Source organism: Acipenser ruthenus, chromosome 14 (genome assembly GCF_902713425.1).
Source record: "Acipenser ruthenus chromosome 14, fAciRut3.2 maternal haplotype, whole genome shotgun sequence".
Classification (NCBI taxonomy): domain Eukaryota; kingdom Metazoa; phylum Chordata; class Actinopteri; order Acipenseriformes; family Acipenseridae; genus Acipenser; species Acipenser ruthenus.
In genome coordinates this window covers 9,017,291-9,143,915 of record NC_081202.1, presented here as the reverse complement: position 1 = coordinate 9,143,915, position 126,625 = coordinate 9,017,291, and the positions used below count along the sequence as shown (strand labels likewise).

The 126,625-nt window shown below is 37.6% G+C and overlaps 4 protein-coding genes and 1 long non-coding RNA gene across 11 annotated transcripts; 2 read left to right on the top strand and 3 right to left on the bottom strand.

Moving 5' to 3' along the window:
- Window positions 1-995: 995 nt before the first annotated feature.
- Window positions 996-2,282, top strand: LOC131697357 (uncharacterized). Its single transcript, XR_009307191.1, has 3 exons — window positions 996-1,020; window positions 1,633-1,802; window positions 2,197-2,282. It is a non-coding gene; the product is annotated as an uncharacterized LOC131697357 (long non-coding RNA).
- Window positions 2,283-9,260: 6,978 nt separating this feature from the next.
- Window positions 9,261-47,788, top strand: LOC117419913 (AT-rich interactive domain-containing protein 2-like). Its single transcript, XM_034033288.3, has 21 exons — window positions 9,261-9,803; window positions 9,928-10,021; window positions 10,876-10,973; window positions 33,774-33,907; window positions 34,833-35,051; window positions 36,234-36,301; window positions 36,720-36,789; window positions 36,914-37,164; window positions 37,689-37,785; window positions 37,867-38,076; window positions 38,561-38,728; window positions 39,735-39,816; window positions 39,922-40,056; window positions 40,276-40,448; window positions 40,610-43,368; window positions 43,716-43,864; window positions 44,372-44,510; window positions 44,606-44,688; window positions 45,679-45,802; window positions 45,898-45,989; window positions 46,179-47,788. Exons 1-21 carry the CDS (start codon window positions 9,712-9,714, stop codon window positions 46,288-46,290), a joined length of 5,349 nt encoding a protein of 1,782 aa, XP_033889179.2. The 5' UTR covers window positions 9,261-9,711; the 3' UTR covers window positions 46,291-47,788.
- Window positions 47,789-50,738: 2,950 nt separating this feature from the next.
- Window positions 50,739-75,576, bottom strand: LOC117419914 (protein SCAF11-like). 6 transcript variants are annotated; one of them, XM_058985744.1, is made up of 16 exons: window positions 75,284-75,573; window positions 70,450-71,006; window positions 67,992-68,054; window positions 67,215-67,375; window positions 66,953-67,030; window positions 63,840-63,946; window positions 63,061-63,137; window positions 62,560-62,621; window positions 62,074-62,174; window positions 61,418-61,540; window positions 60,212-60,312; window positions 57,439-59,832; window positions 56,658-57,007; window positions 52,771-52,974; window positions 52,203-52,322; window positions 50,739-51,593 (listed from the first exon to the last, which is right to left on the bottom strand). In XM_058985744.1, exons 3-16 carry the CDS (start codon window positions 68,032-68,034, stop codon window positions 51,474-51,476), a joined length of 4,041 nt encoding a protein of 1,346 aa, XP_058841727.1. In that variant the 5' UTR covers window positions 68,035-68,054; window positions 70,450-71,006; window positions 75,284-75,573; the 3' UTR covers window positions 50,739-51,473. The 6 variants fall into 6 exon arrangements, with proteins under 6 accessions (XP_058841727.1, XP_033889182.3, XP_033889180.3 ...); XM_058985745.1 differs by lacking the exon at window positions 70,450-71,006 and adding an exon at window positions 51,806-51,893 and having other exon boundaries at window positions 51,469-51,593; window positions 75,284-75,576; XM_034033291.3 differs by lacking the exon at window positions 70,450-71,006 and having other exon boundaries at window positions 57,439-59,829; window positions 75,284-75,574.
- A 7,521-nt stretch (window positions 75,577-83,097) lies between these two features.
- LOC117419456 (sodium-coupled neutral amino acid symporter 1-like) lies at window positions 83,098-97,265 on the bottom strand. Of its 2 annotated transcripts, none has more exons than XM_034032208.3 (16): window positions 96,979-97,265; window positions 96,065-96,215; window positions 95,818-95,893; window positions 95,292-95,407; window positions 93,825-93,898; window positions 92,838-92,930; window positions 92,537-92,618; window positions 92,190-92,272; window positions 91,431-91,489; window positions 91,188-91,316; window positions 89,491-89,570; window positions 89,097-89,197; window positions 88,644-88,762; window positions 86,468-86,609; window positions 86,285-86,373; window positions 83,098-85,716 (listed from the first exon to the last, which is right to left on the bottom strand). In XM_034032208.3, the coding sequence occupies exons 2-16, from the start codon at window positions 96,157-96,159 to the stop codon at window positions 85,612-85,614; spliced, it is 1,443 nt and encodes a 480-aa protein (XP_033888099.1). In that variant the 5' UTR covers window positions 96,160-96,215; window positions 96,979-97,265; the 3' UTR covers window positions 83,098-85,611. The 2 variants fall into 2 exon arrangements, with proteins under 2 accessions (XP_033888099.1, XP_058841725.1); XM_058985742.1 differs by having other exon boundaries at window positions 95,292-95,401.
- Window positions 97,266-112,299: 15,034 nt separating this feature from the next.
- Window positions 112,300-123,010, bottom strand: LOC117419979 (sodium-coupled neutral amino acid symporter 2-like). Its single transcript, XM_034033442.3, has 16 exons — window positions 122,650-123,010; window positions 121,407-121,660; window positions 121,125-121,206; window positions 120,728-120,843; window positions 118,918-118,991; window positions 118,717-118,809; window positions 118,468-118,549; window positions 117,721-117,803; window positions 117,378-117,436; window positions 117,019-117,201; window positions 116,814-116,893; window positions 116,505-116,605; window positions 115,999-116,123; window positions 115,681-115,825; window positions 115,476-115,573; window positions 112,300-114,999 (listed from the first exon to the last, which is right to left on the bottom strand). The coding sequence occupies exons 2-16, from the start codon at window positions 121,535-121,537 to the stop codon at window positions 114,898-114,900; spliced, it is 1,554 nt and encodes a 517-aa protein (XP_033889333.1). The 5' UTR covers window positions 121,538-121,660; window positions 122,650-123,010; the 3' UTR covers window positions 112,300-114,897.
- Window positions 123,011-126,625: the final 3,615 nt, after the last annotated feature.

Here is a 126,625-nt window from a genome sequence, read left to right as displayed (position 1 = left end):
AGCACAAGGAGGTTAAGTAACTTGCTCTGGGTCACAGAATGAGTCAGTGGCTGAGGTGGGATTTGAACCAGGGACCTTCTGGTTACAAGCCCTTTTCTTTAATGACCCCTTGGTAAACAAGTGCAGCTGTCTCTACTGTCTGCAGCTGCTACATTTACCTTCCGGGTCAATTCCTTCCCTCAACAGTCTCGCCTTTTTAGCAGACGCCCTTATTATTATTATTATTATTATTATTATTATTATTATTATTATTATTTTTCTTAGCAGACGCCCTTATCCAGGGCGACTTACAATTGTTACAAGATATCACATTATTTTTACATACAATTATATTATTTTTTACACATTATTTTTACATACAATTACCCATTTATACAGTTGTTTTTTTTTACTGGAGCAATCTAGGTAAAGTACCTTGCTCAAGGGTACAGCAGCAGTGTCCACCACCTGGGATTGAACCCACGACCCTCCGGTCAAGAGTCCAGAACCACCACTACACACTGCTGCCCCACTTTCTCAAAAAAAAAACCCAATAACTTTCTGTTTTTTAGGACATTGAATCCTTAACATTCAAATTGTGGGAAGTGTATGAGAGTGTCCTGTGGCATTGGGACAGTCCTGTTCTGGGTAACACAACAAATAGCTTCTGTAACCTAATGAAAATTGGCCCAAAATACCATGTTTTATTTTATTTATTTATTTATTTATTTATTTATTTATTTATTTTAGATAGGGGCACGTTTACAATAATAATTTCGCATAACCTTCAATATCATTGTAATTTCATTTTTTAAACTAAAATGTTTTCTTCGCTTGTGCTTTTAGGTTTTGCTGGTCATTGCTTCAGTAGTTGGGGTTATAGTGTATCGTCTGGCGGTATTCTTTGCATTCTCTATTTGTCTGCTCGAACCATCCAGAGAGTATGTGACACCCCAGATGGCGACTTCAGTAACAGCTTTGTAATTATAATGATACTAAATACAGTGTATGAGACAGTGGCAATCTGGATCACTGATTTTGGTAAGAAAAACATATTGATAATTTTAATTTTATCGATTGATTGACAAAAACATCAACGTTAACATTAAATTTAATTAAGGTTCAATGTCATTGCTGTGGCGTGTTATAAGGTAATAATGGAACTCCTGAGACCAGAGATTGCGGGCAGTTTCATTACAAGCCCCAAATTAAAAGTAACGTTTGTCTGGTTTGGTAACTTCATTGGAATTTTTGTTTTCTGAAAAACCATGCAAATGTAAAAGAGCTTTGCAGCAGTCCAGGGCCTTGTTCCAGCCAGGTATTTAACTGTTTAATTGAACCTAGTTGTTCAGTTAAGTGATTACAGAGCTGGTTGGGACAGTCCTGGTTTTGAACGGACTGAAAGAACCACACCTATCACTGCTCTAAAGATGTATCTGGTCTCATGTGATGTTTAGTGTCTACAGAAAAGAGGCTATAGAGTATCTACTCTGGTCACTTGCATTCCAGGGGCTGGAGAATTTGGCCAGTATGCTCAACCAGGACCTGGAGATTTGCATGTGTTTTTAAGTAAGGGAAGGAATGTGAGTGTTTAAATTTGTATGTTTGTGACAGACTTTTTAAATTGTTTTTTCTTTGTGGTTTGTATTCCAGAATTACCCAGAACAAAGACTGATTATGAGAACAGTCTGACCCTGAAGATGTTTCTTTTCTAATTTGTCAACTACTATTCCTCTTGTTTCTATATGGCCTTTTTCAAAGGCAAGATTGTGGGTTATCCTGGGGATCCAGTGTATTGGCTTGGAAAATACCGGAATGAAGAGGTGAGCTAAACAGGTGAATGCTGTGGTATCTAACATGCACAGAGTAAAGACTGAATATAGAGTAAGTGAAGCAAACTGTATCCTTTAACACACAAACAGCATGCCAACTTGTGCTTCAATAAGATTAATCCGTCTGTAAACACGGTTCATAGGAACAGGGATTCCAAAAAAGTCACATAAAGTCCAGAAATTTACATTTTGTGGTAGTTGCTATGCACAAAAATGAGTAGGCTTTTTAGCTGCCACATACCTATTTATCATTCACAATAATGTATGTGTTTTGCTTGAATACCAGTTAAACGGCTCCCTCTGCTGGTTTTGTGTGAGAGAAATATCTAATTATTATGACAACTGACTGAAGTTACATGATTCTTCTGTTCTCTAAAAAATACAGTGTGATCCAGGCGGCTGCCTCATTGAGCTAACAACTCAGCTGACAATTATAATGGGTGGCAAAGCAGTCTGGAATAACATCCAGGAAGTACTCGTGCCGTAAGTATACAGTTAGTATTTTGGTGAATTTGAGCATGTGTCTCATAAGCAGAAACAGTAGATGTGAACTATATGAGTTTCATTCAGTTACCATAACACAGTTCTAAAGCTGTTCAGAAGATAGAATTGGAATATCTTCAACATCTCTGACTTATCCAATGATAGCAAGCCATTGCGACACCCTGTGTGGTTCGAGAGAGATACAACCTGTAGGTTAGTATCTCCTGAAAAATCATGTTTAGTTTTTCCTCAGTAAACAGTTAATTTAATTTTGTTCGTCAAAAATGTATTTTACTAAATACAAATGACCATTACGTTCACATAGCTATTTACTCCAAAGTTGTATTACCGTAATTTCATCTGAATGGTGCAAAAACAACATTGTAACTGACAAAACTTTACAAAACTATACACATATTTAAATGCACCGTTCAAAGCATCAATTTTTTATGTCAATTATGTTTTGTATTTTCGCCTGTCCCAAATTTGGTTATGCCCAATTGTAGCATTTTACCGAACTGAAGAACCTCAGGACAGATCGTACCAATTTTAATATTATATTATGGTTTATTGTAAAGGCTGGTATTGGATTGAGGCGAACACCCCGGAAATGCTATATCAATAATTCTAACATAACACTGACATGGTCGATTCGCAAAGGAGGAAAAAGACACAGGGCGCTTGAGTTTGACATTTTACAGAAGGTCCCGATGTCCTGTAAAAATATCGGAGGACCTCTGAGAAAATGATCTGCGATAAAAAGAAATGGACGGTTCGCAAAAGGTTTATGGGAGATCCATATAGTTGGCAGATAATTGGCTGGCATCTGGAGAGCTGACCTGACTGCGAACATTTTAGGATGTTTTTGTGCCTTTGCGTCTTGCAAATAAACTGTTTAATTTGAGAATGCACTAATTCACTAATTGTGAGTGAAATGTTTAGGAGCTAGCCAGACAAAATCTAATATTTTTTTGATACATGTGTGACTCAGTGAGGATATGCCAATGGGACATCTCTGTTTTCTGTCATTTCAGCATGTTGCATACTTGGCTAAATTTATCCTGTCCTACATAATTCCTGATGTCCCAGCAGTTGTGAAACAGCAGATGAAATGTGAAAACTACTTAACTCAGAAATGGCTATATGAATTTCAGCTAAATCTGAAGAAACATGTGGGCTGCACACCAGACCTGGAATAAATATTGAGTTTATGTAAATATTTCAAATAATATATTTTATATGATTCTAAATAATTAAATATTTCAAATAATGTTGTTGTGAATATTTATATTAAAATATTTTCATTGGCTGAACAGGTTAACAGGTAACAAGGAGGAACACTGATCTCTCCGATGTGGAAGGAGTGGGAATGGGTGGGGCGGATGGGATTGATTGACAGTTTGCAAGTGCATGCATCAAATGGATAAAAAGCACATAGAATGACGAAGTGCACACCGAATGGATAAAAAGCACATTGAATGGCTAAAGCACACATCGAATGGATAAAAGGCACTCTGAATGTATAAAGCTCATATTTAATGTTTGATGCTAGTTTTTAATATTCGACTGTTGCATTTAACATTCAATGGTAGTATTTAACATTCAATACTTGCATTTAACATTCTATGTTGAATGTATTATTTGATGTTAATTTAACATTTGATACAGCAGTATAATTAGTCAGCAGTATAATTTGGGAACCTGCAACCGATCCCAACAGAACTACCCCTGAAAATAAGATGCGACTCAGAGAGCTAACAATTATTATTATTATTATTATTATTATTATTGTTGTTATTATTGGGAACCAAGTTTGGGATTTAATGTTTGATTTAAGGAATCACATTTTCACAGTTGCTCAAAAAATGCAAAAGAATACAGAACTTTTAAAACTTTTTGGGGAGAAGGAGGCATGATTAAACTTTTTTTTAAATGTTGCTTGTCATAAAAATGTGTTTTTATGGCACAGATTTACAAAGTTTGCAACACATTTAAGACAATCTACTGATAGGAAAACATAATACAAACGAGGGATAATGGGCTCTATTCTTAGAACCTGTCTGCTGATTTGGCAAGAATTAGAAATGCAAAGTGGCAACAGCACAATTGCAAACAGTCTACCAGGAATGGGGTAAGTCAAAGATCGAACAGCATCTGAAACAGGCATAACACTGGGTGTAAGTCAAACTATTGCTAAGTGCAGTCATGTTGGTAGGCTGATCCAAGACATTGGTCATCAGCCATTGCAGAGTGCACCAGCAATGGCAAAATGAAGGATGGTCGCAAGAGAGGCAGCTGTGGCCGCAAACAGTTAGTGACAGACAGAGGGAAAGGACTGGTTGAGGCTTGTCAAGTCTGAAATATTAATGAATGATTGGACTGAATTAAGATCCCAGGAGACACCATCCATATACCTTGTGGGGTCTATACCATGTAAAGACTGTGATTAGGGCAAACTATGGTCCAACCTGATATTAGGCACAGGTCCTAGCCAGGAAGTGTGCATTTATGTATTATGTTTAGTTCCCCTCTATCAGACAGGCATGCCAGTCAAGTGAGAATGTGGCTGGATAAAAGGAAGTCTGGCTGGATGGGAACCTTGTGAGTCTTTCATCTACCTGCCTGATGTTCAGCTACTGTTACAGGACTGAAAATGTAACATGGTTATATGCCAGTACAGTACCTTTCTCAATAATATATTATTACCATACTGACCATGCTTTACCTGTCCTATGTTACTGGCTCTCCATTTTCTACATGTGTGGAATAATTTAATTAATAACTCAATTAAAACATTCATAACAAGGAGGCTCAAAGGCTCAAGTGGATCGTCAATCACACAGAAAGGCTATTGGTGTATCAAATACATCTAGGTGGTCTCTACCCCCCAAAACACAATATACAATAATAGTCACCTTTGCAGAAGTCTCTTCTAGAGTTCAAGGACTAAACTACAGTATAATGCAGTCTCACCCTCTAAGTGGGTGGTACCTTCAGGGCAGGGTTGAGACTGTGTGGAGATCACATTGCCACTTGTGGAGAACAAGAGTCTCCAGCTTCTAGATTTAAATAATGCCACTGTATTACATTACTGTAAGAAAGGAACATTTAAAGAGCTAGCTAGCTTCAAATTACATTTTTTTGGTATTCTTTTTTTTTTCAATCTCCTTACCTTTTAATGTTAGGAATCATTCTGAGGGCTTCTTATTGTTATTACCCAAATACTGTGTTAAGGTGCTTTTACCTGAGTAATTGCCATAAACCCACTCAATTAGTTGCGAGCATCATCAAACGGTAAGCCGACAAAAGAAAAAATTAATTAAAAAAACGTTAATTTGAAGCTACTTTTTAAGACTTCAATATATAGTAGCTAAATTATAAAATGAACAGTTGGGTATTTGCCTATACCAAGTACCCCTTATAAACATTTCATTTTTAACAATAATAATTAACTTTTTGTTGTTTTATAGTAACAGTTTGGTCAGGTATATAAATAAAATGTATTGATTTTAAAATAGTTTAACACATTATCAAATGTGTTCAGATGCCTCATTTCATTTTGTACACACAATAAACAATTTTAAATTGGTGATAAACTTACAGACAAAATTACAAAAAACTTGCAAAATTAATTGAACATGTGTGAAATCAGATGGCATTTAAAAAAGATATATTAACATCAGTAACACAAAGGAGCAACTACATTGTACAAGACAAGCTTGAGACTTTCAATTGACTCCCCATTATTGCATAGCTGAAGTTAATTGATTTGTATGAATGTGTAATATACCCAGTTCGTGTGGAGCTACAATATAAAGCAATGTTTTTTTGTTTTGTTTTGTTTTTAGTCCCCAGAGCCCCATGCTGTTTCTTCTTCTATGTTATACGGAATCTTGACTTCCTCCCTGGCATTATTGTCCAACAGGGATCATTTACAAATCAATTAACTGTTCAATTTCAATTTGGTTTTATAATGAAAATGATTTAAGCAGGCACTTATTTCTGAAGCGTTAATGACAGAAGAAATCAATTATGTTAAACTTGTCCAGAATCTAGTCATTAGTGACTGGCCTACCTGGAACAAATTACTACTTTGTATTTGTTTATTTTTAACACCTAAATAATATAAGTGCATTCTAGAGTTTAACTGATAGGCGTTTTTATATGTATACATTTGTTTTGTTTACCCAATACATTTTGTAATAACATAACACATACTTAGAACACAACATGACCAGAAGAAAAGCTATGTTAAATGATGTGGTTTTAAAATAGCTCCATTAAGTAAATTAAATTAACAATATTTACAAAACTGTGAAACATCAGTACACGTGTGAAGGTTCTTGCCTTATTTAAAAAGGATCCATCTACAGGTATTTGTTATTCTATGTTGCATTTTGAGTGATTCTGCCAATGTTAAAATACAATATTTAATTCACATCAAATATGTTTTGGCTTGGTTTCTGCGTTTTGAAGTGCATTTAAAATAAAAAAAAACCTTTTCTGCTCTGTGTTGCTTCAAGGACCAGCATAACTGATTTCTTCCACAGGGTGGTGCATTGTGACCCGTTGCTTTACTTTAATCCCAATACTTTCTCCGAAATACTGTTTACTAATGTTTACCTATAAACCCAGAGAAATATTTAAATTCTGGAGGGGGAATACCGACAAACCAAAGTTTATGAAAAGTCAGAATATGTACTCCCTGAAGTGACGTGGGAAGTGCATTGCGAATTGCAGGATTCAGTTGTTGGCAACCAATGTATCGAATGTGTTATAATTGTTTGACAAGTGTGTAAGTTATATATCGCTTCCGCTTTTCACAGAAATGCACAGTACGATGAAAAAACAGTACGTAACGTAACTTTAATAAACTACGTTAGTAAACAGCAAAAAAGTCGTGTTACATTTCGTTGCTAAATAAAAAATGTCACCGTCAGAAAAATACAGGTGTGTGCGATGCATTCATAGTTGCACATACCGGAAACACGTGGAGAGAACAATACAAATTAAATACATATAAAAACAAACCAGTTCGGTTTTTTTATTAACTTGTATTACAAGTTATATAACAAAATAGCAACCACGACAAAGCGCATTTATTAAATTAAAAAGTATATAACTATATTTTTGACTATGCTTAAATATATTAAAGACGGTTACACCACATCCTCCTTCCACAGCACCGGCGGCACTTGTTTCCAGTTGGTGTGGCACTCTGCTAATTTGTTTAAGACATTTAAAAATGTATACCTCACGACCGCGTTCGAAAAACGATCTATTATTTATTAGTAAATGTGTTAATTTGTAATCATCTGAAATGGATTTCCCCTACAGAAACCTCTACAAAATGGGGTCTTCTTATCAGTAGTGGGCGCCGCCATTTTGTGAGAGCGCTAAAGCGTTAGGGGTACGTGTAATGGTTGAATATTGTGACCCCCTCTCGGAGTTATGCGTCTGGCTGTTATGAAAAGGGATTGTGCACAATTTTCAATTTTCTCACAGGTACATCCACACATAATCTGACATTTGGAAATAGCTCTTTGCTAAAAAGTAAACTCTTACTAGACATATAAATTGATGGAATATAGTTATTTTTTTAAGAATTAGTGATGCTGATCTAGCCATTGCAATTTATTTTTTTGTCTACCCCCGCCTCCACAAACCGATTAAGTAGTTTGCTTGTTTACGCAAATGGGTCAGTTGTCCCTAAGCATCAAATTGTGCACTTCGTGTAAACTTGAAATAACGGCGCTTGAGCCTCTGGGGTTAGCTATTTTAAATTACCACGGGGTATACAGCAAGCAGCCTAGTTTGATTAGTAACCCCTTTCGTCAACACAAAGCTTGTTCCTGTGCTCTAGTGTATGGAATGGAATGAGATTACAGGGGTCACATTGCTGCAGTACCGAGCCGTGGTCATTACCACTTTTATCAATGGGAAATAGGGAATGGGAATCAATGGGAATAGAAGTGCTTTTTATATGTGTAAAACTAAATGTATCTTTTATTAACTTACAGTATACAATAGGCTACTTCAAAATGTAGGAAAATGACCAAAGCACTTGCATAGCCTTCTACTGCCTGCCCTCCATGTGCAGTTTATCACTCAAATGCTGGTAGTTCAGAGCAAACCAATTGTTGCAGGCTGCATCATGATACCCAGTAATCATTTAGATTCAGAGCACACTGTATCAATTACCAGATGGCTGTTCATATTCATATAGCCAACAATAAGCAGACCAAGACGCAGGGGTCTTATTGCACACAATATATGTAAAGCAAAATATGAAACGGTGCACTTTATTTGTTGTTATTTAAGAAACAGAAAAAAAACGTAGCTATCTTTAAAGCTGTAATAAGATACTGTATGTAAATTCAGCGTGGGCTGAAATTCTGGCACAATTACCTGCGTTATTAAGTGGTTCATTAGAGGCTTTTACCTTCCTTTGTGTAAACTAAAGGAATGTATTATTATTATTATTATTATTATTATTATTATTATTATTATTATTATTATTATTATTATTATTATTATTACGACTATAATAATAATAATAATAATAATAATAATAATAATAATAATAATAATAATAATATGAACAACAAAATGTTAGGCCTAGAAATGATATGGTGAAAATACTTTATACAGTACTTACAGGACTCACTCAGTCCATCAGTTTTTAGATGATATGGGTATCATTCTAAATTACTGGAAAAAATAAAGAAGAATATTTGCCTCATAGATTGTTAAAATCATATATACATAAATATATATATATATTTACAGTAGATCAGTGGCTATTAAACGTACGAAATGTTATATCTGTTCAGGCTTTAATACAATAATACAATCCCATCCCCCACACAGGTTAAACATTGTGTTCTGTTTTTTATGGTTTGGGAAGTTTCAGATGAGCCCTTAGCTGAAAACATTGTCTATTGTTCTAATAACCGCTTTGGATAGTGCAATACCGCTGTAGCAAATAGAGGTCGCTGCGTGGCGCTCAGAGCTCGGCCTTGGGATCTTTTTGTCTGAGAATTGGATCCCGTTGCCGCTTATACAGTGTGTGAGATTGCATGGAGCCGCGTCTGTAACACACTGTCAGACCACTCCAAATTGAACACAATACCAACCAAAACAATTAATTTACCATAGAGAACAATGCCAATTTTTATTTGCTGTCAAAATCGGTCGTAATTCGGATTGCTTGCTGGAAGTTAAAAGAGCAACATCGGCTCTTGTGTTTTGTGTGTGTGTATACAGTCGTTATTATCACTCTTCTTTCTCTTATTTCTTTAACTTTTTAAAACACTCCGCTTTCTCGTCAATGACTGAGCGCCGGCGGAGTATGGGATCCTTGGTGTCTTAGGAAGCGAATGAGTGCGGTTTTAACTGATTTTTAATATTTAAAAAAATGGCAAATTTGACGGGGAAAAATCAACCTGATCAGCGAAGGAAAGGACTGGCTTTCCTGGATGAGCTGCGGCAGTTCCATCGGAGCAGAGGGTGAGAAGGGGCGGCTTTAAAACCACCAAAATATACCTTTAAAAACATATATAACGATAGATAAATATACCCAAGAGGTTCTGGAAAGGCAATCCTATACTAATTTGACGTTTTTTCATTTCAGATCGCCGTTTAAAAAGATCCCAGTAGTGGGTGGAAGAGAGTTAGATCTTCACGCTCTGTACACCAGAGTCGCTACTTTAGGTGGATTTGCAAAGGTGAGTGGAAGTTTATATTTGGATTTCCCACTCTCAGCTTTCAATATAACTACCTTGGACCTCGGGGAAACGGATAAAGGGGAGCGTGGCTCATTGAAGCTTTTTTGCTGGGTCTAAGACGGTGATATAAAAAAGCTGGTTTGGTGTTGGCCTTGTGCTGGTTAGGTGAGTGTTGTGTCTACTATAGAGTATTGGGTTTGTATTGAAAGTCAGTTTCAGCTGCTCCGCTCTGCTCTCTCTTTAGAGTCTGAGTGCAGTTTTAGTGCAACTCAAAATTAGCGGGCATGTTTAACATCGATAATCGGCACAGAGCATGGGCTAGGAAATGCTCCTCACACCGGGGAAGGGCTGTCCTGTCTTGATTTTAACCAGAAAAAAACACAAAGAAAGCCATGTAGGAATAGCCATCTTGGGCATGGTTGAAGACAAAATGTAGGCCCCAGACAGGCCTATTTTTATTGATACCCACAGAAATATAAAAATACCCCCGAATCGGGGCAGATTGAAGTATCGAGCATTTGGATGATCACGGGGTGGCCACAAAGTATCAGTGGAGCAGTGTCTGTTGTTTTAGTTAGATTCACGTAGTAAGGGGGAGGGGGGTTCTATTGTTTTATATGGGGGGAATAATAATAATAACTGAAAAAAAGTAGAAAACATACATGAACACCACAGACAACCACGGGTTTAAAATAATACAATGTTTTGATATGGAAGTTGTGTTTTATTTATTTATTTATTTTTTTGATGTGCATTAGATTTAGTCGTCGTACTTCAAAATAACAACAACAATAATAATGTAGTGATGCTTGATGAAGTGCTTAACTTAAAAGCATGTTTTTTTTGTATTGCAGGTCTCTGACAAGAATCAGTGGGGTGAACTTGTAGAAGACTTTAATTTCCCAAGGAGTTGCTCAAACGCAGATTTTGTTTTGAAACAGTATTACCTTCGGTAAGTTATCCTTGATTTTTTTTTTTTTCTCGAATGCAAAATTAAGTGCAGTCTTATTTAAAACAGATCCATGTGGTGAATGTGTTTACTTTTGACTAATGTTTGGGAGTGACTTAAATAACACGTGAGACGTTTGTAAAACCTGTTTTAACCTATTGGTCAAAAGTTCCCTATTAAACTTGTACTTGTACGTTGCAGCTCTGTTTCTACAGGCGTGTGACCCATAGCTGGGGTTCCTGTCAGCTACAATTGTCAGTAGCAGAACATAGTGAAGGCTGTTATTGTAGGGTTAATTTAAGGATGCATATCCCTAAAATAAAAACTACGGCTTTTAGAGCAGAAATGTTCCTTATTATCTAAAGCACTTACTGTTGTAATTAAGTTTTTACGGTTTTTTACATTGGGATTTCTGAAGTTTTTGTTTATTGTTGTCGGCAAATGGTCCTTCATGCCCAATATACAATTGATTAAAAAAAAATAATACAAACAAACAAAATAAAACTCCACACAACATTTTCTAATTGTTGATTTAACCCATCACTTAATCATTTATGTTTGATTGCAAAACTGTAATTGATTAGATGTACATTTTGGTACAAGTTTAAACGATTAGCAACATACAGTATTTTCTATTATTATTATTATTATTATTATTTCTTAGCAGACGCCCTTATCCAGGGCGACTTACAGTCGTAAACAAAAATACATTTCAAGAATCACAGTACAAGTATTAATACAATTAAGAGCAAGATAAAATACAATGACTTCAGTTCTAGCTTTTATGGTATTGAGCGCATAATGTTTCCTTAAGACAAGTCAATAAGATGCATTTTTTAAAACTTGGAGTTTTGATATTATTATTATTATTATTATTATTATTATTATTATTATTATTATTATTATTATTATTAATATAGCAAATGAAAATGCTTAGTATCTGTCCTATTAAAATTTCAATATGAGCCAAGCCAATGTAGTGGTTGTCCTTTGCTGTTGCTTGTGTAAAGGATATGCAGTGTTTGAAGCATTTTTGTTGCCAATGTACTTTATATACATTGGTGCAGTTTTAAAGTGTGTGGCATTGAAACAGCACCATGTGGATTATAAAATCAATCTGCAAAAATTAAGAGGTCTGTGAAGAAAGAGGATATTTACATCTTTTCAGGAAAAGTGTTACGATATACTTTTTGGTTTTTCCCTCCAAAATTATCAGATGAAGCTGTTTCCAGTTCTGCCCACTTGAGGTGTAATGGGATTAATACAGACAAAGAATGTGAATGCCCATGGCTGGTAAATATTTAGACTTGACAGCCAGACGTTAACAACTCCACCACTGCCCCCTCTTTGATATCAGCACAAAGGGTTTGAACAGGGATTTTTTTAGTTGCTTTTTATATATATAATTTAATTTAATACAGTTAATTGATGCTGTAAACCATCATATAACTTATCTGATCGAGTAAATGTTTATTGCTAGCGTTAACTCTACAATTCAACAAGCAAGCATGAATGAATGAAGGGTACAGAAGTTGCTAACTTTCAAAATGTTTTCGTGAAATCCATCTTGCACCTACAGTACAGCAAGGGACAGCATTTTCTGATGTCTTGGGTTACAACAAGCATGTTGTTATAGGCCTTCCAGTTTCATCACTGTGATTAGTGTCCTAAAGTGACTTCAGCAGTATAAGGGTAGCATTCACAGCATAACAAGGGGAAGTTTAGTTTCTCTGTGTACTCTAAAAAGCTGCTGTTAGAAATCCATACCCATAATGCCCTCCTCATGATCTTGCATGTAATAATATGGTTTCCACTACAAGGCAGAATAATAACTTTGTAACATTTTAGCCCCCCCCCCCCCCCCATGTGTGAATTATCCGAAATGTTTAATGTTTCACATTTAAAACTGACACTTTTGAGAATTTCTCTTATTATTGCCGCTGTTAGTCATTTAACACCCATCCCAAGTGTTTCCTCTGAAGACAATTTTAAAAATATTTGTTTTTGCATGTACGGTACTTTTTTTTTTTTTTTCCCAGTGGTCTATTATGGTTAAATATGTTGGTCTGAAAAATCATCATTTGAGCCAAAAATTCTCTAATGGTTAGATAGGATTTCACTATACATTTATTGCAGATATGATGGAATTGCACTTTTAGTTTTAACTTAAATTTAGGTTTTTCAGGGTCCATTTTGTAAGTATTGGTTGAGGCTTGTGCAGTAATTCCTCGAGATACTGTAAATTGTAGACACCAGGTTTCCTAGAGTTTCCATTGTCAAGTATCCTAGTGACCTGGTCATGCCAGTGAGACATTCATGACCTGCTATCCTATGTCTGCTTGGTTGAGGAAATCCACATTTACCACACCCCCTCTCTCACCTGAGCTACAAATGTAAATCAAAAGTAACCCTGCCAACTGCAACTGGGATATGATCCTTGTTGCATCTCTAGTTTGGCTTCCAGGTAGTACAGCAGAGCATTACCGTAGTTTGAACTGGTGCCCTTTTAATTCAGTGTTGAACCGCCACTGCTTGAGTGTTTGAAATGCAACAAAATTCACGTTGTTTTTTTCTTTCTGTGTAGTGTGACTTTTAAGCTGGTTTACCCTGAGTGTTGTACTATAATCTCCTGCAGGAGATGCATATGCGCAGCGATATAGGGATTAGTGGCGAGTTTTATTTTATTTATTTTTTTACCATAGAACCCCTCATCCAATTGTGATAAAACTTGCTAAATAACTTTTTGAAATAACATGGGACCTTATTTTCATATACATCTACTTTTGTTTTATGTGGGACATTCTACTAAAGCTTTGTTTGAATTCTCTTCATCACATATAAATAATATGCAGTTAGAACTTGAACATGGGTATGTATATTTTAAGTACTAATCGTACTCTTAAACCCTGCAAAAAATTGTGTAACACCAAAAATTGTAGGTGCTTCTTGTGGATCACATACTTTTAAACCGTTTAAATGAAAAAGATTTTAATCTGACAGTTTTTATACCGTAGCTTGACTATATTTGACTATGTTTGCATAAAGCAGGCAGGCAGGTGCAGTGTTTTAGGCTTGTTTTTCTGGGCATGTTGTCTTCTTCATTTTTTTTTCTTGTGGTTTACTACTGAAGCATTATAGCCTTTAAAGGTGCTGAGAGAGAAGTGTTTTCAACATGAAAAGCACCATACTTCATTCAGGTGTGCCATTGAAACGGTTACTGCAAAACTTCAAAAAACATTGTATACAGCAGTGTTGTCCAATAGAAATCACTGACTAGCCACAGGTGTGGCTACGGCTTCCTTGTTTTAACCACATGCACTAATATTGGTAGGAAATGTCTTCCATACGCTTACACAATACAGGTAAATTTACTTCAACACTGTAGAAAAAAATAATATAACACAAACCTGGTGTTCAAACAGAGACAACACTGTTTAGTGGTAAAATCAACAAACAGTCATGTATTTTTTTTTTTTATGTATATTTACTTAACAAACATCTACCACCATTCAGTTTGAAACTTTCACCAAAGTTTGGAATTCTGGCATGAGTTTATCAGACTGCACTCGCATTGAAATACATAGTTGAGGTATTCTACTTTCGTGTCGCTCGCCTTGCCTCGCTCAAGTCGTGTGTGTAAATGTATACACCATTTTGGCAGATAACCAATACAAAGGAAGTAAAGAACACACAGTGATCAAAAACACTCGCATGCACTGCTTTTCATCTTACCATTTTTACCAACAAATGCACAAAAAGGCCAAAGTACACATGCATAGGTGCTTCGAATGAGTATTGAGATTGCTTTCCTGACGACAGTGTCTCTTACTCATATTTTATTTACTAATCAAAAATGCAGTTCGCCACATCGGGATTCCCAATTCTCCACATGGCTAACGTTTTGAACAACAGTGGCGTACAGTACTGTCAAACCTGTTAATAACTTTACTGCTGTCATTTGTATCCCATATGTTCTGCTGGAGGTACTGGAGTTGCTCTGATAACAATAGGATGACACATTTAATCACTCACTTTGTTGTCATCAGATCCCCCCCCTCCAACAATACAAAATACAGGTAGTGAACAAAAAAATGGAAACACCTGGGTCAATGAGAGACACCAAGTATATTGAAAGCAAGGGCTTCCACACAGGTGTGGCTCATGCATTAATTAAGCAAATAACATCCCAGCATGCTTAAGGTCATGTATAAAAATACTGGACAGGCCTGGTTGCCTATAATTATGGCTGCAAGAGGAGACTTCAGTGACTTTGAAAGAGGGGTTATTGTTGGGGCGCGTTTGGCAGGAGCTTCAGTGACCAAGACCGCTGAACTTGCTGATTCACGAGCAACAGTGTCTAAGGTGATGTCGGCATGGAACTCCAAGGGAAAGACGTCATCAGCAAAGGGCAACAGTGGGTGGAAGCGCATACTCCAGGATCGTGATAGCCGTGCATTAATTCGAAGTGCAAGGCAAAACAGGCGAACAACCGCAGATCAATTGACTGCAAATTTCAACCTGGGGCGCGAGCAGCCAGTTTCATCAAAAACGGTCCGCCGTTTTAAGTGACTTTACATTGGTGTTTCCATTTTTTTGTCCACTACCTGTATGTACACGTTATCTTTTCCAGTAGTGGAGACCAGGCTTTGCTTTTAGGAACCGAGGCACAACAACTTTCCCACTAGTCTCATAATGGGCAGTATTTACAAAACTAAATGTTTTGTTATAAGAGGCTTTGAAAGTAAATCCCATTTTGAATTAATCAAGTTTTCACTTTATGAAACCAAATGTTCAAATGTTTGAGAGTGTTAGGTGTATTCTCATTTTTCAAAGCACTTGGTCATCGAAATAAAAAGCTTAATGTTGACTGCAGAATTATGAGCTTCCATATTACTGCATGAAATAAATATCTTATGACTTCTGTTGTGGAGATAAATAAACTTTTCTGAAAGGATATGCAACTGATAAAAATGCAGAGGCTAGAGGCTAGAAAAATGAATGGAAGTTTAATTGCTGCAGTGTCCTTTTAGACCAGCATTTCTGTATGAACTTAACCTGCTTTATATTGGCACAGACACAAATGTTGAGCCTAAATCCTGTTTTCAAAGTGGGAAAGTAAGGATTGATTAGGGGTCGTTTTCAGGATTGCTTTTTCAGTAGTTTAGAGAGCATGTTTTTGTCTAGTGAAAATGGCCTGAAAGGTGGTTTGTTTGTTAAAATATTTTGCTGCACCAGATCATTTAAGCCCTGCGACGCAAAATATATCTGTGTTGGGCCACTGGTACGTAATTATGTGCATATTGTAGTTCAGGAAGGTAACTACAGAACACTTGACTCAAGGCCACAAGGTCAAAGGTTGCAGCTTGGGGAAATCTTTGAAGTTCTCCAGCTGCATCATTATTTGTTGAAGAAAGCTGTGATGTCTGAAAATATTCCACATGGAAAATTGAGATCCTGTGTTTTGTAGATGTTACAGCAAGTAATTCCATATCAGTTGTGAAAGAGGTGAAGGTATATTGACACAAAAATTAGTTTAATTACTGGACTCTACATGTATGCACATGCTTCACTACAAGTCTTTTGAACAGGACAAAGTAGTTTAGGCTTTAATACAAAACAGGTTGGTTAATTGCTGTAACCCACCCTACCTAATATATTGTTTTCCTCATTTATATTACAGTCAAAGAAACAACCTTTAGGTACAGACTGTTTCTCTCCGTGCAACTTTCAAAATATGAACTGGAAACAAGGGATTTTATCTTCATACTTATACATGAAGCAAAATATATTAATTGAAGCAGTTCTGCTTGGAGGAGCGGGCCAAAATTCCTCCACGGCGCTGTGAGAGACTAATCAATAACTACAGGAAGCGACTGGTTGCAGTTATTGCTGCTAAAGGTGGCGTAACCAGTTATTGAGTCTAAGGGGGCGATTACTTTTTCACACGGGAGCACTGGGTGTTGCATAACTTTCTTTAATAAATAAATGAAATATGAATCACATTTTTGTGTTATTTTTTCACTCAGGGTCCCTTTTATCTAATATTAGGTTTTGGTTGAAGATCTGATAACATTCAGTGTCAAATATGCAAAAATGCAGAAAATCAGACAGGGGCAAATTACTTTTTCACGGCACTGTATAATGGCAACTATTTAGTGCGCTTGTTAAATCGCATGTTGAAATGAGTCTACCTGATTTTATTGCATTTTTTTGCATTTCATAGAGATTTCTCACTCTGTTATTCTCAGTTAGTTTAAACATTTAGGCTATACAAAGTGGGTCCTTTATTTTCATTTTTGCAATTTTTACTGATGAGGGGAAAATGCTGTTTACTGCACAGTGATATAATATACCAGTATATTTTATTAGATCGTATAATATCTGGAGAGCGCTCTCTTTTTGGGGCACTTGAAGGGTAGTGAAGCTGTATGTAGGTGAGGCATTGAAACCCAGAGTGTGTGTGTGCTGCCAAAGGAAAGAGTACTGCATGTGCGTGGATATTGTATACAGTACACACTTGCCTTGTTAAAGTGCTTTTGGATGACATTTTAGAAATGTGTTTTTTATTTATTTATTTAATTAATTGTGTGCAATAAACTGGAATAATTAAATTGCAAGCGTATTTACTTTTGGAGGGAAACTTGATTATATTTGTTTTATTAGTAATTGTATAGTTTGTGCAAACATCTGCATGATATTGTAAAGGGACTCTGAGGGACTGAATATGGGACAGTTGTCACTTCTGTATGTGACCAAGTTTAGTTTAATTGTAAAGTGTAACTCCTCAGCGACTTTGCATCTTCAGGTAATAGTAGTAAGCTACATTTCAATGACTACTGTCCTATTCTCACTACTAGAACCCTGTTCTTTTTATCACCTGGATAGACATTTTAAAGTTTAATTTCCTCCCCCATCTCTAATAACTTAGACCGGTTCCATTTGGATGTCCTTGGCCATGTTAAGAGCTGCCAAAAGCAGAAAATTCAGAGTTTTTATTGTACCACAATTCAAAATTGATGCACACATTACATGCAAGACTGGCTTGGGCTGGAAAAGAAAGCTGCTATATCTGTAAAACTTAACATTTGTATTAAAAAACAAAAACAAAAAAAAAACATATACATGCTTCTCTTATGCACGCTTGAGTAGGTTCCTTTTATTGACAAGGCAGAGAGATAAGTCAATACTAGAGAGAAGTTTTCACTGCTACCTGCCTTGCGTGTTCCCTTTGAACCCAGTGCTTGGTAATGCTGGCATAGCACTACGAGAAAGCCTGAACCAGCGCCCACGTACATATGCAGGGCGATTGCCAGCTTCTCTAACAGATAGATGCTCATGATGACATTTGTGCTACATAATGTTCCATTTAATGTACCAAAAGGGCTGCCCTGTCTTTGCTTATGGGATGTAGGCTATTAAGAACATACACTCCCTTTTATTAAAATGTATTGGTTGTACAGGGCTTGAATTTCATTTTTGTGTGCTGGGGGGATTTCCCCCTATGCTGCAGCAAATTTTCGGGGGAATGGCAAAAAAAGGCACTTTTGCATATAAAAAACTAATATATATATATATATATATATATATTTACTGCATCATCATTCTCACTGGTGTTGCTTTAAAATAAGCTGCCTTCAGGAGACCTAACAGCTGTTCATCACTGTGAGACAGAGCACTCTCCATTGCTTTTGCCATTGGCTGACGTGAAGTTTTTGCAGCAGAAGAAAAAGGTGCTTTCCTTTTTAACCAGCGCTCCATTTATTTCTGCCTGTTTTTCACTGTTTTCATTTATGTATGTTAACTATAGCTACTAGTTTATATTTGATTGGAAATCCTATTATGCAGGTAAGCCATGTAAATGGAATAAAACATTCTCATGTAGTTTAAAAATATATATATTTTTAATCTAAATAAATACACCTTTATGTACACATGATGCTGCTTGCTATATACGGTATACAGTAAGCTTGCGTTGCAGCAGCAGCATCAACTGCAGCGGACTTGGGCAAAACAAAGCTTTATTTAAGCCACTGTTCCAAGCAGGTTACCAGTCACAGTCACATGTTACTACTGCTACTAGTAATAATAATAATAGGAAGTTACGCTTGTCAAGTGACCCCGGAGATTGGTTGTGCCCCCGTGATGCATCAACAGTTGCTTGCACAGTTTGCATTCAACTTTTTTTTTGGTCGTCTGGGCATTTAACAAAAAAATCCCAAACAGCAGAGGGGTTTCGAGATATATCTTTCAATACAGCTTACGCTATACAGCGCTTTGCTGTCAAGACGGCGAATGAAGAAATTAAAGGTTTGGCTCTGGATAACACGAGCTGGAGGGGGGAGGGACAGATGGTGCTCATCTTATTATGCCACTGCTTTGGCATAATATACCCTGCTCCAATACAGTGCCGTGTAGAGTTGCTACGTAGAACAATTTGCAAGTATGATTTTAATACAACAATTTTGTTTAAGTAATATGCATTATACAAATCAAAACAACAAAATTTGCATGCGAGTGACATTTAATGTGTGATTTATAGTGTTCACGCTTGGTCAAATGGTTTCTGTTGACCGAGAGAAAAAAAAACTGTGTGAATGCCACCTAATGGAGCTTCGAAGGTTTAAAACTACCTTAGAATTCCTGGCTAGCGAACAAACCTTCGAACATAGCCCTAAACCTTAATATATCTAGTCGTACTATATATATTACGGTTAACCAAATTTAAATTTCCTGGTGACGGCCGGTCACACCCCACCTCACCTGAACAAATGTATACCATACTTTAAGTAAATGCTACTTTCAGTGCAGTTTGGAACACATTTGCTAGTAAATCTAAGTAACATACTAAGAGTACGACTATAAGCAATATAGTTCAAATATAAAAATAGCTTCAGACTGTGTTTTTTCCACTCTTTCTCTAAGCTGAATTCAACTCCTGATGTACAGGAGTTTAAGTTTATTGCATCACATATGAAATCATTGCCCACTATTACTGCTGCTATGTGGAATTCTGATTTTTCTTGACATTTTTCAGTTTTGTAACTGCTTGAATCTGATTTTTAAAGGACTGTCAAGTTTCTTTGCATTTTGTACTATTTTTCTACCAAAATTTGCGCAATATTTACAGTAGACTCCCATCAGATTCTGCAAAGACAATGTTTTCTGTTTATTTCTGTTATACACATTTTATTTTTTAAACCATGTACAACGTTTTACAGCTATTTTTCTTCATGGACCTGCAGTGTGAAAAAAGACGGCTTGGCAGAGCATGTTTCGGAGGACGCGTGTGTCTGCAGCCGAGGTTGCAGCGGTGGGCCGAGATCAATACCTACAATTAGTGATTCCAAATTGGGGAAAACCATTTTTGTCGTATTGTTTCAGGGTAAAAATAGTCAATGTTAACCATATATAGTTTGTCCAGCAGGGTGCAGGCTCTGGTAGTGTTGAATCTGTGTTTCAGTTGGATATGAGTGAACTCTGTAAAGCACAACAGTAGGACTCCCCCGCATCGTGCTGTGTCCCTGATGTTTGCTGAAGCTTTATACTTTGATGACTAGAACTGGCCATGGCCAATCTACTCTCATGCAAGTCTGAAGCTGTTTCTGAAGGTGTCAGAAATAATGTTGTTACTGTTATTTCGTCTGTTATAAACTTCTAGATCCTATAAATGTTCATTTGTTGGTTCTTAGTACAGTAGTTACTGTATCAGTCCCAGATTTTGTTACTGTAATTTTGTTAGCCATCAAGGCTGTTCAAGTTATTTCTAGACCACTTTGTCTCTAGTGTATTTCCAGTGTACCTGCATAGATTATTTTTTTTTTTTCTTGACCTGATGCACATTTGGACATTTCAGTACCGTGTGTTCTTCAGGCCAAGGGCTTTTTAATTTGACTGACATTTTGCCAGTTTCTCTTATTTGAACATAGATAAAGCTGGACTCATTCCACACAACTTAGGCTGAATCATATGCTGAGGTTCATTAGAAAATATGATTACTGTATGCAATTAATCAATAGCACCAACAAACACCAGTCACGTTGGCCTACTAAATTATGAATCCAGTTCTAACTGCATGAGATTTCCATATTAGCAACTAAAAGCTATGAATGGTTTTAGACCGCCTGTAGTTAGAGTAGTTCATCTTTGCCTTTTGTTTACTGGTATACTCTTATGGTTGCAATGAAAACTGTTGCTCTAATAAGATTTTTAAATATATATATATATATATATATATATATATATATATATATATATATATATATATATATATAAAAATTAGTCAAGTTATGGCACCTGAAGCTAAATGTTTACCCGCCCACAGCCCTGTGGTTAAAGAGGACCCTTCCTAAAATTCGCCCCATGTCATCATTGCACACAGGGCACAGTTTTCTTTTCAGCTTATCCGTGTAATCCCTCAGAGAATGACGAGGACAGCCTGGAACACTACAGTATGTAGCCTTTGTGCACAGCTTGGCAAGCGATCTCTTGGCTAGGAGAGGTTCTGTGTGCTATACAGTAGATGAAGAACGGGAATGTTTCTTAGTTGAGCTCCGATCCAAGCCTGATCAGTCAGAGATTTAATTCAGACTGATGACCTAATGATGCAGAGAGCTTTTTAAACAAGTCAAGCTGAAGCGACAAATGGCTTGAACTTCCCACATAGCCGTGAAGGACCCAGTCCCTCCAGGGTCTGCTCATGTTTTTGTTTTTCACAGCAAGGTTTGATTTGCCTTGTAAGCTGATCAAGCTGCTTCTATGCATGTGACCAGGTTATATTAGCAATCGTTTAAGCAATTTAACCTGACCACATTCCGCACCTGGATTTCTTGAGCTGGGGTTGTTACCCCATCTCAGCCAAAACACACACCTACATCACAATCAGTAAGTGTGGAGTAGCGGTTAGGGCTCTGGACTCTTGACCGGAGGGTCATGGGTTCAATCCCAGGTGGGGGGTCACTGCTGCTGTACCCTTGAGCAAGGTACTTTACCTAGATTGCTCCAGTAAAAACCCAACTGTATAAATGGGTAATTGTATGTAAAAATAATGTGATATCTTGTAACAATTGTAAGTCGCCCTGGATAAGGGCGTCTGCTAAGAAATAAATAATAATAATAATAAAATAGTATTTGACCAGTATGTAAAAATCAAGTACTATAGTGTGCATACTGTTTTGCTGCTTCCATTTATAATGCAGTTCATTATTGGTTTGCACTAAGGAGTTATTTTAATTAGGGCTGTGTTCAAAGGTTCGTTCATAGCCAGGAATTCAAAGGATTCCGCCCCTCCCCCCTCCAGCTGGAGTTATCCAGAGGCAAACCTTTATTTTCTTAATTTGCCATCTTTACAGCAAAGCATTGTATAACGTAAGCTGTATTGAAAGAAATGTCTTAACCCCTCTGCTGTTTGGGATTTTTTTGTTAAATGCCCAGACGACCAAAAAAAAGTTTAATGCAAACCGTGCAAGTGACTGGTTATGCCTCCATGATACATCAACAATCTCCGGGGTCACTTGACAAGCGTATTTATTATTATTATTATTATTATTATTATTATTGGTATTGGTGGTAGTAGTCGTATTAGTCGTCATATTTTTAGTAATAGTAAAATGTGACTGATAACCTGCTTGGAACCGCGACTGTTAAATAAAGCTTTGTTTTGCTTAAGTCTGCTGGTGCAATGCAAGCTTACTGTATATATTGCAAGCAGCATCAATTACATGCAAGTAAACAATGTGTTTTTATTTGTATTTAAATTATAAAAACATGATTACTGTTGTATATAACTTTTTTAAACTGCATGTTAATGTTTTATTCCATACGGATTACATGTAGAATAGGATTTCTAAACAAACAAACAAGTAGCTATGTTGATGTCACTCGTAGATTATGCAAATTAGTACCATAGAAGGTTGAACCTTCCTTCGGTAATGTGTTCCGAACCTTCGAAGGCCAAAATGCACCCTTCATTGCAGTCCTAATTTTAATGTCATATTATTCTGACTAAACAAAATTCACTTTACATTAGCTTGAGAGTAGTTTAGTTTTAATTTGAGTTTTGAATCATCAGTCACCATGCTTTTCTGGGCAAATTGGAAATAGCATTGTGCTTAATTTTGATTCAAATGACTTATTCTAATCCCGTGTACTGGTAAATGTTTGTATGTGTCTTGTAACAGGCGCAGTACAATGGAGAAGAAATAATACATTCAAAATAGACATTGTTCATTTTTCTTTTTGGCTGAGGTTGTCTGTCTGTCAAGTATCTAGTGAAGTTCTTTTCATTTCTCCCACTGAACACAAATACGACCTTGGGGGTTTATGTCAGCAACACGTGTTTGTTTTCCTTGGCTGTTCTTTTTCTTGACTTATTGTTCTGAACTGCATTCTGTTAGTTTGTTTGAATGTCCAGGTCTGTATTTGAAATGTATTATTTCTTGTCCTTTGTACTGTGCTTGTTGCAGAGAGAGTGATAATGGCAGCAGTTTGCTTTTAAAAGAAACAGCCGACCAAACAAATGTTAGAAATAAATATAAACTGGAGCCTACGGTATGACTGTTGAAACATGTTGCTCATTGTACAGTATCTGTAGCAGCTTACTGCACTGTGTAATGAACAGAAGTAGGGAATTCCCTTACAACACTCTACTGTAGTTATTTATAGCTGAGCACATGTGCAGCGTGGGACATACCTCTGTAATTCTTAGTCACAGTTTTTTGGCTGATAACATAGCAAAGGGCCTTCCAGACAGTACATTGTTGTGTGTGTGTGTGTTTTCTTTTTTTTTATACCTTGCAGTGGTATTAGCTGGCTTGCTTGCTTGCTGATCACTGTCTGAATGAAAAAGTTGGTTCAAGTTTTACAGACCATAGTCATCAGACAGTTTGTTTGCAACTTGCAGTAAATGCATGTGCACTACAGTCCTGGGTTAATGTTATAATCCAGGCTTGGCTAGTCTTCGGTGCGCTTTCTTTCCTCCCTGAGCAAGAATGTGACAGTTTGCTTCAGTGCAGTAGATAACGCTGTTAAATGCAGTAGATGCAAAGCCTGCTTCCTGCACTGAACTCAAATATATATTTCCTTGGTTTGATGCATCTTTAAAGAGCTACATTCTACAGATGACATCCTGGGCATTTTGTTTGAAATTGCTTTGCAGGATTATGTTGTTGAGTTATGGCATAGTGGATAACTGCATTGTGAGAACTCTTAACTGGGTGAGCCCGCTTCAGTGTTCAGTTCTCTAAGCTGGTAACGGCTGATGCTAGATATTATTTAAATTTGGCGAGAGTGAAGCATCCTGTCGTTGTCAGTAATGGAAACACTTTGCATGGAAGATCTCTCGTTGATCAGATCACGCTGTGACTTGCTTGACTGCATAAACTGCTAAATGACATTTTAATGTGCATTCGCAAGTGTTTTTGGTGGGGGAGGGGTTCCCTCAAGTCTTTTCTGCTTTAAAATATTGACTTTACTATAATGTTTATTACTGCTATAATGTGTGTTCAGAAACTCATACTGTACAGCAAAAGTTATTTGTCGGCTGTGCTTTTGTTCATTTTAAATGAAGTGGTTTTGAACCAGGTGCTGGAATTGGCAAAGACTGTAATTGCCCCAGTTCTAGCCTTGCTTGGTCTTGCCTCTCCAAACAGGTGTGATCATTTGTTATTTGACCCTTATGAATAAAATTTGACTAAAAGGATGCCAATTTGGTTGTCCTATTGCTGATCTTCAGTAATATCTGGGTTCTCCCTTGGAATTCTGTATAGCCGGGCGACAGAACATTATAGCCGGGAGGACTTTTAACAGAAAAATAAACCTATATATTACCTTAAATATATAATACGACAAAGAATTTGAATAATGTGTTGTCTTTCGTTGACAATATCTGATTGCTCTTTATGTTCTACATTTTCTTTTTCATTACTGTTTTTTATTATGGTAAATTACCATGCTTATTTAGGCACATTACAAGATGTGTAAAACAATTACCTTCATCTGCATGTACAGTTTCTTTGGGGAATATCTTGACACGATCGTCAGCCGAAATATACTTTGCTTGTTTTGCTTTGTCGTCCATTTTTGTATTTTACGTCTAATACTGAAAACTAGATTTACATACAGTACAGCAGGTCACAGAAAAGCCAGTACAGACTCACTGATAGGCTGATTAAAACATTGTTGTCATCTGAACAGTAAACAAGAATGTTGACTGCTGTGGAGTATTTTTAAAAAAAATTATATTTCTCTAAGTTTTTGTTTTTGCCTAAGTGCAATGCACACAGGAAGGCGAAGGAATAAAAAAGCTTATCTACAGAAGAGAGATACGTAGTCTTCGTCGCTTGCGTTGTGCAGTAGGTTTCTTTCCTCCCCTCATCAACTGAAAGTGTGCCAGTTTTTCACGCTTGCTATCTGGTCACCCTAGTCAGATATCAAAGTGGATATGAGAATGGCAGTGGTGAAGCCAATTTGCTTGAAAACATTAAAAGTAGACCAGACATTTTCCATCAATGGATTTAAATGTGGAATTGATGATGCGATCACAAACCCAGAGGCAGTATACACTGCTTGCTACTGTAGTAGGACTGTTAAATATTTGTGTTCTTTTTATAGAATAGTTTAAGTAGGCCTAACAGCCAAAATTGTCTGTCAGACTTGTTGAAAGTCTGTAATAAAATGGTTGATCGTTATTGTTGATACGTTGTAGATACAACTATTAATACAGGCATCGTGTCGGTATCGCAAAGTCCAGAAACAAAACAAAACGTTTTGCACCGTATAAAACTGAGCTGATTTTGCCAGTGCTTACTAGTCTATTAACAAGTTTGAAATGATTTCGAAGCAAATAAAAGCATTTTCGTTTGGGCTTTATTGTTAAAGATTTCACACGTGCCTACAATTACCGCATGGTAGTGAGATCGTTCCACTGTGTTATGTTGTGAACCATAGTTTTAAAACAAGTAGACAACAAATGTTTATCATAAGTTTACTTTTTCTTAATTAAGCGCTATATGGATGATAAATACTGTAGCTGATTAGAAGGCCTTCTTTCTTGTTCTCCAAGTTGCTGCAGTGACATTGTAGATGCTGTAACGAGTTACTGTAAATGAGATACTGTTTTAGCAGACATTTAATTAAGTAAACATGTATTTAAATGTTTGTGGAATTAAAATATAAATGCAAAACCGCCTTTTTTGTGTGTGTGAACGTGCTGTGAAAAAAATCCCGCAATGTATAAATCCACCGAATTTAATAACAGGCAAACTTTCCCGTTATACGGTATATATTAACTTAAAACCAACCTTCATGCTGACTGACTGACACCTCCAGGCATGTCAAAGTGTGTAGATGGCGCTGTGCATCTGACTGGTGCTTTATCAGCTTGCATATTTTTGTATGAAGTCTGCTGCCATCTGGTAATGTGTGTTGTTTATCAGCTTACTATGTAGTAAGCGTTGGCCACAATCGGTAAACTGTAATTTGCAGTGTTAAGTTTGCTCTTATTACGATTGGGGGAGGGGGGGTTCAAGTACCACAGACACGAGGTAGGGTGCGCGGCCCAAAAAGTTTGAGAACCACTGATCTAGTCTGCTAGAAGCACAATCAGTCCTTATTGTTAAAGGCACAGTAGCATCTGCAAGACGGGCAGATCGGGTTTTTTCAGCCAGGCGGCAACAGCCACTTTGCCAGGTGTGACGCCCGACTGAAAAGGTCTGGGGAGAACTGTGAATATTGATATCAGGAACAGAAAGACAGTATTATATGGCAGTAGATCTTAATTGCTAGAATTGAATATTTTGCAGTGTTAACAAAAAATAAAACAAGCAGTTCAGGTGGGAAGTTTAGCCATATCGTTTGAATGCGTTACTCCAATTGGGTGGTCTTTTGAAGTACTGTTGGTTCTGACTCGCCTAGCGGTACATTCCTTTGTGTTTTGCGTGGGTGGATTTTTGAAATTTCCGTGTTTTGGAAGCTTCAGGTACAATAGATACTGTAGTGCCTTGTACAAAAGCCACAACAATACAGCTATGAGAACCATGGAAACATCTGATCACGTACTTGTAAGAATTCAGGAACGGTACTCATTTTTATGTTTTATCTTTAGGCAGGTAAGAGAATAAATGAGAATTAACTAAAAATAAAAAATGTCTCAAGTAACATGTTATTGCTTCTCAACTGCAGCAGCTAGGTCAGGATGCACCCATTTTACAGCTGATGTCACTGATAAACAAGCATATGAAGACAGCCACAGGCTATTGCTGCGCAGTTAACCAGAGGCAGTGCTGGAATTCAAGGCTACTGATAACTTGCTGGTATCCCAGATTGCTGTTCTAAGCACATTTACTCCTTCATTACCTTTAGCAACAACGATATTGACCATGATGAGTACTTTGAAGGCCGTATTCTATGGAGTGCCATTTGTGCCAAAACTGTCCAGCCATTAATTTGTCAATTCGTTTGTCAATTCATGAATTGGTCCATTTGTCCAGCAATTCCTCTATAAATTTGTCAATTCGTACAGTAATTTATAAACTTTTTTGTTAATTTATCTAATAATTAATTAATTAATAATTCATTAGTACGAAAGGCTCATTTCCAATCAAACAGACTAACTTCCCTGCAAACTTCCAACTGTCACTCGCACTGTGCCAAAAACACTGCAACCTTTCTAGCCAATGGGAGCGCACACTAATATTTTAACCAATGAAAATCCAGCTTTAGGTTAAGGTAAACTGAGCTTGCAGCTACTGTAAGAGGAACTTGTAAGACACCATATTCAAAATGAAAGGCGCTCCCAAGGTTGTTGCTTGATTATAGGAATAAGATTAAGGCACTTGCTGTTTAATGTGAAACACTGAAGTAGGACTGACACTAATTTTGTGTAGGTATTGCTCTGATTTACAGCCAATCGGAGTCCAGAATGTTTTGTAACCATTGTTTTAAAAACGCAGCATTCTGATTGCTGGGCTGTTTTGAGGTTGTCAAGAATAAGTCAAACCTCTATTGACCAAACGGTACAGTAATCTGTCCTGCTGCTGGCAATCTCTATCTCTTCTCTCTCTCTCTCTCTCTCTCTCTCTCTCTCTCTCTCTCTCTCTCTCTCTCTCTCTCTCTCTCTCATATTCAAATTACTTTATAGCCTCCTGGTACAGTACATCTTGTTTTATAATGTACAGTATAGCCTTGGGTTGATTTGATACTGGATTCTGATATTAACACTATCATTTAAATATGTTAAAAAAAGGGTTTCCAAATAACCCCTTTTTCACCCCAATTAGTTTTGAGAAAGAAGTGAAAAATTTAGAGAAAGTTTGCCGTCAACATACATCTGTTCTGTTTCCTGCAGTTTGTACAACTGTAATGATTTAAGCTGCTCCCACTTTTCTACCAGTTATAGTGCAGGGGTTTCACTGTCGCTCATCACTCTCGTAATTTGCGAATGTTTTTTGAAAGTGACGACAAAAAAAAAAAAGTGGAATCGTCACTACAGACGATCGTTTCTGATTGTACTATAAAAAAAAAATCCCTTTTGTTAAAGTCGCACACAACGTCTCGTTCTTCAAAAGAAGGGATCGCTAAACCATAAGAGTCACTGCTGCTGATCAGATCAGAGCCTCGGCCTCATCGATTCATTGACTCTGCAACGTGCTCATCCCGTGGTAGGCGACCGAAATGCAGTCAGCCATTCAGCGCCTCAGTTTCATGTTGCGTGTCAGTTACCATGGTAACCCAGACCGCTTTATGAGGCTGTACTAGGTGCTGCTGTAGCTTTCAGCCTCGCATTTATTCTTTGCAACCTGACAGCTTCTGCTGCTGCGCTTTCGCGATTACAGAGAGTTCTGCTCAAAACTTTACATCCGCAGTGTTCGCGCTAGGCCGCGCCATTGCGCCAATGTCCCGCTGAAATTCTCTTAACGCGCTCGTGTGTCCCCCTTCCCTGACCAGATGCAATCAATACCAATACGCAGTATATTAATGCATTTTGTATTACCATGACATGTCTGACGACAGGCTAAGATTTTTTTACTTGTTTGTTTATACTTGCGTTTTCATAATTAAACTCTTGTGCCTTCTCGAGTTCAGTAGAATGCGCTCACACCCTCCCTGGTTACACAGGCAGTCTCACAGTAAAGTATGGATGACAACATCAGGCTTGTTAACAACATGGCCCGGCGCAAACATAACCTCGTATCACTGTTACACCCGGAAGAATAAATAATAAGCTTCGGCAGTGACTGTTGAAATATTATTATTATAGTTGTGCTTAAAAATACTGTGTGCAGAAGATTTGTGAAACAAACGCATTAACTAAAAAAGAAAAAAAGTAGCCTACGGTAACGTTATAAAATATGTGAAATGTGTATTTTCTATGACCAAAAATGCTAAAATTCATGGCCAAAATTATTCCGTATGTGTTAAGCACCAACTGACTCTTGACCATTTCGCCAGTAGGCCTATAACGAGCATGATAAAATTATATATATACAGTGTATGTGGTTTTATACAGCACTGTATATATGCCTACAATACATCTTGCATTGAGAAAACACCACTGGAATCGGAATAAAGGAAATTATTATGTAATACAGTTCACGTGCAGCATGGTTTTGGTAAGTAGCATTTTCTAAACTATATAATTATGTGCAGTATTAAAAAGTTAAAAACATAGCAAATCCACAAAACCAACGAAATACATAGTGTATATTTGACATTTTATTTGTAGTGTTCTGTGTAACACGGGCCATCGTTTAAGCTGAAGCAGATATACGCGTTTATCATATTATCAACAACACCAACGTGTGTTGTAAAAATAAAGCAACAATTGTTTTGAAAACTGTCCAAAATATTTACTTGGGGGTTAAGAATGAAAAATGTCAAGATAAAAATGCCATTTGTTATATGGAAATTGTCAAAATAAAGGGGAAACTGGAAGAATTTACCAGTCAGGACAACGGCATTTAAATACTACGGTAAATACTATGGAAGGTGCCCACTTGAAAACCCCAGAGATGTACCCTACTTAGCTCAATCCAGACGGTTGTCATGCTGATGCGCTGGGGAGGCCGCACTGTGGTTGATCCCCGGAGCCAGCATCGCAGCCGTTGTGTGTGCTGATGCGCCAGGGAGGCAAAATAAGCTGATCCCTGGAGCCAGCATTACACTTCAGCCATTAACACCAGACAGAAGGATATCTACATCATCATATGGAAGGAAACGTAAATGGATGGAGACACATATGGATCACATTAGTTTACTGTAAAGCTACGTCTTAGTTGGTGCTTATCTTGGCGAGAGCCGAGTTCAAATCAGCATGAAGTTTTAACATCTACTCTCGTGTAATGGAAATCTACTACTATTAAACTGTATCTGTTGGTAATGTGGTTTCTTCTAGCAGTTTTCAAACTGGGGTGCACGTACCCCTGGGGGTACTCGAGAAAAATTCTGAAATGGCAGACAACGCATTTTATTTATTACCACTTGCCAATCTATTGCAAACTTTTGTCATGTAATCAACGTTTAATCGCTAACACCAGACTGATGTGCTGTGACAGAGCGTTCAGTGCACACACGGCTAATTTACATATTAAATATGTACATTTTAAATAAGCCCTGTTGTTTAAATGTAATATAAACAGTTGGGCGGTTACTGCAGTCTCTCTGGGATACAAAAAGTTTAAAAAACTTAAGGTTAAAAAACTAAAAGCCTAGTCTTTAACTCATTTTATTTCCTGTGTGCGTTCATGCCTGCAAGTCGATATTTATTCTTTTCAATGACCCGATTAAAGTTTATTGTAACTTAAGTACTACATTTCAAACTACAGAATGCTTAGCCAGTCAGAAACCGCAGTATTGTCATACGGTCTAGTTTGACAAGCCGTTACGTCAGGTGTGAGAGTAGTAAGAGTTTTTAGCTTTCAATCCAGTGAAAAAATGTTGGTTGTTTGCGCAATACTAGTACATTACTAGCAAAGGGCGATCAAGACAAAATACCATCAAAGATTAAAAACGCCAAAAATGTCTTGCGACTGAAGCTCTCCAATGTCCCTGCCATCATCAGTGATTTGTGTGGTAACAAGCAGGGACATCCATCACACTGATACTAGGTAAGCGTTTTATTATTCTTTTTTAATTAGCATCAGTACTGTACGTTTTAGTCACCAAGAATTTAAAAATGCCAGTCATATGTTTTCGTATTGAGGTCAGCTGTAGAGATACGTAGATAGTGAATTTTTCTTTGCCTTCTTTTCTATAACTTTATTATCAATATAAATACATGATTGCGGTAAACTTGTGCGCGCGAATTAAAAAACAAAACTGTTAGCCAATACTGTAAAATGTCGCAGAAGAAAATCCACTCGTTTTTTCAGCGCGGCCACAGCAAGAGTGAAACAGAACAAACACAACAAGAAGTTGTAGAAAGTGAAGACTTGGATTCGGAACACCAGACAAAAAAGAACAAACAAAGCTCACAAGCGTCAGATAACAGAAAAAGAAAACAAGCAGCAAAGTTTCAGCCTTATTGCAAAATGCATTCTGTGTCTGTATGTAGCTTTTCAGGGCAAATAAATCTGGTTCTTGAGTTGTAATGTTCAAAAACTTTACAGCTGTAAATTACCAATTTATTTAAACTGTATAGCATTATTAAAATGGTTTAATTAAATAATTGTTTTGGTCAATACAGTGATTTAACACCCTTGAAAACTTGAGCTGTGCGCCAGTAGTGACTATTGAATATCTGGAGTGACTAATGTTTTTAGAAAGTATTAGTCACTAGTGACTACAAAAATCTAGAACCCAGGGGAAACCCTGTTAAAGTGGCAAACTTCTTGGCAGATGTCCAGGCTTCTCTTTTCACTAATAGTTAACAAAATAAATTGCTATAATGAACTGGGTAACATAACTCTGTAATCCTACAGTTCTAGCTTTTAGTATAATTTCTCATCTTTCCCAGTTTGGAACATGATGCCTCTGTACTGTGTAGTGAGCCTGGAGGGAACCGCACTGGTGACTGAAAAACAAAGACAGCTCCATGGCAACAATTTCAGTGCACATGATTCAGTGTAGAGTGCTGTGTACCAAGGGAGCATCCTGTTTTATGAAAACCCTGAAGCATTACACACAAAGGGCTGGACATAAACACAATTATTATTAAATGGTCAGTTTTTTCTTTATATTTTTACAGCTTGTTAGAAATGCTGCTTCATACATGATGGATTTGTATTTTATTTATGATGTACAAGCTAAACATGGAATTGTGTAATGTACTTGGTGTATATGAATGCTACTTTCTTTATTGTCTATTTCAATGTATTTCCTTTGCTTAAAAAAAATAAGTAACAGTCCAGAAGGTGAGACTGGATGCCTTTCGGTAGTTTTTATTTAGATACTGAAAGTAACATGGAGATTACTATTGGTATTGCTGAATGAAGGTTTCACATGCCTGTAGAACTCATGGGAAGATGTGGTTTTGCCTCTTTTGTGAACAATTGTTTTGTGAATGGTTGTGTGGAATATAATGCTCTTAAAGTACCTCCCTAATAAATACATTCAGCTATACTTTAGAGTTACTGGTTTTGAATGTTTTCTTTTTTTTCCTTTTGATAACACACAAGGCTTCTATAACTTCTTAAATCCCTTAGATGATACTGTACGCTTTGTAATTACTGAGATGCATGAAACAAATTAATGTATGGATTAGTCCTTCCCCACTGGGCCACTCACTGTTCTGTTCAACGACTGGATCAGTATTTAAATCCTTGCTTGTGCTGCAGGCGTGAGGGCATTAATGATGTGACTGAGAACAAACTTGGCTTTTCTCTCTCTCTCTAGATTAATCCTGCAGAGGCACTTTTATACACTAATTTGGATATTTGTTTTATTTTGTAAACATGAAAAATATGGAAAAGAAAGTCATCCTGGTTGGATAAGGTATCATCCGTGTGTTTACTCTACACGCTACAGTACCTGTAGGGAGTTAGACGTTAGACTCAAAAGTATCCCTGCTGCTGCGCATATTTCTTAGGTTCATGACAGAAACATATTTCAGTATCTACAGTAAGCCTGCACTGCATTTCTGCGGGTCATCTTTCCAAAATAAAGTTAATCAATAGAATTGATATTTTTGGCTCTGCTCTTGCTGGTTGTACTGCTTTTTGTTTGATTTTACTGTAGTAGTTGGGATGTGTGCTTTTTGTGTGAAGGTTTATTTATTTATTTATTTATTTATTTATTTATTTTTAAATTAATGATAAATGTTTTATATATTTCAGTAAAATCTGTTTCTTAATAAAAATCTGTCAAAAGAAAACATAATTGCAGCTCTACTAAATGCAATTTGTATTGTATTTTTATTTTATTTTTTTTACAATTGAACAAAACACATTTTTATATAAAAATAAAAAATCCTGTCCCTGAGTGGCTCTCCTGGTAGAAGCGCAGCCGCTTAGTGCGCAGGGTGAGTCACACACCTTCGGGTCTCCTGTGCCATGTGGGGAACTGCTGCGATGAGGGGAAAAGCAAATGGGAATTCCAAATCCGAGATAATCCGAGGGGCAGGGGATAATGATTAGACACACCTAAATAAAAAAATAAAAAAATAAATAATTATATATATATATATATATATATATATATATATATATATATATATATATATATATATATATATATATATATATATAATTTACTAGACTTCATGTTAAAATTATCATATTTTTCCCTCCCAGAAAAAGGTTTCAAGGGTTACAACAAAATAGCTGAAAAGTGGTGGAACAAATTCTTATCTGTTCTGGTTCTGTCTCTCAACAGTTATTTAGAAAAGTACGAAAAAGTCCATCACTTTGGAGAAGATGATGAGGAGGTACAGCCCGGCAATCCAAAACCGTTGCTTCCTATTGGCGCAATTCCAGCTTCCTACAACTACCAGCAACACACTGTATCAGGTAATCTATAAAAAAAAAAAAAAAAAAAAAAAAACTTGCACAAAGGTTTCTAACTGCCATGCTATTTATGTCATTTGAATGCTGTTATTTTGTTGTGGAGTACTGTACCTAGCTGCAAGTGTGTTTTTATATACAGTGGAATATCATCCTGACAGCCTGTACTGGTCAATTATTTGCATTGGGTAGATAGGCACTGGCAGTAGATGGTATCTGCTGCGTTTCACAATGAGCAGAATATTATAGAAATATGAAAAAGGCTAGGATTGAAAATGTGAACTGGCCTACATGCATTACTGTACCTCCCGCAGTTTACAGGACTTTTTGATATGTGTTCATCAGGGAAACCCTTGTTTTTGACAGATAATTGGGAAAGGCAGTGTTTCTCAGAACATAATGGGTTAGAGGAGCAATGTTTGCCAAGTGGCTTTGCTTTGACAGTATTTTACAGCTTCACATCTAGTGTAGGTCAGCTGAGGGCAGCCTCGTATACACAGGCTGCTCAAGCTGGTGTGTAGTTGCCTTAACGTTAGTAATGCCTCCTAACGTACAGTCTCTTTTCTCAAATGGGAATCTTGCGTTGGCATATTCAAATTGTTGGAGATTTTTTTACAGAAAGTGATGCCAGTAGTCTGGCAACTCAAATCAGTCACCACACTTTACTGTAGTTGTCTCCAGCCACACAGTCATGGAGGTAGTTGTCACACAGGTAAACTAAGCAACATACAAGGAGTGTAGGAAACTCTGACCTTTGACCTCCAGGTCAAGGTCTCAGAATACCAGGTTTTGACATTGTCACTGTAGGAGTAGTACCCATGATACAATTGCACACTTAGCAATGGTTTACATTTCTTTAAAGGGATAAAAAAAAAATTATGGGTTAGTTAAATTCCTAACTGATAATGCTGTATTTGTTTGTCTTCATCAGATTATCTTCGCCAAAGCTATGGGCTCTCCATGGAGTTTGTCACAGCATGCGATTACAACAAACTGGTGCTTTCTCTTTTATCTGGACTCCCTAATGAAGTGGATTTTGCCATTAATGTTTGCACACTTCTTTCAAATGAAAGCAAGCATGTAATGCAACTTGAAAAAGACCCTAAACTCATCACATTATTACTAGCCCATGCTGGAATTTTTGATGACAGTAAGTTACTTTTTTAAAGTTTATTTTTGATGCAACAGTCTAGCTACAAGTGGAATGTCATATCTCTTATTCTGGTTCTTTCCTGCTGAATGCAAGAACTGGTTCAGCAATACATTTCTTTACCTTGGCATTTCATGGGTCTTTACTGTCATAGGTACGATTCTGTTTTACAAATCATTGGGTCAGAAAATGCAGTCTTCATGACTTGCTTGTGTGGACACTACTATTCTTTTTGAAAATTCCATTTTTTTTTTTTTTTAATTAACAAAAACTATACACAATTGGCCTACTTGCAAGGAAATGCTGTGTAAAAAGCAAATTAATAATCTCCTTGGTTACTGTAAGGTTTTAACATTTTGTGGTTCCTGTCTGCTTAGGGAAGCATGCACATTAAGTATACACCCCTTTTTACTAACAATGGATCTTGCCGTTTGTTAGTGGCAGCAAGAAGGCTTCTGGTGTAATTGAATTGAGTCATTATAACCTTTGTGCATTACAAGTCAGGTGTTTCAGTAATCTGTTATGCACTGTAAACTTAGTTTGTATTAATAAATCAACTCAGCTATCCTTCGTTACAGTATATATATCTTGCCTGTTAAACTATGGATTATTTACAGATTTATTTATAAGTCTTTATTCTGGTTTACAATGAGATCTGACTCCCTGTTCACAAGGGGAATTAAAGATTTCATTTCTTGTGGACGGAACAAGAAGCAAGTCTGATGTGTGAAATAAAAATAGGATGTATAATTAACTAGCTTTCAAATTAAGTATGTATTATTAACTAACTGTGCCAGCTATGAATGTTATATGTGCCCTAAATTAGATTTTTGGAGACCACTTTTAACAGTCTAGTTTATACAAACCTTGCTCTGTGTTTTGTCCTGTACTACTTTTATTTGTTTAATTCCATGAAATAATATTGTTGGTAATCAAAAAGCAACTAGTAGACTTGAACCCTATTCTTGTACCCAGCATAATGAAATGCCTTGGGCAGATGTAATTGTCCAGTTTTTATTGGGTCTCTCTTTTTGGCTTTCAGACTGAAACCTATGGCGAGGTGCTGTACACAAGAATAGCTATTGGCTGACATGGTGGAAGGCTCTGAATTGAAAACAAAAGCATTGAGACTTGTAGGTTTAAAAACCTTGCTTTAAAATGTTTTCTTTCTTCCCACTACAGCGTTAGGAAGTTTTTGTACTGTATTTGGGGACGAATGGAAAGAGAAAACATCTCGGGATTTTATAAAGGTAATTTTTATGTATATGCGAGTCACACTTGCCTTTTACATAGGTCTAGAGAACTACTTCTTCAGTTGTGAGAGGACACTCCTCAGCACAGGTTATTGATATCAGCACCTGGAAATATAAGGAGGTATCGTATGGATTAAAGTACGTATGTCACACCTTACATTTTTACATGTATCGAGAGAACTGCTTTTTCAAAGATATTGATATTGAATCTACACCTGTGGCAGAAAATGTCCACTTTAGTGACTTTCTTGCATCGCAGTTTGTGCAGGAGAAATTGCTTAGTTTGTACTCATGACAAGTATGTTTTTTTTTTCCTTATTGTCAATATGCAGCCTGTAAATGCATGGTGGTATTTAATGGATTCCAGTTTATTTCTATCCTGAAAGTAATGTGTTTTTGTTTTTTTTAATTCTAGTTCTGGAAGGACATTGTAGAAGATAGTGAAGTACGGGACCTCCTTGCAGACAAGAGCAGCACATCACAAGGTTAGTTAACAGTGTGAGAGGTATTTTTCTTTATTTATTTTAATTGTATAACTGATGTAGCTATTTGGTCACTTCGTATGAATTTGATTTTTTTAACACATGTTGTAATATCTTTTTATTTAAGATGGTACGACTAAAGACAGCAGTTGGGATTCTCTTTTCCATCCTCCTCGAAATGTCGGCATTAATGACATTGAAGGGCAGCGAGTGCTTCAGATTGCAGTTATACTCAGAAACCTCTCGTTTGAGGAAGCAAATGTTAAACTTTTGGCAGCTAATCGGACATGTCTGAGATTCCTTTTACTGTGTGCCCACTGTCACTTTATTTCTCTGAGGCAGCTGGGACTGGATACACTGGGCAATGTAGCAGGAGAGGTAAGATCACCTGCTATGGACACTGTTTTAATAGGTTTAACTTGCACTTAGTTCAAAGCATTCTGCACATTTTAAAAGGTATTTTTTCTACTTTTGAATCAATTGAGATGTGACCTTAAACTTGCTCAGCCATCATTGTGCTATTACAAACCAAGTACATTTTTTTGAAAGCTGCAATGCTTGTTAGTCATCAGGTTTGCTATCACATCTTTCATTTTTCAGAAAATAGTTTGTGGTTTATCTAATGTCACTCATTGATTAGTTTTGTTACCCATTTAAATTATTCTGCATCTTCTCTTATCTTTCAGATTTATTTTCTTTACATTCAATTTTATTTATATTAGCTCATAGAATCTTAACCAAAAAAAAAACACTTTTGTTCCCCCAAAAAATGAAATTCAACATTTTTCAAATTAAATTAACAATGCACTTTGCTTATTGGAAATTGAATTGCTCGAGCATAGAAAATTATTTTGTAAATGGACTCGCTGTAATGTTTATTTTGCTTTTGCTTAATATTTCAGCTTCAGTTGGATCCTGTTGATTTTAGAGCTACTCATCTTATGTTTCACACTATCACAAAATGTTTAATGTCAAGAGATAGGTTCTTAAAAATGAGGGGTAAGTACAGTTTTTTGTATTTCCTGTGTAAAGTTTGTTTAGTGCACATCAGTCTTGTGCTCATGATGGTTTTTATTTCAGCAATGGAGATATTGGGAAACCTGTGTAAAGCAGATGACAATGGAGTCCTCATTTGTGAGTATGTGGATCAGGAATCCTACAGGGAGATAATATGTCATCTCACGTTACCTGATGTGCTGCTTGTAATCTCCACACTAGAGGTGCTATACATGCTTACAGAACTGGGAGATGGGACCTGCACAAAGATAGCTTCTGTGGACAAGAGTATAGGTAAGCACATTCCCTTTACATGGCCATCTCATTTCTTGGGGTTATTGAGAACAAGTGTATTTTTAGTGTGCTTGGAGTTAGTTAGCTCTATCAACAAAAATAATAATTTAACATGTTATGAACTGACAAGTCATTTCAGAAAAACACTTAATGGAAATAGGTGTACCTTAGTTGCTGAAAACAGGAAAGCAATTTTAGAGCATTAAGCCAACCCATTTATCCATGTTTACATTCAATAAAATGTCATTTAACTATTTGCATGTGTTTTAAATACAGTATTTTTATGCTTGCAACCAGAGTATCAAACTATGCTTAGTAAATTGTGTGCTTCTATATGTACAGAGTAAGGTTTAATGTCAATGAAAAGATCTGAAAACAGGTCTTACTGGGCAGTTTAATGGATACTGTACAACGGTTGGGAGATGAAATGTGATCTTTTCTTTGTTGGTAGATTACAGCCATGCTTTGTTTTGTACCTGTGTAGATCTGCTGGTACGCTTGGTATCCGTAGACATCCAGACCTTTGGACCTGATGCTCTCACAGTGGTGAAGCTTATTGAGCATCAAAGTGCTAATAACCAAGTGGTGTCAGAAATAAGGGCGCAGTCAGTGGAGCACATCCCAGCACAGACTCATGGAACACCAGCTCCAGGTAAGAACAGCTTTAGATCAATCACTGGCAGAGTCAAACAAACAAACTTCACTCCAGGGTCAGGTAGGTTGTCTCAAATTAGTTACTTTTATTAATATTTTTTTTTAGTATTATTGATAGTAGTAGTATTCATATTGGTAGGATTTTCAATTATGTTAATAGTAGTGTTGTTGATATTATTATTATTATTATTATTATTATTATTATAATAATAATAATAATAATAATAATAATAATAATAATAATAATAATAATAATAATAATAATAATAATTATTAGTGTTTCAGTTGTTTTTTTTCTATCAGGTTTGATATATGACAGTAACTGTAGGAAAAAATAATGCAAAACCCCCCCCAAAAAACAGCTTACTGCAAAGTAAACAAATGTGAGGCAAAACAGTTACATAAATAGTCTGAGGAATGATGCATTTCAGAGATCTGTCCTGAGGATCAATCAACACTATTTAGTATACTGTGGCAGACAGTATGTAAACATATTTATGTGCCCCTCGATTGCCCCCTCTAGGGTGACATGGAGTATCACAGTCCACCAGAAACCTTTTAAGCACAATGTTTTCTGTGTCACATTTTTAGTATAGAATGTAGCAAATAGATAGTGGGCTAAGGACCATGTTTTATTTGGAAAGTATGTGGTCAGTTTCAAAAACTAAGAACAGTATCCGGATTGAGGGATGCTTTATTATTATTATTGTAAGGTAACCTTGAATTGAGATGCTTTGTTTGATTGTCTGGGGGTATTTAACTCAGTATATCAATTATTTGCTGCAGTGTTGCTATGGTTTTTGGACTTTTTTTGTAATGGCTTGGATGAGTACAATTCTACTTGCATCCTCTTACAAAATAGTAAAAACAACGTGAATCTACCATGGTTGAAAGCTGTTTTATAAATTGGCAAAGTTGATACTATCTTAACACTCTTTAGGCTAAAAGCTTAGTGGTCGAAAAATGCAAATAGTGATGCTGGGTCATTTTTTGTGTTTTCTAAGCAACAAGAACTGTTCCTGTGCAATCAACTGCTACTCCGCCTGGCATTGTTGAAATTGATGGGGAGAAGTTTTTATCTCAGTGGTAAGTCTGATAAACCTTTGTTTTGCAGTATTATTCCTAAGTAAAAGTTGGAAATGATTAAATTATAAAAACCTCTTTTTTTTTTTTTTTTTTTTTTTAAATAAGGCTAAGTGCACATTTTGAGGCACACCTTGAAAGCTCTGTCTCTCGATCAGAGATGTACTCGGATTACCTTTCAATTTGCAGTAAAATGGCTCGAGGTGGCATCTTAACATCTACTGGATTTTATAAATGCTTAAGGTATGTGTGTTTTTGTTCGTTTTTACTCTGGGGTACTCGTGTAACTTTCAGTCACCTTTTCTACTCCATTTATGTCATTTTACATAACTTTTTAAAAAGCAGACAGCAACATTTATATTTTTTGCCGTATTATGGGCACCAGCTGGAAATCAAACTCATGTTACATTTTTGACTTTTGTTAATATAAGGTTTTTGTTCTTTTGTGTGTGTGTGTGTTAGGGGCATCTTCCCAAACCATACAATAAAGAGAGTGGATGATCCCAAGAATAGTGGACAAGCCCACATCCATATAGTTGGAATTCGCAGGAGGGCTATTCCACTTCCAGTCCAGCTCTATTACCAGCAACAGGCTTCTCCTGCAACTCCAGAAATGTCCCAGACTCCACCAACAGGTAATCGAAGCCACTGAATACATGTCCTTGAGTGACATGAAAAAACAGCTTCACTGTACTATTTAAAGTGAACATTTTGCCATTCAGCTGGTGTATGGTAACGATAAAAAGTTTGTCAAGTAAAATCTAGGATCTCATTGTTGCTCTCCCCCCATGTTTAGGCTTGCCTCATGGACCTCAGAGTGTAGGAAATCACTTCCCTCGGACACCGGTCAGTAGCCTTACTGCCAATGTGGCAGCCTCACAGATGGCCTTCACGGTTCAAGGAGTCTCCAGTGCGGCTCAGACTGTTTCTAGGATATCCCAAAACCAGCCTGCCCAGGCCCAGCAGCACCAAAACACAGCAATGACACTGATCCAGAACAAACCCGGTGAGGTTATGAAAGCAACAGTGATCCAGGGCTCCATTTCTCAGTCAGCTGTTCCCGTCAACGTTTCTGTCGTTCAGAACCACAACAGTACAGTGCACCAGCCTTCTGTGACAGTTGTCACTTCACAGCAATTACTTCACCACTCTCCAGTAATACCCTCTGGAACCCCAGTCACTGTCTTTCAGCAAGGGCTGCCGCAGACTCACATAATCACAGGCAGGGTGCAGAATATTCCAGCAGTGTCTAATGTTTCAGCCTCTCAAGGGCAGCAGCTGGTGACTACATCATCCCTACCCATGCAGACTTCCCAGCAGCCAGGAACAACGGGCCACCAACAGGAGACGGTCATCCTCACACCCCAGCAGTATATATCCACTTCCACCCCCAGTATCGTCTCCTGTACCTCAGTGCAGAACTTCCAAGTTGCTGGCGGTCAGGTGTTCACCATAGCAGGTGTGCAAAGCCCTCAGGCGTCTCGCGTGACCTTCCAGAACATCGCTCCCAAGCCCGTGCCCTCACAGACCACTGTGATGTCGCAGCCCATGCACCAACCGCAGCAGCCCCAGCAGCAAAGTGTGGTTATCGTTGGCCCGAACCCTCAGCAGAACCCAGCCTACGCATCAGCCATCCATCAAATCGTACTCTCCAATCCCACCTCCATTCCAGCCAGTCAAACGGTTCAGTTGGCTGGACAAGCAAGCATTACCCAATCTCCTTCACTATCTCCTGGGCCTGCAACCAGCAGTCACGTGCCACAGATCATGGCATCTCCAAACACCATGCAGATGCAAGGGCCTCCCCCAACCGTCAGCCAGATGTTGTCTGTTAAGAGGCAGCAGCAGCACCACCACCTCCCCCCACAGCCACAGATGCAAGTTCAGCCTCAGCCTGCACCTCCACCTCCAGGTCAACCTACCTCCACTGAATCTAGTTTGATCAAACAGCTGCTTCTTCCAAAGCGAGGCCCATCCACTCCTGGAGGCAAACTGATTCTCCCCGCTCCCCAGTTACCTCCCCCAAATAATTCTAGAGCTCAGAGTCCTCAGGTGGTCTACCAAGTAGCGAACAACCAAAACCCAGGTTTTGGTGTTCAGGGTCAGCCCCAACCCCAGCAACTACTGGTAGGCCAGCAAAATGTTCAGCTGGTCCAGAGCTCTATTCAATCACAAGGGACTGTCCAAACTGTGCCCATTTCTAATTTGCAGATTTTACCTGGCCAGTTGATCTCCACGAGTAGCCCTGCAACCATCATCCAAGGTACCTCTGGTAACCAGGTAACCTTCACAGTTGTGCCAAATACCAGTTTTACCACCGCTGCTGTTAGTCAGGGAAGTGGATCCCAGATTATAGCGCCGACAGGAATCTCAGTAAGCAGCTCACAACCTGGAGTTGGCCTTCAAGTACAGACCATTCCAACGTCTCAAGTTGGGCAAGCAAGTCAGTCTCCCACACCACCGTTTAAAGGCGACAAGATCATCTGCCAGAAGGAGGAGGAGGCGAAAGATGCAACTGGGCTACATGTACATGAACGCAAAATTGAAATAATGGAGAACTCTTCCCTCCCAGAAGGGGCTGCCAAAACCAGCAATGGGGACTTAAAGGAGAGTGAAACACCTGCAGCAAATCTTCTTAATGGAAAAAAATATGTTGACTCTAGTCTACCTCTGTCTAACTCAGGGAAAAGCCAGTTGGAGGCCAGTCAGTGCATGCAGGTCACGAACGGGCCCCTGTCTGAAGTCATTGAAAATCCTGCCAATGGGATGCAGTGTACGGAGCAGGCAGATGCACAGGAGCTAAAAAGTGACCTGAGAAAGTCCCTGGTGAACGGGATCTGTGACTTTGAAAAAGGAGATGGTTCTCATTTAAGCAAAAACATTCCAAATCATAAAGCTTCCAAACACGTGGGAAATGGAGAGATCTCTCCACCGGAACAGCAAGAGAATTCTGACCCCACTCGGCAAGATACTGCTAAAGCTGATCACTCTGAAAGAACGTCAAATGGGCCAGTAATAATGAATAATGCTCTGCCTATTGCAAATGCACCATTGGAGGTATACCAAAAGGTTAGCAGTAATAGTGCAGAGTTATCAAATGGACCTGTACAATCAAGTTTAAAATCAGATTTGTCTCAGCAGCAGCAGCAGCAGGAGCAGCAGCAGCAGCAGCATCCATGCGTAGTAATGTCATTGCAGTCTACAGCCTCAGTAACGATAACCACTGTAAATCCATTCACAACAGTATCCCAGTCTGGAACTGCAACGCCTCAGTGCGTACCATCATTTGAGCCTCGGTCTTCTAATGGCTCAAATGAAAGCCGGGGTGTAAAGAGACCAGCAGAGGATATGGACAGAGGAACAGTTTCAGGAATCCCCAATAAAGTAGGGGTGAGAATTGTTACAATTAGTGACCCCAACAATGCTGGGTGCAGTGCAACAATGGTAGCTGTGCCAGCTGGTGCTGACCCAAGCACTGTAGCTAAAGCAGCAATAGAAAATGCAGCCCAACAAAAACAGCACCAACCTCCCTTTGTACAAGGGCTGGTGACACAGGTTAGAGAACTATTTTATTTATTTATTTTTTTCTCTTTTTAACTACTATTGTATGCCAAATGTATACATAAATAATATATAAATAAATAAAAATAATAATAATTGGGAGATCAGTAATGTTGATTTAGTTAATAAGAAAATTAATTGTAAATCATTGGTAGTGCTCATGTGATACACCGTTGTTGTTGGTGTTTCATGTTGCAGAACTGGTTGGTTGTTTGGTAGGTATGTCTTAACAGGTTCATCAAGCCTTATACTAGAAACTCGCCTAACCAAACTATTGCAGCACATCCATATCTCATCTGTGTTCAACTTTTTAAAAAATGTTTTTCACTTTTGTTTAACAGCCTTCATGTATCTCGTCAACAATAGCCGTGCAGGCACCGCAAGTGAGTTCCACTACACCTCCATCTGTAACCCCAACTTCAAGTCAGCATTCAGAGCATGTAAGGAAGCCTGGACAGAACTTCATGTGCTTATGGAAATCTTGTAAAAGGTAAATCCTTATTTATTTATTTTTGCTCTTTATCAATCACCCAGTATTTTTACATTTTAAAGAAAAATATTTTTACCGTACATGTTTGAATTGATCTCTGCCGTTGGCCTGAGACGTTGTAATTTTCAAGAGACTTCATACCTACATGATACACTGCTTTTTGCCTGTCTGGATATTCATCAACACTGCCTGGCTTCATGGAAACCTGAAACAAAACTTAAGACATGTTCATGCTCTGTTTTTTTTTTTCACATTGATGTGGTGTTAATGAATCATCGTGTATGTCTATTTAAATTAAACTTCCACAATTTTACTTTTTTTCCTAGTTTGTGTAATGTTTTCAATATGGGATTAAGATTACAACCAGTAACACAATGCAGGTGCAGTTAATATTATAGAAAACGAACACTATTGACAGAGTTCCTGGGAATTGTTTTGGTTTCTGATGTAAATGTGGTGATGTGTGGCACGTTATTTCTTTATTGAAGTCTTCCTGTCTTATTTCAGGTGGTTTCAGACACCCTCTCAGGTGTTCTACCATGCTGCCACCCAACACGGAAGCAAAGACACATACCCAGGGCAGTGCTTTTGGGAGGGCTGTGAGCCTTTCCCTCGCCAGAGATTGTCCTTCATTACTCATTTACAGGTAAGAGTTTGAAATGTTGAACACGTTGTGACTTTCTTTCTAACTTGTGAATAGCGGTGTTTAAGTTCTTTTTTTGTATTATTTTAATGATGCAGGATAAGCACTGCTCAAAAGAAGCTCTGCTTGCTGGATTAAAACAAGAGGAGCAAACACAAAGTGGAAATCAGAAAACTTCCAAGTAAGAACATATTTGTAATTTTACTTAAACTACAGTACTTAATATTGAAGTATGACATTTTGGTAAGCATAGTAACATTGCCTTAAGGTACATGTATAAAGTTTTTTTTTTTTTTTTTATTACAAACCTGTAATGCAGGGTTTATGGTAGGGTTTGAGTGTATTTCTCGCATACTCTTTGTGTAAGTTGGGTCTGTCATGCAAAGAGTGCAGGAGAAAATACTCAGTTTGAATAGAAGTAGCTACTGAACATTTATAAACCTCGTTAAGTCATTAAATCTAAATAAACAGAGAAAGCTGGTTACATATTTAATCTGTTGATGTAGATTCTGTTGTGGTTTAAACGTGTCGAATTCTTTGTCATTGACATCTACACTGACGCATTCAAAGTGTAGGTGCTGCTAATGGATTCCAATGGGGATCTAACTTATTATATTTAGATATGTTGATGTAGTTTTAATTTTATACAATCCAATTAACTAAAACCCTTATTAGCTTTGGACATCTTTGACTTGAGAAGTGTACTTTTGAAAATGAACACTAATAGCTGGAAACTCCCAAGACTACATTTATTCTCACAATTGTACTTCACAAAATTGTAGATGACTGGTTTACAGATTCAGATTGGCATTGATCATGGACTTAGATAAGCTTAGATAAGATAGTCTGTGACTGGTGCTAATCAGGGTCATGTGAAACAAGCCAAAAGTCTATTTAGGGCATATTATAATCACAATTATAATTAAAACATTGAATTCAAAAAAATAAATGTGTTGGTTATATGATTTCAGAAATCATAGTGTGTTTTGTGGTTGCTTTAGTAATAACAGATTACTTGAAATGTAGAGATTTGACTTGTATACACTGAGCATGAGTTCCCCCTGCTGTTCATTCATTAATGTTTGTTATCAAGAACTGGTTTCTACAGCTTGACTGTAGACGCCACACAGGACCTGTGAAATGTATTGCTGATCAGTATTCTTTTTTGTAGGCAACAGGCAGCAGTAGGTAACACTTCCAGTCCCAGAGCACAGAAAGCTATTGTAAATCATCCCAGTGCTGCTCTCATGGCACTGCGGCGCGGATCTCGAAACCTGGTTTTCAGAGATTTCACAGTGAGTAGTAGTTTAAATTCAAACTCTTATCGACTTTTTCTTCTCATCAAAACAACTGTGTTCATGTTTATTTTGTGCATGTGTTTTTGTTGAAGGATGAAAAAGAGGGACCCATAACCAAACACATCCGGCTGACAGCTGCCTTAACATTAAAAAATATTGCAAAATATTCAGACTGTGGCCGAAAGTAAGTATACATGTTGTAGTTTTTAAAGCATATTTTTATTGTTTGCTAAATCAATCTGTCATTTTAAATAGTTAGAATTTGTCCATTTAAAATTACAAGACAGAATTGACACTGTGTTTTTATGTAAATGGAATGTTTTGTTTTATTTATAAAACTGTCAAATGTATTTATTTTTTGTCAACTTTGCAGGTTGGTGAAACGGCATGAAAACCATCTATCCGTACTAGCTCTAAGTAACATGGAAGCTTCCACCACGATTGCCAAATGCCTTTATGAACTCACTCACACAACTGAGTCCTGAATAAAAGACCAGGAAACAGACTCTGAAAATGCTAGCGAAGGAAAGTCATGGAGGAGGAGAGTACTAAAAAAACATTTCAAATACTGTTATTGAAGAAAACTGAGTCTTAATGGAAAATAAACCATAGGCTGGCATATTTTATCTGCTCCCATGATGCAGAGTAAGCTTTGTATTCTGATCACGGAATGAATCCCTTTGTTCATATAAACTGCCATGGGATCTTCAACCAGCTGTTTGCAGGATGCCACTCAAAGCAACTTTATCCTAAAGGAAACTGGTATGATCAGAATTCAGTACCATCCACATTGGAACAGATACATTTAATATTAAAGAACTATAAACTTTACGATCAGACGAGATACAAGCATTACTTATTTTTATTCTGTACCCAAACGAGCACATTTTTATATTCATGGAACTATTTGACTAAGCTGGTTTAAATACAAGTTTCAGCACAGCAGAAGTAGGCCTCTGGTCTCGGAGATTGATGCTGATGACTAGCTAGGGATTACATGTTTTTTCTTTTAGGAATTGGTAGCTTGGTTTTCTTACTTGAGCCAATATATTTTCACTTATTTATTTATAAAAAAAAAAATATCAATATGATGAAAACCATGTACATTTTTGTGAATATAAAAAAAAAAAAATCAATTTTCATGCCACTGCAGCCACTGGAAACACTCTGTGGTGTCATAGAAGCATTATTGGGGAGGTTCCAATGATTTCTTTTTTTCTTTTTTTGATATCCCAGTCAATTGTATCAAATGTGATTATATACTCAGCAGTGGATGAATGTTCTTAAAAAAATCAAAAAATCTGTGTAAATAATTCTGCAAAGGTACTGAGTTGTAAAGTTGATAAAGAGAAAAACAGTTTTTGTGGAACTGATGTTTTTTTTCTTTTTGTATTATACACCTTGTAGAACTCATTTTGCTGGCTGAAAGAGTATGGAATAATATATCTCATGTCATTTTTGTAGAAGAAAAACTATTGAAGGTATTTTTTTTTCCCTAACATGTATTTGCTGTAAACGTTTTGTCATAGTGCAAGCTTAGTGCTTGTACAGACTTTTTTTGTATTTGTAAATTGGTTTAAATACATGGAGTTTTATACAGGTTTTCTCCTGTTATATTTGCTTTATGTGCAGGTATGATATTTTCTTCACTACTTTTTCTATCTTAATATAGTGTGGAGTTTTATTGTACTATTTTTTCATTCTTAATACCATACCACCACATTCCTGCTCACATCCCCAAATTGTGTCCTCTTTACAGCGTGTTGTGTAACCATTTATAACTGCCTATTGCCTGTTGTATTTGCATCAAAAACGGGGGGAAATCATCCCATCACCTTTCTGCTGTGACTGTAGGATGTGCAGTAATATATATATATATATATAATATATATATATATATATATATATATATATATAAACAGTTTATGTTATAGAATGGCTTTATTTACTTTGGTGACTGTTTATAGTTTTTAAATAAAAGACTAAACATTTTTTTTGTCTTTCTTTTCATTTGTGTGTCCATTAAACTTGTTAAAGTTCTATTTTTCCCTTTTTTAAAATAAATAAATAAATAAAAGTATCAATTGAAGCTCATGTTGTCCTTTTAAAGCCAGTATGTGTTCTAGAACCTCAATGATACAGTGGTGCAGTGCTTGTACTTTTTGGAGCAGCATATATTCTCCTACCTGAATATTTAGCCATTTTGTATGATGATCTATGTGAAGCAGACTGAATGCTACTCTCTAGGTCTGGGCTGAGCTGGGCTCTCAGGGTTTTGTTGCACCAGATGTTTGTAAACTCTGTCAGACTGACTGCGCTGGAGACTGGAGGACTTTATTCACATTGCAGGGGCAGCTGCATTTTTCAGGCTGCCAATGAAAAAACAGAAGAACGATTCTGGCACCATGCCCATGCAGCATGTGCATTAGAGACTGGTAGGAAAGTGCTTATTAGAGCCAGTTGTAATTGTGGCTTGTATTGTAAACTTTTGTCGGCTGCAAACAGTGTTAAGATCAGGAGAAGGTGGGGAGCGGAGTCCAAGTTCAACCTGCAAAAGGAACAAGGCAAGGCCTTTTTGTTTACACGGAAAAGTCTTAAGAAAAACAAAACATGTAATATAATAGTGAGATGTCTAAAGATTATAAATGGTGGGAACTCGTCCCGCGGAATACCTATACTTACATTGGCAATTAGTATTCCTGATGCTGTAAGTTGTTAAGGAGAAAGTATCCTGTGGAATATAGGAACCAACACATAACTTCATTGCATTGAGCATGATGCTTTTGATGCTAGATGGCACTCAGTGCATGATCAAGATGGTTAACCAATCCACCTGTTGGTTGTGAGCTCATCAGCCAACGCTATCACTATGAGCCAGCGTCATGGACTGCATCACATGGTGAGGTAATGCATATTATTTTCCTTCATAATAAACATGCCACATCATGTCTGTTTAACATAGTGAGGATATTTTGGAGGCTGCAAGCATCAACCTAGGTCCAGATTTTTACTCTCAAAGCTACAGCAACAGATGTGATTTCATGTACAGATACCAGTATTTGTTTATTTATTTAAAGAAATGAAATATAAAAATATTTCTGTGGTTTAATTATTTCCAAATTCCTAAATACCCTTTGAGACAGCTGGTTTGGGTTTTCAAAAGGATAACAATGGGGTGTTAGGACAGCTTGTTAGAAATGTTGCTCACGAGTCTACTGGACTGTTACTTTAAAGCATATGAAATACATAGACGTCAATACAACATAGCTTAAAACAGCTTCTCTAGCTGGACTGTAATGTCTTGGGCTTATTGTGACATGTTCACCAATATAAAACTGAATTAAGGTCCTTCAATGTTTAAGATAATTTGTATTAACGGTGCACATTTATACTGTATTCTCAGAAATCTAACACTGGAGATGCAATGTTTTGTTACTGTATGCAGATTATGCTTCACTGCAGTCTAATTCAGTCACATTTAATTATCTGTATAAAGTTGCTTTGGAGTACAGAATCTAATATATTTAAAAGCTATCTACATATTTACCAAAATTACTTTACAAGTTTATAGAAATTTATTAATAGTTTGTTTCAAATGGTAATTTTCAAATTCGATTTAAATTTACTCCATTTTGTTTCCTTTTATGCACACATTGAATTACATACTGTACAAGTGATATGACATCATTGCTATAGTGTTTTTACCACATTGATACATCAGTTAATTAACAAATACTAAAGCAAACTTTATTTTTATTCACTTTCTATTTTTATATAGACCACCAACACCATATACAAAATATTTCTATAGTAGGTCACAACTTTGTAAACTTACAAAAACTGCTATTCAGAAACAGGGCACAGTACTGAAATAGTGTGGGATGTGGTTCCATCGCAGTTCCTGTCTCGAATTACCAAGGTGATAACCAACATGAGGATTGCAATTAGAGATTATCATAGGCTATAAATTGGTACCGGTTTTCAGTTAATGTAATGTAATAGTCTTCAGCCACCAGAGGTCATATACATGTTATACATGTTGTATTAAATAAGTCTAGTACTGTACCAGTCATGATTTTTCCTTAAAACATTTCAACAGCATCCATGGGATTACTTGTGATGCTACACATCACTAGTGTTACCTTTTCTTCAGGGAAGGCAATTTAATGTAGTTTGACTTAATAAATGTCCTTACTTGTACCTCTAGAGGTAAGCAAAAGCTGTATTTTAAATGAAGGGAAGGTTTTGGGTAATTTTACACTGCTGGAATATTTCACAGCTTACTACTGTATTTCATTCCTAGTAATATTCCTGGCTCCCTGTGATGGTCCTGCAATCTCATGTTCCCTTGTAGCCATGTAGAGTGACTATCAAAGACAGACAAGGGACGAAGAAAATGTGGTCTTAATAATGCCAAGACAAATATTGCAAGTGACCCTCCCCCCAATTGCCCCCTTTTACTCCTGCTAAAGCCTTTAAACTGTTTCAGCATTAAACTTACTTCAACTCAAGGAAACTGATTAAATAGTTTTGGTCTCTTAATATACCATATCACAAATTAGTCATGGAGAAGGTATTTAACAAAAATGAGAGAACACACATAATAAATACAGTGGCCATCGCTTAGCAGCATCAAATGGCAAATAAAAATAAACTGGTTACAAGTTTTTTGTTAAGAGTATTCAAAAACAGCACTCATCAATCACTAGAAGTAATTGATAAACTGAATTGCTACATAATTGATGCATCAGACTAGGTATTTCTACCATGCTATCTGAATAAGCTGGAAGCTGACCCATTGTAGCTCGTTATTAAAAAAGTAATCAGTTTATCAGAGTTTTCAGTTCATCAATTACTTTTCTTCTTCATTATATAGATAGATCGATAGAAACAGAAGTGGCATGATTTGAATAGACAATACTATAAACACACATGAAACTTAAGCAGCTTTTCATTTATTGAATTGCTTTCTGGATAATAGTTACAGTGTCCACAGAGCACATGTTACAAAACAAAATTTAAGGTCAAATCGACTCCAGCTCATTGAACTGTTCTTTAGCTCTAGCAATCCTAAAATGCCTAACCTAGTTTGGGTACATTAAACCCTTGATCTGTTTCTGACATAACATGTACACATGGTGGTTAATCCTGCACTCAACTTTCCAGTTACCACTACGAATAACTATAAAGGCAACACACGTTTACCTAAGCGTTCACTATTTAAAAAAAAAAAAAAAAAAAAATCAGCGATAGAGAATTTTACCTAAACACTTTGCTCGTGATAGATGAAAACTGTACATACCTGTTCTGTACCAGTACTGGCTACAACAGAAGAGCTTAAATAGATGCTCTTACTACTGCAAGTCAAAACGCTGTACAACTTTTCATTCACACAAGACGACCACATTCTACAGGACGAGCATGCTTTCCTTTAACCCTTTTATATCAGCAAATCAGTCATTTCCATGGTTTCAGCTTGATTTAAAAGGGTTAAGAAATGATAGTCTCACTTTCATTTTAAACAAAATATGAAATCTATAGAAAAACGTATTAACATTAGGTTGCCGATATCAAAACCTGATTTCCAGTCAGTTCTCAAAGTTTATATTAAATGTTACATGTGGTAGAAATTGCACTTTGCAAATGCTGAGCCAAATCTAAGTCCTATTCAGAATTTTTCATGGTCTTCTGCCTTATTCTTGCGGGCATGCTTGTATTTATCGACGTACGCCTTAACCAGATTTGCCACTTTACCAGAGTTGACTTCTCCACTCTTGCTTTGGCAAACCTGTAAAAATAAAGAAGAACATGAAGATCCAATATTATAATGTTACCATGGCCATATAATCCTCTATTACCCATTTATGAAACACCTCTATCATGTGTAAGGTTTGTTTTCCCCCAACCTTCCTTACTAAAAATCAAGACAGGCATACCTGGGGCATAGTGCAAACAGAATGGCAATAGGACTGAAAGGTATGAAATAAGCTGTCCGCTCACTTTTATTAGGACCTGTTTACCAGATTGGACTTGGCATCACCCTGGTGTGTGGCATGTTCTCCAGGTATAGCCTGGGTGTCTTGATATTCTGGAAGGTCGGACAAATTCTGAAGTTTACTTAAGTATCACTTGTACCCTTATGGTGATGGCTACTTCCAAGACAATGCTAGAATCGTGCACAAACGGTTTCACATTTCATATATTTTTCTAAATGTTATGCTTTAGGAGGAAAGGGTAATTCCTGCCTGGCTGCCTGCCTACCCCCCTCCCCCGCCCCCCGCTCAACCTACATACAATTAAGAGTAATAAATTAAAAAGGCTACCATTACAGAAATGATATCCTGGGGTATTGCTTATAAGTCAGTGACATTCCAGTGATAAGCAGATCTTTACTTGCCTTTTCTACCGCTTTACGGACAATCTCTTTATATTCATCCTTGGTAATATCCTTGTTTTGGTAATACGGTTTGATGGCCAGTTTCACTTCTTGTACAGCTTTTTCCTGAATTTGACATTTCTGTAAACAAATATACATAGGCAAAGGCCATGAGAGTTTGTGCCCTTGTTGACATCACGGATTACTGTATGCTACCAGTTGCTATAAAGTAAACCAGCTGTAGTCATTGAAATTGCTGCTACCATATTACAGAACAAACCTCTCCAGTGAAGTGCATAATGTTTCAGGAAAACAGAACGTATTGCCCAGTATATTTGTAATTTCACCAGAAGGCCAAAAGCTTGTTTGTGCTCATGAAAACAGGACACACAGCTCAGTGCATCTATGGTTTTTTTAAATACTAAACATCAACATTAATCAATGTTTTAGCACAACCAGTCACTTACACTAAAGACTTAGACAATGTCTAATTACATTTTTTTTTTCCTAGCAGCATGTATAGCTATAGCTTTTAAAACATGTGGAGATCTAAAATACTTAACATATTTAGTTCTTTACATGTACATGCCTTTTCTTTCTTGGAACTGTCTGCATTTGCTTCAATTTTCACCGTTTCTTTACTCATAAAAGGTTTTCCAGCTGTGCTGGTCTGGGTTGTTGACGATGGTAGAATTACATTAGCTGGTCCCTGAACTGCACTTCCCGGAGCTTTTGACGGCGCAGGCAAGAGAGGTGCACTGAACGTGTTCCCCCCCTGCGCACTGGTCACTACCTGTTTAAAAGAGCCACAATAAGTACATAAGAACTAAATAACCCTCAGAGAAAAGTTACAATACTGGCAGTTCAAGCACAAGCAGCAAGCTGTGACACCTGGTACCATTCACACCTACACCAAATAGCACAGGCATCAAAGACAAGAAAGGGGTACTTCCACGGTAATACAAGGAAAACGGCACACAATAGTAGCTCCAATCATTTTTTGTATTACAGAAGGGAATTACACATAATTCAAGAAACCAATCTGAGATAAAACATGCTGTTCTATACCATAAATGAAACCAAGTTTTACACAGATGCATCTGTATTTGAAGTAATGGAAGAGTTTACTGAAGTATGCAGTGCTTTGTACAGTGGACTGAAAAGTTTCAAGTTCTGTATTAACTCAAGATCTTATAAACAGCATCCATGGACTTCATGACTGAAAAGAAAGTTACCATAGATAAGGGCATTCAATTGACATACACTATTTAGTATGGGGTATGTCTTAAAACACACTTGGTGTACTCATTGAAAAGTACAGGTCAATCACAGCCATTACTGACCTCTATACACTGGCACAACAGTGTTATTGACTGAAGAATATTTAGTAAAGCACCGAATAAATTCCTTACATTCCTGTACATTGGTATGCGTTGCAATATAATCATGAAATATCAATCTGTAGTGTGTTTGTGTGTGAATTACTGCATTGTGTAATATCTACTGGCTGAGAGCACTGTCACAAACAAACTTATAAAAAAAGCAATTAAAAGGTAATATCAATAGATAAATCTTTTTATTTAATTTTTTTTTTGGGGGGGGGGGGGTAGTAAGAATGTTCTTGTGCTCAGCAAGAGTCTTTCAGATGACCCTCTAATCCTAGTTTTAAAACATGGCTTTCACATTCTAGTCAAAGACTTGCTACTGTTTGCCTTCACATCTGGAGAGAAATTTGAATTTTTCTTTTGGCCTCGCTCATTTTGGACGAGGGTCTGTAACCCTGGAGTTTTTTTTTCTTTGAAAGTGTTGAGTAGCGACAGTGATCGACAGGAAATGACACTACGCATTGAAAATGAAAGCAACAGGAAAATAAACCACCTGGGCGTATTCAGAATTCATTCAGGCCGACGAAAATATAGTACGAAATAGTCGAAAATGGGGTACTTCTCTGGAGAAGATACTCTGGTTCAGGGGGGACCCCAAAATGTTCTATTCAAAACTTAAGTGCTCATATGAATAAAGGGGTCAAAGGTTAAAAATGGGCACGGTCGCAGTGCGGATGTTGTGCTTCACCCAATTATCAAAATTAACTAATCCTTCACCCAGAGTTTCAATACCAAATTAATAACACAATTATATTATTATATATATATATTATTATTATATTATTATGTATGTATGTATGTATGTATGTATGTATGTATGTATATATATATATATATATATATATATATATATATATATACACACATACACACACACACACACACACACACACACCCTTGCAAAAGTATTCAGACCCCTGACCAATTCTCTCATATTACTGAATTACAAATGGTACATTGAAATTTTGTTCCGTTTGATATTTTATTTTAAAACACTTAAACTCAAAATCAATTATTGTAAGGTGACATTGGTTTTATGTTGGGAAATATTTTTAAGAAATAAAAAACTGAAATATCTTGCTTGCATAAGTATTCAACCCCTGTGCTGTGGAAGCTCCCAGTTTACACTGATGAAAGAAATTGCCCTAACGAGGACACAATTACCTTACCATTGGCCTCCACCTGTGAACCATTAAAGTTGCTGTCACATTTTCTGGATAAAAACCCCACTGTTGAAGGATCATTGGTCAGGCTGTGAATCTGAAGGAAAATGAAGACCAAAGAGCATTCTACAGAAGTTAGAGTTAAAGTAATACAAATGCATAGATTAGGGAAAGGGTACAAAATAATATCCAAGTGTTTGGATTTCCCAGTGAGCAGAGTTGGATCAATAATCAGGAAGTGGAAGCTGCATCACACCACCCAGGCACTGCCAAGAAAAGGCCGTCCCTCAAAACTCAGCACTCAAACAAGAAGGAGACTTGTGAGAGAAGCCACAGAGAGGCCAACAATCACTGAAGGAGCTATAGAGTTCAGTGGCTGGGAGTGGAGTAATGGTGCACCAGTCAACCATATCAAGAGCTCTGCATAACACTGGCCTGTATGGGAGGGTGGCAAGAAAGAAGCCGTTACTCAAAAAGTACCATCTGAAAGCACGTCTGGAGTTTGCCAGAAAGCATGAGAGTGACCCAGCTGCGGTGTAGGAAAAGGTTTTGTGGTCAGATGAGACCAAGATGGAGCTTTTAGGCCAAAACTCAAAGCGCTATGTGTGGCGCAAACCTAACAATGCCCATGCCTCAAGACACACCATCCCTACAGTGAAGTATGGTGGTGGCAGGATCATGCTGTGGGGATACTTTGCATCAGCAGGGACTGGGCATCTTGTTAATTGAAGGAAGAATGGATGGAGCAAAATACAGGGAAATACTGCAAGAGAACCTGCTTGGGTCTGCTAAAAAACTGAAGCTTGGGAGGAAATTCACCTTTCAGCAGGACAATGATCCCAAGCACAAGGTCAAAGCAACATTGGAGTGGTTCCAGAACAAAAAGGTGAATGTCCTACAGTGGCCCAGTCAAAGTCCTGATCTCAATCCCACTGAGAATCTGTGGCACTATTTGAAAATTGCAGTCCACAAGCGTCGTCCAACCAACCTGAACAACCTGGAGCAAATCTGCCAAGAAGAATGGGCCAAAATCACTCCGACACTGTGTGCAAAGCTGGTACATACTTACCCCAAAAGACTTAAAGCTGTTATTGCAGCGAAAGGTAGCTCTACCAAATATTAATGTGTGGGGGTTGAATACTTATGCAAGCAAGATATTTCAGTTTTTTATTTTTTTTAAAAATATTTCCCAACATAAAACCAATGTCACCTTACAATAATTGATTTTGAGTTTCAGTGTTTTAAAATAAAATATCAAACAGAACAAAATTCAGTAATATGAGAGAACTGATCAGGGGTCTGAATACTTTTGCAAGGCACTGTGTGTAATATATATATATATATATAATATAAGCAAACTGGTGTGTGTAATGCAAAGCGGTGGCTGCATTGCACAAACTTGTTCCTTGTTACTTCTCATGTTGTTCCTTGTTACTTCTCATGTAAGCCTCTCATTCACGCCAATTGGTTTTGGTGTATGTTGTAGCTTTCTCAGTGTTTTGAGTCATGGCTAAAGCAGTGACAAGATCACTAAGAGGGGATGGGATTGAATGTACTGGTAAACAATGGAGAATAAAGATTACATCATTGGCAAAGTGCAGAGCACTTGGCTGGTTATCCAAGTCTATAGTAGCACATACAATAGCGATGTTAGGAACCAGTGAACTTCTGCATTGGGGAACAACTTACTTCTTTTTCTAAATGTTCTGGTTAATGCTATTTAATGCTCAGTCAAAAGCGGTATTATTTAGACTTGTTCTTGCTTAGTTCTCTATTGTGAAGGCAACCAGCAACGAAAATGAGGTGTTAAAACAGGTTTCACATAACAGAAATAAACTACATTTACTCTGAGCCAGTTTGCCACAAACAAAACCCAATATTAACAGATAATAAATCGCATGCAACGCTGAATCTCTTCTCTAGATTACCTGTGGTTGCTTTCCATCAGATTGAGATGCCATGAAGTTTGCTTGCTGAGATGGTGGAGGAGGAGGGGGTGGAGGAGGTAAACCCTGAGTGGCTGGAGCAGCTACTTGCATGAGTGGCCCTCCTGAATGAATATGCACAGGTAACTGATGGGCCATGTTGAACGGATTGGGCTGCATATTCAACGTTGAGGAATGGACACCTACAGGGTATGGCAAGATATTCATTGGCTGGGGATTCACAGGCTGTGCATTCATTGGCTGCGGGATTACATTCAGTTGGTGATGCATCACATTTACAGGTAGCTGTTGGCCATCACTGGGTTGACTGGTTTGTTCACTGAAGTTTGAATCTAAAAAAGAAATATATATCTCATGTCTGATATTACCAACATGTTGTTACTCTGATTAGGGTTAAACACGTAATACATTGAGATTACGTTAACTGTAAAATGGCTTTAGGTGACTATCTTGGCTAATTCTTAATCCTTTCATCACTGAAAACCAAATGTGGTTCAGGCCATCAGATACTAATGTATTTTATGAAGCAATCACTTTCTGGTTTTAAAAAAGTTTGCTTCAAACCAGATAAATATTCTTTCATAATGTGGTTTCTATTAGTAATAAAAAGGATACCAAACAGGGTCCATATTCTTTCATTATGTACTATACAACCAATATTTATGCAGTGTTAAATTATAATTTACATTTTACAAACAAATCCAAGAGCAGCAGAATCATTATTTAAACCTCCCCCACAGTAAAAAATCTAATTATTAAATACCTTGCACAGGTGTCTCTTCCTCTGGTTTCATCCAGCCACCTTGTGAACCCGACAGGTTCCTTCCTCTTCTGGAATAGTAATTTTGCACATCAGCAGGTAGAGTCCTCCTTACAGCCCAGCTGGATGCAGAGGACCAACCAGACCGATCTACAGGAGGCTCGGCTGTAAAGTCCTGTTCACCTTTTCGTCTATTCAGCCGATTCTCATTGAATCTGCTGTAAGAGTCATTCCCTGAATTGTTTGGTGTCCCTGAGAGAGAATTTCTAGATTGCCAACGGTTTTCCGATTGGTCTCCTTGTCCAAAACCACCTCTATACCCACCACGGCTACTCCCGCTCCCACGATCTGATTTCCAACTTGGGCTAATATTACGGGTCCAGGAATCACCTCTTGGCCCATCATTTTTGTTTTCTTCCCATCTTGAATCATTTGATGTGTCCAAATCAGCTTTTATTTTTTCTTTCACCCAGTCTGGATTTTCTGTTCTGCTCCTTTCAGGTGGAATTTCAGTTCCTCCATTGTCAGATTCAGATGTTTCTTTGCCAAATAGATCACTTTGCCAATCCTGGTCATTTCTCCTGTGCCTATCATTCCCCCTGGAATTTCTCCAGTTGTCATTGGACCCCCTATCTCTTCTCCGAGGAGAATGACCACCCCTCTCAGCTCTGTCTGAAGAGGAAACTCTACCACGTGTTCTTGATCGGCTCCTTGAATGCCTCCTACCTCTTCTTTCTCCTCTCTCCCTGCTGCGCTCTCTTCTAGAACTGTCACTTTTTTGTCCATCTTTGTCACTTTCTCTGTCTCTGCTACGTGATCTAGACCTGCGTCTGGAAGCTGAAGGAGAGTCTCGACCCCTGGATTTAGATCTTGATCTTCTACGCTCTCTTTTACCTTCCCTCTTTGGAGACCAGGTTGTGGAAGGAGAATGAAACCGAGATCTGCGTTGCCGATTCTCTCTCTTTGTCTCTTTTTGTTCAGTGGTACTATCTTGGGATTTCTCATCCACTGTCTGGTTGTCGGTATCCGGTGTTATAGTCACAGAGTTGGTATTTTCAATCCCGCCCCCCTGTTCTGTTTTTAATTCATGATGTTCTCTGCTTGGAGAGTCACACTCCATTGACATCATCTCAGTGTTATCCTCAGAAAACAAAACAAGAGAATATTTTTCTCCACTTTCTGGGGATTCAGTCTCTTTGGAATCAGTATGGGGAGGATCTTTTTCTTTCAATGTTTTTCCTTGAACAGATTCCTCCGAATCGGTGGGTTCACCTGGCTCATCAGCTTTATTTCTACAGTCTATTGAATATTCTTTTTCAGAGTCATGCAATTCCTCTGGATCCCGCAGGTAGCTCTTAGGGTCTTGGTCTTCACTTTCTTTTTGTTTTTCAGTAGTATGTTCTTCAGTTTCAGACTCATTGTCCTCATTGACACTTTTAGCATTCAAGTTGCAAATTTCATCTGCAGGCGAGTAAGGCTGTTCGCTGCTCTGGGAAACAGAGTCTGCTTTCTCAACAGGACTTTTAGCCTCCAATTCCATGTCCTCCTCAGAGGGCGGGGAAGGAGGCTCGCTGCAATCAGAATTGGTTTTCCCTTCAGGAAATTTAGGTTCAAAGCTTCGCAAGTCCTCTTCTGTGGACAATAAGGCACGCTCACTGCAGTGGGAGGTAGAGTCTGCCTTTTCCACATGACTTTTGTCCTCAGAGTCCTCCAATTCATCTTCATCAGGCGACAATGGTGGTAGTTCATTGCTAAGTGGTTTAGCTTCTGGGACCTCCTCCGTCTCCTCGGGTGAGAGAGGAAGGTCATTTTTCTCTGTCTCATCAGCACTGCTATCTTCCATTCGGTCATTTCTGTTTATTGGCTCCATTGAGGTTTCAGGACTATTCTCTTCAGAGTGTCTGCTGGAGTTGCTGCTTTCAGCAGTTGCATTTAGTTCCTCATCTGTAAGTGGCACCTTTGAAAGTTCAGCTGCTCCTTTCTTCTCTGACTCTTCTTTAGCCATATGCTCCTCCTCATTTTCACTTTCCTCAGGACTAGTGGAACAGAGTTTTTTAGAATTTTTAGCTACTCTGGTTTTTCTCTTATTTGGACGATCCTCTTCAGCACCTTGCTTGGACCTTCTCTTTACTGTTTGTTTTTCAGGTTTTTTTGAAGCACCGGTTGCTTTTGTGGGACTGTTTGTAAGCGATGTATCTGAGTCCGAGTGGTTAGACTGAGGAGAACTTGGGTTTTGCGTTGGAGGCGACTCTTCTGTTTGGCTGTTTCTGGCAGATCTCCTTCTGTTTGTTGCATTCTCAGTTTTCTTTTTTGAACCTTTTGTACCAGATGCTCTTGAAGTATTTTTTTTCTCTCCTCCCTTGGAACAGGTTACTACACACTCTTTGCCAATGACTTCTGCATGAACACAACGCACGTTAACATGCTATGTATATAAATCTAAATATGCACCATCACTAAAGCTCTCTCCTTGGCTGATGTAATCTATATGGTTCTAGCCAGATTTGGCATGGTGAAAACAATTTGCCAGCTAAAAAAAAAAAAAAAAACTTACATCACAGTTCCTAAAGTTCTCCTACACATAAGCAACCTGCTCTCATTCACTGTACATAGGACTACTTAAGATCAGGCTTTATATTCACCTATATATTTGAAACTGGGATTCTGAAATTGTAAGCTGGTGGCTCAATTTCCAAAGTTTTTTTTTCAACTTTTCAATTACAAAACAGAACTATTAAATGCAATAAAAAGTAGTGGTCGAAATAAAAACCCTCACCAAATTGTCCTGCAAAAGGACTTGCTGGAGAGGTAGCATCTGGTAAAAGTGATCTCAAAGCAAACACGCCATTAAGCACCTCACAGGAATCAAAGCTTTGTCTGTAACAAAATGATAATAAAAGGATGAAGTCATATTCAAGTTCTGGGATGTAGACAAAGTGATACATTAAGCCAAGTAAAGATATGGAAAGTAACAATGATTTACATGAAAAAAGATACATAAGCATATATTTACATTAACAGTTCTCTTTTTAAACTCAACACTTAATTGTGAATAGAACATATGTAACATACTGTTTTGTAAAACTTTGCTGTTTGTGCACTATACCTTAAAGCTGCTTGACATTAACCCTTTGCGGTCCGACATTGCAATTATTCCTATCCGGTCCATTGTCGGACCCTGTCCGACATCATCAAAAAAATGCAAAAAACGTGTTTCTAGTCGTTTTTTCTCCGGAGAAAGCCGAGAAAACCATTCAATGGCCGAGTGGGAGCGACAGGAGCCGAGACAAGCCAATTAAAAAAAAAAAAAAGCGTATCTCATGAATAGTCATACTTGCCCCTTGGGCGGTCATAAGGAAACAAGCTGGCTGTTACTGAATCAGCGCACAGAGACTATCACAGACATTTGCAGAGCTTTTTTGAGATGTTATAGTAATAAAATAATGACTTGAATCGCATTATTGAGGAGTTTGGTGATAAAACGAGTGATCCGGAGATGATTGATCGGTATGTACGACTTATTATTCATTTCTTAGCATATGTGAAAGCGATAGCGAACGAAAGGGTGGGGCGGGGCTGGAGATGCCTAGTGAGTGCTTTGTTGATATGCAGGGCCTTTTAAACCCGTTTGACTGAGAAAAAAATACTTTTAAACAGCGCGTCTAAAATTAACTGCGCGTGTGAAAATTAATTAGACCTGGCGTGCCTGACGCGCAATTAATAAATGGACCGCAAAGGGTTAAAACAAATTATGTTCAAAGTACTGATAAAAGTCTCATCATGTAGCATGGGGTGATCCCTCCACAGTGAATACTGAACTGTCAGTTAATCACATTTTCTTTCTCACTTAGAAATAAGCAATAAATACTAGAAAGATTTGCTAACTGCAAAACAAGTTTAAGCATTTTACCCTACTGCACAACCTTATGCTAACAGCATTTGAAGACGAGGAACATGGGTTATATCCAGGCTGAAAGCTTACCTTACCAACCCGGTTGCAGTGAGAGGAGTGGAAACAGCTAGCCAAGGGAGCATCTGTGCTTCCAGTCTGCACCTCTTCTGTCTGAAGTGAGGCTCATATTCATATAATTCTATGAATTCTGCACTGGAAAACATAATGCCAGTGTAAAAAATATATTAACACCACACAGCTGCCTCAATATTTCACAATTTTGATAATTGAGGAATTCTGTTAATTCACGTTAGGCCAAATCGACGGTAAATTGTACAAGTATCATATTTTTTTTTTATGTGCAAGTCAGATAGTGAACAAATGAGGGAGCATTTTTATAATTCACTTTAAACCCTAAAAATATTAATCAGAGTATATCTTCACAAAACTAATCCACACAAGCCAGTGACCATACTGCATGCAATTCTACTCATGTATGGAATTATTTTTTTACAAAAGACAAAAAGTTAAGATCTGTTTACATCTTTGAACTAGTAAGGCCAAATCATACTTACGCACAAAAAAAAGTTGTTGTTTTGATAACACTCACCGTGAAAAAAGTTCAAGGACAAATAAATTCTAGTTTTTCAAGTAAAGATTACAAATGAAAACTCCAGATTACTGTTGTCTGTGCGCACTTTTAAAAAATCTAAGAAAAGGATATACTGCTCTCACAATACACTCACCAATTCTCTTGATTTGCTACAGAAGTTCCACTAGTCTGACCACTCGGAGAAATGCAGGAGAAATCTGTAACAAGCTGCTGTGAACAACTCCCTCTACTGACCTAATAGCAAACAGATTAGAAATCAGATATTTAGAGACCAAACAAGCTCAAACACTTTAAAAAAGTTTTGATATAAGCAACATCAATTGGCAAGACAATATAATGCTCAATAATATTTTTTATTAAGAGAGCAGGCTTTGCACTTTTACTTAATGTTTTCCATAAATCCATGTTCAAAAGCCTATGGCGTTACAACCCAATTCAAGGAAGTCACAGACCTACAGTTAACGTATTTAAATAATGTTACCTTACATACAAATGCAATATTCAAAATAAATATTTAATTTATGGTTTTGTTAAGCAGTTCCATTTATATTTTTATTCCAACGGGATAGCAAATTAATACAGCTTTGCTTTGTTTTTATATGAGCTTTTTGAAACAAACCTTATTCTTTCTTGCAGCTGTTGTAGAATCCTTTTTGTTTTTACAACAAACATAAGACTTATCTGGAAAACAAATAATGATTGAAAAAAGTGGTGTGTGTTTTTGTTCGTTGTAGGTCCACATCAACAAAAGGGGTAGCACATAATGCAAAACTGATTTGCTCACATTTTATGTAGGGGATTAAATATGTGCAGGTAATAAACTAGCAAGATCCTGGATCAAGTGTTTAAACAGATTTTGTACTCAACCAAAAGATTTAAAAAAAAAAACAGGACTACATTGCATAATCTCTGTACATGCTACAAAACCAGAAAACTGCAAAGAATGAACAAACAAAGCCTCAGCGTGGCTGTTTTGCAAAAGTCAAATGTTTATGGTTCTAGATTCAAATATCACCACCAATGGTACAGTTTTATATAACCTACTTCACAGTATATAAGTTTTACACACACTTAAATAAATTGAACCAATGATTAAAACAAATAAATAAAATAATTTTACATGTATATTTTCTCTCATAATCTTCCAAACAAGATTTGGGACACAGAGGCCTTCCTGAATACTTTCCTAAATTTCCCCTAAAAAAAAAAATAATACAATTACTTTAATACATTTTTCTGAATATAATAAACAAGTAATAAACAAGTCATAAACAAGTCAACCACCACGATCAACCTATAAAGAATGCATAGTAAAAACATTATTAGATGTAGCTCTGCATAATAAACTTTTTTTTTTTTTTTTTTTTTTTAAACACACAAGTTCAAAATATTGCATTCAACTATCCCGACCAATCACAAGACCGAAGCTTAAGCAAGCCACAATGACTCTGATAAGGGCTAACAGATGGCTCTTGATCACATACGGATTACTGAGCTCCACCACATAGCTCTTTTGAAGAATCACATTATTGTTTTTTTAATGGGTTTGAAAAGACAGAAACAACCTGTAATCTTAGATAGAAGCAAGTGCAGTCAATTCAGCAAATTGATGATGTATTTTAAGAATGCAACATGTTAAAACAGGAAACTACTGAAGCTGTAGTCTTAGTGTAGATTCTACTGTTTAGGTCAGCTTTTTTGTAATCTAAACTGGCATTTCAAGTTTCATCACAATTGGTTACCTAGATATCATACTATATCCAGGGAGCTGAATACCCAACTTACTCTTAGCCAAGTTATTACATTACTCCAAATTTTCAGTTTATAAATCCTGGCTCATTCTCTTTGTGCCAGTGAAACTAATTAGTGAGTACAGTAGGAATGAATTCAGTATCCCACCTTGATGTGCCGTTGCAATATGACAAGCTGCCGTTTCTTTTTTCTTTCTCTTTGTTGCAGCTACATTCCTGTAGTTCTGTTTTACTCACTTTTTTCTTTACTGGAATCTGAAATGTGCATTAGACAAAGCTTCTCAGGACATCAAAGATGACTTTCAGGACGCACAGATCTAAATGATATTCTTCAAAGTATTTATCTAACACCATTGGCCATCTTTCTTGCGGAATAAAAATATGAAAACATAATTTTAAAGTATAAAGCCGTATCCACACTGGACGTGAGCGAATCATTTAGAAGTTACTGCAGTCAAATGGGAGTATCCACACCAGCAGCGAGCGACGTCTCTGAGAATTTTGCGTTGCTAAAATAGAACCTGTTTCTATTTTTTTTTTTCATTGCGCAACTGGAATGAAACTGACCAATCAGAAGAAAGGTTAACACTAGGGATGCACCGAATCCGAATCCTACATCCGCCCAAACACACATCCATTTTAATTCATCCCTCCAATGTGTGCAGTTCTTCTTTAAATAAGAAATCCACAAATCCGGTATTAAACGTAACTGTTGTATTTAATAACAGATATTCAAGAACAAGAACACATTAGATGAACTTTGTCACAGCTCTCAACCCCCTAATGGTGGCGCACGCACTAAACACGCCCCATAGCTGCTGAATGTAAACATCCCCCCCCCCCCCCCCCCCCCGTATGCGACACAGCACAGTCACATCACATTTTTCATGGAGTAAAGTTATGCAGTAAACCTGTAATACATAGTAACGGCAAACTGTTTTACTAGCGGTAAATTGTGCAGGTTTCAAACTACAGTCTTATTCAGGGATATATTTCCATTCGGTAATAAAAATACTATTAACTAAAAGCCTCAAAACTATAGATTGTGCATGCCCCTTGTTAGTAGCTGCCAGTCTGTTTTTCATTCAACAGTTTCCTTCAGTTTTCTTGACAATTTGTAGATTCGGTATTTCGGTATTTGACCGAATCTTTTGAGATGGATTCAGTATTCGGCCAAATCCCCAAAACTTGGATTTGGTGCATCCTTAGTTAACACCCTTGACACATGTCAAACACACGCCTCAAAACACGTTAATCATGGACGACGAAAAGTTCATTTATGAGGTGCATCAGTATCCATTATTATATGAAACTGAACTACTACAAAGACATCCAGAAGAAAGACAATGTCTGGTTGGCTTGCAGATGGTGCATTAAGCAGCCCTGACATTCTTTCAAATTATTCAAGTTGCATAAAAATAGGTTTATTAAATCAGCAAAAATAAACCGGACCATACATGCAGTCTACATATCCTGCATTTAAGTGAAAAAATGTGCAGTTTTGCTGGCTTTTAAAAATGACACAAAAAAGATCCGCATTCACACAACTTGAAAATTTGACATCATTTTAAGCTATGGCTTTTTTTTTTGGTTTGTTTGTTTTTATGATAAAGTTTTGTTCACTAAATTGTTCTGTGGAACAAATCCATGACAAGATCTTTACACACGCATAAAGTGATGTTTTGTGGAGATTCACCAAACAGACAAAAATATTAGAGGTCTTACTATTCTATACGTTGTAAAACAAAGCCAGCAATACATTTGTCCAACTAACCTCTCCCTGTCAACTCCTGCTGATTGTACTGTACCGTCCTCCTTCTCCAGGGCCTGCTGCCCCTTCACCCTCTCTGTCACCCTTCTGGACCTCTTTGATCACTATTTCATCTCTTTTTCTCTGTCTCTCCCCTCTCTTCCTGCTCCACCTATCCCCACTGTCACCTCCCGCCGTAACCCGCGCTCTCTCTCCCCCTCTGTCCTTGCCTCCACAGCTCTCTCACCCCCCTCCTATCAACTCCTTCTCCAAACTCTCTGTAAACTCTGCTACCTCCACCCTCTTCTCCTCCCTCACCTCCTCCCTCGACTCCCTCTGTCCCCTCACCTCCTGACCTGCCCGCCCCTCCCCTCCCCAACCCAACCCAACCCAACCCAACCCAACCCTGGCTCTCCTCTGTGCTCCGCACATCAAGAACAGAACTGCGCTCTGCTGAAAAGAAATGGAAGAGAACCAAACTCCCTGCTGCCCTCGACCTCTACTGCTCCCTCCTCTCCTCTACTAAATGCTCCTATTTCCAATCTATTATCCAATCCTCCACTAACAACCCCCGGAAACTATTCTCTACCATCTCCCCCCTCTCTTCTGACGACTTTGGCTCTTTCTTCTCCTCTAAAAATCTCTGCTATCCGCAAACTCTTTAACACCTCCCCCTCGTCCAGGCCCTGGTACTCTCCCGCCTAGACTACTAAAACTCCCTCCTGGTCGGCCTCCCTGCATCCGCCACCCGTCCACTCCAGCTCATCCAGAACTCTGCTGCTCGCCTGGTGTTCTCTCCGCCTCGCTCTTCCCACGCTACTCCACTGCTCCGCTCACTCCAATGGCTCCTGATCACTGCTCGCATCCAGTTCAAGACTCTTGTACACGCCTACCAATGCCTTGAGCAGACTGCACCCACCTACCTCCAGACCCTCATCTCTCCCTACACCCCCACCCGACCTCTCCGCTCCGCCTGCAATGGAAGACTGGCTGTACCTCCTCTACGCTCCCCTGCCTCCAGAGCCCGCTCCTTCTCCACCCTCGCCCCGCAGTGGTGGAATGACCTTCCTACGGATGTCAGGACTGCCCAGTCCGACCACCTTCCAGCACCTCCTCAAGACACACCTCTTCAGACAACACCTGTAAAACTCAACTCTTCTGTTCAATAACTCTGATCTATAGATTTTACGTCCAACCTTTATTTTACAACGGAGTTGCCGGAGGTCAGGGTGGTAACCTTTTATCAAAACAAGACCGGTTTTGCAGTGGGACAACCCATGTCCAATAGGAATGCATGGGCGGGGTCATGTATTTATTTCCACTCTTTTGGATCGTTGCCAAGTCATGTCTGGTGTGGACTGACATTCAGCAACTTCATTCGCATCGCTCTGTCCAGTGTGGATAAAGCCTTACATTTCAAGAACCCCCCCCCCCCCCCAAGGTTAATGTCAAAACCAGAAAATGAAAAAAAAACTGTTAGGTTGCATTAAAACATGTAGGTTGACACTAACCTTTATGCATCCCAGTACACGATCTTGTTTGTAAATTGCTTGGAAAGGCTTACGGTCAATGGGGCAGGAAGTGACTGTCTGAAAGGCAGAGGCATTACATTACAAAGTGCAATTCCATGTGCAAAAGGTTCATACCTACTCTAAATTCTTACCCTTCATTGTGATGGCTATGATTTATTGTGATGTACACCCAACATGCAGACACAATGTGTAAAATCACCACACTGTTCCACAATAACACAGAGAATTGTAGGAAACTTACTTCTGCCCATTTCAGAATACAGCTTAGGCAGAAGACGTGACAGCAGTTCTCAGGAAGAGCCAATTCCTGTTGCAAGAGGAGGTTGAGACAGATGGGACACCTGTCTACTTCGTCATTCACTGCAACAGCACTTTCATTATGCTCCTGTCTGCTCTTTTCGCCTGTTGGTAAAGAAGTTAAAAAGATTGTAATCCCCCCGCAAAAAAAAAAAAGGCATTAAGATGAGAGAAAATATTATACAAACTATACAAGTATCTATGCGATGGCTACTGAGTCTGATGAGGCTAACTGTAGCAAATCTGATGTCTAAACATACAGCTTTAAATATGCAGAAAACTACTGAAGCAGTGCCTGAATGCAGTTGCTACAAGAGTCTGCTTTCTTTTTGTTGCGATATTTCTTATTTATGTGTCTCTACAGGAACCCATGTCACCTGTAAGACTTGTTTAGCCAAAAAAAGTAGGCCAGCACCACTGTACAGTATGTGCATGAGTAAGCAAACTATACTGCATACCTCAAGCAGTTACAGAAACTCAATGTTAACCCTTTGTGTGTGTCTAATACAGTTAGCAGTCAACAACATCAAGTGATGGAAAAGATGTTCCTCTGTGTATGGTATGCAAGAGAGTTAATGTGTAGCATAAGACTGAGCTTGGTAGCATCATTTTAGAATCCTGGCCTGCATACATTGTGTAAAATTATTCCAACAGGGTCACCTGAGAGTAACTTCCAGGACAGACCAGGTTAAAAAAAAAAAATAGCCAACAACATGCTCACCATTATCTCTTCCATCTGAAGTCTTTGGCTTGTTGCTTCTCATTTCAGGTCACTAGGTGCACGCTGTCAAAGAAAAGGTAAACAGCTGAAGACAATGGTATGACTCAATGAATTAAAAGTAAAAACAACTCTCTGATTCAGTTACTTTCAATTTCAAACTGGGAGGAATAATATTCTCATATTATGGAGAAAAAAAAAGGCTATTAATAAGTAGCCTACTTTATTTAAAAGCTCTGTTAGGTAATAGCTTGGAATTTAAAAAGAAGTGTGTATGTTGTGCTTCAATGTTTTAATGAATTATAAAACAGAGCCTGTATGAAGGTACTCCAGTAAAAAAATCAAACTATATAAATGGATAATTGTATGTAAAAATAATGTGATAACTTGTAACTTGTAATTATTATTATTATTTATTTCTTAGCAGACACCCTTACCCAGGGCGACTTACAATTGTTACAAGATATCACATTATTTTTACATACAATTACCCATTTATACAGTTGGGTTTTTACTGGAGCAATCTAGGTAAAGTACCTTGCTTAAGGGTACAACAGCAGTGTCCCCCACTGGGGATTGAACCCACAACCCTTCGGACAAGAGTCCAGAGCCCTAACCACTACTCCACACTGCATTAATAATAATACAGAAAGCTGCCAGATTGCAATATTGGAAGTGAATACTAGAAGGAGTAATTCACATGGTCTATGCATGAAACAGATTATACTATAATTAATATGGCCATGTAACCAAGTACTCTTGTTAAACCAGTCTTGCTATGGTAAAAACTCTTCAGTGCTCTTTTCCATTGTAAATGCCGAAGTTGTGTAGTATTCTAAATATTTCACAGCATGTAAACATGGGACAGTGGTGGCACACAGTGCGTCTGTACAAACGATCCAACATGTTCATATAGCAAGTGGAACTATAAAATACAGTAGAGGTTTGCACTTCTATTTGAGAAGGTCTAACTGCAAAGCATGTCAACGTGAGACTCCAAGAGGCATTTCAGCTCACTTGTCCCTTTGAAAATGTCAGACAGAAAGTACTTTAGATTAAACTAGTTAATATGTTTTCAAAAGTTTGTTTTAGTTTGTAAATGATTGTGACATCGCTGATCTGTCATCAACAGAATTGTAAACAATGTAAGTGCTGGAGAAGTTCAGTGTCTTTGAAGCACACACATGAATGTAGTACATTTCAATACTGTATACATTAGTACTACACATTTCATTGTACTAAAGTTTAATAAGGTCCATTGTTGGTAGAGCTTCAGAAACGTGTGGAAGCAGCTAGATAGACCTGCAAGAACTTTTACAGTGCTTTACTAAAGTAGCTGTACTTTTACACAAGAATCAAATTCACTGTATACATATTAGAGGTCTGCACGGGTAGAAAATCCAGAACCGGGTACCCGCTGTGAAAAATACCCAGATCTTTTTCGGGCAATAATTAAAAAAATATATATATATCTATACACATTTAGTCCCTTCAGATCTGTAGACTTGTGGAACCTTTCAGTACTGTAAACACTGAAATAATAATGCAAAAAAATACCTACATTGCTCACTTCTTATAATGGCGCCAAACATACCTGAATTTTGTTCATTGTGGTTTTCTTTTGAAACTTCTCCAATCACATCAAAATAATTTGTTATTTTCCTCATATTGGTTTGACAAGTTTTCAAACTGTCTGAAAACTAGTAACCATCGCACTGACAAATCAGTGAAATTGGCGGGGTATGGGATTTGTAGTTTTTAATGTGCGATTAAGTGGGCAGTGGACACCAATAAACTACATTCCCAGAGTACATTACGATTGAGCTATGAGAATTTAGATCTGTGTGGTTTCTTTAATGTTTTATACTGTCAGCTAAAAAAAAAATCTTGTTTATTTATTTTTTTTTAAAGTCAACCTTTAGGAATTTCTAGTAGCACACGTGCACCTAAATAAAAATGTACGTCCGCACAAGCACATTTTTAGTCGCATATGTGACCAAATTAGCCACAGTAAATATTATTAAGGTGTACTTGCTGCTCTCTGTGTTATTGTTTTCTATAAAACATTGATATCCTGTCAGTTAAGAAAATGCTTAATGCAAAAAGCTTGTTTTAACGTTGTCTTTATTACGCCGGCCAGAGACGCATGCTTACAACTGTATTGTCATATTTTTTACATTTTCTTAATTCTCTAATTAATAAATCGAAACCTGGGAAGTAAAAAGAGACTGGGTAGCATTGGGTAATTTAATCGTCGGGCTGGGACAATAGTGTTTTTTTTTTTTATTTTTACTATCGATGCAATAATAAGTACATATATTTTCATGAAATCTAATCACGAAAAGTAAACGTTTCTCCAGTTGAACTTAAAACTACACATTTAATTATTTATGTTTTGTCACACTGTCGGCGAGGTTCCCCACAAAAAGTTAATAAAACATTAAAAATATTACTGTCTTACCTTAAGATGTCTTGACAGCAACCGGATTAGAGGAAAAGAAACCTCCAACGGAGAACACAAGAATAACTATTTACAAGTCCAACGTAACAGAGCTTATTTTCTGTTTTTATTCAGAAATATTATGGCATCCACATTCTCCGGTTTCAAAGAAGAACAGAGTTTGTTCACAAGCATCCCTGCTTTGCTGAACACTCGCTCGCACGGGACCAATGTTGCAGGGGTGCTTAACATGCTCTTTGCCAAGGCTGCTAGGTTGGGAAAGCGTGTCTGGTTATTTTTCCACCAAATCAGGGGATCTTCACTGATGTTTAATGGAGTTTCAGAAGCATAAATCGTCATCTCTTGTTGGATTAAGTTTTTCTTGGACATAGTGTGTGTTTGTTGCCATCCACAAAGTAACAATTCCATTGCTTGTTGGGTCTTCGTTTTCTTTTTAACAGGTAAGTCCTCTGTGCTGCACTCTCACTTGTACAGGCACGATTTCCGTCATTCTCGAGGTTGTCCTCCACCAGCCCCACTAGTTTGGAAGACAGTGCTTCAGACACACGGGCTTTGGCCTGTTGGTACAGGAAATCCAGATGGCGAAATCGTGGGGTCAAGAAATTACACAAAAAGCTGTGGCATAACCTCCTGACTTGGGTCATTCATCGGATGTAAACAAAATCGCTGAGACAAATTACACACTATCTTATCTCTCAAACTCTGTTTAACTGGAATACGCAAATCAGGTGATTAAAGACGGTGTCTCCTCTTCATCAGTAACTTCAGTCAGTCTGTGTTTTATTCCTTAATTTAACACAAGCTATTACTTTTGTAGCCCCTTCAAACTCTGGGTTTATCTGATTGATCGCCTCTGCTAAATTCACAGCTGTGTGTGTCTCGTGTAATTTTCATGTCGCCAATACTTTTCACTCGAGTTCCCAGTTTTGCTTATTGTAATGGCAGGTGACTGTTAAAAACGCTTCTTGTGTCATGCTTGTCCGTACATCGGTAGTGATGGACACTGAATCACACTCCTGACTTAAATCCTGTCAAAGCTTTTCCTTTGCATGTTCGTGATCCAGAGTAATAAATTTGGAGATTGTCTTTCGACAGGGCATTTCATAGCCCGGAACAAGATTCGCAATCAGATTTTTAAACACAGCTCCCTCTACTATACTAATAGGTCTGATATCTCGTGTGACAACATCCACCATCAGGCCTGTTATTTATTTTGCTTTGACGCTTTTTGGATCAACTTGATTTCCAAAATAAGCTGTCACTGAAGGTGTTGCTTCCTTTTGTTTGTTTTTTTACTGGTGTTCCCGCTGTCGTATTTTGTTGGGTGCTGTCTTACTAAATGATCCCGCAGGTTGGTGGTATTGCCACAGAAGCTCATTAACTCCACAAACAGCGCATTTTACCTTTCCCTTTTGATCTTTTGTAAAAAACGTCTGACGGCATTATTTTAAATAAAATTAAATTGACAATTTTACTAGCAAAATCTGATCCTGAAATGCAGCCTCCCTCTAGTCTCTTCTCAAGTTTTTTTTTTTTGTCACGCTTATTACTCTGAAAACGTACATGCTGCGTATTGGGCGGGGAGGTTTTTTTTGTTACTATTATTATTTAAAGGAACCAAAGGAAAGGCAAGGAATAAGACTGTAGATTTAAATTTTGCCGGTCCTAAAAAATTAATATTAATAAACTGATAGATGTTTTGTTTTTTTCCCCAACCATTGATGGTTATTCCAACGATTCGATGCATTGTCCCAGCCCTAGTTTTCGGGTACCTGTGCGGACCTCTAATATATATTTACCCTATGTAAATATATATTAGATGTATTTCTATATATACATTATTGTATTTTATATTATATATATATATATATATATATATATATATATATATATATATATATATATATATATTATTGTATTTCTTGCTCTTATTGTATTACTTGTATTGTAACACTTGAATGTATTTTGTATTTGCTTGCGATTGTAAGTCGCCCTGGATAAGGGTGTCTGCTAAGAAATAAATAAATAATGTTCCACCAACTAAGAAAACATAAAATAAGTTTCAGAACAGACTATTTTAGACTTGATCAGTTCTTGTAAAATATCCATGTGTACCTTTTATAATGTATTTGACCTTACACCTGCAAACATAGGTATGGAACACATTTATTTTCCTCATTTTATTCATTGTACACAAAGCCTTATTTACACCTAAAAGTTTGAAAATACTGGAGAACAGAGAATTCTTTGATGGCGGAAGTTACCTAACTGGGATCCAAATGGTGGACATATGTTCACGGTGACCTTCATTCACACCATGTGGAATACATTTCTAATGAATGTCCATGCAAAGCTGTCAAATTCAGGCAAGAAGTTCCCAAGAGAAAGCGTTTCATTGCTCATAAGTTTTGACAACTCAAAGGAACCCGATGGAATGAGATACTAAAAACCTATTTTATCAGCTGGTTTCCACGATTGCTTTGGATTTTGTAGGCATTATATTATACATTATAAATAAACACGGCTCTCACAACACCAAGTTGCAGAAGTTTTGCTGGAAATTTCGGGTTATAAAGTACTACATTTTCCACCTGAAATCATCCTTGGTCTCAAGCTTTAAACTTCGTAGACTATTAACTCAGCTATAAATCTTTTATGACATTACAGTTTACAGCTAGGATACATAAACTAAGCACAACATACTAGAAAGAAAGAAAACATTTAAGTTACTCAATTTTGAAGCAGAGTTTTTACTACTGCAAGAACAAGACACACAAACTTAATTGAATCTTGGGTCAATATCTGCAAACTTCTGTAAAATTAGGAGTAAGGATTTACCAGCTGTAAAGCCAGACAGTCACTTTGCAAGATTTTAAAGCACATGTCAATGTCAAGTAACATAACATTTTCGAACACGATCATGGACACAATTACCTGATAGTGGTCTTAACGGCGCGCTAATATAGCTTTAGACAATGTGTTGAATTAAATTACTTTAATAAATATTCACTGTATGACAGCAATACAAAAACAATGCAATTCATCACCCATTTGTAGGTTTTCCTTACTTTTGTGCCCCCCAAAACTTTGTCAGAAAAGAAAGGGATGTATCAACAAAATAACTGGCATCATAAAACTTAAGAATTTAAAATAAAGACAAAGAACACCTGTTCTGGTTCTCTGAGGTATTCATTCAGTAGTGGTAGGGTTGTCAAATGGTTTTAACATCACTATTTTAAGACTTTTTAAGCTATTTCTCAATTATGGTAGCATGCCCACCACATCAAGCACTTACCATGGAGGTCAAAAGATAAATGCTTAGAAGCTTGTGTTTTCTTAGTCTTTTAAAAATATATTGCCATTACTCGCCTAAAAATAGTTTCTAACATTTGCTTTACACTTAACCACAAATGGGTCATTTCACACCAAATGGACTAAAATGGGATTCTGCCTGAAACACTTCCAGGTACATCCACATGCTATATCAGAAGAATTTGAGATGGGTTCATTTGACTTGGAATGGCCCCACTACAGTGTAGGTACTGTATTAAAGATCATAATCAGACCTGCTGTAATATGATACATTGTTTGATAATATTACCTCTTGTTTGGAATATTTATTTGAAATTCAAAATGCTAAGGCTTAGCTAAAGCTTTAGTTTGTCTTGGAGCTAATTTTAACTGTAGATACTGCAATTTAACTTTTATTACTAGAAAAGCCAAGTACTTTGCTCGTGGCAGGCAATGCTGGTTGAAAATTGGCTGCATTGCAATTTAGCTCAAAAACAATGTGTAACATACATATTTGGAGTACGTCTCCATTTCTAAATGTAATGAAAGAAGTTAAATCTTGAATTTTGATCATTCAAACAAATTTGAACATAAAAACAATTAAAGAAATGCTAAACTCGGCGATTGTACGTTGCTAGTAGTAAGTAGTATTTGATTTAAATACGAGATTTGATTGGCCTACGACTAGTGTGAATCAGTGACAACCAGTAGTGCTAGGCCTCTGAACTACAAATCGTACTATCAATGAAAGTGAAACATTTGCGTTTTCAGTACTGTGATTAAAACCAGTACGACTGAGGTACTGTAACTGGTGGGGAACAAAATGGTCACACACAATATATGTGGAAGTGGAAGATACAGTAGCAGTTTGGATGCATTACTGCTGCTCCATCTGGCAAAATCCAATTTGTTTACAGAACACTTCCCCCTTAACAGAGACATCCAAATTACTTATTGCTTTCGGGGGGGAGCAACAGCTAAGGCAAATGGCTGAAGTTATTACGGAAAACGCCATAAATAAGGCCTAAAATCAGAGTTAATTATCCCGTGCTCATTCAACCATGGCTGAGGAAAAAAACACCGTTTATCTCAGTCATGAATGTGCGCAGTGATGCTGCTCTGCAAGACGAGCATCTATACACACGGCTATGAATTAACTATCTGGATCCATTTTACTCCAAACAACGAAGAATTCAAGAGATTTTAAATTTGATCAGACGTTTACTATATATAGATAGTACCTGTAGCGCTGATTCGGGCTGTTTAAACTTTGTGCCAGTGCCACATGTAAACTAATATGACCCTTCAACTACTAAGGCCCAAACTTTGCATCTCGAACTTTCGAAATATGATCTACCGTTTGTAGACAGACCTAGCCTAAAACTGTTTTAGGTGATCCCCAAATATTTAACATTGATCAATTTGATCAATATTGGTTTTATAACAAAAACAATCCATATAATGTGATCTTACTCTAGAGCGAAGTTCTCCTACCAGTTGAAAACGCCACACATTTTTTTTTATTTTTTATTCTTTCACTTACCCTTTTGAAAAGGCTGAGGATTAGGGTACAAAACGCTATCTCAAATTATCCAGAAGTCAACATGGAGTCACTCTCTTGTCTTAAGTCGCTGTATTTCCGGGGATCCGTCCCCCTAGACTGCGGGAAAACAAACGTTATTTCCCCAATTCGAGTGTACGGAAGGCTCGGTGTTGGTTTGTGAGCGTCTCGGCCACATGTCGGTGAGAGCCCAGTGGGTTTATTTTCCTCCGCGGGGTGTCGCTGTGATTGTTTTGTCTGTGTTTTTCACTCGACTATGCGATTCGTAGTTGCTGAAAGAGGGTTTCTTAAGCAACAAAATAATGGGAAATGTAGTCCTGTGGTGCAAGGTGCAACAACTTAGCAGCACCGTTTGAAACATACAACAACGGCGACCTCTGCTGGTTACATATTACTATCTTGATCAAGAACATTATTTGTTCGTTTTTTAAATTGATTTGTATATAACAGACACTGTTCATACATTGCTAATATCAAAATTGTATTGTGGCCCAATTCAAATGGATTATTCCATCACCATTCCAAGTGTACCAAAATTCAGAATGCTGAGTACCCAAATCTCAGGGATACTTATCCAGAGACTCATGTCTTATTATTTGTTCGTGCAATCTGTTGCACACAATGGCATCTTAAATAATCATCATCATAATAATAATAATAATAATAATAATAATAATAATAATAATAATAATAATAATAATAATACACCCAGCTGACCATAATAAGGCTGTAATTCTATGGAGGGTGTCTGGTGACATATACCAGAAGCTAGCTCTATCGTGAATTATCAATGTCACCAGAAACCCGCTTATTAATACATCCACATGTGCCAGTAAATTATTCGTCTAGATTTTGAATACTGTTTTGTTCCATTATAGGACAAAAAAGTGACTCCTAATGAGCATTTTGATTTTGATTCCCCAATCCAGGTGCATCACAAAACAAGTCATAGTTCCATTGATCAGATCATAGTGCATGATCTACTTGTGTAATTATAAACCATGACGCTTACTCCCGCCAAAACGTTGCCACATGGCATACTACAATAGCTCAAAGAATTTCAGAAGTGCCGGCAATCATGCAAGGTACAGCTATGCATATCACGGCGTCATAATTAAACAGCTTTTAAGGCAATTGTTCACACAAACATTAACATGAACCAGGATAACACAGTGCCAGACAAACAGTGCGTGCCAATATTGAATGTGCTCCTGTTCTTGAGCTGCAGTGAGCTAAATTGGCTGCTGTGATCTGGCCTAGAGCTCAGCCTTATAATCCAAAATGAAAAGCTCCTGCTGTGGGCATTCTTTCAGAAGGACAACTCTTATCTTAATCTCAGTTAGGGTATTGCACAGTCTAAGGCAGCTGAACTGAAACTGATGTCAAATAAGAGTGTATCTTTAAACTGTATACCGTAACAAGTACTTGTCTGTCAAGTTTGGGCATTTTATTTGACTGGAGGCTTTTATTACAGGAGTGGAAATTTGTAAATAGCGACCCTCCTTCACACACTCACACAGACTTACATATACACCCCCTCACTCCCATACATACAAAACACTGACATTCCACTGACAGTAAAATCCTGTTTTTTCAGGGATTCCTTTTAAACTTGACACAAGGTGGCAAACTGCTGACTTTTTGATAGTGTATTAATAAAATAAATTTGCTGATCAATCAATCAATCAATCTTTATTTTATATAGCGCCTTTCATAGTGGACCACCATCACAAAGTGCTTTACAAGATGCAGTAACAAGAAACCCATAATACATTAAATACAGTGGGAAGTGCATAATACATGATTGTAATCTTTTTATTTATTTATTTAGAAAGCAAGTACATTAAAGTATCACTCAATTGCTTCTTATATTTCCATTACTGTTTTATGGTGCTTGCAGTCAGTCTGAGTGCCATTTCAACTCTGTGATATTTTTGGGACTTATTATTTCAATGTTACAGATGTAACTGCAGTATCTGATGTAATCATATAAAAAAAACAGTTCATACAATGTTTACCGTATGCACAAGGGCATTTGTCCTTCAATAAGAATAATATGTGCAAACTCTACAGAATGAGCCAACTGTAAGATCTTAATGACAGTGGATTACAAGCACGTGGACAGACACACACAAACTTAGAAGCACAGCAGCATACATTTAATAGTTGCTTTAGTCAGTGCTAATTGACACCCATGGGGTTTACTCACTTACTGAAGGTCCCTTGTAGAACATATACTTGATCTCACATGCAAACAAATAAGACAATTCAAGTTCATCCTTATTAATTACTGATAAATAATATAATACACTTGACAGGAACAGGAACTGTTTAAAAAATAGTAGCTGCAATGCACCTTTTATAGCTGTTTAGTTCTAACATGGCAGACTATTTACCCCAAAAAATCACAGTGCAACCCTCCCATTGTATTTCTTTACTGGAGGATATTGAGTTTTGTCCCAGAAATCCAATGTGGAAAGTAGATTCTGAATACTCATTTTAATTTGAAAGTATTGACAAACTAGTGTGAACATGCCTGAAAAGTGCTTCAGATTTCACTACTTCTACCATACCTGGAACTACTGTACCATAAAGGTATGATCATGGTTATTTTAACCTGTTTGGATTTAACTTGCTTTGAAGTTTGCATAATTAATAATTATTTGTTCTGGTAAATTTTGGTGAATATCTACTGATTGCATCATGGTGAAACTGCAAATGCTTTCTTCCTAGAATGCAGGTCAAAAGGAGATACAGCCCTAATGGAGAAGTGCGACAACATACACTGCAAGTGTCAAGGGTGGAAGTAGACTCGAATCAGTGCTACAGTAAATGGGGTTATGTGAGTATCTCTAGCTAGGAATAGAAATGACACATTACTGGTGTGAATACCATACAACGTGCTGTTGGTCACTATGATGTTATAGCATGTAATCTGTCATCTGATAGAAACTGTCAGTACTGCAGGGACTATTTAATCAAAACCGGTCAAGTGGTTCCCAGGATATGTAGCCTCCAATACCCCAGGCAGTGAGGTGTCAGTTCCATGAAAAAGTAGGTAACTGTGACATACATGGATAAGACAAACACTTAGAAACATGTTCAGTTGTGACTACATTTAATCATCCTCCTCATATGTGTTCTGTAGTATGTAAAAGCTGCAGAGGGTGATAGTAAGGGTTAGGGTTGGCTGCTGTTCCAAGACACACACATTCCTGATTGTTCATGAGGCGCTGTCTTAAAAGTGCTGGGTCTCTATTCTGGAGAACAGTCTCAGTAGCAGGACTTAGAGGCACACATCATTGGTCACATATCCTTCCAGAACAACTTGCAGATTTGTCACATTGAATCAGTGAAAACCTTGCTGTCCACAGTGGTCCTAGCCTCATTGAAGAAAAATAAGTGCTAAACAAATAGACAGCTACCATTTGAAAATGAACTTGATTTAAAAACAAAACAAATAATTTGATATGTTTTTTGGAATTAGGTTGTTAATTGAGATCATATGTTTAATAGTAGCGTTAATATACTGTGCAGTGATAGACCGGTAACTTGCACTTGTTTGGAAATCAGAGGTGTCAATGCACTGTTCTACCACATGATGGTGCTATTTAATGGGAAAAGACCAATACACAGGAAAAAAACATCAGCCATTTTCCTGAACACTGCATGCCAGGAAGTGAGTATAGGTATAAGGTTTCAGTACCAATGCATCTGCAGTGTAATTCTATAACCTAAATGCAGAGAAACAAACTGTACACTGTAACATATTGGTGCATATAAGGTCAAATAATTCAAATGATACCTTAGAATGAGCAAAATAATAATAATAATAATAATAATAATAATAATAATAATAATAATAATAATAATAATAATAATAATAATAATGATGTGTGTAAATGTCACAGTTTACATACAGGTTAGAGTTTAGACATTTGAAATATAACACAGTTTAATTTCTATATGCTGGTGTTCCACTTACTGACTGCAACAATTCTCTAATGGGATAAAAAAAAAAAAATCATTAGGTACCAGTATGTTAAATTAGGCACTCATCCATACTCCTTAGTAAAATTACCTCTCTTTCTTTTACAAAGCATTGGTGAAAACAGTGTATTGGAGCATATGATTATTGATTCAAGGTCAAGGGATCTGTATTCTTAATTAGACTGGAATATTTGTAATTGGACTGGAATAAACAAAGGGTCACTACTGAAACAGCTGTCGTTGTGCTGGTAGTGATTAAACTTGATTTGAATGTTGTGGGGTAGACAGTTTCACATGGTACTTACAGCCCTATTCAGGCACAAACCTTGCATTTTAGCGCTCACTTAAGGGTGGCAAGTTGATGGCTGCTCATAATAAGAAAGAACACTTACGATGGCACTTACACTGACTCAATTTAATGAGATTAATCAATGACTGTTCGCACCTTCTGATTCATTTATTATTTTACATTTTAAAACAGCAAGATTAAAAACCCTAATTTAGAGTTCTGGCGTTCAGTTGGCTGATTCAGAGTTGCAATAATGAGAGTTACACTTTTAGCCAAATTTGCAAGACTTTTCTCCATGAGTTTTTGTGAGAATCCAAAATGCGTTTGCTGGGGGAAAAAATGGAATATGCCCTGTTTAACCTTAATCAGCTTTTCATGAATCCCATGACATGATTTAGTTATTAAAAATGTTCACACAAGGGAACACACAGACCTAAGGCAGCATCAGGTGCAAAGGAACTTGCTGATGCCAGTAGCAACTATAAGTTAAACACACTGAAAACACATTACAGCACAATTAGTGAGAATTATCTACTGTAGCACACACTAACGCACTGTACAACTCAATAGCCAACTGTACAGCACCACTCAAAGCCCTGCTCTAACACTGCACTATTAATGACATCTCAGGCCACTGCATTACTCAGTGTTTTGCTATATAGTACAACAGCACTATTATTCGATGGCTCTGTGTGCCATTCAAGTGGGTTCTACCAAGCCCTGGAAACAGCATAAAAAATGGATTAGAGTGGCTCCGTGTGGAGTGCAGGATGTGCCCTATAGTCTGGACGTCGCAAGTTCGAGTCCAGGCCATTCCTTTGCCGACCAAGGACGGGAGCTTCCAGGGGGCGGCGCTAAATTGGCCGAGCGCCGCCCGGGGGGAGGGAGGGAAGGAGGGACGGAGGGTGGGGTAGGTCGGACAGGGTGTCCTCGGCTCACCGTGCACCAGCAACCCCTGTAGCTTGTGGGCTTGCCTGTAAGCTGCCCGAGAGCTGTGTTGTCCTCCGACGCTGTAGCTCTTGGGTGGCTGCATGGTGAGTCTGCAGTGTGAAAAAAATGCTGACGGCACACGCTTCGGAGGACAGCGTGTGTTCGTCTTCGCCCTCCCGAGTCAGCGCAGGGGTGGTACCGGTGAGCTGAGACCAAAAAATAATTGGCCATTCCAAATTGGTAGAAAATAATAAAAAAAATAATTGGCAGCGACTAAATTAAAAAAAAAAAAAAAAGGATTAGTATGCAACAGCAGCACAGGGAAAATGAGAGGGCACCTATACAAGATACAAAACCCAAAACATTATTAATTTGCATGGTTAATGCACAAGTCACTTCCTTTAAAACAGTTAGGTTCTGTGAAAACATGGGCAGCACTGTTTAAAAAGCAGAGGTCTGTTTTTAACTCTGCCAAATGTTTTCAGGGTAATACCTAACTAATCCGGTGTTAAAAGGGTCCTGTGCTGTCGTCTTGATCCCATGAGTAGTGTATCCTGAAAATGAAGGCGATTTCTAAGACAGACCTTGCAACATTAAGAGTGACAGTGACACTAAACCTTATCTTGTCACTGAATTAGCGACAACCACTTTTTTGTTTAGTGACAGTTAAAGGGCTATTAACCAAGGTTTTGAAATCCAAGCAGCGTCTTAACTTGTTAAAGATCTGTTGTTTCTTTGCTGTTTTTTTCTACTTCATTTTGGGATATTTCAAATGCAGCACTACAGAATGGAAAGTTTCTGCAGCTTCCTGGTACAAAATCACTTCCTGTCCTGGAATTATGGCTCAGTGTTCTTGCTCCGATCAAGCCATGTGACCTTCCCCAAAGCAACGTTCTTTCGAAGGCAGTTTTTAAAGGAATTAACAGAAATGTTTTGCTTGTGAAAGATGTTTGTACACCGTATGTTTCTCGTATTTTTTCAAATGGTAGGTTATATAAGTTAATAACACCAGCATGTGTATTAACTGTTGGTGTAAAGAGGGGAAGCACAGGAGAAAAGGCAAAGTTTGCCACTTACTGTACTGTATATGCTGGTGAACATGCAGATTTAATATCAAATGTAATGCATACTTGTCTGTCTAAATATTCAGTGTTTAATTATTTAAATGTGTTTCATATTAAAATACTGTAATTGATGGTGCTCAACTCAGTGGGCCAACGGTGTTTCTGTTAATGTGCAATTTGCACCACTTTCAACAAACTGCTTATGTTACAAAACAAGCGATACATAACTTAGGCACACTTCTAAGTTGTTTGTTTGTTTTCCACCCTTGGGACAGTCCTGACCTAATACATTCCAAATGCAAACTTAAAAAAAAAAAAAAAAACTCTAGCATCCAAAAGGAACATGCTTGAAGTAGCAGCATCAGCATGTCTATACATGTATGTTATAGCATGTTATAGTCATTTTAAAACATAGTATCTGAAACAATAATTGGTTAAAGAAAGTTATCAGTTTCCATGCCTACTCTTGTGAAATCTGGTAGACTGTTTCACTTCCTAGGTTACCTCTGCACTGTATTGCAAGTCTAAAAATGATACTGGCGAAAATCATGTCAGCCAATACGGGAAGCAGCTGGTTGGTTAATTGGTGGGAAAGACAATACAGTAACATTGAGACAAGAACCAAAATAAAAGAGTAAGTGTAATTTCTGTGCGCTGTATAGTACGTTTTTTAAATGACCTCACATGCTTCCTAATCTCAGTCTGTGCTCTGGTAACCTTTCTTCTACTTGGAAGCAAACACATAATGTACAGCAGCTGACCTACAAGATCACTTCATAGGTAGAGGGCACCAATCCATCTCCCCTACCTTTTTATGTGGCATCAGATTAGTGAGTCATGCTAAAGAGCATGACATTTCAGGTCAGCTTGTAGCCTTGAGACAAGCAGTAGGGGAAGATTTACAGTTACAGGTTATGACTTATTTGTGTCAAAGTACACATTTTATATAAATACAACCTTGGGCTGAATGGCCTCCTCTCGTTTGTAAACTTTCTTATGTTCTTATGTGCTCTTGATTTGAAAGTTTCTCTCCGCAAAATGTTTCGAGCCTAGCTTTGGTCCCGAGAAATATAAAATGTGTGGCAAAAATAAATAGATGAATGAACAAAGAAATCAAAGAACTAAAGCACCTAATCTAATGGTGTTGTTAGCAACATGGAGATGAATCATTGTAATTGCGACCCTGTTGAACTGAAAATTTGTCTGAAAGAGGAATTGATGCTACTGTTCAAAGAGTGCCATGGCAGTTTATTTTCTAGAAAAAATTAGAACTACATTCCTAGTACTGAGTAAATGTCACAGTGTGAATATACAGCCTATTGACTTCCATCAATGAACCAATGATTTCTACCATTACAAGTAGAATGCTCTGAGGCTTGTTGTGACTGGTTCCAGTATAATACATTAACTGGTGCATCATTTTAGCAGCTTCTAGATTTACTATCACAAAATATTGTGTCAGTTCTTCTGTGGTTGTCTGAAGTATTTACTGCTGCAGGAAAAAAAAAACCAAGACAAAAATACTAGTTTCCTGTTTTGTATTTCTTCATCTTGTTTTAACATTTTTATCAACACAGAATCTCTATCGCAGTACATGTTCAACCTATTTAGGTTAGGACGACTCCCACATGCTTCAATTGTAAATTAACATTAATAAAAGGTCAACCTTGTAGATGAATTATCTTCAGAGATATATAAATCGGACTAATATACTGATAAAAAAAAAAACATCATCAGTCTGCATACCTACTGTAAGCTCAATTCCATCCATGCAGCCTGAATATGTCAGAGCAAAAACCCTTTAGCTTTTTGTTGTACTTTTTAACATTAGTGTTTTATGATATATCAGTTACTTCTGATCTGAAATGCAGATGTCTGTCTATATCTATGTCTATCTTTATGCTCAAAAGAGACAGCTGCCCAACATTTCGGTACGGTTCATGTGACTATAACCAAGAAATCATGGATTCCAATTTGATTTTAACCTCAGCAATAAAGAAGAAACTGATCATTCACTCTAAATGCTGGAAATAAATCAATTACAGGCATTGATCAGGTTAAACTATTTTCTTTTTTCAATTCACAATGTACCTCACTGACCTGATTATTTCATATTTCACTCAGTGGTTTTAAGTGTGGTTTTGAACACAACTCTGTATCTCTTGTATGTTTTTCTTTGAAAATATCTTGCTATAACGTGGGGCACTCACAATGCGACAATATATAGAAGATACTAGATATTCAATACACAAAAAAGTTAAGGCACCTTTTTCTTATTTATGCATTAAAACCTTGTACCTATACATGTCAAAACATTTTGTGTCTTGACTATTCAAATATTAGACATGCAGTCCCTCTGGTGCACCTCCCCAGTTTTCTCCAGCTAAAAAAAATGGAGGGGCTAAGTTTTCCCCAATCGTGTCTTTTTAACTTTGTCACTTTTACATTACATCTGTACAGGGCTGACCATGACATCACATCTTTCCATGGCTGGCACTTTATTGTATTATCGATTACCAAACATACAAGTCTATTCTTAAAGTATCACAATAGCTTCTTTTTTTTTTCCTCTTGCCACAGGTCTCCTCTCAGGCCTTAACCTTATCACAGACCCAGATCACTGGAATTCCTTTGCTTTTATCTATGGCTTTAATTAGCCATAATTACTCATGTGCACCCCGGTTTGTCACAAATAAAATATATACTGATATTGTAAGCAAATTAGCTGGGTTTTATTATTACTATATTGCAGGACTTGCACACTATTGACAATAACAGGTAAAACACTGCATTAAAAGGCATATATATGCAGTATTATCTGTAATCCTTGAACACAATTGAATGCTGGTTTCTTATAATTATGTACAATAAGATTGAATGCAAGAATGCAAAAGCATTAGTCACACACCCTGCAGTACACTTGACAACCATCTAGTCGCAGCGTGAGCCCAGACTGAGTGGAGCCAAGCTCTGTAGGATTTTGACCAATCGGAGAGTTTTGATACAGGGACTAGGGGCAGAACTAGGGCTATGTAACCCTGGGAAATGTGAATGAAAAGTTGTACTGAGCTCAGTGCCTGGAGTCAGACCCAGGGATCTTTTTGATTCCTGTATTGAAGATTGTTATTTTGTGTACCTTTTACTATTTGAACAAAGCATTTTTGAAAACCAAACAAGACAAAGAGCTTTCCATTAAACGCAAGCGTACAAAGCCAGAATCCAGCGTTTCCTGAGTCAGAGACGGAGCGGTGAGTAGCGGCAGCAGCGGATCCAGTGTGGAAGCAGAGCAGCCAGCGATTCCCGATTCAGAGAGACGGAACAGGCGGCGACGCATCTCAGCAGCAGCGGATCCAGCGTGTAAGCAGAGTGAGCAGCCAGCAATTCCCGATTCAGAGATGGAACAGGCAGCGACGTGACTCATCAGTAGATCCAGTGTGTAAGCAGTGAGACAGCAATTCCTGAGTCAGAGACGGAACGGCACCTGTGCGGTTCTCATTAGCAATACAACACAATAAGCAGCAGTTCCAGCGTGTGAGCGGCCAGCGATTCCTGAGTCAGAGACGGAACAGATGGCGACGCAACTCAGTAGCAGCAGATCCAGCGTGTGAGCAGTGAGGCTGTAATTCCTGAGTCAGAGACGGAACTGCGACGGTGCGGTTCTCATCAGCAACACACGATAAAATAATATAACTAAATACACCACATCCATAAAAGACATCAAACTATTATATAACTTAACAATATAAGCATTCTTTTCCCTGTTTGAAAGTTGAGGAAGTGAATTTTGTTCCATCACAACATTTTTTATTAAACAATGATCAGTCAGTGATACTTTACTAATATTTTTGTCAAAGCAAAAATGTATATTGAAGCTAGTATAACTAGTGACCTGAGATATCAGTGATGCCAAAAAAACAAGGTGTTCCTGATTCAAAGTATTAACAAGAGCCTTGGTTTTCTCAGTCCTGGTTTCAACCACTTTTATTCGATATTATTCCCTTTTTTGTTAAAGTAACAGAGGATGTTTTCAAATGAGATCAGTGGCCGGTGTTGTTTGACTGCTTTGTATGCACCCAGTCAATAATAACTAAGGGTACAGTGATGAGAGTGCAGAGTACTCCAGCTGCCAGGAAGATAACAGGCTGAAAAAGAAAAAACAAGACAACAAAAACTGTTATATACAGTATGGTGTCACTGTCGAAACATTTCAAATAACTATCAGCACACTGACATCAGGTAAAGAAAAAGTTTTTTTATGTTTAATAACTGTGGCCTTGTATCACACTTCCTGTCATCTAGTATCACTATTTAAAAATGCACATGAAGCATAATGCGAGTCCCCTCCCTTCATAGCTTTCACATAATTAAGCGTGATTCTTCATTTCTCATTATTAAAAAGTTGTATTATTGATCAGCATAACCATCAATAAAAAAAGTCTGCTTACAACAACAATATAAAATAAAACTGATTTCCAACCTGACCCAGTTTACTAAAATGCCTTTGTATTTTAAAACTAAAGTCAAGCAGACAGACTAGTTATTTTAGACCATCTTGTGACTATATAAAGAGACCAAATGCTGCATATCAGCCACTATTCCCTACATAGAAGTTCAGCGTACTTTACTGACTGTGATAGAAGGCAGTCATTTGGACCTTGAAAAAAATAAAACAGGAACACAGCCATTAACTCAACTAGAGGTAAAACATACCTTGATCTTTTGTTTGGTTGTCAAAGTCTCAAGTTTTAAGTACAGTGCAGAAGGAAGAATGAACATCAGCATGTTTGCAGAAGTTGCACCTATAATTTTAAGAGATTAGTATTAGATTTGCTGAAGGTAAGACTGAACCACACAGTGACAGTATTAAAGAACCCCTATAAAAGCCCAGCCTACCTATCACAGCAAATATGTCTTTAATGGAAGGTGTGAAGACAACCAAAACGACAGAGAATGCCAGAAGTACCAATGTTACGCTAATGTGAAGCTTCCACTTGAACTTTTTTTGCTTGAGCAGCTCCAAAAGAGATCTGCGGACCTGTACAAACAAACCAAGAACACAAATTACAAACTTAATAAGTAATGTCAAATGTCACCAACACCAGGCTGTGTGGTCCAGTGGTTAAAGAAAAGGGCTTGTAACTAAGAGGTCCTCGGTTCAAATCCCACCTCAGCCACTGACTCATTGTGTGACCCTGAGCAAGTCACTTAACCTCCTTGTGCTCCATCTTTCAGGTGAGATGTAATTGTAAGTGACTATGCAGCTGATGCATAGTTCAAACACCCTAGTCTCTGTAAGTCGCCTTGGATAAAGGCGTCTGCTAAATAATAATAATTATAATTAATAATTAGTGGGTATGAGGAGTGCATGAGGTAAGTATGCGGGTATTCTTACCATCAAATCAGATAAAAAAAAAATGGACTGTTGTTCAAGATTCTCAGAAGTAGAAGAAACAGTTGAAACCTGTGGCTTGAGGTATCACAAAGGATGTGACTGCCAGTTGCCAAGTAACACTGTACCACTTCCCCAAAGTGCACTGTCAAGGCCAGAACACAACACTACTCCTGGAGTATTTTATTTAGTTATTCATTCTTTTTTTTTTTTAATTTAGTCATTGTCAATTATTTTTTTATTATTTTCTCCCAATTTAGAATGGCCAATTATTTTTTAAGCTCAGCTCACCGCTACCATCCCTGCGCTGACTCGGGAGGGCGAAGACGAACACACGCTGTCCTCCCAAGCGTGTGCCGTCAGCTGACCGCTTTTTTTCACACTGCGGACTCACCACGCAGCCACCCAAGAGCTTCAGCGTCGGAGGACAACGCAGCTCTCGGGCAGCTTACAGGCAAGCCCGCAGGCACCCGGCCAGACTACAGGGGTCGCTGGTGCGCGGTGAGCCAAGGACACCTTGGCCGACCTAACCCTCCCTCCCCCTGGGCGACACTCTGCCAATTGTGCGCCGCCCCCTGGAAGCTCCCGTCCACGGTCGGCTGTGGAATAGCCTGGACTCGAACTCGCGACGTCCAGACTATAGAGCGCATTCTGCACTCCATGTGGAGCGCCTTTACTGGATGCACCACTTGGGAACCCTAGTTATTCATTCTTTAACGAGGAAAAAAATATATATTTAGACTAAGACTTCATACACCTGAGAACCACAGCAGACAGTAGTACAGGTAGTTACAAATCACATGATTATGAAAAAAAAACACATTCATTCAATCTGGGATCATTCTTGATTGCAAATCAATAAAATTAACGTAATTGTAGTCATTAGTCTACATTTAGCTCTGCTGAGACATCTCCCAGATCCGTGCAGTGGATAGGTGAAGAATTGGGCACTATAGCCTGTGTAACACTGATATTCTTCCCCCAGATCAGAGCCTTTTCAGAAGCAGTAACTAGATTATATAAAGTGTAACTTTCAATGTAACAGACAATAAGCAAACCACCCATAACAGTTAGGCATGTCAATATTTTTTCAGTTGAAGGGAAATCCCTTTAGTTGAGTCATATGTTTATATACAACATGAGATCTTTAAGACGCAGCTGCAAACCTTTCTCCCCGACCAAAAAGGGTGTTACTCCTACCCTGTGATTGAAAGTAACGTACGAACGAAAGGATGGGGTCTGAACTTAGAGACCCAGGTCACATATGCTTGTGTGTATGCTTAGGATGTGTGTGTAGTGGGGGCAGGGGGAGCAAAATGCACATTGAACAGTCATGTAAATAACTGGCTGCTCTCTATGTACAGGCTGCTAAAGCATAAGCTGGAAAATAGATATTTTATATCATATATATTTGCCTAATACTTAAGTTTTGTTTTTTGCCTGTTTTATGTCCTGATTGGGTTGTTCTGTATGATTCCCTATTGTTTTTTTTTTCTTTTTGGATCAGCATCTGTCATGCATTTTTCTGAATAAAAACACCCAAAAGGCTGATTGTGGGAGGTGGGGAAGCTTATTAACACTGTGCAGTGCACTGAAGCCTGTGCAACAGTACTAAACTTCCCCCTTTCACTTTGTTTCAAATCATGGTTTAAAACATACATAGTAATGCAGTATACTTACAACAAAGAAAAGTACTGGCACTGTGAGAATAACGGCTGTGACAACGGCGAGTCGCACCACGAGAATTAGGACATCATGGCTGGCATCATAGGTGCGAAGCAGGTCCTCATTGACTTTATCTGTTTTAATAGATAGAAATGTTTCAGCAAAATTAATTCAACATAACCAAAATAGTTTTCAGTATTTGGCAGCAAAAAGAAAATTAATCATTTTGTCAGCATTTACCAGGTTGCAGTCTCACTGTACATTTTGTATAAACATATAACAAACAACCCTAAATAAATCTATAATACAGAAACAAATAAAACTAACAAAATAAGTACAATAAAAATAATAAAGCTCAACCAAACGTATATATTATTATTGTCTCTTGATCATTGTTGTATAAAACGGTGTGCATGAAGACGCTGGACAAATTGTATGGATTTTTATTTTCAAATGATCAAAACTTACCATAAAATGTAAAATAGCCAAAAAATGCAGTCAGGATGTACATGAAAAACATGGACAAGAATGAAACTATTGATACATGTTCCATTTTCTTCGATGTACGTCTGAAAGGAAACAATTTTTAGCATTTCAAAGATCAACATTACACTCAATCCTAACAAAAATTAACAAGGTAAATCTGAATATAAAATCATACATTTATGGATGCCGATTTGAAACATATCTTCAGATTATTTGCAGACAGTTTTAGTGTTATAACTTCCGAACATAAAGCTACATACACAGAAAAAATGCTAACACTAATGACGTTAATAATGACACATCTTAATCGTAACATCAAAAACACACATCCATCCATACAAGAAAACGTACAACTTCTTTTATTAAAATGACTTACTGTTTAAGTTCGCTGTAGATTGGAAGAATCGATGGATGACACACGTATGCAAACAGGATGGTGGGTAAAGCATAGATAGTCTGAAAAGAAAAATAAATTATAAGCAGACGGCTGTCATATATGCATCAATGCTGGTTGTAAATTTCAGAACATTTCAATAATGTACTGCTCTATGACCATGTAAAAATCATAAACAATATGATGCACAATCTTAGAATACAGTCAACCCTCTTTATACCGCCAGGTAAGGGCCATGGGCAAAAATGGGCATAAGCGAGGGTGGCGTTATAGTGAGGGTAAAAAAAAAAACCTTCTATGTTTGCAATAAATTCAAACATTTTAATTTTTTAGTCATACAATTACAGTATCTCCAGGCCATTTTAATAAAACATTTTTTTTTTTTTTAAAACTACAGTACTAGTTCTTAACACAACAGTAGTTATACTAGTGATGTTTAATCATCTTTTCCCATCTGTATGAAACATACATGTTACTTCTGAGGAACAGTTTATACTTAAAAAATAACAATAAAAAAAATAAAACACTCATTTAGTTTCAAAGCACCCACACAACAATTCCATAAAAACAAAAAAGAGTATGATTTTTTTTTTTTTACTGTACTGCTCATGTGAACTTTAGTGTTTGTGGCACGACTGTAAGCCTGCTGAATACTATCCCACATTGAACGATGCCATCTATTTATTTCACAAAGCAATTTAATCTCAAGAGCATTCTTTTTAAGCAGTTAAAAAAAAACTTTGAATATGTACAGGCAAACACTTTTTTTAAACAAAAAGTAAAAAAAATATATATTCAGCTGTTTACAAAACTAATGCTTTAGTTTAAGTCAGCCTTCATTTGTGCAAAATTTGCACGTAAACAAACAAACCTCTTACCTTACCTTTTTTTTTTTAACATTTCCTGTGGTTTATAAAAGTCACTTATTTTAAACTGCGTCAAGCCTTTTTCAGGTTAAACAAATCGACCCATTCCATCAAGGTAAGCCATTTGTTTTTATCCATTAGAATGTCTCCAATTGTCCTTCGATTAACAGTACATGCCTCACTTAGGCGAGAAAACATATGTGATGTCTTGCTGACTTGCTTTCTTATTTTCATATGCCTATTCAGATTTCAGATTTGTTTCTTTTGCTCTGGTGTTAAATGTAGGGTTGACTCGCCATTTTATACTTTCTGTTTTGTTTTGGGAGCGGGAGTGTTGATGACATTGGTATGAATGTTCAGTTAACAACAAATTAGGAAAGCGAGTCAAAGGTTAACTGCATAACTTGTTGTTTTAACTGGCCATGATTATTTCGCTGATGCTACAATGGAACTACAATGCTTATATTTATGTTTGCTTGGCTTGAGAAGTTGGCGGGTGGCAGACAGTGGGGTGGTGATATAACGGGTACAGATAGCACTGTTTTTATATTGGTGACATTTGTTCAGAGAATAGCTGCTGGTATGCGAGGGTGGAGTTATAAAGGGGGCGGTATAACACGGGACACATGTAGTTCCCTTTGATTATAAGCACTTCTTATTAGCACTAGAAACATTATCACCTGAGGATTTCATGTGTTGTAGTTCAAACTCACTCTTACGGTCTAGCTGTCAGACCACAGCAAAGGTACATACAGAAAAGGTACAAAGTGCAGCAGTTTATCTATATTCTTGTATTTGAAGCAATACACATACCTTAGTATTGAATTCAACAAACTCTGGTTCACACATTCCTGTTTCGTTGTCTGGTATCATTTTTGCAGCCTGCATTGTTGAATTTAATTCCAGGTCAGGGCAGGGTAAATTAAATTTCTTGTAGATAATCTAAAACAAAAATAAAATACATCTTTTTTTTATGCTGTAACACCTTGGTAAAAGTCTCACAATGGGGAAGTGTGTGTTTTTTTAATGAATGTTGTACTTTGAAATTGTCCTTACCACAATTAAAAAGAATACCATACAAGCCAGGGAAAATCCACTTGTATATCCGAGATAACCTGTATAGAAAAATAAAGGCTTGTCGTTCAGTGATAGGAATTAGCTGGAGGAGAAAAACAAAAAAGGTTCTCGTAATCGCACAGTACCTGAAAGGTTAAAAAAATCGAGAGTTTGTCAGATAATAGCCAAATGCAATCAGAAACGGCTATAGGAGACTAGGTGTGTAGGACAAAAGTTGGTAAAGGCTGGTACAAAATCAAGGCAGTTATTGTGTTTACAAGGAAAATGTGACTGACAGACAGAGAAACGGATCAGGATATATGGGTCCCCAGTTGGTATCGAGCTGGGTATGTTTATCTGGGCAGCATAATCCAAGGATTCCAATCATTTTTCCCACTCAGATAAAACCATATAAAGAGTCATAACATCATATTTCACATTCACTTTTCAGTCATTTATCCTGCAGATTATTCCATATTGACCCTGGAAATGTACTTTAACCACTATATTCACATCTTCATACATGAAGTAAATGCAATTTAATTCTGATACTGGAGTTAAGACTGCACCTGATTAAACATGTGGGAACATCCTCTGCACAGTTTAATGTAAACTCATACAGGAATGTGATATATGATGAACATTTGAACACCCTCACACATTCCTCAAGGGTAAGTATTCTATGCCACGCCAAATAGTACGCTTACAATGTCATGTTCAGGAATGTTTTGTGTAAGATGATATCATACAGGTGCTCACCAAGCGACTTTAAAAGACAGAGTGGGAGGATGATCGCCACAGTCACCATGATAACAAGGTAGTCTCCATTCATGTACCAAGATCTGTGGGGGGGGGGGGGGGGGGGGGAGAAAAAAGTTAACAGAAACAATGGGGCTAGGCAGTGGAACTAGGCAGAAAAAAACACATTCTTCATTTCTGTCAATATGGAATTTATGTTTTTGTCATCTGTCATTTGACAGTAATGAATGAGATTGTACTAAATTGTATTTTGGGATTAAAGTCCTTCATAAATCTGGCCTTGTTATCTTTGATTCCATTTAATTTCCTAAAGCTGTCCAATAAGTTATACATTTATATGTACTTACTCATCCTTCGTATCGAACCCCGTAAGAAACTGGAGGACCAACGGAAGTTCATTTTTCACAATGAACATGTAGGATAATATTGCTGGAATTCAAAATAAAATGCATACATGAGCATTACACATTGTTGACTGTGCGCTACTCTTAAAATGCGCCAATTCTGTGATTGAGTGGCTAGGTTGCCAATAAGATCTTTATTATCATTTTTATTTTGTAGTTCAGTTCAGCTTCCAGTGCAGATGTTCAGTATTCCCACTGGCCTCATTAACACACTTAGTTTATTAAGGCATGCCAAGGTCCCTACCTCCAATGTTTTGAAGAAATGTTGAGCCAAAAACAGCACACTTTCCAGTCATCCCAAAAGCCTTATAACCCAAGTCTTCATAGACCATGCACTCTTTATGCAAAAAAACAAAACAAATTGTTAATAAAGTACTGTTTAGTTTACACTGTCAGTAGACATGTTAAACAACGTTCCATGTTTATATTAAGTTACTTAAGCAAATACACTACCAGGCAGTAAAATATTGAATTTGGCATTGGATTTATTGTATTCAGTCAATTTGGACTCACTATTGGTTGACTTTACTCTCCACAGATTTTAAACTAATTTATGCTTTATATTTTACATTTCTAAGATTCATGAGTCGTTCCAAATTGATTTAATACCTTTCCTAAAAGGGTTTAATGACCCGCTTTAAAACAATATCAAAACCATGCAGACCCAATTCACAAAGCTTTGAAGAGAACTTGATTTGGGTCAGAAACATCACAGTTATGTTAACTAATGTTTTCTAGTATGGATTTTCTTTGTAGATCACTTTCTGTTTCAATGATCATCTTTGCCCATTGGTAGAGCGTTCTGCATTGAAGCCTGCGTAACAATGACACACATTCTCACGTCACAAAATCGGTCCTGAGGCCACTTTTCAGAAGCATTTGTGTTGCTAGAATAGGTAGTAAGCAGAAACAACAATGGAGCATAATTATTATTTATTTCTTAGCAGACGCCCTTATCCAGGGCAACTTACAATTGTTACAAGATATCACCTTATTTTTACATACAATTACATTATTTTTTACACATTATTTTTACATACAATTACCCATTTATACAGCTGGGTTTTTACTGGAGCAATCTTGGTAAAGTACCTTGCTCAAGAGTCCAGAGCCCTAACCACTACTCCATACTGCTGCCATACATCACAGCATTATGAAAATGCAGATGGTAGCCTTTTAACACTGTACTGAGGTTTTCTCAGAAAGTAACATCTGAAGCTCTTTGGCATACCTGTTTTCTTGGAGCACAGCAGCAGCAGATGAATTGAATATAATGCTAGTATTGTAACTGACACTAGAATAAGCCTGCAGAAAGAAGACATGCAGATGGTCAACAGCACATTGGGTGTGGCAGGAATAGGTCATTAACAGCCCATATTAAACTGTGCAACAGACTTTTTATTTTGTCTTGTGAAAAATGAACAAAGCCAAAGTACAATAGGATACAGCCCTGCGCCTTTCCCCAACAAAGCGACCACACCAACCTTTCCAGTCATTAGTTTATTAGGTGGTTCTGTTTCAATAGGCAAGTTCTACAGGTATGCCCATAATCGACTGTACATTGCAGGAATACCTGTAAGCACCTATACTTGGAAACACTGGGCCATATTTTCAAAGGGTTTAATCTAGTCTTTAATTAGCTCCTAATTTTTGAAAGAAGTAAAACACCTGTTAATATATTTCAAGTTCTCTTAAGCATTTTGTAACATTAACATGATTTTTATCTCCTTTCAAACTGCAAACCTACGGCCTCAATAGAGCTTTAGATTTACTCTGCCTCTTTATGTATGTGCCGCTATCAAAGCAAGGATTTGTTGCTTTCAAATTAAAATTCAAACCATTGCCTGGCTTCCTTGGAGTGACAGGAATATGTTTTTGAGGGTTTAACTCAAATGACTAAGGCTGCATTGTTCACGGTTTTAACAGATTTCATGATTTTCTATGACATTTTCCCTTTGCTGTTTAATATGTAGTTCCCTGTGAAACTCTTAAAAGCCTATTTAATCAAAGGTCATGTTCTTTACTCCCATCAATGTAGAAAATGCTGGTGGGTGTTGAGGATGTGGTGGAGCACTGTTGGGTAGCTAAGAAATTTAAATGAAAAACCACATAAGAAGTAGTCAGTCCTGAATTTCCTGTATTATGTACACATCAAGTGTAGATGTGATATCAGTTGACACTTTACTGTAAAACCTGTATTTACATTCGACTGAACCAAGCAGCCACCTGCATATTTGTGGTTTTCCAGCCAGTAAACCCCAACACAGATGCTCTTTTCCCAGTTAAGCACAACTCAAGGCACAGTGAATTAGCAGCTAAGAATGTTAACTCTGGCTTCAATGAATAATATTAAAGTAAATAATTTACTGCGAAACAGTAAAGAGAGCAACTGCTTGCTTTCACTGGAATGTTACATTTATATATTTTTTCTTTTTGTGGTCAAAGATCCCTTGACTTCCAGGCACTATACTACACATACATATACTCGAAATCACAGATGTAGAAGCTCTCGAGAATGCATCTCATATCCAGTTTTATTTTGAATTGAATGTTATGTACAACAATTTGGGGAAGATATGTAAACCTATATATATATATATATATATATATATATATATATATATATATAAAACCATGTTTAACTAATCAAAAGTGTTGGGAGCTTTGTGTATTTTCAGGGTTTAAATGTCATACTTACACAAAAAGTATTATTCCAGTGTTAGCCAGGGCATAGGAAAGCCCTAGGATTCCACTGCCCATAATGGCATTGCTGAGGTTAAAAACAGACATTCGAAATGAGGTTCTGCCCTGAGGCTGGAAAAAAAAAAAAAAGCGTCAAATTTCAATCTTGTCAAAGCATTTGTATATGTCAAATTTGTATTTATCTTTAAAAAAATAAACAGACATAATTACACGATGACTTAAGCATTGTGCTAAGATATTTTGGATTGACTAACTGTGGGCCATTAATTGAAGATTACAGACAGACATCAGAAAAACTAAACATACAAACATGTGAATATATTTTAGCTATCATTTATAAAAGATGGCACACAGCAATGCAATTGATTGGAAGAACAGAATAGAACTGTCAAACGATACAGAAACCAATGCAAAAGGAAATCTTAAAATACACTGGTTAGATTAAGCAGACAGGGGAGGTGGAATTTGATTTTCTCAAGTATCAACCCATTTTCTTAAAGAAAAAAGCCCAGCTTCCTTACATGGTGACATTTCTTCTTTGACAGTTGTTCCTGAGTAAGAGATACTCGACTCTCTGCATTTTCTTGTTGAACCACCCTGGAAAAAAAAAAAAAAAAACATCACTGTAAAAACTATGTTACAAGTTACTGTAGGTAAATTAGGCAACTTTGCATGTCAGTCACAATTATGGAGTGACATTTTATTAACTGGTGGCTCAGTCGTGTACCCGATAACAATACAAACCAATAACAAATTTTGGTAATTTACCCATTTTTTTCGTTTTCTTCGTGGTCTGAAGACTCGTTGCTATCCCCATCGTCCAGGCTCTGCAACTCAGCTGAGTAGACCACTTCATCCTTCATTGTTGTCAATGTGGCCAGTGGTTCCACTGTATTAATCCTATCCTGTTCCAAACGTGCTGTTCCAAGCAGCAGACACATAGATTAGGTTTATTTACATAGTTTAACGTGATGAATTTGGGTCATAATCTTGCAGTTCGCAGTTGCTTCTTCCATGCTTAGGGTTTATTTATTTATTTATTTTGAAGTACAGAGAATAACCCTGATGTTGAGTAACGATGTAGGTTACCATTATATATATATATATATATATATATATATATATATATATATATATATATTAGTCGTGCTTAATTGTAAATATGTTGTTTAATCTTAAATTAAGTCATGCATAGTAGTTATTTTTAAAACAAAAACAGGATGACTACATTTCCGTGGTGTAACGTTAACATTGCATTAAAACGTCTTTGCTTAGATTTCAAAAAAGTAACACAAGGAGCCATTTAACATCTGAAAGTATCATACAAACCTAGCTGGCACTGGAAAAGGCGATGTATTGTATAATGACTTAGGCTATTTACCTGACTTGTTTTTTACATTTATTTTATTAGGTAAAATAGTGGTATGCATATTCCACAGGGTATAGTATACCTGCCATCTAGAATTTCAGAAATACACACAGAATTGAAACTTTTCTAGCGGAAGTTAAGAATGTTCCATCAGCAGCAGGCTATTGTCGACGTTCATTATCTTGGCAAATAACGAAAGATACAAATTATAAACACAATAACTGTATAACGAAAAAAAACCCCAAAAACCAACAACAACACACACACACACACACACACACACACACACACACACACACACACACACACTCACCTTGTATTAGTTCTAGAATTGACCCGCTCAATGTACCAAACGTGTTTTTCTTTTTTATACAGGGCTTATGAAGTTGGACAGATGTTTGTCGTAATCAGCAATGACTTTTCAAATGTATCAAAACAAAGGCAACGATTTTAGGCAATGTAACTTTTCAAATAAATTGACCATTTCTCGTTTTTAACTAAATACATTTTTTAAGAAGAATATCAAAGTAAATGCGAGGGTGAAAACCACACACCTTGTGGTGTAACAACATCATTGAATGAAAAACTGATGCATGGAGCTGGGTGTCTTGCATCAGCCAAATATGGGGCGGAGTTGACCACACCGTGTAACAATTTTTTTTTTTTTTTTTTGGTTCCTGGGTAGTAAGTGTTATTTCCTAATTGCTTATGCCTCAAAAGTATAGAAAATGACTATTATTCCCCACAAACTTTGCTTTTGTGACCAGGACAGTGATATTTTGAAATTTACCTATTTTCCAGAACATTCCAGATAGATTCAGTGCTGAGTAAACTTGGAGTAATATAATTAGTAGTATAAATACAGGGGCCTTAAGCCCACCAGTTCAGTTTAGTTCCAGCTGCCTAAGTGGATACATATCTGCATTTTTCTGAGATGGCATCAATGTGACCAGTCTGTTCGAGGCAATCGGAATCGCCTGTAACCAGAATGAGTGGCGCCTCTTCATTGACAGCTCATCCAGGAGCCTCAAAGCCGTGCTGCTCCATAATGGTAACAAGTACCCGTCTCTTCCCCTGGCTCACTCGGTGCACCTCAAAGAGGATTACAACAGCATTGAAGTATGATGAGTACGGCTGGGAGGTCATAGGAGACTTCAAAATGGTGGCACAGCTTTGTCGCAGTGGTTCGGGGCTTCCTGGGCAATCACAAGGCCGAAAACTATGTGGAGCTGGTTGAGACTCTGGTGAAGAACTACGGCACAATGGGCTGTAGGATGTCCCTCAAAGTCCATATCCTTGATGCTCATCTTGATAAATTCAAGGAGAACATGGGAGCATACTCGGAGGAGCAAGGCGAGCGCTTCCACCAGGATATACTGGACTTTGAACGCCGCTACCAAGGACAGTATAACGAGAACATGATGGGAGACTACATTTGGGGGCTGATTCGTGAAAGTGATTTACAGTATAATCGTAAATCTCGAAAAACTACTCACTTCTAAATCTTTTGTAGTCATTTTTGTATTACTTTAGTATAAATACATGTTAATTTGGATTCATATGTTGTTTTTTTCTGACTTTATGTGAATGAAAAGACACAAATCCGCCCGTTTTCTCATTGGAAAAAGGTACATTTCAAAATATCACTAGGGATTAAGTAGTCACTCCGTGGAGACCACAATCTCTTTTGCTTCTCACAGTCAGGTAGGTAATGTAGATATAACTAACCTCTACAGTCGCATGATTGTATCTAGTAAAAGAGCTCTCACTTTATTCCTGTAATTCTATGGCAGATTTACAGGAATAAAGTGAGAGCTCTTTTACTAGATACAATCATGCGACTGTAGAGGTTAGTTATATCTACATTGCCACTTCCTGGAATCGGTAAGTCGGCGTCTGAGGACTGAGCAAACACTGTGCAATTGCGCTCCGTTTATTAAAAAAACGTACATCTGCTGTTTGTGTTTTATCATCTGCTTTTGCAGCTAAAAAAAAACAACAATAGAGAGAGAAAAGAGAGTTCCTTCCTCCACCGGGGCCCGGCACTGCCGTACCCACTGTCAAGTCACTCGGTGTGTGCGGCCTAAAAAAAATATATATATAATAAATAAATAATTGTTTACCCTACCCTTCACCTCTGCTGTGTGTGTGTGTGTCTGTTGGCGTGCTCCACGCTGCATCGGTTGTGTGACTGCACACGGTCCAGACTAGACACTGGCCCAGCAACCTCGGCGCTTATGCCCCTGGTGCTTAGTGCCTTCAGCGCCCTTGGTAACTTCGAGGCATCGGTGCCTCGGTGCTTCGGCACCCTTGCTGCTCGACGCTTGGTGCCCCTGGTGCCTCAGTGCCTCGGTTCCTTGGTGCTTCGGTGCCCCCAGTGCCAAAGAGCCTCAGTGGCTAGGTGTTTTGGCACTCTCGGTGCTTAGGCGCTCCTTGCATCGGCGCCTTTGGTGCACTCGACGCATTCGGTGCTTTATGGCTCGACGCCTCTCTGCTTCGGCGCCTTCGGTGCCCTTGGTGCATAGGTGTCTCGGAGCCTTGGTGCATCAGTGCTTCGTCACCCTTGGTGCTCCAGAGCGTCAGCTTTTACACACCCTGCATCAATACCCTTTGTGCCCTCGGTGCTTCAGTGCCTCAGAACCTCTGTGCATCGGTGTTTCGACATCCTCGGTGGTTCAGAGCCTCTGCGCCTCTGTGCTTCGCCGCCTTCGGTGCACAGGCGCTCCCTGCATCGACACACTCAGTGCTTCAGTGCTGCAGAGCCTCGGTGCATCCTAGACCTGAGACACCTCAACGATGGTCACACATCGCCACATCCTCCAGTCAGTCCGACCAGGAGACTGGTTTATCACTGTGGACTTAAAGAACGCGTATTTTCACATCCCTATTCGTCCTGTGCACAGGAAATACCTCCGCTTTGCCTTTCAGGGAAGCATCTTCGAGTTTTCCGTGCTGCCATTTGGCCTCTCCTTAGCCCCCTGCACTTTCTCAAAGTGCGTGGATGCAAGGGATCAGGGTGTTGAACTACCTGTACGACTGGTTGATTTGCTCCCAGTCGCAGGAGAGAGCAGTGATCCACACGGCGATCTCACCCTGAATGATGCCAAAAGCCAACTTGCACCTCCGGGCTGTTCATCTCCCGGGAGTGGTGAATTGGGTGGCAGACGTCTCCAGGGAGGATCCTCACCTGTCAGAATGGTGACTCCACCCTCAGGTGGTAGAGAGCATTTGGGAATGGTTTGGGAGAGCCCGAGTCAATCTCTTTGCCATGGCAGAGATGACTCACTGCCCCTTATGGTTCTCCCTCCACCACTGCAGCGGTCCACTAGGTGTCGACGCCCTAGCGCACGAGTGGCCCGATACACTTTTATACGCATTCCCGCAGATGCGTTGCTCCCGGCTTTCCTAGAGAAGGCTTGGAGAGAAGAGGCAACAGTTCTCCTGGTGGCCCCAAGGTGGCCCAGGAGAATCTGGTTCACAAACCTTTGTCAGCCCTGGGAGATCCCGCTGCGCATGGATCTCCTCAATGGTAGTCAGTAAATTGCAGAATGCTAGGGTATCCTCCACGAGGGCATTCTATACCTATAAGTGGAGATATTTTCAAAACTGGAGTATGACCCAATTTATTGCCCTATAGCGACTATCCTACAGTTTCTGCAAGATCTGTTAGAGAAGGGGAGGCCCCCCTCTACACTGAAAGTGTACCTGGCAGCTATATCTACATGCCATGTCCCCATTGAGCACTCATATTCTGGTGAGCCGTTTTCTAAAGGGTGCTCAGCGACTACATCCTCCTAGAAAGGGTGCCCTCCCCAAGTGGAGTCTGGATGTGGTATTGGAGGCTCTCACTAAGGCCCCGTTTGAGCCTATACATTCCATAGAGTTGAAGTATCTCTCTATGATGACAGTCTTTTTGTTAGCCATCACTAAGCGGGTTAGTGAGCTAAAGGCTCTGTGAGTGCACATTGCCTGTATGCATATTTGGGATGATGGAAACAGTGTATCGTTGCGCACGAGCCCCGCTTTCCACCCTAAGGTGGTTACGGCTTTCCACTTGAACCAATCGATGGAACTAGAGGCTTTCCATCCAGAGGAGGATCGGAAATTGAATTTCCTCTGCCCAGTACGGGCATTGAGAAGCTATGTGGACAGGACAAGGGTGCTGCATCAGTCTGACCAGCTCTTCATCTGTCATGGTGAAAGGACCCTGGGTCAAGCCCTCTCAAAACAGCGGCTGTCCCACTGGATTGTGGACACAGTTTCAACTGCATGTACAGCTGCCGGCCTACCCCCACCTGTGGCCGTGCATTCGACTAGAGGAGTGGCTATGTCATGGGCCCTCTTAAGAAGTGCCTCATTGACTGATATCTGTACTGTGACTATCTGGGCCACTCCTCATACATTCCCCAGGTTCTACCGACTCAATGTGGTAGCAAGACATCCCTCATCTGCTGTCTCCGCTCACGCTCCCTCACGACGGCTTTGATATACTTTCCCAAAAGTATTGTTGTTGGTCGTCTTCGAATTGAAAGGGAACGATAGGTTACGGATGTAACCCCAGTTCCCTGAAAGAGAAGACGACCAACAAACCTTGCGAAGTCGCATCACTCGCATTCGCGGGTTCGATGCAAAAGAGATTGTGGTCTCCGCGGAGTGACTACTTAATCCCTCGGTAGGCGGGACTGAGACGTCACTCCCCGGAGGGGCCTATCGGCAGCTTTGACATAAAATGCTCAGTAAATACCTGACCTGTGGCAGTCATATCCCAAAAGTATTGTTGTTGGTCATCTTCTCTTTCAGGGAACCGGGGTTACATCCGTACTTGTTTTCATGAAAAGCTGTTTAAAAGTGGTTGGTTCTCAGTTTTACATGTTAGGGTTGGTTATGTAAAATTGGACTGTGTAAATGACCTTTTCATGTAAGATTTTATTATAATAAACTTACATACCTATGTTTAAAAAACAAACAAACACAAACAAAAAACATGATTGGTAGCCTATAGGAAACCAATAAATATGTGTTCCAAATGACAGCTCGTGCCGATCAGGTCACCTTAAAAAATTAGCCTGATCAGCGTGACTACCAGGTGATACTTTCCATTAGTTAGTGTTAAGGATTTGTATAGACACACAATTGCGTCATTATAGACAACACTGCACCTGACCACGTGGCCTTCTCCTTGGTTCTCTTAAGGCACTTGGTATTTAACTGTTCACTAAACAAAGCCCTGGTCTTAAAACCATAAACAAAAGTAAACTCCTTAAGCAACCAAATACAAATAGCAGAGTGGAACTCTTTTTTAAAATTTTCTGTTACTTAAATATGAACTCCATTAAATGAATGAATTACTGTAAATTAAAACGTTTTATTTAAAAAAATATGTATTCTTGTTTCATTTTCTCACTTTCTAAAATGTTTAAAAGTGCCATACGGAAATTAAAATGTCAACAGACCCCTGACGTTTACCTTTTCACTTTTGTCATTTTACTAGAAATAAGAATGAAGTGAATATTTGACACCCCTTCAGACTTGTTTTGCCTGAATAATTATGGGTTAGCTTGAAGCATTCTGAGTCACAGTCACATGATGAGGAACAGCCAGAGGCCTTATTGTACAACATTCTGGAGCCTATATGAATTCATTTTATGGCCCTGTAATAAGACAGGGTTCATAGAGGCCCTTGTTCTCAGTGCTGTGGTGGTCTGAAGCATTATAAGTTTTTTTGTTTTTTTTAAGAAAATGTTTAGCAAGGGAAGGTTGCAACTTCTAGTATGCCCTTGGGGACAACTGTATCAAATTATGTGATAGTATTGTATGTGGACTACTGTGCATAAACCCACCAACAATTAAATGTACCGTTCTAAAAAAGAAGACATTTTGAGACTTGCCAGACCCCGGTTCAAACCTTTGTAGCAAAAGTCTAAACACTTATAAAAATTCCAAATTACCAAATAACCATCTGTGATGGGGTGCCCAATCCTTGTGGATATTAATTTATTATATGGATGTATTTTCATTTGTATTATTTGTATTGTATTATTATTATTGTGTTTGTGTGCGGACGGATGAAAGTCGTCCATCGTTATTGTTTATTATTTGAGACCGGCGAGGAGCCTCGCGGCAGAGTTGTGCCCCGGCTGTGGGGCATATTGGCTAATGTGCCCATTTATTTGGTGTCTTTTGTTTAAAAGTTTATTTTCTGTTTCATAAACACCATTGAGCGCAGCCATAGCGCTTCCATTTCACCCATATCCAGCATCTGTGCATTTACTTCCTGGTTCTGATGGCACCCCTGCAGCCATCTCTGCCACACCATTTTATAATTTGTGTTTTTAGTTCCCAGCTGAGATGCCGACAGTCCCTGAATGTAAATGTATATGAAAATGCATTGAATGACCAAACAGCCTCATGAAAATTAACATAGATAATACCTTTTTTAAAAGCTGAATATATTTTAAAATATGTGTTCAACAAATTTGATATGTTGCATATATATATATATATATATATATATATATATATATATATATATATATATATATATATATATATATTAAAATATACAAATGATTGACGGTTTAAGATATAAATATACCAACATTTATATTTTTTTAAATATAAACATATACTGGAACTAACTTTTTGTACATGAAATGTTTTCTGTCAGATACATTGTCAGGATGTGAGTGGTGTGAGGAAGAATACAATATGCAAACAGCGGCTGTCTATACAAAAATGCATCTCTGTCTCGACCTCTTCTCTCACAGTGACCACAGAGCCTGTGTCGGCCTTTTTCAATGACCGGGCTGTGGTCACTGAGCCTGTACTTGGTCAGGATCTGCCTGCCTTGTATCTTTGACAGTGAAGAGATACTCTGCTAGGGTAAAGTCTATTTTTATGGTTCAATAGCAATCAAGTTTATTTGGGGTTTTTGTTTCTTTGTCCCAATGTTCCAGATAGGGGTTCTTGATTTGTGTTACAGTTTGATTGACTCTGATTGGAAGTGTTTTAGCAGTGCTGTCCTGAAGCTGGTTGGTGTTAGTATGGGTTAGTGTAGTGAGCTTCATGACCAGCTGGCTGAGGGGACTCTTTTCTGGGCTGAGCTCTTGGGTTTGTAGGGCCTTGCACTGGAGGGAGTCTGGCTCACTTCTGTTTAGGTGCATCCAGAATTTTAGTGCTCTTTTTTGTATGTTGGTAAGCAGTGGGTAACAGCCTAATTCAGCCCTGCATGGATGGTTTGGTGTTTTTCGCTGTACCTGTAATATGTTTTTGCAGAGTTCAGCATGCTAGGTTTCTACTGGATGTTTATCCCATTTTATATAATCATGTTGACTGACTGGACCCCATACCACACTTCCATATAGTACAATGGGCTGGATAACACTGTCAAATATTTTTATCCAGATTCTAACAGGTATGTTTATTTTGTACAGCCTCCCTTTGATGGCATAAAAAGCTCTGCAGGCTTTTTCTTTTAATGCATTCGCTGCCAGGTTAAAGCTCCTTGACACACTAATAGTCAGGCCTAGGTAATTATAATGTGTGGTGTGTTCTAGGGTGGTGTTGCCTCTCTCTCTCTCTCTGATCACAATGCCTCCAAGCTTTCCCACTTGCGTTGATGTCATATTCCTGTGACAGACAAGGACCAACCAAAATGCGAGACTGTTATGTGGTTCCATCCCAAAAAACGGGCCTGTGTCATACCTCATAATGTATGAATCATGTTCAATTTACATATTCATTTATTTCAGTTTTAGGGCCAAGTTAAAAGCCTGTCAACCTCTCAAATGTGCACAGTATGGCCTCTTTAAATTTGAGAAACTTTTGTTTTTCATTAGGGGGTTGGAATTTTAGCAAAAAAGATGTAAATGGAAATCTGTACCATGCGGAAGGCTGAAGGCTGAAGGAAATTCAAATGTGGATGTCTGCAGCCGGCAAGAACGGTTAAGTCTATAGTGTTTGTTTCTCTCGTTACAAAAAAATAAAATGAAAACAAAAAGAAGTAAAGGACAGAAAAGGTATTCCCTTTTTTTTGTTAAACTAGATTGTTTTGTTCTATCGAATGCAATGCTGGTCCATAGAAGGAATCTACCAACAAGTCTGGGGAAAAAAAAACAACAACATTGTTTTTGTTTTGCTATATATATGTTGCTATTGATGATTTGCACATATGTCACCAAATCACGTGACCTAAGTGTGGTCGGCCATTTTGGACGTCAAAAAGCTTTGGATGTCCTATTGACAACCTATGAAGACGTAGAACTTTTTTTTAAAACACTTTTTTTTTTCAACTCATGCAGTCCAAAAAACCATACTTGACATTGTCCGATGAAGTCAGTCATCTCAGAGGTGAACATCGAGCTAGATACATCGAGAAAATTCTGCTCACCGGGCTTCAAAATGATGTGTATTTGCTGCCAGCTGGTCTCTTCTCTGAGGTTGTCAAGTGAGACAGTACATCCCTGCCTGACTTCAATAAAACTTGTTTGGGCTCTCCTTTGTACCACATATTACAACGTCTTTTTTTCTATTTTAGTTTTTTAAAACACTGGTAAACAGGCTGTCAATATGCCGTCTGAAGGTTTTTGACGTCCAAAATGGCCGACAAGCTGCTGGCACGTGACTTGTGACATCAGGTGCAAATCATCAATATATTCTCTATATATTAGCTGCTGGATTTCCTGGTAAACTAACAAAACCACTGACCCATTAACCCCAGTGAATGTTATATTATGCACTTGCTAATGCTTTTCTACTTTACTGCCTGGGGCTGAAGCTTTTCTTTTATGTCTGTGGTCCATATTGCATCATTTTGTGTTCTCTGTTCCCACAGATGTTTGAATGTTAATTAAAAATGATCATTAACAACAGTGAGATTTAATTATTATCACTCGCATGTGATTTCTGTCGTATGGTGCAAGGCAATAACTTTGCATGAATACAGTATGTATTACCAAACAAGTGTTATAAAAATAGTAACATTCCCTACAAAAATAAATTAATAAAGCTAATTTGAAATAATTTATTTTCTAAAATAGGGGCACGGGTGGGCACCAGTAGTCACAGACACTTAAAAATAATAATTTAAAAATAAAACTACATACAGAAAACCCCCCAAAAAAGTTTCACACAGAACCGGACAGATTTAACACATTAATCACCTTTAAAACTACCCACTGTACTCTCTATCAAAAAATCACAAACAAACACAAAAGCAGATTTCTATAATAAACCATTGTAACTGGCTTGTACAATGTACCATATTACAAAAGCAAGAATGGCGGATGTCATGTGAACCCTGTGGTTACATTACTTACGCAATGTGACTTCATCAGTTCAGGAATCGGATTGTTCATTTTTTGCTTTTTTATTATAAAGATAATATCCTTAAAGAATAGAAAGAAGACAAGTGTTGAACTGACAACAGAACTGGCAGAAGGCACAGGTGTCGTCATCCATCAAATCAACAGTAGTATCCTTAAGGATATTATCTTCAAGTATTGCTCATCCTTGTTAGACAGCGTTTTGGCTCTTCCAGTCCTGGGTTTGTCAATTACAGATGATGTTTCTCTGTACTTGTTGATTATGCTTCGGATACCACACCTTGAAAATCAAGTGATGCGAGCTATTTCACTCAATGTTTTTCCTTCTTTATGCAAGTCAAAGTTGATATAATAGTAGAAAACACTAGTATAGGCTTTGAGTAAATTGTTGATGCTCATAATGCATCAGAGTAGAAAAATGCAACACGTCTAAGACTTTTGCACAGCGGTGTGTGTATATTATATATATATATATATATATATATATATATATATATATATATATATATATATATATATATATATTTTTTTTTGTGAAGGGTTTCACAGGTTCGTTTGCCCCTTTTAAGCAGACCCAGAAATTGAAGTTTAGCCCGGCTGCGCACTTATTAGTCACAAAACAAAAATAAATAAAACAAAACTTAACTTCCACATGGCGTACCAAACTATACTTTGTTTTCTTCAACTAACTATAACTGGATAGACCAATACACCACACCACACCGGTTTAGACAGGTTTAGACAGTCCCTTCCACCAACTGCCAGCCTCTTGCCTTCAGTCAGACTGCCTAGTACAAACATTTTGACACCCATTAAATTAAATCAAATAATTACACCTATAATTACGCCGTGCAGTCACTCATTCCTTTGTTAGAAAGTAGACAGGGAATAAGGAATGATCCGAAGAGCCAGTGGTTGATAAGTGAGTGGATAACCTATTTGAATAAGAACTATCATAAAGGTTAGAACAATGCTTTTCAGCAGCTTTCTCATAAGAGTGTAGGGTTGTTTTTACTACCATGCATGTGACGTCACAGTTTTAAGTAAACACAGTTGTTTGAAAGTCAGACATGGCTGCTACATGGCTGATAGTAAACAGTTTTTATTGGTAACTTTATGAATCATATTCAGTACTGAATTGCAGTTTATCACCTTCTAAAAAAATAGTAAGTTGCTAACATCTTTTTGCAAATAATCAACAGTAAATTAAAAAAAAGGTAAGCTCAATTTTGTAAACACTGTACTGCCCAAAAAGAGCAACTACCACTAGGATTTAATCATGTAGAGCTGTCATCACAAGTGGTTCTTTTAAACAATCACAAGGGACCACAAGGACGCAAAGACAGAACGGGGAACCGTATCTCATGAATAGTCATACATGGTATCAGGTATTAGATAACGGGGGCGGTCTGAAGTAAACAAATTTGGCTGACTGAATCAGCGCACAGAAAACACGGACATTTGCAGAGCTTTTTTGAGATTTTATAGTAATAAAATAATGACTTGGATCGCATTATTGAGGAGTTTGGTGATAAAACGAGTGATCCGGAGATGATCGATCGGTATGTACGACTATTATTATTATTATTATTATTATTATTATTATTATTATTATTATTATTTATTTCTTACATAGGTGAACGCTATAGCAAACGAAAGGGTGGGGCGGGGCTGGAGATGCCTAGTGAGTGCTTTGTTGATATGCAGGGCCATTTAAACCGATTTGACTGTGAAAAAAAAATACTTTTAAACAGCGCGTCTAAAATTAACTGCGCGTGTGAAAATTAATTAGACCTGGCGTGCCTGACGCGCAATTATACACTATACACATGTACAATGAGATTAAAAACCACTCCTATTTTCAGTGCCAACATGTACATAAGATAAATAAGATAAATAAAATAAAATAAATAAATATAACAACATAAAATAAAATAAGTAGTGCCCAAGGGGGGAAGTGAGGGGGGCTGTAAAGTGCACAGTTCTGAGACGCTATATACCTATACTGTAAGTCAATGCATATGTAAGTTTAAAGTGGTTATGACTTTTGGGAAAAAACTGTTCTTGAATCTGTTAGTCCTTGTTCTGATGCACCTGTAACGTCTCCCTGAGGGCAACAGGTTAAACAGATCAGAACCAGGATGGGAGCTGTCCTTAATGATGGTTTTTCCTCTGCTGAGGCAGCGGGAGATGTAAATATCCATCAGGGAGGGGAGAGGGCAGCCAACGATCTTCTGTGCTGCTCTTATTACTCTCTGAAGCCTCTCCCTGTCTGCCACGGTGCAGCTGCCGTACCATACTGTGATACAGTATGTCAACATGCTCTCAACGGACGAGCGGTAGAAGGTCAGCAGCAGATTGGAATATCCAGGTTGTACTTCCTGAGGACCCTCAGGAAGTGTAGCCGCTGTTGAGCCTTCTTGATAATCGCTGTGATGTTGTCTGTCCAGGAGATGTCAGCGGAGATAAGGACGCCAAGAAACCGGAAGGTGTGGACCCTCTCCACACACTCACCATTGATGAAAAGGGGAGCTAGGTCGATGTTATTCTTCCTGAAGTCTACAATGATCTCCTTGGTTTTCTTAGTGTTTAGAGCCAAGTTATTCTCTGAACACCAGGCTGCCAAGTTCAGGACCTCCTCTCTGTAAGCTACCTCATCTCCCTTTGAGATGAGTCCGATTTATGGAGGCCCAGTGAAATGGAGAAACTTTAGCAGGTTAAAAAATGGGATTAGTGACCAGGCCAATGTTAGATACTGCGTATTCCCTTTAACACCCAGAGAAGATCTTCCTTCCACTGGAAACAACCAAGATTACAACCGATGTCACAGAATGTATCATTCTGTTAGTTTCTTTGCTCCACATAATGCATTTACTTCTTGTGGCCCTGCACTATATTTCTCCAAATTGGAGTATTATGTGGAAATACAACAGTGTTATTGCACTTGGTATGTCAGCATGGATGAGGGTTTCTATCTGTATTGCAGTGGATCCATGACCTTTGAAGTGCATCTCACATTGAAAGATTGAAAATAAAACCTAATTGGTACCATTCTTTGTCCACTTAAATTTTAGTTAGCCCAGAAGGAATTCAGACCACTTCAAAAGTGTTAAGGTTGTGGTATACAAAGAACAGTTTTGATTTCCATAGTATACTTTATGTCAGGGGTGTCCATTCCTGGTCCTGAAGGGCATTTAATTGTTTCATTGTTTTATTAATTTAATAAGCAACACCTGCATGTAATTTAGACAGGTGTATATAAGCAGGGCAGCACATGGAGAGGTTGTATGTGTTAGGGCTAAGGCCTGAGAGGAGACCTGTGGGGAAACCTTATGACACGGTATGTGTGTTTTGTGACCAGTAAACAGCATAGCTGTCTGGTATAGTTAGAACTGGTGAAGTTTAGTTTAAACACTCCTTGATGGAGTTAGGTTTTTGTTTATTTTGATTTGTGTTGTGTAAAATAATAAATATACAGGCACCGCCCTGTTTTACACTTCCTTTTGTTGTGAAGTACTTCATTTTGTCAAGAAGACAGTGTGAAAAGGTCCTGCAAGTGACAAAGAATAACCCACTTTGTCACTATATATATATATATATATATATATATATATATATATATATATATATATATATATATATATTCTTTATTTTTATATAGCACCTTTCACAGTGGACCGCCATCACAAAGTATATCTAAAACTGCAGTATACAAAACTGAAAGCATACACAAAAGATTAAAAAATCTTTTATTTTCAGGATATTTCAGGCAAAAGCTGTTTCAGCTGTTTAAAAAGCAAAATGCAGTGTCTTGAGAAGCACCGCTGTCTCGAGAGCCAGAGGGAGAAGCACCGCTGTCTCGAGAGCCAGAGAAGGAGGAGCCACTATCTACAGAGCAGGGGGAGGAGATGACTGACCACAGAGCCAGTAACTGCAGTTCAGCGCCTTGGTGCATTTTTATTTATGCATTTTTATTTATACATTTTTACAAATATTTGTAAATAAATACACTGAGAACTAAACTCTTTCAGTATTTTCCCTAAATAACACAGGACGGCTAAGACGCTGCCCTGTACATATCTTTATTTTTACAAACAAAACACCCTTTGTACTATTCAGGCTGGGCAATGTCCTCATTGAAACATTCTTATCTTTAAACTCACCCCATTCAAGCTTTGGCAGGGCCTTTACTGAACCCTCTAGGCACATTCTCTCTCCCCAAAACAAACATTTATTTCTGCTTTTATATCATGTGACCAGGGGTTGGCTGGCAATTAATCATCCAATCCCCACCTGGCCACATTCTACCCTTTTAAATCAATCAGTTAAACATTTTAACAATTAAGTAATTTAGTGGGTGACTATGCAGGCTGTTCCTGAGTAAATATGGCCACCAGTCACCAAACACACACATCCATGTCACTATTTACTGTAACTTGGTAAACATTTATATGATCCTCCAAATTTGAAATAATGATATCAGGCAACAAGGCCACAGGCTCTTCTATAAATAAGAATGGCTTGTAAATGGATTCACAATGTACTGTACATTACTGATATCCCCATCAGAGATTAAACAAAGAAAGAAAGGTTATTTCAGAGGAAGTTCTCTTGTTTGTAAGCACTCTGGGTCATTCACAGTATGTTACTTCCTGCTATAAGTAACCAAGGTCAATAATGATGTGACACAGACCTGAGTCATAGCCCACCTGCATGGTTTAAAATGTTGTTGACTCTACATAAACTTTTAATATCGGTCCAGAGCTGTGTTTGTCTTCAGTTAGAAAAAGTGATAACCACTGTCACATGACAGTGAATCAGGCAGATATCCATTTTGAAAGGGTTAGAAAGAACATGTTTAAAATATGAACTGTAAATTGTGTTAAGTACAACAAAAACCCAGCTAAAATGACCATTGGCAGACTTTAAACAAACCACACTGTCAACCAGGGCAGCTTTCTGATGAAATAGAATGTGCTTACATATTGTTAAACTCTGGAACAATGTAGTGAACCTACTCCACAGGGAATTCAGCTTAGTGCAGTGATCGGCAGTGCTGCTTTAACACTCTTGTGAGAGGGGAAGCTGCTGTATGTATTGCATCATATTCTGGATGGTCGAATTATAAGCAGCGGAGAAACACACTGTGCCTGTACTTCCCTGATAAAGGCAGAACAAGCTGTCGCAACTCTCCTCCCAAAATAATGACAGAGAAATCCCTCATGTGTAGCAGGAGCAGCAGCGCCTGCTGTGTATTTAAAGAGAAGCACAGCCCATTTATCTCAGTCAGACATTTTTGTGCAGGTGCTTCCTCATTTTGTTTCTGTCAAAATATATTTGCTTCTAACCTTGAACATTTTAGAGGTCAAGGCTCAGCCACACTGTATGTGTATGTGTATATAAAAAATGAATTAATGGCACTTGAATCTGTACATAATGGCTGTGTCTTAACTTAGTAATTAAAACGGTAGGAAAGACTTCTGTTGCTTAAACCCGAGCTGTACCATATATGCATAATAATAAGAATAGTAATAATAATGAAAAATGGAATGGATTTTTTTTTATTTCTCCAAAAACAGATATTTATTTATAAATTGAAGATATGTGTTTTGGATTCTCAGTTGATTGTTCATTTGAGGCTTCTACCCTGTAATTACTCAATTTAGTGGCTTTTGTTTTTGTAGCAACAGTACTATTGCTAGATACAAATGCACATGTTTTGATTAGAAACAGCACTTACTGTACAATAGAAATGCGATTGACAGGAATGTGATGACGGAAGTGAAATTTACACCCTTAAGTTTATACAAATAAATTGAAGCAATAGTAAGGAAGAGCGCGTATTTCCATCTCCTGTATTTTTCCATGTTCTCATTCAATTACATGACTAATTAAATAAGTATTTTATAAGAGCAATGAAACATGCCCTCTGGAAAACAACTGGATTTCCTGGAATATTTCTGCAAACCTTCAAAAAGCATTCCTTGGCCTTTTAAACTCATTTTGGGCTTGTAAATCCACAATTTAAAAGTCTGTAAATGAATAGTTTACAAGTGATTAATCACAATAAAACCCTGGATTGTGGGCATTACTTTGGTATCTTGTTTGTACAGTAGTGTAGCAGGGCTTTATTGCTACATTTGAACGTTAACGAGAAATTGCTTAACCACGTGTTATTTTTCGGAGTACATTCTTAATGGTTTTACATGTTAATCATATTCCTTTGCCTTTGCACTTGTTTCATAATAGGCCACTGTAACAAAATAAATGAAGACCCTCCCCTAGGAAAGAAATCCGGACAAGAAACAATATTTATTTAGGGTTTACACTATCTATAACTTTTATTTAATTTTAATTACAGGATATACATAATGTTTCATTGAAACAAGAGTACAGCACTGATGTTAATGCTCTCTTTGTCTGCCACAATGATATTTCTAGTTTGCTTACTCTCCAACAGTGCTGAAATATACATACATAATGGAATACAGAAAACATGTATGCAGAACCAACACATACAGTATTTCTACAGTGTACACAAACCATTGTAAACTAGCAAAATCAAGACTTCACTCACATTAATCGATCTGTAGTAAGTCTATCAGGTGTAATTAGGTTTTTAACAAAAAAGGTAGATGACATTGACTTGAGGATAATGATTTTTTACAGCAATCATCAGCAATATAAAGTTCAAGTGACAGTGAATAGCCATAGTTTGTTATGGACCCATTCAAGTTCAACAGAGCTCTACAGTGAAAATGTGAACAATACCTAATGTGTGCCCTCTAAATAGTATCCAAATTGGCAGCACCCATTGTGGGGGAAAAATATATATATATATAAAATAATAATAATAATAATAATAATAATAATAATAATACTAAATAAATGAGCTACTTAATAATCTATATCTGTTTATTGTTTTTGTTTTCTACTTAAAATATCAAACTTTTTGCTTGAATTACAATTAGTGGTCTGGGGGATAGTTTTCACTACTAGAAAATAAAAGCTAGCTGATCCATTACGACTGGTGGGAGAAATCAACAAGCTGTTAAAGCAACTCGAAATTAGCAGCCCTGGCCAGGTCCACAATATTTAACAACTTGCAAGAAGCTAATATAACAACAAAAAAACTGCTTATATACATTCAAACCAATATATATATACATATATACATTTTATATAAATATAGTAAAATAGATTCAATTACGTTGATTTCATGTTGTTCCATAAATATCGCAGGACAATGTAACACCATCGAAAACAACTGAAATTTGTATCGGAAGCACAGTATATCTTTAAACATGAGGTGACAGTAAAACAGCAGTTGTAATTTTAACACAGTAGGTAACCAAACAGGATGCTTTCATATTTCTGTAAACATAACCCATCACACGGGGAAGCCATATACATTACATGCGTCTTTAAAATCCTGTGTTCAAAGAAAAGCTTCCAACTACAGGAACAGGCAGTGACATGTCATGAACCGGCTGTGCACTTTTCACTTATATCCGGTAGCCACTTCTAGGTATAATCCCATTACTGTTTTTCATGCGTAGTTTTACATTTAAAGTAGTCACTTTATTTATAAGCTTCCAACTTATAAATAAAACATCACATTTTGACTGGGTTTTAAAAACAGGAAATGTTGCTACTGTAAGCTACAGGAACAGGCAGTGACATGTCATGAACCGGCTGTGCACTTTTCACTTATATCCGGTAGCCACTTCTAGGTATAATCCCATTACTGTTTTTCATGCGCAGTTTTACATTTAAAGTAGTCACATATAGCAAAAAAAATCAAATGAAATGCAGTCAAGTTAGTGGCTGGCAAGAAATAAATGAAGGTACTTGCTATGGCACCTGTTTTGTAATTTCTCTCGAACTACGTTTCTTTTATTACTGCACCCTCTTTACAGGCTTGATCAGTTCAAATATCGTGCTTTTAATACTGTATAGCAGAGGTGAAGAACTAGAATACAACACAACCTGTTTATAAAGCCAATCTAGTGACATTTTGCCTCTGTAGATAGTTAATCTAATTACGCTTCACAAATACATCACTATAAAAACTCTTCTAAACAGGTTTTATTAAATTTGATGCTTTTTTTCACTAAAGCTAATTACATTACCAAGGGCAGTTAACCTTTGAGATTTAACACTGTTAAAAAAGTAATTGATACAATTGTTCTGACACTTGGTAAACCTGAATTAAAAGTAGTGTAAGGAAGATACATCCTTAAAAATACAAGTAACTACTTATTTCTTAAAATAATTTTTGGCCATGTAAAGCAGAAGTGCTTTGACTTTTGGATAAAGCCTGCATACGACTCAATTACTCTGCTTCATACCCACTTTTTTTAAATCTGGTAATTCCCTTTTAAGGGGCACCAGGTGACTGTTAAAACTACAGTTGTGCTCAAATACAGTATGTACAAAGAAAACGCATGCAAATGCCACTTTTTTTGTATACCTGAACTGGAACTTCATAGCTGCATTTTAGGCTTAGATGTATGCCCCCACTTTAGGCACATTCAAAATATAGTACTGTAACTAACACAAAAAGAAGAAATTGTCATAAAAAATATATATCACTGGAAACAGGAACAGTTTTAAATGCCATCCATGTGGCCTAACAGCATACTGTACAAAGTCTATTACATTCTCTTGGAATGGTATAAGTCGCTGCCCATTGGCTGTGGTTGAGCAAAAATGTACTTGTTATTGTAATGAAGTCTTTGAAATCCAATCTGTTCACCCACAAAAAAATCCTTTTCTCTGCTATTTTTTTTTTTTTTTTTTTTAAGAATCGGTATGCATTTTTTTGTGGGTTTGTTTGTCAGTGTGGGTAAAGACACTGTTTAGTAAGGATTACATTGCAGCCAGAAGACAGTGACTTCCAGGTTTGTTTAATGGCCGTCAGCCATAGCAGCATTCTGGGTCCAATCCAGGATGATTAGGGTCATGCTTCCAATCATAACGAAGAAGCCGCTGATACAGAAGATTACAGCCTAGAGAATAAAAATATCAACACAATCCAATGAGCATACACTTCATACAGCAAGCTATTTGTTCAATTAACATCCATACTTGAAGGCATACAATAAACCACTATGACAGCTGGCCAATATTGTTATGTGCAGTAATGCATACTAAGTCTAGGACTATTTAAAGAAAAGGCTGTAAAACAAAATACCAACTTTTATTTATTACTGTTGATATGTGAATGCACCAAGAGACACTAATACTGTACATAGCTTTGCTGATTGTAACCTTTTGCTAGTACTGCATTGGGAACAGTATTTTTTTTTTTTTTACTGGGAAGTCATATTAGTACACCCCCAATGCAATGCCACTTTATAAAATGATATGACCTTTCATGTACCCTGCGGATGAGACATAAAACCGAGGTCCTATTCCAAGTTCACCCCCTAGTCTCTGTAAGTCGCTTTGAATAAGAGTCTGCTAATGGCTAATTAATACGTACCCCAATCTTCTGAACTGACTTCATTGATTCCTTCTTCACCAGCTTGATGTAAAATGCAGAGGGGAGAATAAAGATGAGCATAGCAGCAGCAGAAGCACCTGTACAAAGACAATGACAAAAAGGAAAATTAAAGGACTCCTCCTTCTCTCTCACACGCACATACATTTTTGCTGAATTTAGTAAAGATAAAATGAATGAAACTTACCAACGAATCCAAAGATGTCCCTGATTGTGGGCACGAAAATAACAAGTACGTTGGTAAAGCCCAAGAGAATGAAAGTGATAATGGTATGACGGACCCAGCTGAATTCCTTTGAGGCGCACAGCAGCTGATTAACTGACGTACGGATCTGAGGAGGAGAAATGGAAAACACTGAGTTAGGTTATGTGAAAAGGGAACAGGATTTACACAGTGACAGCACAAATTGCACATGTGGATATGTACGCATTTTAAAATAAAAGCTGTACTTAATGTTAAAACAGAGCAAATAACATCCCCATCATAAAATATGTTCATACTTACGGGAAACAGCACAACAGGGACTGTGAGGGTGACAGCGGTCAGCACTGCAAGACGCACAATAAGGAGGACGACATCAAACTTGTAAACCTTGGAGTAAGTGTGAAGAAGCTCTGGCTCCACGTTGTCTGCAAACAACATAGCAAATCCTATCAAGCTCTGCTCTCTTCATACATCTTGCTTTACATGCATTTCCACAAAGAGGACTAAAGATTTTCACATGCACTATCCAAATTGCTGAGATATGGAAAGGCTTTGGCCAAACAGGCATTCACAATTAAGAAAGGGGGCTATGATATTTAGTTTCCGAATGAGAAAATACCAGCTGTAACAAGAAATATAGAGAAAACTCAAAACCAATAGGTGCAACTTTCCTCAGGCTAGTTGTGACTTCTACTAAATAAATTGTTTAACTATTCCCAGTGAGGCTGGTCTAAGATATTACAGTCAAGCCCACCTGTAGGTTTCGCTTTTAAAATGTCTATGCTATAAAATAAAAAATAACTTACTTCCAAAAGTTATATATCCAAAAAGAGCAGCCAGGAGGTACATGACAAACATGGCAAAGAAGGAAACGTTCGACACGTTCTGCATCCTCTTGCGGGAACGACTGCAAAACAAAACAAAAACGGGATGTTTAGGATATGATGAGCAGTATATAATACCTACAGTATTAGGTATATTGCCAATATGCAATTTGTTATGCTTCATTCATATTTATCACATGGATATTTTCTGATGCCTCTATAAATGAAGTGATTTTTTACATTTCCTATCTCAAGTAATTCAAAACTGACAAGTTTAACAGTTTCTCTTACTCTTTCAATTCCTCATAGATAGGTAACACAGCAGGGTGGCACACGAAGGCAAAGGTCAGGATGGGCACAGCATAGACGGTCTGAAAGAACGACAGAGAACATTATAATACATCCCATTGTAGTCAGCGTACTCCTGTGTTATACTGATACAACTTAATTTTGCAGAACCGAACCGGTAGTAGAATCCTTCCCTAATGAAACACACCTGCGAGTTCCAGACAAAATACTTGGTTGTGCACGTGTCCTCATCGGAAGTGGCATTCTGCACTGTCACAGCCGTTTCACGAACTGCAGCTGCCACGTGAGCTACTGTGTAGTTCAGAGTCGCGTTAAGAGCATCATTTTCAAAAATCAGAAGGCAGGAAATCTGGAATGACTTATAGATAACCTAGAGAGGGAAAAACAAATAAAAAAATAAAAAAAACTTTTAGAAACGAAGGTGTAGGTAATAAAAGTGTTACATAAACATGTATAATTTGAATACTCTTTAGTATACTCCTATAACAATCTACCCAAATGTATATTTTGCATAAATACTGCACTTTGAATTACTAATATACTTACAACAATAACAAAGAAGACCATACAGAGCAAGGAGAAGCCACTGGTATAACCAAGATATCCTGGAAAACAAAACATAGAACCCACTGTGAGTAATGGAAAAGAAGACCGCTGCTTCCTCTCTGTTATCTGCTGCCGTTACACAGCTGGTTGGTGTCATCATATAGAACGAGGCACGTCAAGAATGTTCTCTACACTCCTCTTCAACGTAACTATTATTGAGATAATCTAACGAATGAAAGAAACACACACACACACACACAGACATGACTTGGCAAACTACACAGAATATATATATATATATATATTCATACTTGAGTGTCTTAAATCCTGAAGGTTTACTTACCAAGATTTCTTAACAGGGACAATGGTAGAATAATGAGTAGGGACACTGTCAGAACAAGATAGTCTCCGTTGATATACCACTCTCTGGAAAACAAAGAAAATGCATGCTGTTCATTTTACCCTTTGACTTTTTTTTATTGTTTCGCAACACAATCTTAGGCTGGATAATAAAATCTGCCAGGTCAAAGACAGCCAAGTCAAAAGCAGCCATCTAGAGGCTGGATACAAGAGCATTCTTATGGGTGTCAGTAATTATACACTTCTGGGCATGACACATTATCTCCATTAAAGATTAGGTTTCATGAAGTTGACTTCCATTTACGCTGTGCTATTCTTGGTACATCTCCAACCAAAGCTCAGTTGAACACAAGGCTGCAAGAACCTTATAAATGAACTTGTCTGGCCCCATGTTCTGTCTTTTAGATCTGAGGTTATATCCTAAGAGACTGTGGTATTTGGAGGCATTCTAAAGTTATTATGCCAAGCGATACACAATGTCTGGTACATGTCTACTCAATGAATGACTGCTTTGAATAGTAACATTATAAACTTTTTTTACATCACCATGATGAAAACATTGTTTGTATTCTATATACAGTTCATTATAAAGCCTCATTTTGTAACTTTTTCCATTAGATACTGATTAAACCTTTAGCTATATAAAGGGAGCTTTACAAAGCTGTCCGTTTTAAAACAGGTTTTTGTATGTTTTGTGTCCAGACAGGTCTACATCAAGTAGTCTACATACCCAGTATTTTCCTTCATGCCCAGGAACGCTTGGATTACAATTGGCAGCTCGTACTTCACAATGTAGAGGTAGCTTGACATAGCTGAAGTAAATCAAAATATACAGAATATAAATATATGTATTTAACTGTGCAGATTCATACATAAGTGTATTAACAGACATGATTTACTATGGTGGATAACAATACAACTGAAATGTTGCAATTTATAGTAAATGAAATAATATACATTAAATGTGCAATATCATTACCTCCAATGTTCTGCATTGTGATTGAAAGAGAAGCAGCCAGTTTTCCTGGCATGCCAAATGCCTTGTATCCCAGCTGTTCATACAGTAATGATCCTAAAAAAAGAACATCCGGTATTATATTAGGAATTCTATTCATAAATAACACTGTTAGTTGGGTTTCATTTTCTTTGGAGCATACTGTAAATGTATATATTTCTTTACCTCCTTCATTTGCAGTTTTCAGCAGAAGGTGTACAGAATACAGGGAAAATATAGACACAGCAATCAAGAGGACCCTGTAAAATAAAGGTAAGAATGTATTTGTTACAAAACTATGCATTAGCCTAGAGTTTCACTTTTATCTCTGAAAATACAACATTCTCTAATTTTATATTCTTAAAGATATGAACACATTTACTAAAAAGGGTTTAACTATATATATATATATAGAGAGAGAGAGAGAGAGAGAGAGAGAGAGAGAGAGAGAGAGAGAGAGAGAGAGAGAGATTCAAATATAGCAGTATTGAAGGGCCTTAAAAGCTTAAATATAAAAAGGTATCCATAATAATCTTCTTGAGCCCTCAGAATAAACTGCGAAGTTGCATACTACATAAACATTTCTTTGAAGTTCAGTGTGACAGTAGGCTGGGATTAAGCAACTATTTTGGGCAGGGTACATGGGTGAACACCCATAATTCTTTAATGTGTAATAACTTTGTAGGAAGAAACTAATATTGCCCTTAAGCTTCCTATCTCTGAGGAATGTTACACTGTAAATAGTATCATCTTTCCCAGCCTCCCACACTCATCAATCAATGATCACGGCACAGCTCTCTATGCTTTAAGAATCGGGTATAGATTGTTTATCTGCTGTTGGAGCATCTGTATTTTACAAAATGTGGGCTAGTTCCAAAAATCCTGCTGTTTCTCAGGGCTCTCAGAATAAATGTACCGTTTCATTTGAGCAGCAGATTCCATTTCACCAACAATATGCTAGATGGAATGTGTGGAATTTGAAAAACTAAATCTTACACTTGCTTTATAAATAGCCTTGGTTCTCATAATCTCTAATCTGAATTATTTCAGGGTCACGTCACGTAGATTTCCTCTCTGGCAGAGGCCAGGTTAAATTATTTACAGCATCTGTGTGTAAGAACGCTCCCAGGAATGGTGTGGTATGATGTTCAGTAAAGAATAGCAAAAGGAAACATGTAAGGCACTGACATGTGAGCTGTACCTTTGGATATGTAAACCATGGAGCACACGACAAAACGCTATTTTGGTAAACAAAAATAAACACCACTATTTACATATTATTTGTATATATTTAAATAATTTTAGCAAAAACCTTGACCTCACACCAGTTGATGCTAGGACTTTTGAAAACCATGAATAAAATATTTTAAAAACACTAATCTCCCTAGTAAACAAATCATAATAAATCATGTTTAAAAAAAAATAACTGCAGGAAAACCACCCTTAAATAAAAATGTTGTCTTATATTAAAAAAAATGACATATTTATATATTAGTTTGTTGTTGCGCTGTCTTGAAGAGTTATTTTCCTAGACGTCTCCATTGATGAAAGAGTTAAATGCAAATGTACGTTAAGATGAATCATGCGTTCATGTGATGAGACAAACCCATCTCTTTCAATATTTATATAACATTTCAGGTGTGGTTTTGGCCCGATTGCAAAGGATTAAAGATGCTAAGCTGATTCATTTCACTTAGTTGTATCAAGCCCAACTGCACTACATGGACCCAGCTGCAGCTGCATGCTCTGTTTGTAAACACTGGTCACCAGGAAATCAAATGCAGTGCCGCATGATCACTAATTCATTTGGAGTACCTGGGGTGCAACAAGTGGAAATGTAGATAGATAGATAGATAGATAGATAGATAGATAGATAGATAGATAGATAGATCATTACATGCAAATATATACATCATCTGCTGCAGTCATCACTGAATCATGAGCAGATCAGATGTCTTAAAGTGGAGCTACTATGGTTATCATTGTAGATACTTACACAAAAAGTGCAATTCCAGTGTTCGCCATGGCGTAGGAAAGTCCCAGGATGCCACTACCCATGATAGCGTTGCCAAGATTGAATACTGACATTCCAAATGAGGTTGTGCCGGGAGACTGCAGAGAATAGAAATGCAGGTTTACAATTTTACAGTTGACTAGTAAAATGGCCACTGAGATCAGCAAAAATAACTAATTTTTTCACTAATATTTTATGTTGCCATGGTAACAGATATAGTATTCCCAATGCGCTGGGTGCGGACACTGGGTTTACATTTTATTCTATATTTCTTGTTAATCTATCTAATACCTGTGCATTACTGCCCAAAACCAACTTGGGACATGTTCTATTGTGTGAGAATATATTCTGACCCATATGGTATTTTATTTTTACTTACATATTCAGTTTCATATTTTTTCTTTCCGAGGTGGTAGTCTGGGAGGAAATTCTGGCTCTCTGGGTCCATATCTTGATATTGACTAAACAAATAAATAAATTAAAAAAATTATAATTATAAATTGCCATTCCTTTTCATTTTACAACTATACGGTTCAAAATACATCACAACAATGTGGGAAAATTGCCAGTCTGTAGCCTTCAATGACATAGAATTTCATGTTCAACAACACACACACAAGCAATCAATTAGAACAGTATACATTCTATAAACATTGCTAACCTGATAATGGGGGCTTTTTTTGTGGTACATTCGGGGTAGCCATATTCGTTGCTGTTGGAGCTGCCAGTGCTGTCCTCGTCTGGTGAAATGTTAAACCGGCTCATCTCTGTTTTTGCAGTGCTTTGCTTCATCTTTAAAGCCAATCCAAAAGAAATGTCTCTTTATTTTTTATTTTTGTCAGACAGCTTCTATCCTCCTCTTGCTTCCGAATTCTCGTGCTCTCTTTGTCCTTGCTAGTGGTGTACCGTCGGTCCCTAAGGAAATATGGAATAATCAATATACACACCGCATGATGCAGCATCTTCCTCTAGATCAGCACCGCGTGATCAACGTTTTGATACAAGGGAGGGGGGGTTGACTCATTCAAGGAGTGGAAAATTACCAGACTGCATGCAAGATACGTCTGCCGACCATCCTAACACCAAACCGGTATGATGATGGACGTGTGTATACATCTATTCAAATTAAACCACGGTTAATTTATCTATCTCTTTTTGTTTTAAACAGTCTTCAATCAGTACCGCATGTGCATTTTAATAGAAAAACATGCTTTCAATTATTTGTTTATTTATTTATTTAACAAAAACAGGTCTGTTGGGTGTTTTTGTTTAATTATTGCTACATATTATTCAGCATCATTTTGCATTCTTTATTTAATCCTAGCCCCTAATCGTTTTCCCCAGAAGGCTGGAATGGAAACAAAGGCACGTGCTGAGGACCATCTTGCGCAGTATCGTCTCAAATGTCATCTCATTAAAATTCCATTCATTAGAATTAACAGTAATGGGTCGTTATTTCGTTTATAAATCTCTAGTCATGTCTTTTGAGTTTAGAAGCACCAGAACCTACAAAAAACAAAACAAAGAAACAAACAAAAAAAAACGTCCCACGCCAGGCTAAATCCAACAAGTCACAAGACTGCGCAGCATTGTCTCGATTTTTTTCCCAGGGTTGCTTATCTAAAACACAACTGTCTGAAAATGAAAACATATTTCTTGAAATAATTATAGTAACTAGAAATGTCACATTATACTCATATATTGATAACGGCCACTGTATTCCCTGAAATAAAATTAAACCACAATTTATAACAATTAAATATTTATAAAAACAATACCGGTATCTCTTTCTATACTTTATCTACACTGAGAAAAAGTACATGCATACCAAATAATCTAAAACACAGCATAATACAAGAAAACGAGTTTAACAGTTGAACGTAACATTTTAAAAGGCTTCTTACCTCACGATTATACAGCAGCGTTACTATTGCTAATTCCTTTTATGAAACAGTATGTAAAATGACCTTGCTTTCCAATATTTTAGTCCTCCTGAGATGAACAAAATCCAATGCAGTAAAAGTCACGGGGTAGATAAAATACTGTATTTTTATGTTTAAATAGTAAAGTATAATTTAAAATATATATATATATATATAGTTTACCATTAAATAGTAAGTTCAGTAAATATAACAATGAAATGACAGTACTTTTTGTTTTTTAAATAATAAATAATGCTACTTTTATATTGGTATTATTATTATATATTTTGAGAACGTATCACTCTGATGTCTATACTGCTCTAGTCTGCAATACGAATGCTTCTGATTTTTAAATATCCGAATTGCATCAGCTTCACAGAAGGAGGGGACTTATGACGTAAAGATATAAATGGGTGTCCAATGACGAGGTTTGTATACAAACACCAAGACAATGGCAAGCTGTATTTTTCCACAGTAGGTACGCGTCTAAAAAACGGTAGTCGTGTACCCTGCTGAACAGGGCGAGAACTGCCTTTTTGGAAGACTAATGTAGTAATGTACAGTATGTCGATAACATGACCACAATCGACTTTATCATTATCATTATCGTGTCTTCCCGACAATTGCGAAACGTGGTCGTGGTGGCTGGGTTGGGGTGTTACTAGACCTATGTGAAAATTAGACTATAGCAAGATAGAGTACATACATTTTAAACTCACATTTGAGTTTTTAATACATTGGATATTACTATTATATATTTTATTTATTAATATTTATTGATATTTACTTTGCTATTGTTGCCATAAAAGAAAACTATACGGTTCCCCATGACAGTGCAGACGTAACAAGAACTCGCATTATCTTTCGGCTATATAAAGCTATAGTATGGGCGTTATTTTGAATATAATTTGTTAAATTTACGGAAGATTTGTGCCCTAAAGCATGCGGAATTCTTTGTGTACATACATAGTGCATTTTTTTTCCGGCATAAAGGTCAGGAAGCCCATCCCGTTTCCCAAGGAGATTAGGACGCCATGTTATGTGACGATTGCTCAGGCGGGGATCAGCAGAACAGATTGTCTGTCTCATCACAATGCTGCTTTTTCATGGCTTGCCAGGTACTGAACTACAGTACTTAAGTAGGTCAATTTGAATATAGTCTTTAGAAAAGTACTGTATCTTAAATCCCAATTAAGATAGCATGGAATGCTCAAAAAGGTAATCCAGGTTGAGGTACACTATGTTATGTCCCTTTCATGTCCCCCTGCCTTTTCAGGTACACCAGTTTTAGTGCTGGGGAATTCAAAGTATTAACTTGCAAAAGGACAGTGTAAAGTAGAATCATTTTTCAGATTTAGTTTTCTGCATCTTGGTTAAACTCTTAAACTATACATTAAATTATTGATGTCTGCTAAGGGAGTTTTTTTTGTAGCTTTTTGTTCATCTAGTACTGCAATGCAAAGTTAATACTGTCGACAAATGCAAAATGATGCCTTAGAAGAAAATACAAAAAGTGTTTTTTACTTTTTCTGTGACACAAAATGCAAAAGTAGACAGATGGGTTTATCGTCTAGACATGCAGGGGGTGGATGGGGGATGAATATATTCTGTAGTGTAATAAAACTTCTCTGATAGCAACAGTTGACCTGGGGCAAATTGCTTCATAAAGGTTGCTGTATTAAGATGTCTGTAGTCTTTGTCAGCATTATTTAATAGCATCCAAGTTGTAATTGATGCGAAGATGCAAAGTATCACCTATACAACCTCCATGGTGCACTTTTTAGTTCTTCCTTGAACTTGACAGTGACTTGAACCACCTTGTATAATCACGCAAAAGAACAAAGTTAATTTCATAACACAAAAAATGCAACATAATGTTATGTTACACCAATAGTGTGCCCTTTACTTCATGGAAGCATCTCAGAGTATTTTATAAAGTATATAATAGTTTGAAACAACATTTGAAAAGACCAATTTGATAAATGGTTTCTGTAACTAAAACAAAGTGCACAACAGAGCCAAATCTGCATGAGTAATGTGGGAGGGCATCTCTTCAACATTAGGCACTATCAAGGGTGGAGTAATATTTCCTTCTAATGAACCTTCACTGCAACAGGAGGTGGTTGTATATTTCATTACAGTGCCTGTCTATGGAATTGTGGGCTGGAGGCAATGCTGTTGTGGATGTAAATGATAATTACGGTAATGTATTGGTGATACTTGCCCACTCTTGCAAAATATTCCAAGCATGATAAACTGTAATTAATAGATTACCTGTAACCTTTTGGTCTCTGTAATGAAAATAAAAAATGGAGCTTGACTATCCTTCATTGCAGTGATATACCAGGGACCCACCCCCCACAAAACAGAGCCCATGTAGAGCCCTGTGTCATGTCTCACTGGTTGTAGGGGATACAACATAATCTGTCATGCACGGAAAAACCATAGAACAGTAAAAACAATAAAACTTGATAATATGGTGCACACATTTTTTTCTTGACATTTAGTGTGGTATATCTGTACATCCCTGTCCATAATTCTTTAACCCCCACTAAAATACCTCAGTGGGTGATAATTACACTGAGACATTTATTATCAGAAAGTATGTACCGTAGTTGTGCTTTTAAACTAAATGACCCTATCACTAGCATTTTAAATCTAGTGTGACTATCCTTACTACAGCTTTTAAAAGTAACAAAAGTACATCAGTGTCTTTTTTTTTTGGTGAGTTATTTTAATAGGATCAGTTGGAAATGTATATACAATACACTCACTTTCGAAACCAAAAAGATGAGAAGTGGAAACTGAGGTAAAGAAAGATCCTTTTAGAGGTCAGTTCAGCCTCAGAAAAAAAACTTTCTTAACTTTCTAAAGTTTCTTAACCTCAATGCCAACACCGAAATGCAATCTGCTCCCTTTTTGTTTGAGTAAAGGAACACTGATAAACATTATCGAACATAAGTTTAATTGTTGTTGGTTACTAATTGTGTAACATAACAGTTTTATTTCTTTCACAAACAAATGGTGCATATTGCATTTTGGTTTATACAGTACATCTGACAAATCATCCATACCTATTAAACCTTCAATACTGCTGAGTTAAGAAATACTAAAAGAAATGAAAACTCAATGACAAACATTTCGACTTGAAGTTTCAGTGTCTTCAAATATTGTAATTGTTGGAGATTCACTATATATAGCTGCCGTGAATGGTCTCGTAATGGTCACACTGAGAGAAGTGGTGGGTGCTAATTATCCTTGAATGGGTCATTAAGCTGGCAGAGGTGTGAATAGATAGTTAATCACATAGGCAAGAGGCAAATGGCACAAGCAGAAATAGATAACAAAAAGGTAAAAGAGGACGAATAGTCAAATAAGATCAAATAAACATGAAAAGATGAGAGCATGGAGGAGGAGGGTATCGAAGATCGTGTGAGGTTTTAAGTGGGAAATCGTTTCTGGCACAGTGGTGTTATTTTGTTAATTCTGAATGGTCTATATCAGTTACTAGTTATGAGCTATGCCATCTTTGTTCGGTTCTTTCATTCACTGAGTGTTTTGGTTTAGTCTATGGTTAAATCATGTGCTTTTCAAGTCTGGCAGGTGTCATTCTAGTTTGTTTTGCTTTGTTTCGGTCTCTTAACCAGCGGTTGTGCAGGGCTGTTTGTTTCCTGTTGTCTCTTGCGTTTAACTGGTAGTGGCTGGATCCTTGAAACCTATATCGTGTTTTTTTTTTTTTTTGGTGGGTTTATGTTTTTGCCATTCTCATCGTTTTCTTATGGTCTTTTTCTTTTCCTTTTGTTAGTGAAAAACATGTCAATTGTTGTCTATTTTTCATGATTTAAAGCTATTTATATAAAATGCTTAGTGTGTCAAGCGATCGGTAGGTTTTTATCGATGGCATTCTGAGCGATAGGCATTATAATTGTAACTGCTACAAATGGGTTTTAATGGTGGC

Coding starts and splice junctions, on each gene's coding strand:
- LOC117419914 (XM_058985744.1), bottom strand. CDS start 68,034: ATGAGAAGCAACAAGCCAAAGACTTCAGATGGAAGAGATAATG. Junction 67,376..67,991: donor TTCAGATGGAAGAGATAATG/GTGAGCATGTTG, acceptor CTTTACCAACAG/GCGAAAAGAGCAGACAGGAG. Junction 52,975..56,657: donor CTGATGGAAAGCAACCACAG/GTAATCTAGAGA, acceptor TCTTTTAAACAG/GTAGTGACCAGTGCGCAGGG.
- LOC117419913 (XM_034033288.3), top strand. CDS start 9,712: ATGGCAAATTTGACGGGGAAAAATCAACCTGATCAGCGAAGGAAAGGA. Junction 10,974..33,773: donor TTGAAACAGTATTACCTTCG/GTAAGTTATCCT, acceptor GTCTCTCAACAG/TTATTTAGAAAAGTACGAAA. Junction 39,817..39,921: donor GAGAAGTTTTTATCTCAGTG/GTAAGTCTGATA, acceptor TTTTTAAATAAG/GCTAAGTGCACATTTTGAGG.
- LOC117419979 (XM_034033442.3), bottom strand. CDS start 121,537: ATGAAGCAAAGCACTGCAAAAACAGAGATGAGCCGGTTTAACATTTCA. Junction 121,207..121,406: donor AAAAAAGCCCCCATTATCAG/GTTAGCAATGTT, acceptor TTATTTGTTTAG/TCAATATCAAGATATGGACC. Junction 118,992..120,727: donor ACTGGAATTGCACTTTTTGT/GTAAGTATCTAC, acceptor TTTATTTTACAG/GGTCCTCTTGATTGCTGTGT.
- LOC117419456 (XM_034032208.3), bottom strand. CDS start 96,159: ATGAAGGATGAAGTGGTCTACTCAGCTGAGTTGCAGAGCCTGGACGAT. Junction 92,273..92,536: donor GGGTTCGATACGAAGGATGA/GTAAGTACATAT, acceptor CCCCCCCCACAG/ATCTTGGTACATGAATGGAG. Junction 86,610..88,643: donor TGCCAGTACTTTTCTTTGTT/GTAAGTATACTG, acceptor TTGTTTGTACAG/GTCCGCAGATCTCTTTTGGA.